The sequence below is a fragment of the Aquarana catesbeiana genome, linkage group LG01 (assembly GCF_042186555.1).
Source record: "Aquarana catesbeiana isolate 2022-GZ linkage group LG01, ASM4218655v1, whole genome shotgun sequence".
NCBI lineage: Eukaryota > Metazoa > Chordata > Amphibia > Anura > Ranidae > Aquarana > Aquarana catesbeiana.
In genome coordinates this window covers 240812075-240956253 of record NC_133324.1, presented here as the reverse complement: position 1 = coordinate 240956253, position 144179 = coordinate 240812075, and the positions used below count along the sequence as shown (strand labels likewise).

Genomic DNA, 144179 nt, shown 5'->3' with positions numbered 1-144179 from the left:
ACTGGGTTGAGTTTTTGCTAGCCTAAGTACTCTAAGAGTGGGGTCTGCCAGTTCCAATAGTGCAACATCTAAACTAGATGGCACTGTAGTGGGGTCTGAGGGATATTCAGTCCATGACGCCCAGATGTCATGGAATCGGTCTTTGTGGCCTTTATTGGTTGCCACCCAGTCTTCAGCCTCCCGGATCTCACTTACCCTTCTGATCCACTCAGCATGTGTGGGGATCGTGGGTTTCTTCCAATAAATTGGGATCACGCGCCTAGCCACATTTAACAGGTGCGGCAGCACATTTTTCTTATATTTACGTAGTGAGATCGGTGGGACCTGCAGAAGAAAGTGGGTCGGGGAAAGAGGGACTTCTATCTCTGTCACTATTTTGATTTGGTTTCGTATGTCTTCCCAGAAGTTGAACTTCTTTTTTATAGTGCCGTTGTATATGTTGTACGTCAGCGCGTTCTTGGCGATCGGAATTTCCGACAACATTTGTGCGACCGTGTGTATGCAAGACAAGTTTGGGCCAACAGCGGTCGGAAATAAATCCACGTTTTTGTTGTCGGAATGTCCGATCGTGTGTACGTGGCATTACAGTACTACTGACCATTGAACTCAGCCTCGCTACTGACCCCTGGACTCCACCTCACTCTCTACCGACATCTGAACTCCACCTCTGAACTCCACCTTACTTACTACTGACATCTGAACTCCACCTTACTTACTACTGACATCTGAACTCCATCTCACTTACTACTGACATCTGAACTCTGCCTCACTTACTATTGATATCAAAACTCCGCTTTACTTACTACTGACATCTGAACTCCGCCTCACTTACTACTGATCTCTGAACTCCATTTCACTTACTACTGACATATGAACTTCACCTTACTACTGACCTCTGAACTGCACCTAACTTACTACTGACATCTGAACTCTGCCTCACTTACTACATCTGAACTGCGCCTCACTTACTACTGACCTCTGAACTCCACCTCACTTACTACTGACCCCTGAACTCCGCCTCACTTACTACTGACCTCTGAACTCCATGTCAGGTCACCTTGAGGCTAGGTGACAGATGTACACTGTAGGAGTCGGAAGTGCACTGCTAGGTAGTGGACTCTAAGACTGACTGCTGTGGATTGAACCCTGGGCGGTTCAGGAAGCAGGTCTACTGGATCACTAACACAGATCCCACTGGGACGTAAAAGAGCACTAGCCGCTGAGGAGACACGACCCGGTTCCTCGAAGATATTCCGAAAAAGTTTCAAGAAATCAGACAGGCTAGAAACCACTGGATCATTCAGTTCCCACAGAGGGGCAGCCCAAGCTAGCGCCTCGCCGGACAGGAGGGATACAATATATGCTAGTTTCGCCCGATCGGACAGGAAGTTTTGGGGCTGAAGTTGAAAATGGATTGTGCACTGGCTAAGGAACCCCCTGCAAGCCTTGGAGTCCCCAGAGAAACGGGCCGGAGCTGGCAGTTGTAATGAATGTGTGGCTGCGACTGGTGCGATAGGTGCAGCAGCAGATAGCAGTTGAGGTTGCAGACAAGGATAAACATAACACACCAAAGGTCAGGGTCACAAGCAGACAGAGAAAGTCGAGAACAGGCCAAAGTCAGTAACTGGAATTAGATGTAGGAAACACAGCAAGTACACACGAAAGCTAACACACAATGGTTGATCAGCACTGCTGGCTTGCAGGGTTCTGGGAGCTGGGGTGCAGCCATGCTAGAGGAGAGTTTATAAAAGCAGTCAGGTGAGGGTCAGCTGGTCTCTAGAGATGAACACATGGAGACAGGTAAGCTGACAGACAAACTCTATTGCATAACCATGACACTCCGCCTCATTTACTACTGACATCTGAACTCCACCTGACTTACTACTGACTCCTGAACTCCATCTCACTTACTACTGACCTCTGAACTCTGCCTCATTTACTACTGAAACATGAATCAAACCGAGACAGAAGTACAGTTAAATCACACTTGTTTAATAACAAAAGTAAATAGAACAAACGTATTCAAAACATAGCCAAAGTTCGGTAACTGGGACGGATAGCCAGACAAGCCAGAAAGTCAGGAAGCCAGATATCTGCGTAGTCAAACAGCAAGCAGGATCTAGAGCCAGAAAGAATGTCAGCCAAGCAAGTCTTTAACAGGAACGCAGGAGATAGTCTCTGGGATTATGACCATGGTAAAGGCTGAGATCATCTGGGCTGGACGGCTTAAGTAGGCAGGACTGACGAGCAGGATATCATCAACAGGTGAGTCACTGTGGAGAGATAGGAGCTGGCAATTAGCCGACAGCTGAGCGGCCAGCTCAGAGGAAGGAAGGGCTGAGCCCAACCTTGACACATCTCAATGCCAACTGACTTACTACTGACCTGTAAACCATGCCTCACTTATTACTGACCTCGGAACTCCACCTTACTAACTACTGACATCTGAATTCCACCTTACTTACTATTGACTTCGGTATTCCACCTCACTTACTACTGACCTCTGAACTCCGCCTCACTTACTATTGACATCTAAACTCCACCTTACTACTAACATCTGAAAGCCGCCTCACTTACTACTGACATATGATATTCACCTTACTTACTACTGACCTCTGAACTCCGCCTTACTTACTACTAACATCTCAACTCTGGGGCACTGGGGCACGGGGGGCCCCTGCACTTTCCCCAAAGAAGCTGCTCCCTGAACCCACGCTGCCTGGAAATTGGGGGCCCCATGATGGCACTGAGAGTGATGGATACAGAGGGGAGACAGACTGGCAACAGTGCGCCGTGCTGTGCACAACAATACCTATTTCACAGCCAGCAGGGAGGGACAGGACCGGAGCGCCAGTGATGCTCTGACCCCACCCCATGAAGCTTGAATGCTCGGGACTCAGAAGCCGCGGGGTAGGAGCTGGAGTGAGAGCTGCTGAGTCAGCACCACTGAGAACCCGCCTGCGGAAGTGGCATTGTGGATGGTGTCATGGTGAGCCCAGCTGTCCAGTACTGTTTGCACCAAAGGGCTTGAAATGCCCGGAGGGATGCTCCCTCCTCCGCCCCTCCTTCTGCCTGCATGACTTGATTGGTGTAGGTGAGTCCTTGCCCCAGTGCTGGAGGTGGGCACATAGCCAAAAGTTCACATGCACTGTATCTACACTGGAAAAGGTGGTACTACATGGATGGGGTATTTTATGGTATATGGTTACAGTGCTGGGGGAATATCTAGGGTGTAGAGGGATCAGAGTGCTGGGGGATATGTGGGGTGCAGAGAGGGATCAGAGTGCTGGGGGATATCTGGGGTGTGGAGGGGTCAGAGTGCTGGGGTATATGTGGGGTGCATTGAGGGATCAGAGTGCTGGGGGAATACCTGGGGTGCAGAGAGGGATCAGAGTGCTGGGGGAATATCCAGGGTGCAGAGAGGGGTCAGAGTGCTGGGGGGATATCTGGGGTGTAAAGGAGTCAGAGTGTTGGGGGGATATCTGGGGTGCAGAGAGGGATTAGAGTGCTGGGCACAGGCGTTGCCAGGGGGGGCAGGGGGTGCGGGTCGCACTGGGTGACACCCGCCAGAGGAGTGACACCTGTGGGCAGCGGCACCGCCCGCTAACACCGCATGCCGCACAGTCCTCACCCCTACACAGCGCTGCGCACAGCGGAGCGGACCAAAGCCGCCTCCCCCTCCTCTCTGTTTATGGAGGGGGAGGAGGAGGAGTCCGAGGGACACGTGCCTATCCCGCGCTGTTCTGAGGTCTGTAAAGTTTTTATGCAAATAGACATGTGCTGGGGGGAACAATATGGGAGGGGGGTTTGCACTGATGGAGGGACGGTGGTCTGCACTGAGGGAGGTCTGCATTGATGGGGTGGGGGTCTGCACTGAGGGGGGTCTGCATTGATGGAGGGAGGGGGGTCTGCACTGAGTGGGGTCTGCATTGATGGGGGTCTGCACCATGGGGGGTCTGCACTGAGGGGGTGTGTGTGCTGATGGAGGGGGTGGTCTGCAATGAGGTCGGTCTGCATTGGTGGGGGGTCTGCACTGATGGATGGGGTGGTCTGCACTAAGGGAGGTCTGCATTGTGGGGGGCCTGCACTGATGGAGGGGAGGTCTGTACTGAGGGGGGGTGTGAACTGATGGAGGGGGATCTGCAATGAGGGAGGGTAGGTCTGCACTGATGGAGGGGGTCTACACTGGGGTCTATAATGATAGAGGGGGTCTATAATGATAGAGGGGGTCTGCACTGAGGGGGGTCTATACTGATAGATGGGGGTCTGCACTAAGGGGGTCTACACTGATAGATGGGGGTCTATGCTGATAGAGGGGGCTATACTGATAGATGGGGGTCTACAATGAGGGGGGTTATACTGATGGAGGTGGTCTGTACTTAGTGAGGGGGTCTGTACTTAGTGAGGAGGATCTATACTGCGAGAGGGGGGTCTGTACTTAGTGAGCAGGATCTATACTGCGAGAGGGGGGTCTGCAGTTAGTGGAGGGAGGTCTGTATTGAGGGGGGGCTATAGTTGGTGGAGGGGGGATGACACCAATTTTTTCCGCACTGGGTGACACCAACCCTAGTGACGCCACTAGTGCTGGGGGAATATCTGGGATGTAGAGGGGTCAGAGTGCTGGGGGGATATCTAGGGTATAGAGCGGTCAGAGTGTTGGGGGGATATCTGGGGTGTAGAGGGGTCAGAGTGCTGGGGGATATCTAGGGTGTAGAAGGGTCAGAGTGCGGGGGGATATCTGGGATGTAGAGGGGTCAGAGTGCTGGGGGGATATCTGGGGTGTAGAGGGGTCAGAGTGTTGGGGGGATATCTGGGGTGTAGAGGGGTCAGAGTGCTGGGGGATATCTAGGGTGTAGAGGGGTCAGAGTGCTGGGGGGATATCTGGGGTGTAGAGGGGTCAAAGTGCTGGGGGGGTTATTTATTTGAGGTTGAGAATACAGGGGGTGTGGAGGTGGTAACAGGATAACAATGGTATTGGGAAACCTGGTGTGTGTGTGTGTGTGTGTGTGTGTGTGTGGGGGGGGGGGGTTGGGTGGTGTTAGGAGTGCTGGATGTTTAGAGGTTACAATGTTGGTAGTATCTGAGGCCCTGTCAGGCTGGATGGTGCCTCATGATTTTTATTGGCGGTCGTGTCTATACTTGTTACAACTGTCCTGAGCATCAATCTAGCAGATATATTATATGCACAGGACAGCTTTGTTACCCTATGTAGTATTTTCCCACTGTTTCTTTGCTGTACAGAATGATTGTTCATGTAGTTAATGCGGAGCTCCACCCAAAAGGGGAAGCTCCGCTTGTCTGCCCCTTACCTACTGATGTCTTTTTACCTGCGCTGTCTCCATTGTAGGGGCCCCACCCAGAGCATTATTTTGTCCAGGAGTTATTAAGACGGCCCTGGCTACGGTGAGGATCCCTTACCCAATCAACGCTAGAGTACTCTAGTTCCACTTAGGTTGCCCTTTGTCCTTGTATTCCTAAACCTTTCTTACCAGAGCGACGCTGGACTTTTCTGAGAGAGAAACTCTTTATAAGGATAATCACAAGTAGCAGTTTGTGTTCTGAATAATTTTACTAAAGTAGTGATTTTTCATTTAGACTGTCTGTTGTTATAGAGTCCTTTAGACATACCTCCCAACTTTTTGAGATTGGAACAAGAGACACCTATTAGCAAAAGTATGTAGGCATAGGACACCCATCCCCCGCCACGCCCCCTTATCCACTTGCCGACCAGCCGCCGTCATTATAAGGCAGCAGGTCAGCTCGTTCCTGCGAATCGCCATACTGGTATGTTGGCTTCTTAAAGAGCCATAGCAGGAGCGCGCGCCCGTTGCACGGTGGGGGACCCCATGCGCGTGGCCGGTGGCTGTGATGTCTGCCGGCCACCCGTGATCATGGGCACGAGAGCCAGAACGGGGATTTGTGTGTGTAAAGTAATTAGGAACAGCGATCTGTCTCCTCCTCCAGTCAGTCACATCCCCCACAGTTAGAAACACACACGAGGGAAAACATTTAACGTCTTGATCGCCCACTAGTGTTACCCCCTTCCCTGCCAGTGACATTTATACAGTAATCAGTGCATTTTTATAGCACTGATCGCTGTATAAATGTCAATGGTCCCAAAAAAGTGTCCGATCTGTCCGCCGCAATGTCGCAGTCCTGCTAAAAATCGCAGATCGCCACCATTACTAGTAAAAAAAAAAGCCATAAATCTATCCCCTATCTTGTAGACACTATAAATTTTGCGCAAACCAATCAATATATGCTTATTGCCATTTTTTACCAAAAATATGTAGAAGGATACATTTTGGCCTAAACTAATGAAGAAATTTGTTTAACCGGTTCCCGACCGGCGCACGCCGATGTACGTCGGCAGAATGGCATGGCTGGGCAAATGGACGTACCTGTACGTCCTTTTAAATTTGCCGCCGTGCCATCGGCGGCGCGCGTGAGTCGGATCGTGGGTCCTGCGGACTCGATCGCCACGGAGATACCCGCGATCGCCTCACAGAGCGGAAGAATGGGGAGATGCTAATGTAAACAAGCATCTCCCCGTTCTGCCTAGTGACAGTGTCACTGATCTCTGCTCCCTGTGATCGGGAGCAGAGATCAGTGACGTGTCACACGTAGCCACACCCCCCCACAGTTAGAATCACTCCCCAGGACATACTTAACCCTTACACTGCCCCCTAGTGGTTAACCCCTTCGCTGCCAGTGTCATTTACACAGGAATCAGTGCATTTGTATAGCACTGATTGCTGTATAAATGACAATGGTCCCAAATATGTGTCAAAAATGTCCGATGTGTCCGCCATAATGTCGCAGTCACAATAAAAATCGCTGATCGCCGCAATTACTAGTAAAAAAAAAATTATTAATAAAAATGCCATAAAACTATCCCCTATTTTGTAAACGCTATAACTTTTGCGCAAACCAATCAATAAACGCTTATTGCGATTTTTTTTTACCAAAAATATGTAGAAGAATACATATCGGCCTAAACTGAGGAAAAAAAATGTTTTTTTATATATTTTTGGGGGATATTTATTATAGCAAAATGTAAAAAATAATGCGTTTTTTCAAAATTTATGCTCTTTTTTTGTTTATAGTGCAAAAAATAAAAACAGCAGGGGTGATCAAATACCACCAAAAGAAAGCTCTATTTGTTGGAAAAAAAAAAGACGTCAATTTTGTTTGGGAGCCACGTCGCATGACAGTGCAATTGTCAGTAAAAGAGACGCAGTGCCGAATCACATTTTCCTATTGCGGCGAGCGCGAGAGGGAATTCCCCTCTGGGGGCATACCAGGCCCTTAGGTCTGGTATGGATTCTAAGGGGAACCCCCTATGCCGAAAAAACGGCGTGGGGGTCCCCCCCAAAATCCATACCAGACCCTTATTCGGGCACGCAGCCCGGCCGGTCAGGAAAGGGGGTGGGGACGAGCGAGCGCCCCCCTCCTGAACCATACCAGGCCGCATGCCCTCAACATGGGGGGGTGGTTGCTTTGGGGGAGGGGGGCCCTGCGGCCCCTTCTCCCCAAAGCACCTTGTCCCCATGTTGATGAGGACAAGGGCCTCTTCCCGACAACCCTGGCCGTTGGTTGTCGGGGTCTGTGGGCGGGGGGCTTATCGGAATCCGGGAGCCCCATTTAATAAGGGGGCCCCCAGATCCCGGCCCCCCACCCTATATGAATGAGTATGGGGTACATTGTACCCCTACCCATTCACCAAGGGAAAAAAGTGTCAATAAAAAAAAAAAAAGTCATTTATTAGGCAGCTCCGGGGGTCTTCTTCCGACTTTGGGGGTCTTCTTCCGACTTCAGGGGTCTTCTTCCAACTTCAGGGGTCTCTCCGGCCTCTTCTCCGCTCTCTCCTGCCTCTTCTCCCGGTGTCCGGTTCTTCTCCCGCTCTCCGGCCTCGTCTCCCGGTGTTCGGCCTCTTCTCCCGGTGTTTGGCCTCTTCTCCCGCTCTCCGGTTCTTCTGCCGGGCTCCTCCGCTATCTTCTGCTCTTTTGCCGCTCTTTTGCTAGCGGTGGCCCGGTCTTCTGCGTCATCTTCTTCCCTCTTTTTCTGATGTTGACACAAAGCTCTCTCCGCTGTAATGCTGTGTGAGCGCCTCACAATGACTTATATAGGCATGGGGCGTGGTCACCGGGTGATGTCATCCGGTGACCCCGCCCCCTTATGACGTCACAGTCCCAGCTTGCCCCGGGACTGTGACATCATAAGGGGCGGGAACGCATGCCGGTTTTTTATTTAAAATTTGGAGTGGAGTTCCCCCTCATGATTCATACCAAACACAGTGCCTGGCATTCTCGGGGATCCAAGTCGGATTCCTGCACCAGTATGAACCCGGCTCGCAAGGTGTCAATCTCGCCAATAAGAGCGGCGAGATTGACACAATATCAGACAATACAGAAGTTGACCAAAGGGTGGTGGTAAAGAGCTGAAAAACCACGTGATTTGGAGAAAGTTGGCTGAAAAAGTTCTGCCATGTGTATGCAATACAAACTTATGGTCAATGCCCTTTGTACAAAAATCCACTGGAAAGTTTGTACAAAGTCCTATCGTGTTTATGAGGCTTAAGTTTAACTGAGAAATCATTTATAGAAGAGAGGTCTGTTTAAGAGAGGAGAGAGGTGAAGAGACAGGCTTCAGCATCCCCCCCCCCCTCCTCTTTAGACAAATCCTGTGTGAGGGACGGTGTCTGTGAAAGGAAGGAATGTGTTCATTTTTGACCAGCTATGATATGACTAGTATAACATGTGATGTTCAACTGTGGGTGATATATAAGACCAAGGGGAATGTTTAATTAAGTTGCAGAAATAAAAACCTAGTTGAAATGGTTAATTTTTGCTCTAGGATTACTTGGAAACAAAGAAAGAAAAATCTGATTGCGGCCGACACTGTGGCGGAAGTATAGGGGTCGCTCCGGTCGCCATGGCGGCCGGGCCACATGCTGCAGTGTGTGTGTGTATATATAGTATATGTGTGTGTATATACAGTATGTATGTGTGTTTATACATGTGTATGTATGTGTGTGTGTTTAAATGTATGTATGCACATTTTATGTATGCGCGTTAAAATCCTGACCCCCTATATGTGTACAATCAGAACTGATTTTTTTTTTCTTGCTTGTTCATAGTACCAGCAAAAAAATGCTGTTCCTCTCAAAAGCGATCCATGCTCAGATTGCTTTTCAGTGGCATTTGACAGCCGGTAAAGAGGCAATATGACCGCCTGTTTTAACCCCTAAATGCAACATCACTATGCTGCAACAGTTGCTAAAGCACACAGTTGCTAAAATGCACAGATGCTGAAACACACAGTTGCTAAAAACGCACAGATACTGAAACACACAGTTGCTAAAAACGCACAGGTGCCCGTGGAGTGGGACTACCTCTGGGAGTGTTTACATGGTTTCGGGTTTGGTCCAAACTTTATAAAATGGCTCCAACTACTGTACCAGGCCCCTACAGCCCGTATACAAGTTAATAGTAGAACCTCCCGTCCGTTCCATCTCTCCCGTGGTACTCGCCAGGGCTGCCCCATATCACCCCTTTTATACGCCCTAGCAGTAGAGCCCCTAGCCATAGCTCTTCGACATCACCCTGGCATCAAGGGTCTCCGTCGCAGCCAACTGACAGAGGTCATCAGCCTGTATGCAGACGATATGCTTCTGTACCTTGCTGATGCTGGTCCCTCCCTTCAATCAGCCCTCCAGACAATTACGGCTTTTGGAGTGTACTCTGGGCTCCAAATTAACTGGACCAAATCCCACATACTCCCACTGGACTTAGGTGCCCCGAGTGCTGATCAGGCTGCACTCCCACTGGTCAGAACCAATAATATTAAATATCTGGGTGTGCTCGTCTCCAGGTCCCTCAGTGACTACATCTCTCTTAACGTTGAACCTTTATTCCAGGTCCTCAAGACTAAAACGCAAACTTGGTCCCGTCTCCCCCTAGGTATCATGGGCCGAATAAATCTTGTAAAAATGATACTTCTTCCCAAACTTTTATATATTTTTTGGCAGGCCCCACTATACCTTCCCCCACGCATATTCAAATCTATGGAATCCATTATTAATACGTTTATCTGGGGGTCTTCCCGTCATAAATTGTCATGGAAAGTTCTGAAATGCCCGACTGAATTGGGAGGAACAGCTCTCCCCGATCTTTTTCTTTATTATATAGCGTCCCAACTATCCCACATTTTTCATTTCAACCAATCTGATAGAATGAGATACTCCACATTAGTTTGCCCCCAAGTCCCAGACCCAATATTTCACCCCTTTCAATTATTATTTTGCGGTCCGCACAACTCATTTCGTAATGATGATACGAAGCAAATGCTTTCTCACCATTGTAGGATCTGGCAACATGCTATGCGCATTGGACAGGCTCCAACCCCCCATTCCCATACACCTCTCTGGCAAAACTCACACATGCCCGAGCTAAACTCTGTCCCTGACCATAGATCATGGGTGGACAAGGCAATTATATATCTATTGCAGGTGCTGTCGGGCGGATTGGTCAAATCCTTCCAGACCCTTAGGGATAGCTTTACCCTACCCAATCACATGTTGCTCCGCTACTACCAACTCAGGCACGCACTCTGTACTCAGTTCTGGGTTTCACTTCCGCGTCTTGAGATCCTGCTCCTTGTAGACATTGTCCTCGGTGAAGACTCTAAAAAATTGATATCTCATATATATACATACCTTATGACACCTATAGCAGAATCCACAGCCCTTCAATTGAAGTCCCGCTGGGAGTCAGACCTGGGGACTCTGTCTGATGAGGACTGGAAGGAAGCACTAGCCAAATGTAAAACAGTGTCCCCTAAACTTTCTGATCGCCTAACCAACCTCTACATCCTCCACAGGTCATACTTAACGCCCTATCGCATCTCCAAATACAGACCAGGTCAAGACCCCAATTACCCCAGCTGTAACCACCTAAATGCGTAATTCTATCATCTTATATGGGCCTGCCTGTCGGTACAGGGGTTCTGGACCCAGGTGGTCCGGTTCCTCCATGACCGCATGGGTTCTCCAGTTTCTCTCTGCCCTCGTCAGTGCGTGTTGGGACTCCTATCACTCCCTGAAAATGAAAAATACCCTCCTGTAAGAAACCCTATTCCTTGCCAGAATACAAATCACTAAGACATGGCTGAGAGGTCCCCCCCCAACAATGCAACAATGGATCAGGGCCATCAACATCACCCTCCCATATAAAAAACTGATATATATTCATAGGGGGTGCCCTGATAAATATCATAAAATCTGGGACAGATGGGTGGAAGATGCTTCCAATTGTGATGTGGAGATCTAGCCTCATTTATGGAGATTAAATATATAAAACCTAGAAACAGTAACCTTACTGTCATTGGAAATAGTCTTTTTCCTCTTGAATGTTTTTTTCTTATTTTGATCTTTGGAGTACTATAAAATACATGTCAAGCCTGCATAAACTGTTAACGGGAACGCTTCGATACTGTGGTGCCGGTTGCACCATCTCTCCGAATGTTTGTATTGTCTTTGTTCTATGCTCAATAAACGTGGTTTTTGATTAAAAAAAAAAACGCACAGGTGCTGAAACGAACAGTTGCTGGAGCACATGGTTGCTGAAACACACAGTTGCTGAAGATAACTGTTTTTACCGGTTCACATGTTTGCATAAAGATACATGATCATGTATATAATTCCTTTTAGGCTGGGTTCACACCTATGCGAATTGGGTGTGGGTTTCCAGTTTCTCTATGGAACTGGTTCACATATCTCCGCAGCAGGTCCAGTGTGTTTTGCAGGAAAAACGTGTGCCTTTTTTGGTCCGTTTCAGGCCTGAATTCAGCCCAAAATTCAGGCTAAAATTGGACCTTAAACGGTGAACCAGCACGCACTGGATCCCTGCTGTGCGACGAATGCGGCTCATATGTGAACTGAGCCTTACTCCCTGATCATTCAGCCAATTATCTATTCTGCTAAAATCACTCGTAGTAAATAAATCATTGTCCTTTTGCTGCCAGAGTTCTTTTTGCATTTTTGCACTTGTTAATATGCTCACGTAAGGTCTGTGAAAGCACAAACCCTGTAGAATAAAATAGTGGCAGTTGCAATTTTTTTTATATTACACTTGCTAATAATCATCAACTGCTTGAAATCACCCTATAGCAGTGACGGCTCGTAATGCAAGGTCCAGGGGCACCTTCCCCTATCCATGCATCCAGCTCCCTAATCTACATGTGGGGCGCTGGACGCATGGATTCCAATGGAGATTTTTTTAAGCATGTGATAAGAGCACGTGGCTCTAATAGGCTTCAAAAAAGGGTGGGCTTGGGCGCAGAGCACTGCACCCCGAGTCCACCCAGTTGTGTGACAATAGCGAATGAATATTCGATATTGTCACATTGATTCTCCCCCCGGGTCCTGAGACCCGTTTCCCGATTGGCCAAAAGGCGAAAAGATCCTATTGGCCTAGGAGGAGGAGGGAGGAGACACATGGCCACCGTGATGCAGGGGAGGAGACGCAGGGGAAGCCAACCGACCCACCCACCAGCCGCTACTGCTGGTGACTGAGACAGAACAGAGGAAAGGTGGTGTCCCCGCACTGTGCCCCCACTATGCCTGCCATCCTTCACTGGACAGAGGACTGGAGTTGAGAAACACTGATATAGGCTGAGCAATGACTCAGGGTGACTATGGAGCCCTGCTCTACATCCTCGCATCTGCAGGTTTTTTACTACTACACTATGGAGGCTCTTCTCTTTTACCCTTTATCCCTGGAGACAATTTTTTAAAGGAGCTGGTCGTGGAACTCGGTGTTTGTGGAGAAACAGCCTTGAGACTACAGTAACTATCTGTCTAGGATATACCCAAGGAGGAGGAAAAGGACACATTGGTGGTGTACATCTGTTGATGCACGACTAGACCCATCTGGGGTCTTCCCTTGAGGTGAGAGGATAGCACACACAGGGTGTGGATTGGAGAAGGATTTTTACAAGCTACTATATTATCTGCATTTGGACTTTTTTCTTTCTTTGCCGCACTTACTCTTATAGATACTATTGCTTAGTATCTGTAGTTACTTCAGATACATCTTGGATTAGTCATCCCTGTGGATTTTGTATTTTTTTTATGCCATTGTTATTGCACTATTTTGCACATTGGGAAGTGAGATTGTTATAAGCACTTTATCATTAGCATTTTATACCTTAAGATTGGTTTAGAGGTATCCGGGAACAGTATTAGCACTTTATTATTAGCAATTTATATTTGGTATTGTTTTAGAGGTATTTAGCGCTGCTTCACCACAAATCACATATACTTTTGGTGCTGGCAACAGTTCAGAAGTCAGCTGCTTTATATTTATTTTTTGCATTAAGCACTTTATCGCGTTTATCGTTTAGACATTTAGTGGTGCATTAGTACTTCATGTTTAAAACCTCCACTGGACAGATCACCAACAAGAGGGAATCCTGGAGCTGTGTCCTTCCACCAGGCTGCATCTGCTATTCAAGTCAGTAGAGGGGGGCTGCCTGACCTAGTTCACCAGTGCATGACTTGCAGGCGGTAAGAGGGGGATGAATGTATGTTGTATATGCCCGTCCCAAAAAAACAACAATGCTCTGCGCTTAGTACAATATTCTAACGGTGTATGTGCGGCACATAAATAATTATATGACTAGTAGCAGCTGCTTAAATAGTAGAACATGTATATAGGCAATAATGAATCAATTAAATTAGATAAATATATAAATACACAATTATAAATATATAAATATATAAAGTGTCTCTTCAGTATTGCAGCAGCGCTGTGCACCCCAATTGAACAGGGTCTCTTTCTTAATCTATTTCAGAAAGTTCAAACATGGATCTGATAGCCAGAGATCCACCAATAAATAATCAAGATGTATTCTGTGAGGGTAGTAATCCTTTCACCAAGCGATACACCACGTGCTGGGGTCCCCAATGAAAACTCACTCACCAGAAATCAGATCAATAAAAGCCTTGATTAATAGTAGTAAATCTGCATCAATATCCAAAGCGACCACCAGATGTCAGTATTATTCCCAGTAGTTCCAATAGGATATGTAGAAGAAACAAAAATGCTCACATAGCGTGATACTGCTAAACATCTTTATTTGAACCATCCAAACATCCCCTTAAAACCATGCGTACCAAAATTTAATAAACATTGAGCAAAGATAACAAAGTGCACTGTGCCTGATTGCGTCCTCCAGTCGTGAAAACCTGTCAGGAGCGCTCCCTGTGTGTAACCACAGTCACACGCTTCCTGGTTCCTCGCACAGGAAGTGACGCATGTGCTCCACCAACCGAGGAACCAGGAAGCGTGTGACTGTGGTTACACACAGGGAGCGCTCCTGACAGGTTTTCACGACTGGAGGACGCAATCAGGCACAGTGCACTTTGTTATCTTTGCTCAATGTTTATTAAATTTTGGTACGCATGGTTTTAAGGGGATGTTTGGATGGTTCAAATAAAGATGTTTAGCAGTATCACGCTATGTGAGCATTTTTGTTTCTTCTACATATCCTATTGGAACTACTGGGAATAATACTGACATCTGGTGGTCGCTTTGGATATTGATGCAGATTTACTACTATTAATCAAGGCTTTTATTGATCTGATTTCTGGTGAGTGAGTTTTCATTGGGGACCCCAGCACGTGGTGTATCGCTTGGTGAAAGGATTACTACCCTCACAGAATACATCTTGATTATTTATTGGTGGATCTCTGGCTATCAGATCCATGTTTGAACTTTCTGAAATAGATTAAGAAAGAGACCCTGTTCAATTGGGGTGCACAGCGCTGCTGCAATACTGAAGAGACACTTTATATATTTATATATTTATAATTGTGTATTTATATATTTATCTAATTTAATTGATTCATTATTGCCTATATACAGGTAAGAGGGGGATCCAGCCTTCCCTGCCTGCCTAGCTGCTGCTGGCTCAGGTGGCATGGACAGGGTTAACCCTGCCTTTGCTACTGGATGATATGAGCTCTCTCTGTTCCCCCAGCATGGCTCTGATCAGAACCAGTACAGCAGCCGCTGCTGGTGAACTACAAGTGCAAGCATGTCCTGCCAGCCAGGGCTACTACAGCTCTCCTGTAAAGTTAATGCTGTTGAGTTTTTAGGGGCATGCTGGGTTTGATGGTCAGAGGCAGGTTCTCTTTTATAATGATGTAGTCCTTGGCTGCTGGAGATTGTTATGGTGGCTCTGCTGGGACTCGTGGTTCTTTAGCAGTTGTGTTGGGTTTGATGTACTAAGGGGGGCTTTCAGCTCATTGGTGGGTCAGGATTTTGAGCTGTGGGGTGGTAAGATTGATTCCTGTCTGCATGGAGTTTGTAGGTTGTTGTGTTTGAGCTGTGGGATACTGGGTTTGATAGCTTCCTGCATGGAGTTTGTAGGTTGCTTATGTCTTAGGCATGCTTTAGATACTTTGCTTTCCACCTGCAACTGGCGAGGTTAACCTGTGACCCCTTATTGACCTCGTTGTCTGCATAGCTCCCAACTGTCCCTGATTTTGAGGGACTGTCCCTGATTTGGAACAATATCCCTCTGTCCCTCTTTGCCCCTCTTGTCCCTCATTTTGGTCTGATCCATATAGTTGTATCTAAATGCATTTTTTATCTTTAAAAATTGTTTCCCAATGCTAAAACTTTCATCCATTTTCTACATTGCTGCATTTGTAAATTTAAAAGCCAATATAAAGAAATAGGAGTGGTAAAAAGTCCTTGTGGATTTAATTAACCTTTTTTTTTTGGTTAATTCTCCTTTAAGGGGGGGTGTCAGGGGGCATGTCCTATGCCTACATACGTCGTTTGCAAGTAGGTGTCCCTCGTTCCCATCTCACATTGTTGGGAGGTATGGTGTCTGTGATTGTGATGGGGATGTTAGATTGTAAGTGGCACTTTGGTAGTGATTGGTGGATATGGTTCTTCGTAAGGTGCCACGGAATATGTCAGTGCTATAAGTCTTGGTGTTTGTGTGTGTGTGTGTATATGAGGGGTCTTCAAAAAAGTTTCCACACTTTTTTTTTTAACTCTATTAAATGTATGAAAGTGTGGAATGTTTTTGAAGACCGTGTGTGTGTGTGTGTGTGTGTGTCTGTATGGAGCCAAGACCGTGGTGAGTGCAGACCTGGAGGGGTTTGTTTGTGCCCCCCCAAAAAATTTTAGCACCAACCTGCCCTATAGGTTATACACTCCTCATGGGCTGAATAAACGCTCACCATGTATTTGGTTTACCAAATAAAAATGTATTTCATTCCTTATGTAGGGACCCTGACTCCTGCCTCAAGCTGGATTGTCCTAGTCTAATCTAAATTTAATGAGCAGCTAGGCTGTAGCCAGCCTAAGCTTTGATTGTTGTTATTTCTGTGCCAGGTTTTGATTATTGTTTACCTCTGTCTGTCGCTGCCTGAATGTTCCCCAGTAGATAGACCAAGAAAAAACAATGTTGTGAGTTATGAATATATATTTCTCTATGGCCAGTCACCAAGAGGTGTATTATCAGTGATGTGGGCTGGGAAAGGTTATGAATATTTAAGGTGACTTTCTAGAAGGGTCTTTCCACCTGGGTTTCTGCCAGGAAAGGAGATTTGTGTCTCCCTGGCTTGGCCTAGAGGGGACATCAGAGTAGAAGGGACTTTGCCTCTTGGACCTTCTGCCTGGGGAGGGTATTGCAGAGAAAAGGACCTGGCCCTGGGTCCAAGGAAGCAAAAGTTGGCCCTTGTCATGGGACCTGAAGAATTTTTCTTGTCCTGCTGAAGGGTACATCCAGAGCAAATTAAGCAGGAAGATGGCTGCCTGTATTGAGCATTTTAAGAGAAGGCTTATGTACTTCTGTTCTTCGATCTGTCCTGGGGAGCTGGGTTCAAGCTGCAGCCAGTAGACACGGCAAGTTCTCATGGCTCGTCCACTAGGTTACTTGTGATGGATTACATAGGGTCTGTGTTCTGTTTGGCTGATCCTAAAAGGCCAACTACCTACTTTACTAAAAGAGAAGTCCATAGTTGAATTTTTGCCACTTGCCTTCCTTTGAAGTTTACTGTGCTAAATAAACCATTAAAAAAAATAACTGCCATACAGTCATATTAATAACTCTTGCTGGGGCCTGAGGGCCACATTTGCCTAGAAAAATCATAGATCAGCTTAGGCAACCCTGAGCAGAGTTCACATCCACCAGGGCCAAAGGATGTTTCTGCCAGGGACCTTACAGATAGTTAGGATGGAAAAGTTGACAGAGACATCATACATGTCTACAAGCAGTAGATCAAAAAATATCCTAGATGCACAAATATTGATTTCCATAAGCTTTCTGTTTTCATAAGGAGTGAACAAAAAGCTATGTAAATCCAGATAATCTATTATAAACAGAAGGCAAAATCATACTTACCAACAGTTCTATTAACAGTTGCCTTCTCATGAAAATTCACATATACAATTTATTTCTCATACCAGATTTTTATTTCTTCTTAATTTTGAAGTTCCTCTTTTGGATGTCAGCATAGTTGCTATTGTAAAGTAGCATTTCACAAAAGCTGAGGATGCAGTTTCTTTATCTGCATATTACAACACATGTTACAATCTGATTGTATAATTTACCAAACAGCTTGAATTGCAAAGGCCTGTCTGAATAATACAAATTGTTTGACTATTTTAGGTGGGAATTCACATTACAAGTTTGGAAAACCTAAATAAGATTTTAAAGAGGTTGAACTTTACACAGCAGGATTTGGGTTCCCTAGTGTTTCCCTGAATACAGTACAGCAGGCACTTGACATGTAATAGTAATTTAAAAAAAGTAGCAGAAGGAACTTTACTATACTGTAGGCTCCAGTTGCCATTTTGGAGAGCGTAAAGCCTGAATTTGATCCTGAATCTTCCAGAGGGCAGATGGGGTCTGTGGTTAAAAAAGAGGTCTGCTCCCAAAGTGGGACAATGAACAAATACTTTGTAAAGAATTAGGCAGATCAGTCACTTTAAAATTTACAAGCCATGTTTAAATCTGATTGGTGGGTTTGAAAATCTTCTGCAAGTGAATTGAACTGGTATATAACAGCAATGTCTGGATAAAAAGTGAACTACTAATCTGATACACTCTGCTCCATTCATACATCCTAGGGTTTACATTTCTATTTTTATGAGTGTTCACTTAATATCAGTTTGTCCGAGATGAAGCTACGCCATTAGACCCAGAGAAACGCGTTGACGTCATCAACAACGCAGCCCTGTTGCGGCCGCCGGTGTATGGGAAGTAGGACAAGTGATGTCAGCTGTGCTTTGACCAGCTAAGGCTGTTTGATCGTGCAGCATCTAGTCCAAACTTCCAAGCCCTCTGTTACCTACTGCTGACTGATACGCCAATCTCTCATTTGCGCTCAGTGATCTATTTACATCAGCCAGTTCATTCCATTTACTTGTCCATTTTGCTTCCAACTATTCCCACTGTGGAGGAGGTGAACCATTGGAGACATGAATCTTCCGCCACCGCAACAGCCAATGATGCCGGAGCAACGCAACTGAGCAAGTAAGTGTATCAATTCCCTGTCTATGCAAGTTGTTTACTACAATGCACGGGGAACCACTTTACCAAGCAGTGGACTTTTAATGGTAGACTTGCTGATTTTTACACTATACCATATATGTTATATATACATTCAGCAAGATCTTTCTCCCTTATTGTCCATTAGTGCTCTACATATGAATCACTTTATCTGGATTACTGGAATTTCTACCAACTAAACCCATAGGGGTGAAACTTTTAATTTTTTCAACATAAACATTGTTTGATTTCAACAACACATCGTTTGTGATTCAAGATTTTCATCATTTTTTTTTACTTTACCAGTCAGTCCACAAGTATTGATGTCAGTCCATCGCATACGGCATTGATCCAGTTTATCGCACAGCCTGGCCATCCATCCTTCCCTTCCCATCCCCTTCTTTCCTCCATCTATTGGATCTGCAAGCAGTCAATTGGCCCAAATTAGGATCAGGGGGGTTTTATATTCCCACACACTACCCAAACATTATTGGCCCTAACGCATGACTGCTTGCACATCGTTTGTCGTTGTCATGTATTGTTTCATATATTGTCCTATATGTTGAACTAGTTCATGGCCATATTTTTACGGTCCATCACTGGACCTGAACAGTTTTTACGATACTGCATTTTTCTATCAACACTTTATATCTGTAAATTAAATAATTAATAAACTAATTTTGTTTACAATTCTGAATTTTGAAAAGATCAATACCTGTTGCATAAGTAACCTCTTGCGCGGTCCTCTGTTACTGAGTTCCTCTCTTCTTTTTGTTGGAAGACAGTGACATATTTTTTGTGAAGATTACAAAGCTGCAAATAATTATGGGGTATATTTTAATGACCCATATCATCACAAACTTCTTGGACCTCTGATGCATCCCTATTGCCAAAGAAAAATTTAAAGCCAGGCCTCTACAAAAGCTATAGGAGCACAGTAAAATGGTCAGCCACTTCCACACTTTCTAAGTGTCTTCAAGATCAAGAGACCTTAATTTGGTGCTAAATATTAAGTCCCTGTCGATGAAACATGGTATTGCAGACTGTACATTTAGATATAACAGTACTCTTTCAGGTCTATGTGGGTGTTTTTTAAACAAAAGTAGAGATCAAGGGGATGTGCAAATTTCTTTTGCCCGTTAAAACACAATTTTGTAGCTGTATATTTTTCTTTAAAGAGGAACTGCAGTCTGCTCACATGATGTGTAATAAAAACATATTTCCAATTCTGAAGCTTCCCTCCAACCACTTTGCATATTATTTTATATATAATTTGATTCGGTACTCGCCAAATATGCTGCATAAATGTCCCTCCACTGAGTCTGGCTGCATCCATTTTAACTGTGGGCAGCTGAAGCTGCTGCCTGTTCACTTCCTGGATTTACACAGACACACAGAGGCACACCTGCAGCTTTCATTGGCCCTCTTATGACTCATCCCCCTCCCTTCCTGGCAAACTCTCACAAGAGTTAGAGAGGGAGAGAGTTGTGCATGATGTCATAAGCCTAGGCTTTTTACCAGACAAGAAACAGGAAGTGGGCTGTATAAGGTGTTTACTGGCAGAAAAAAAAGTTTTACTATCCAAAGCTAAAACAACAAGGGCAGATGATTTAATAGATGGAAAGTTGAAAAAATGACTAAAGTTCCACTTTAAGAACCTGTGCTATATTTCTGGCAGTCATTTAACCAGCATTCCTCTCATAACAACAATCTAAAATACTCTAACTAGCTAGGGAGCATATTGTCCCTTAAGACTTGTCTTGTTACCGCTACATGTCTTCCCCTCTTGGTTATGGCTCTCTTTGGATACAGTATCTATATCAGGTGTTTAAACACCTAAGCAAGCCACACAAGAAAAATACAAAATACTGTAAGTGTTCAAAGTGATAATTCTTACATGTGAGGATTGGGCCAGCAGGGAGTGCAACAATTTTATACAAACACAAAAGAGAAAAAGCACTCCTAAAACAAGTTGCTGCAAATCAGTCATCAAAAATGTATGTATCCAATTAAAAATGTAAGCATAGAAAAACATAGGAAAGGTAAAAATGGTAGTCGGCTGCACATCTAAAACCACCTTTATTGTAGATTCTTGAATAGGACGCATAAGCTCAAGCTTCAGTAGAGGAAGAGAAAACAGCTAACATGTTTTGCACTTACTCAGCACTTAATCATAGCTGACTAAACAGACTTAACACCAGACATCCCAACCTGCAAAAACTCATTTCAGGGAGGTGGGCATGGCTTAAACCATGCTACATATTGGGCGTGGCTTAAATGGGGTGTGGTTTTATAGAGTCTAAGATGACATACATAGTGCAGAATGTAGTAATGTTAAATAGAGAATATACAGTGCGGAGTGTATGGCGGTGTGTATAATGTGCATGTGTGGAGTGTACAGCGGTGAGTAGTATGTGCAGGATGGTGTCAGTAGGGCAGTGGATGGTGTCAGTAGTTCTTTATTATTATTATTATTTTACAATTTTATTTTTTTAATTATATTTACAATTTTTTTATTTTTTGTTTTTTTACAATGATTGGGGGTGGGGGTAGTGGACAGTGTCAGTAGAGCAGTGTGTCAGTAGTTTTTTTGTTTTTATTATTTTCTCTATTATTTTTTTTACAATTTCGTTGTTTATTATTTTCTTTAAATATTTTTTTAAAATATTTTTTTTCACAGTGCTTTTGGGGAAGGGGTGGGGAGTATGTAGCGGTGATGGTGTCAGTAGGACAGTGGATGGTGTCAGTAGTTTTTATTTTTACATATTTTTTACCATTTAATTTTTTTAATGCTTTTTGGGGGGATTGGGTTGGGGCAGTGGACAGTATTGATAGGGCAGGGGGGGGTGTCAGTAGTTTTTTATTTTATAATTTTTTTTATAACTTAATTTTTTATAATTTTTGTTTACAATTTAATTTTTTAATATTTTTTGCATTTTTTTTTAAATCAACCCTGTATTGGGGGGGGCTTTGGTGAGATATCAGGGGTCTAAACAGGACACGATCTCGCTCACTGTGTCCAATTCCAAAAAGGCAGGGGCCGGTAAATGACCGGTTCCTTCATCCGCTCTCCATCCTGACAGATCCCTACAGCTGGCGGAAGAGAAGAGGAGGGAAGCCAGCTGCGGGGGATGAGGGGGGGGGGGGGGCGGAGGAGGAGGACAGGGAGCCGGAGAAGAAGGGGGGTAGAAGGACACGGAGAGGAGCTGAAGAAGAATGGACACAGAGAGGGGCTGGAGGAGGAGGATACAAGGACACAGAGGGGGGCTGGTGGAGGAGGATACAGGGAACAGCCGGGGATGATCGGTGCAGCTGGAGGGACAGCTGTGATCACTGATCTCCCGGTATAGCTTTTTAGCCCACAGCCGCTGGAGGGAGAGAAGGAGAAGCGGATGTCAGCTATACAGGGAGATCGGTGTCCACAGATGTTCCTCCTGCACTGATCATCCCAGACTGTGAACCAGGGGACCATGCAGGATCAGCCCCACAGCCGGGATATCGTGCAGCACTTGCAGGTGTCTGGGAGCCGCCCCCGAAATGCAGAAGGCTCCCGCACCCTGCGGGAGACTTGGGATGTCTGCAACACCTAAGCAAGTATATAGTGCAATAACACCCTCCTATAAGCAGGTGCATTCAAATAGGATGATGAACTACACAGCATCTAATAATTGGTTGCTGTGTGCTGCCTGCACAAAAGAGAAGAACACCACAATTTTAAACATATGAATGTAACATAAAGCCATATAACAAATATATATGGTGAATACATACATGTACAGTATATATGTATATAAACGGACAGCTTACTGGGACAACTCCACACAAATAGGCCACTGTTCATTCATGGGAACAGAACTCATCCACTCATAATAATATGGCATATCCAATGAGGTCTGGGGATCTTTCGCCAGTTTATCATTTCTCCTCAAGTCAGGCTAGTCCCCTAATGAACCTGTACAGTATCTTATGTTTACCTTACTGTTAGTATCTATGCTGGTCTATGTCTCTAGTCTGTATGATTCTCCATTTGACCTTAATGTTATTGTTGGTTTCTATTACCTCCCGACAAGCATTGTACAAGCAAATTGTATTGTATCCCTTTTTTTCCATTGAAAATTAATCAAAACGATTGAAATGCAAAAATATGACACATTCCATTCATGATTTAACCATGCAAGGTAATTTTAGTAGTGCTTTCCGTAATGTGTAAAGTGATTGTCAATTGTAGCTGTTCTATAAATGATCCAGTTGTGGTGAGATAGCTTAACTTAGGCCCCTTTCACACTGGGGCGGTTTGCAGGCGTTATTGCGCTAAAAATAGCGCCTGCAAACCGCCCCTAAACAGCCTCCGCTGTTTGTTCAGTGTGAAAGCCCTAGGGCTTTCACACTGAAGTGGTGCGCTGGCAGGAGAAGAAAAAATCTCCTGCAAGCCGCATTTTTGGAGCGGTGAAGGAGCGGTGTATTCACCGCTCCTAAACCGCTCCTGCCCATTGAATTCAATGGGACAGCGCGGCTATACCGCGGTAATACCGCGGCTATAGCCGCGCTATACGAGGGGTTTTAACCCTTTTTCGGCCACCAGCGGGGGGATAAAACCGCACCGCTAGCGGCCAAATACCGCGCTGTTTTACCGCCGACGCCCCCTACCGCCCCAGTGTGAAAGGGGCCTTACAGTCTCAGTAGCTTGGCAGACAGTAACTCGATTGAAATTACATCTTGCAGATAATCAAAAACTTTATCATTGTAGTGTGTCTAGCTTCAGCAGAATACAGTACATGTGGTGAATGGAGACTAAAGCATGAAAAAGAAGACTAGGACCAACTACATAGAGCATCCCCTAGCTACAGGGTTAGGTGGGGACAAAGTTATTTAAAGGCAAACAAACAAGAATGCATGTGTAACATGATAGTAGCACTAAAATAAAATTTACCAGTCAGTGCTAGCTAAGAAATCCAGATAATTATATTAGTTGTGAAAATTGAATAATGGATCATTGTGTAAATGAACTCTCCCTGGAACAATCAATACAACTTGAGCAAATAACAATGTCATTGCTGGCACATCAAAGACAAATGTTTACATTGGTCCAACTTGAAAAAAATGTGAGTATGTACAGCATGTGCAATACTTGTGGGATCCCTGTGGAAGCTGGATATCAATGTGGTAGACACTGCTAGCTTCCAGGTCCTATACCAAGCATCCACACTGCTGCTTACTGAACACAGGAGGTCAAGCGCTTGGCACAGGACCCATTCAGAGAACACTTTCCAGTGTCTTGTCAGCAAGATGAAAGAGTGAGGAAGACATTCTCTGATTGTTTCACCTCCTCCCTGAATCCCCTGCTCCTCCACCCTCCACACTGCTCTGTGTGAACTGTAACCTCCGGTGTTTGCTGCAGGGCTTGCATGGAGTAGAGCTTCTGCTGCAGGGGGTGCTGATGTCTGTCAAATGCTGGGAAGCCTGATACCATATCTACCAGTTATTGTTTGCATTATGCCGAGGTCCTTTCTCCTGACATTTGCTAGGTGCACTTGGGTTAGGAAACACCATAGCTGTGTAACAGCCAGGCACTTGTTGATCTCCTTGAATTGAGATCTTCCATTCCAGTAAGAGTCAGTGGATCACTGAGGTTGTGCACTATCACACAAGTTGAAGTTAGAAGTTGTGCACCCAAGCTGACCTATATATTCTCACAGAGGAATAATTGAAGAAAACTCAGGACTTGGTTATAAACAAGCATTTATTGTCACATCGTTTTACACCATTTTGATGAATTCACATTTGCTTTTGTGTATTTGGTGTCTTTGATGCTATAACACTAGAAGTAATAAGTGTATATGTATTTCCATTTAAATATTCTGACATTATAGTGTGCTGCTTATTTGGTATACTTACACTCAGAACAGAGTTTCTTTTTTTTTTTTTTTTTTTATTTGTGCACAAAATGAATGGGTAGTCTCAATGCAGCACAGTGTTATAAACTGTAACTGTACGGGCCCTGAAAGTTTGTTGACAAGGGCTTGTTAAACATTCACTAGCCCATCAATGCATCAAATGCAATCTCCTGCTTGATCCTGATGCTCTCAAGCTCATTGTAACCAAGCTTGTGCTAGTTTCACCCCTGGGTGTTGTGGGTTCCCCAGACACTAGTACAATGTGTTTCAAAAGAATGATGGGAGTTAATCTGTGTCCACAGAGCTGGCAAAAGTGTCCACACATCCTGAAAGCGCTGCCAGTTTAATCATTTACCAAGAAAGCTAATCAGGTATGCTCAGGGCTGGACTGGGACAAAAATTTGGCCCTGGACTTCACCCAGAATGGCCCACTTTGACAGGTCTCTCCCATGCCGGCTTGCCACCCAAGCCCCCCCCCCCCCCCACTAGCTATTAGCCGTTCTACATTATTTCTCTTATAGGCAGTACCAGTGGGGAAGCTAGTAGGGGTGCAACGGATCAAAAAACTCACGGTTCGGATCGTTCCTCGGATCAGAGTCACGGATCGGATCATTTTCGGATCAACAAAAAAAAAAAAAAAAAAAAGACAAGACAAATAAACATAAGTTTTGTCTTTTTGTTTATTAACACTTTTACATTACTTGAAAATATATAAAATCAAGTTAAAGTGCACAAGGCATAATTTCTTCTTTGTAACATAATGAAAAACTTAAGGTGCAACATAAAAAAAGGCATATCTCCTTCCTTCAAACATGGACCGATGGGCTATGAGCCAAAAACAACTTAAAGTGCAACATAAAAATGGCATATCTCCTTCCTTCAAACATGGACCGATGGGCAACGAGCCAAAAATAACTTAAAGTGCAACATAAGAAGGCACATCATCTTCCTTGAAACATGGATTGTGAAAGCCTAGTATGTCCACACCATCAAAGAAGAAGGAAAGAAAGCAAAGCATTCCTGAGCTTATAATTGCAAATTCTTTTTCAAAAAGACAAGGGTGTCTACATTGTCTGGGGAGAGTGTGGACCTCGTTGCAGTCACTATGTCCCCTGCTGTTGAGAACACTCTCTCGGAAGGAACTGAAGAGCCTGGCACAGCGAGATAGCATCTTGCCATCGTGGCAATATGAGGGTATCTACACTCATTGCTTTTCCACCATGTCAGCGGATCACCATCCACTGTAATGCCGCTTGCTGCCAGGTAGGATGCCACCTCCTCTTTGATGATGTCAGCAGGAGTCTTCTTGTCTTTGCTGGAAGTGGCAAAGGTCTCTCCAAAAAGCTCTGCCATCGCTGACTTCTTTTGTGGAGGAGATGATGAGTCCAAGTTTGCTCCTGTTGGTTCTGCAGCTTGACCCTGCAAAAAAAAAAAATGTATTTAGATTTAAATTTATGATATTTTTAAATAATATTCTTTTTCTTTACCTCATCACAGTCTTCAGTGCCCAGACTGCTCACAATCTCAGTGGTGAGGTCACTGTATGTCCTCTGGCGTAGGACAGGGTCCATGTGAGACAGGGACTTGAACCTCGGATCCAGGGCAGTAGATCTGTGAAGGTAGTCCTGTAGAGTAGGGGGTGAAGTGTATCTGTGCTGCAGGTCCTCTCTAATGGCAGTCTTGACATCTCGAGTGATGATGCTGTCTTCCACACTTGGAGCCATGGATTGTAGAATCCTTGTTTTAAGCGGCAGGATCATTGACACAGATGGTGAACTTTCAGTGCTCAGCAGAGAAGTAACAGTTTTGAGGGGTTTAAGCACCTTGAGGACCTCCTCTGCCACTCTCACATCATCATCAGACAGGGTAATGATGTCTTTGACATTTTTCTTCAGGGTCTTGTCGGTCAATGCAGAGTATATAGCTGCCTGCTGCTCCAGATAACGCTCCATCATATCATAAGTAGAGTTCCACCTTGTTGGGACATCATGTATGAGCTTATGAGTAGGCAGCTTTAGCATTTCTTGCTTTGTCTTAAGCACATGAGCAGCTGTTGTGCTTCGGTGGAAGTAGGAAACCACCTTCCTGATCCTCCCAAGGAGGCGGTCCATCCTATTGATTGAGATTCCCTTCTGTGATGCCAAATTCACTACATGTGCAAAGCACCCTATATGTGGGCCCAGTCCTGCCTCATTCACTGCATTTATTTGATTTTTGGCATTATCAGTTGTGACTGGGATATTGGTACTGGGCCTCTTCAACTTCCATTCCTCCACTGCTTGAGTCAGTATCTGCGCAAGATGAGTGCTTGTGTGACTCTCGTAGAGGGGACGTGTCTGCAGCACCGGACTTCTCATCTCCCAGTCTGCTGTGATGAAGTGAGCGGTTATCGTCACATAGCTCTGTGCTCCCCTGGATGTCCACCCGTCTGTCGTGAGCGCAACAGAGGATGCTCGGGATAGTTCATCCACAACTTTTTTCTTCTCCTGCTCATAAAGATCTGGCACAATCTTTTCGCTGAAGTGGGTGCGCGACGGGATGTTGTAACGTGGCTCAAGCACTTTCAGCATGTGTTTAAAGCCCTCGTTTTGGACAACCGAATATGGCCTCATGTCTGCACCTATAAACACACCGATGGCTTTTGTGATGGCTTTAGCCCGGTCTGATTGTGCACCAAGTGGCTGCGTAAATGCTGCGGTGATAAGCGGTTGTTGAGTAGTTTTCGTTTTCTGTTTCACTTCTTTCAGTGAAACACCGGGGTGATGTCGCTTCAAATGCGTAGCCATGCTTGATGTGTTTCCAGTGTCATATGGCTTTCTTGTGCCACAGTGCCTACACGCCGTCACGGTTTTATCCACTAACCTCTTTCCTTCATCATCATATTTGACAGGGAAGCCAAAATGCTCCCATACAGGGGATTTCAATGACGTGGGGCGTTCAAGCTCCTCCCTTCCTCCGCTCGCCATGACCACACTGTGTGTGTGGACTGATTCCTTCCCGAAAGTAGAGGCAGGATGTGGAAGCGCTTCGGTAGCCTGGAGGACGTTCCAGGGGAGGACGAAACAGTGGGCAGTCGTTTGCCCGATTCGCCAGTCAGGGAAGGCAGGGGAGCTCACCTGGAAAAAAGGAAAGAAACTGCGCTGAGACCTAGAAGCGATCCTGTGCGGCCGAAAATCGCCTAAGACTCAGTGGAAGCAGCAATCCTTCTGCAAAACCCCAATACAAGGAAAAAAATATAGAAAAAATAGGATTGCGCTAAACGTAATATTACAATAGTGAACGACGTAAACACATGAATTGACAAGAACACCAAAAATATGAAAAATAATTAGAAAAATATATGAATCTAAAAGTCAATTTGGATAAATGTGCAAAATGCAATTAATTGAATTTGCAAAACCTGTGAAAATTCCACCACCATATAGTCCCCACTGTAATCCAGTTATCCACAATCTCCCCCACTGCTGTAATATCCACGTCATCTCCCCCACTGCTGTAATATCCACGTCATCTCCCCCCACTGTAATATCCACGTCATCTCCCCCCACTGTAATATATCCACATCATGTCCCCCACTGTAATATAGCCACATGTCCCCCACTGTAATATAACCACATGTCCCCCACTGTAATATAACCACATGTCCCCCACCGTAATATAGCCACATGTCCCCCACCGTAATATAGCCACATGTCCCCCACCGTAATATAGCCACATGTCCCCCACCGTAATATAGCCACATGTCCCCCACCGTAATATAGCCACATGTCCCGCACCGTAATATAGCCACATGTCCCGCACCGTAATATAGCCACATGTCCCCCACCGTAACATAGCCACATGTCCCGCACCGTAATATAGCCACATGTCCCGCACCGTAATACAGCCACATGTCCCGCACCGTAATATAGCCACATGTCCCGCACCGTAATATAGCCACATGTCCCCCACTGTAATATAGCCAGTCCACATGTCCCCCACTGTAATAAAGCCAGTCCATGTCCCCACTGTAATATAGCCAGTCCATGTCCCCACTGTAATATAGCCAGTCCATGTCCCCACTGTAATATAGCCAATCAATGTCCCCACTGTAATATAGCCAATCAATGTCCCCACTGTAATATAGCCAATCAATGTCCCCACTGTAATATAGCCAATCAATGTCCCCACTGTAATATAGCCAATCAATGTCCCCACTGTAATATAGCCAATCAATGTCCCCACTGTAATATAGCCTATCCAAAACATGTTCCCCAATGTAATATAGCCAGGCAGTCCATGTCCCCCACTGTAATATCCACACACTCCAGCAGTATACATTAGTGCTGCTGTTAGTCATACCTTCCTTGCTTGCTTTAGCCGACAAACCCACGAGTTGGGGGCGGGGTGATGACGTCAGCACGATGCTGTGCTCAGCGCCGCCGGGTGTACCAAGATGGCCGCGGCTCCGGAGCTAGGCCGAAGCCGCTGCCTTTCCTAAAACCCGAGGCCGCGGAGCGCTCCGCGGATCGCGGGTGTGCCGATCCGAACAGGTTGGCCCGTTCGGATCGCGGATCGGTGACGATCCGTTGCACCCCTAGAAGCTAGACATTATTTCACCTGGGGCAAAGAATCAGTTTGGTGCCCACCCCCCCAATGGAACAAGATTAGGCAGGAAAGTGAGGCCGCCCTCCTTCCAGATCGTATGATGAGCTTCTAAGTGTTGACTCCTGAGCATCATGTCTGTTTTCAGGCGCGCTGCATAACTAGCCAGGGAGAGGAGGTGAGCACTGCGGGGGGGACAGAGGACTGGAGGGAGGCAGCGGTCCACTGTCACTGAAATCGGCCCACTGAGCCATCGGCCCACCGGGAAACTCCCTGTAGTCCCAATGGCCAGTACATGCCTGGGTATGCTGCATTCACATGTAATAAGGATCTTGCTGTTACAAAAAAATGCCTTGTGTACTGCCTTGTGACTCCTGAGGATCCCCCTGCAGTGCTGCCGGCTTTCTCCCTCTGCTCTGCAGGGGGATCGGTACTACATGCAAGCCACTCCAAAGTCACCCCCGAGTAGTACAGGAACCTTTTTCTAAGTTGGAGTGACTTGAGTCAATCTGATTAGAATGGTTTCATTGCACTGAATGGAGCGTGACTAAGTCGCCTGACAATTTGCCCCAGTGTGAACCAAGGCTAAGAGCATATGCCTGTAAACTTCTAAAAAAGGCCATGGGAGCTGCTTCTTTGAGATGCAGTGTTCATGAGCTCTTAGATGAGTTGTAAAGGCAAAAAGTTTTTTATCTTAATGCATTCTATGCATCAGGATAAAAAACCTTCTGTGTGTAGCAGCCTTCCCAGCACCCCTTAATACTTACCCGAGCTGAGTGCAGACCTCGAGGGGTTTGTTTGCGCCCCCCAAAATTTTTTGGCACCAGCCGCCACTGCAAGACAGATCGAACAGTCCTGACCACATGCAGGGGGGGGGAGAGAGAGATATTATGAGGACCCAGCAAAGGCAGAGACTCTGCAGCTGTCCTTGCTGCTCCAGAGTCGGAGAAGCTTACAAGTATGTAATAGCACCAATCTCACATAGCCCGGGAAAACAAACTCCTCTCCAGTCCAGACACACACTGCCATCCACCAACAACTATTTATAAAGTCACCCACCTCTTATAAACACAGAACGAGTACTGTATAGAGCAGAGGAAAGGAGAAGTGTCCCAGTGTCACTTACCATGGATGAACCCCCGCACTAGGAGGTCCGGCACTTACTCGTTCAGGTGGGCTGCTGTGGTGTGCTCTCCTGTGGCGTGCAGGAATTACCAAAATAATCTTCTGCAAACTGCAAATAGGATGTGCTCGGGCCATGCGTTCCATCCATGGACCGGCAGCATCACTTCCGTTTTTTTGGCTCTGAGGGAAAGCACCGCACATGTCTTACGGCGGTGCCAATCAAAAAAAGACTTCAACAAGAATGAAGGAAGTGTTTAGGTGCATTGCATTGCGCCACAATAGAGCAAAAAAAACAGGCAAATTAAGCATCTCGTCTGCAATCAGGTGATTGCATTGACGTCATGCTTCCCATAGTGCACTGTGTCCGGCACCCGAACACAGTGCACTTAAAGGACCTTTTTTTATTTATTTATTTTTTAAAGAGACTTTTTTGTGACTAGCTTGGTGGGGCGGTGTTAGAAATGAATATTTATGAATGTTTGGGTCTCTGAGAACAATGGACATGGATACATTTTATATAATTTATTAATCTTCTATTTATGGAAAAGGTGAAGTTATATAAGGTTTTTATACTCGTAAAAGTTTATGCTGCTATAGGCTTCATATGCTTCATATTCTTGGGAGAACTTCATCTCACATATGGATGTAATTTAGAGTAAGTCAACCATTCACCTCCCCCATCATAAGAGATAAGCTTACAGTCTTTTCCAAAGACACAAAGTTCCAGTATGTTAAGACTATAAGCTGTTTCTTTACATTACTATATTTCTTGATTAGGATATTAATAAGAACACTGCATTTTAAATATATACTGATATGTAGGATTGTATATGTTTAAAGGAAATGTCTATATTGTAAGTTAAATGATTTTTATTTTAGCTACTCTCACACTGTTCATAGCCCCACCCTTAGGAATGTTGGAGGGGGTGAAATTCAAAGTTCCCGGTCTTTTCTGTGGGACTATAAGGAAAATCTAGCCAGCCTCTATGGAAAAAAGTGGGGGTTAACTGTAATGGCCCGTACACACGGTCGGATTTTCCGATGGAAAATATCCGATCGGAGCGTGTTGTCGTGTGTGGGCTCCATCGGAGATTTTCCATCGGATTTTCCGACACACAAAGTTTGAGAGCAGGCTATAAAATTTTCCGACAACAAAATCCGTTGTCGGAAATTCCGATCGTGTGTACACAAATCCGACGGACAAAGTGCCACGCATGCTCAGAATAAATAAAGAGATGAAAGCTATTGGCCACTGCCCCGTTTATAGTCCCAACGTACGTGTTTTACGTCACCGCGTTCAGAGCGATCGGATTTTCCGACAACTTTGTGTGACCGTGTGTATGCAAGACAAGTTTGAGCCAACATCCGTCGGAAAAAATCCTAGGATTTTGTTGTCGGAATGTCCGAACAAAGTCCGACCGTGTGTACGGGGCATAAGAGTACAGACAGGCTGTGGGGGGGAAGACTCACATTCTTGCCAGCTCTCCACAAGGACACACACACATCTCAAGACATTGAAGCTACTTTTACACACAGACATATCTGATTTAAATTTCATTTCAAGAATAAGAAACTTATTGAATCTATTTTTATATTCTACATTTTGACATTGTTTTTGTAACATTTTGCTATTTTATTATTAAATCAATTTTGGAGTTTTTACACAAGAACTTAACAGATTTTTCTTGGAACTTTTCTCATCAATATGAATTATTGAAATATAGTTATTAATCAAATTTTACAGGCAGCGCCCCTGCGCCCCCTATGGACGGGCCGCCACTGCTTTCCATTTTCTCAAGGATCACAAAGCGTTCTCTGATTTTATAAGGTGGAGATTGTGAGGTTACCGTCTTACTTCTCCACCTTGTCCAATCAAAGAATACCTTGCACTCATTGAGAAAATTCAAAGCATTCTTTGAATGGTGCCTGTGCTAAGTAAGCAACCTCCTGTGAGGTCAGTGGATGGTGAGGCACTGACTAGTATCAGAGCCAGATACACACAGGTTACATACGGCATAATCGTTAGAGAGAGAGCAATAATTCTAGCACTAGACCTCCTCTGTAACTCTGAACATATAACCTGTAAAAAATTTTACAGTGTCGCCTATGGAGATTTTTAAGTACTCAAGTTTGGCGCCATACCACAAGTGTGCGCAATTTTAAAGCGTGACATGTTAGGTATCTATTTACTCGGTGTAACATCATCTTTCACATTATGCAACATAGTTATCCTTATGGTGGTTGACCGGTTCTCATAGATGTGTAATTGTATTCCACTTACGAAGTTGCCCACTTCTAAGGAACTGGCTTCCATTTTTGCCTTCGCTTACATGGGCTACTCAAGGTGATTGTCTCGGACAGGGGTAGTCAGTTTGTGTCCCGGTTCTGGCGAGCCTTTTGTGCACAGTTGGGAATTCAGCTTGCTTTCTCCTCTGCATATCACCCGCAGTCTAATAGGGCCGCAGAATGAACCAATCAGTCCTTGGAGCAATTCCTACGTTGCAATATTTCTGACCATCATAACAACTGGTCAGACCTATTACTGTGAGCAGAGTTTGCTCACAACAGTGCCTTGAATTCTGCTTCCTGATTGTCTCTGTTTATGGTGAATTATGGTTTCCAACCTTCCATGGTCCTATCTCTCCACAGTGACTCACCTGTTGATGATATCCTGCTCGTCAGTCCTGCCTACTTAAGCTGTCCAGTCCAGATGATCTCTGCCTTCGCCTTGGTCACATCTCTGGAGACGATCTCCTGTGTTCCTGTTATATACATAGTTACATAGTAGGTGAGGTTGTGTATAAGGATGACACATCTGCAGTAGTCATAATCCAAGGGCCTTCTTCTTTATGGCTACCGCAGATGTGTCATCCTTATATACAATAAACCTTCACCACCAAGCGTGCAAAGCCACAAAATGGGGCCTTAGATCATTTACTAAGCTTCCATGTATTCAAAGAAAGTTTATAATTAAATGTCTTGACTTCTGTCTAAAGAATAACTACTTCTGGTACGATAAGAACTACTATCACCAACAGACAGGAGTAGCGATGGGAGCCAAATTTGCCCCGAGTGTAGCAGGCCTATTTATGGCCCAGTGGGAGGAAGAAAATGTCTTTTACAACAGACCTGGTGAATTGGTAATTTACAAAAGATACATTGATGAAGTTTTTATATTATGGAAAGGAGACCCGGACCTGTTTTTTAGAAAGACTAAATTTGCACATGAGTATATATATTTATATTGAATGTCTACAGATAGAATTTATTTATTGCAGTATTTTGCACATTCATTTTGTTTGCACTATCCTTCAGGGCAATAGCATTTGCTAATTTATTTGGGATTGCCCTTCAGTATTACTAGTGGTTTACACCACACCATAATATACATAACCTTGTTGCTGGCAGCTTTCAGTTCATACTGCAGCATTTACTTCATACTGCTACCTGTAGGAGCATTTTTTCATTGCTCCCGGATAGCGCAGCACCCACCCCCACCTTTTTAATTCCACATCCTTGCCACTCATACAGTAAAGAAGTCTCTACATAACCTAAGGTTAAACCTCTTTTCTTCTAATTTTAATTAGTGGCCACGTGTCTTGTTAAACTCCCTTCCACAAAAAAGTATTATCCCTATTGTGGGGTCACCAGTACATTATTTATAGATTGAAATCATATATCCTCTCAAGCGTCTCTTCTCCAGAGAGAATAAGTTCAGTGCTTGCAACCTTTCCTCATAACTAATATCCTCCAGAACCTTTATTAGCTTATTTGCCCTTCTTTGTATTCGCTTCATTTCCAATACATCCTTCCTGAGGACTGGTGCCAAAAGTGGACAGCATAATCTAGGTGCGGCCGGACCAGAGTCTTGTAGAGCGGGAGAATTATCGTTTTATCTCTGGAGTTGATCCCCTTTTTAATGCATGTCAATATTCTGTTTTCTTTGTTAGCAGCAGCTTGGCATTGCATGCCATTGCTGAGCCTATTATCTACTAAGACCCCCAGGTCCTTTTCCATCCTAGATTCCCCGAGAGGTTCTCCCCCCAATGTATAGATTGCATTCATATTTTTGCCACCCAAATGCATTATTTTACATTTTTCTCTACATTAAACCTCATTTGCCATGTAGTTGCCCACTCCATTAATTTGTTCAGATCTTTTTGCAAGATTTCCACATCCTTCAGAAAAGTTATTGCCCTGCTTAGCTTAGTACTGTCCGAAAATACAGAGATTGAACTGTTTCCCCCATCCTCCAGGTAGTTTATGAAGAAAATAAATAGGATTGGTCCCAGCACAGAACCCCGGGGGACCCCACTACCCACCTCTGACTATTCCGAGCGCTCCCCATTTATCACCACCCTCTGAACTCACCTTTGTAGCCAGTTTTCAATCCATGTACTTACCCTATGGTCCATGCCAATGGACCTTATTTTGTAAAGTAAACGTTTATGGGGAACTGTGTCAAATGCTTTTACAAAATCCAGATACACCAGATATACCACATCTACTTCCTTTATCTATATGGCAACTCACCTCCTCATAGAAGGTTAATGGATTGGTTTGGCAAGAACGATTCTTCATGAATCCATGCTGATTACTGCTAATGATACCGTTCTCGTTACTAAAATCTTGTATATAGTCCCTTATCATTCCCTCCAAGAGCTTGCATACTATTGATGTTAGGCTAACTGGTCTGTAATTCCCAGGGATGTATTTTGGGCCCTTTTTAAATATTGGTGCTACATTGGCTTTTCTCCAATCACCTGGTACCACTTCAGTCAGTAGACTGTCAGTAAAAATTAGGAACAATGGTCTGGCAATTACTTTACTGAGTTCCCTAAGTACCCTCGGATGCAAGCCATCCGGTCCTGGTGATTTACCAATGTTACGTTTTCCAAGTCTAATTTTAATATTGTCCTCTGTTAACCGTGGAGGTGGTTCCTGTGATGTGTCATAAGGATAAACACTGCAGTTTTGGTTACTAAAGCCCCCCCAATTCCCTTGTGAAGACTAAGGAGAAGAATAAATTCAATACCTTTGCCATCTCCCCATCCTTTGTAACCAGATGTCCTTCCTCGTTCTTTAGGGGGCCAATATGGTCTGTCCTCCCTTTTTTACTGTTTACATACTTAAAGAATTTCTTGGGATTTTTTTTTTTTGCTCTGTCTTTCGTGTCCTATCTTAGTCACCCTAATTACACTCTTACATTTCTTGTTGCATTCTTTATAAAGTCTGCTGATGATGATCCTTCAACCTTGTATTTTTTGAAGGCCTTCTCCTTTGCTTTTATAGTCAGGTCCATAAATATTGGGACATCGACACAATTCTAATCTTTTTGGCTCTATGCACCACCACAATGGATTTGAAATGAAACAAACAAGATGTGCTTTAACTGTAGACTTTCAGCTTTAATTTGAGGGTATTTACATCCAAATCAGGTGAACAGTATAGGAATTACAGCAGTTTGTATATGTGCCTCCCACTTTTTAAGGGACCAAAATTTATGGGACAGATTAACAATCATCCATCAAACTTTCACTTTTTAATACTTGGTTGCAAATCCTTTGCAGTCAATTACAGCCTGAAGTCTGGAACGCATAGACATTACCAGATGCTGGGTTTCATCTCTGGTGATGCTCTGCCAGGCCTCTACTGCAACTGTCTTAAGTTACTGCTTGTTCTTGGGGCATTTTCCCTTCAGTTTTGTCTTCAGCAAGTGAAATGCATGCTCAGTCGGATTCAGGTCAGGTGATTGACTTGGCTATTGCATAACATTCCACTTCTATCCCTTAAAAAACGCTTTGGTTGCTTTCGCGTTATGCTTCAGGTCATTGTCCATCTGCACTGTGAAGCACCGTCCAATGAGTTCTGAAGCATTTTGCTGAATATGAGCAGATAATATTGCCCGAAACCCTTCAGAATTCATCCTACTGCTTTTGTCAGAAGTCACATCATCAATAAATACAAGAGAACCAGTTCCATTGGCAGCCATACATGCCCACGCCATGACACTACCACCACGATGCTTCACTGATTAGGTGGTATGCTTTGGATCATGAGCAGTTCCTTTCCTTCTCCATACTCTTTTCTTCCCATCACTATGGTACAAGTTAATCTTGGTCTCATCTGTCCATAGGATGTTGTTCCAGAACTGTGAAGGTCTTTTTAGATGTTGTTTGGCAAACTCTAATCTGGCCTTCCTGTTTTTGAGGCTCACCAATGGTTTACATCTTCTGGTGAACCCTCTGTATTCAATCTGGTGAAGTCTTCTCTTGATTGTTGACTTTGACACACATACACCTACCTCCTAGAGAGTGTTCTTGATCTGGCCAACTGTTGTGAAGGGTGTTCTCTTCACCAGGGAAAGAATTCTTCGGTCATACACCACAGTTGTTTTCCGTGGTCTTCCAGGTCTTTCGGTGATGCTGAGCTCACCAATGCCTTCTTTCTTTTTAAGGATGTTCCAAAAAGTTGATTTGGCCACACCTAATGTTTTTGCTATCTCTCTGATGGGTTTGTTTTCTTTTTTCAGCCTAATGATGGCTTGCTTCACTGATAGTGACAGCTCTTTGGATCTCATATTGAGTGTTGACAGCAACAGATTCCAAATGCAAATAGCACACTTGAAATGAACTCTGGACCTTTTCTCTGCTCCTTGTAAATGGGATAATGAGGGAATAACACACACCTGGCCATGGAACAGCTGAGTAGCCAATTGTCCCATTACTTATGGTCCCTTAAAAAGTGGGAGGCACATATACAAATTGTTCTAATTCCTACACCCTTCACCTGATTTGGATGTAAATACCCTCAAATTAAAGCTGAAAGTCTGCAGTTAAAGCACATCTTGTTCGTTTAATTTCATTGTGTTGATGTCCCAATATTTTTGGACCTGACTGTATATGCATTTTTACATTGGAACTAAGCCATCTAGGACTTTTGCTTGCTCTTTTAAATATATTACCCAATGGGATGCATTGGCTAATGCCCTTATTTTAAGTGGTTGTAAACCCTTTACAACCACTTTAACCTACAGCTAAGCCTAGATTAAGGCTTACCTGTAGGTGCTTGAAATATCTCCCAGACCTGCACGGTCTAGGAGATATTTGCAAATCGCCGTAGGGCGATTTCTTCTGTGCATGCGCTGGAGTCAGAAAGGGCACGCTATGCCATTTCTAGCGCGGGTCATGCCGTTAAAGGCGGCTCCCGCGCGCATGCGCGGGAGTGATGTCACGCGACGTCGCGCGACTCTGACCAGTCACAGAGCCAGGGTTTGCGGCCCCGGAAGGAAGAGGGGTGAAGAATGGATGCTCGCTACCAGTGAGGAAGACGGGGACATCGCGGGCTTCTCCTGCAGGTAAGTGGCACATAATGGGCTACTATGCGAAGCATAGTAGCCCATTATGCTTTACCTTTGCAGGGAAACAAAGAGGAAGTAACACCCATCAGTGTTTACTTCCTCTTTAATATGCTCTTAAAGCAAACCCATCTCTCCTCAGTGTTCTTTGTTTCTAAGATTTTATCCCAATTCATGCCTTCTAGCAAGGTTCGTAGTTTAGGGAAGTTGGCTCTTTTGAAATTCAGTGTCTTCGTATTCCCCTTATGTTTCCTATTTGTATGTTTTATACTGAAGCCAATTGACCTGTGATCACTGTTTACTAAATTGCCCCGTATTTACACATCCGTGATCAGGTCTGTATTGTTAGTAATTAGTAGATCCAGTAACGCTTTATGCTTGGTGAGTCTACCATCTGAACCATGAAATTGTCCTGCAAGATATTTAAGAACTTGCAAGCCTTAGACGAATGTGTGGTTCCCTCCGCCCAGTCTATGTCTGGATAATTAAAATCCCCCATTATGATAACACTTCCCATCCTTGCTGCTAATCCAACTTGTGATAGGAGATCCGTCTCCCCCTCCTCCCTCAGGTTAGGGGGCCTATAGCATACTCCCAGTAATATTTTCCCCTTAGCTTCAACCCTTTAGAGCTCTACCCATAAGGATTCCTCCTCCTCCCTAGCTCCCTAGTGATGTCATCTCTCACATTCACTTGTACATTATTCTTAATATATAGGCATACCCCTCCCCCTTTTTTATCCTCTCTATCCCTGCGATAAAGGGTATACCCTTGAATGGTTGCCAGCCAATCATGAGAACTGTTGAACCAGGTCTCTGAAATTCCCACAAAATCCAAGTCCTCCTGTTAAAGACTTGCTTGGCTGACATTCCTTCTGGCTCCAGATCCTGCTTCCTGTTTTACTACGCTCAACTCTGGCTCCCTGACGTTTTGGCTTGTCTGACTATCTGTTCTGGTTCCTGAACTCTGGCTATGTTTTGACTACGTTTACTCTGTTTACCTTTTTTTTACTATTATTAAACAAGTGTAATTTAACTGTACTTCTGTCTCAGTCTGATTCATGGTTTCTGACAATTATGGTGCACATTTGGTGGACATGCCCGAAGGTATGCAGATTATGGGTCATCTGCATACTATATTAGACGGAGAGGGTTCCAGAACACTGAGATTCCAGTTGGTGTTGCCAATTTTCATCTATGCCCTCCTTAGAACCCCCGGGTCTTGATTATATCTGCTTACTTTATTCTGACTTCTCGCAATGTACCTTTGTATGTTACTTGAGATGTGACCATCACTGTGTTGTGCTGTTATGTTGGAATGAACATTAATAAAACCTTTTGTAAAAGAAAAAAATGATGATTTTTACATGTAGGAAAGAAGTGTCAGAATTGGCCTGGGTGGCAAGGGGTTAATTACCATTGGTAAGTCTTATAAAAATAATATATTGTTTTTAAGGTAATTTACTATATTTTCAAAAACTGTACTCAAGCAGGTGGCATAACCACTTCCCAACCGCCGCACGCCGATGTACGTCGGCAGAATGGCATGGCTGGGCAAATGGGCGTACCTGTAAGTCCCATTAAATTTCCCACCGTGCCATTGCGTGCGCGCCAGCCGGGGGCTCCGTGAGTCGAGGCTCGGGTCGCCGCGGGGAGACCCACGATCGCCTCATGGAGAGGACGATGCTGATGTAAACAAGCATCTCCCCGTTCTTCCTAGTAACAGTGTCACTGATCTCTGCTCCCTGTAATCGGGAGCAGAAATCAGTGATGTGTCACAGCTAGCCCATCCCCCCTACAGTTAGAAAACACTCCCTAGTACTGACTTAACCCTCCCTAGTACTGACTCCCCGCCCCCCAGTGGTTAATTCCTTCACTGCCAGTGTAATTTACACAGGAATCAGTGCATTTTTATAGCACTGATTACTGTATAAATGACAATGGTCCCAAATATGTGTCAAAAATGTCCGATGTGACTTCTCTGTTAAAAAAAAAAAAAAAAATGTCCGATGTGTCCGCCATAATGTCGCAGTCACAATAAAAATCGCTGATCGCAGCAATTACTAGTACAAAAAAAAATTATTAATAAAAATGCCATAAAACTATCCCCTATTTTGTAAACGCTATAACTTTTGCGCAAACCAATCAATAAACGCTTATTGCAATTTTTTTTTACCAAAAATATGTAGAAGAATACGTATCGGCCTAAACTGAGGAAAAAAAATGTTTTTTTAATTGTTTTTTGGGGATATTTATTATAGCAAAAAGTAAAAAATAATGCGTTTTTTAAAAAATTGACGCTATTTTTTGTTTATAGCGCAAAAAATAAAAACCGCAGAGGTGATCAAATACCACCAAAAGAAAGCTCTATTTGTGGGATAAAAAGAATGTCAATTTTGTTTGGGAGCCACGTCGCACGACCGCGCAATTGTTAGTTAAAGCGACGCAGTACCGAATCGCAAAAAGTGCTCTTGTCAGGAAGGGGGTAAATTCTTCCGGGGCTGAAGTGGTTAACGGACAAATTACTGATGTTTGAAGTTATAACTTCAAACCGGTAATTTCACAGTAAATAGATAAATAATAAATGATTATGTTATAACATATAGCATAATAATATATGATTTAGTTTGATTAAAACAGTACCTTTTCAGCTGCAGATTCTCATTCTCCCTCTTAAATGTGTGAGAAAAACATGGAATGGGTAAATCTTATGTAGCACTTACCCCCGAAGGAGCTGCTGGTTTGAATTGGGCCTGTACTCTGCTTCTTACACCCCCAATAACTTGGCTCTCTATCCCCTTGACACAGCTGTGGTGCAGTGTTGGTGTGAAGCTTGACAATAAAAGACAACCCCACAATGTACGATATACAATACAATGTACCTTTACCAGTACCTGGGTATCCGTTGCTCCACCTGTAGGGTAATGGACAACACTTTACACCAATTGCAATTAACCAGAATATGACTTTACTGAAACTGGTAGAAAAGATAATTACAATAACTACACTGCCACACCAATGTAATGTGACAGTGTGATAAGTATCCACAATTTGTTAACAATATATAACTTCCTTGAGTGACCCTTGCTTTGCGTATCTCCAAGTGGGACCAGTTCTCAGTGTGACAACGCCTCAACTCTGGACACCTTCCCACTTCCAGCATGGCCTAGGCAACCACAGGAATGCAAAGCTATCAGTACAGTGCAATACAATTACTAGGGAGCTCCCCCAACTTTATGATGCAGTCCCTCTTAATACTCACAGGATGCAAGGCCTTGCAATAGGAGATGCAGTCTTTAGTCTTCTGTCTTCTGCTAGCTATTTGTGTTGAAGTAATTGTAATCCACACAGTTGAACAACAAGGATTATTGTAGGGTGAGTGGTAGAACTGTACTTGTCATGCAGCTTACTTACAACTGCCTTTGGTGTAATTGGTTCTGAACCGCACAGTGTCAGTAATCAATGGAGTGTAGGCTTGAGGCCTGTTTAAACTCAGTCCTTTAGATAAGATCTCCTCTGTGGGACTACAGGTCCCAGCAACACTGTGTTTAGAGTCTAAGTGTGAAAAGGTGCGTTAATAAATGTGGGCAGCAGCCCTCTCACCCAAACAGGCCTGGAGAATAGAACAGCTCCGCTCCGGTTGTCTCACTCTTGCTTCACGCCAGCCGCCGCCATCACACTGCTCCGTTCCGCGAGATGAATCGGGACCCTCTGATGGCTCCGACAGGTGCCTCTGGATCCTTCCCGATCCGGTTACACAGTCTTTCCAGCACACAGGTGTAGAGCAGAGTCGCTGGCTGTTCTGCTCCGCAGTTGGTGTAGGCCGCGCTCTCCGGAGACCTCCTCACAGGTCCTCACAGGCAGGCCACGTGTCCAGAAGAGACCTAAGATGGCCGCGCGGAGTCCTTTTATAACCTACCCAGCATGCAGTTCAGTCTCTTTGTGCTCATGGGTAGGTCACTTAGCATTGTGGGTATGCAAGTTCTTGTATAATGTAAACAAACAGTCACTTCCTGTAACATTTCTCCATGTTCTTGAAACACAAATCTAAATGAAGTCCATTTCACTTTTAAGCCACTAGATGGTGCCAAATACCAATTAATAGCACGGTCTATTAATTAACATTACATAGCAAAAATGTCAGTGCTACACTTATACCCTTTTTCCTTGAAGTTAAGATGGCTGGGCTGGAAGGGAGCTTTTGTCTTTTACACACATTCCCCTTCTATGACACTGCACTGAGAGGACAGTTTTCACTGCAGCATTTTTTTTGGACAGCGTGGGCCTATGGTACTTTATCATTGGCCCAAGGCTCCAAGCTCTCCATTGAGCTCAGTGCTTCTGACAAGAAGTGAGAGGCACTGTGAGCTCATCCTCTCAGTCTACCGCAAACAGAATGTGCCAGCTTGTATTTAAACTGGCTGCTCTGTATGTAGCTTCTGACAGGCTGCACAAGGAGACCTATATCTCTGGAACCATAAGTCTTAGGAACCCCAAATTTTGAACAGTGGTGAGGTAGGACTTCACCTTCTGTGACCCCAGGTCGCTGAGCTACGAAGCTCGATCTTTTTTTGTTTTTTGTGATGTTCATGGCTCTGCCTCACCTGCCTCCCCTGACTGCATGTCCCTGGTGCAGCTGCTGGGTACAAGACCCAAAAGTTAGTGGAGACCACTGTACTAGTGGTGTCTACTACAGTTATTTCCAGTCTCCACAGGAATCCCACAGGTATGGCACACAAAAACTTGCATTGGTCCAAGCTTGAATCCAGAATAAAGGTGTTTTACCAAGGACATAACTTTAGACACATACTGTATTCCAGTTATAACCAAAATAAGGTTTGGATTCTGGCTTGTTAAACCACAACATTCCTAAGTATCTTGGTGACACTTGACATACTGTATGTAGGAAAGGTTTCCCTTTCAAATAAAGTTACTTCTCTCAGAGCATGTGGTGTTCAGGGGTCCCGGCCATCATAAGGTAAAGGAGTGGTACCATGTGGGAGCTCAGGAAAGGGAAGGCAGCCATGTAGCAGAGATTGCTGGGGAGCCTTTCCCCTTGTGGGAGTTGCTGGAGGGCCAATGGCCTAAAGAGGTAATGGTCAGTGAGCAGTGAGCACCACAGCCACCACTCCTGGGTAGCGTTAGTGGGGTTTGTATTTGTTCTAGCCACACTTTTGAAGTTACACTATGCTGTTTAGCCTTATTATTGCCAATATATGGAACTGTAAAAAAACATTTTACAATTGAAGAATTGTGAAACGTTATGGGAGCTGTTCAGTAAAGCTTACAAAAAAAAGCCACTTAAATGCCTTATTATTGACCATGGATACAAGAGAGTTATGTGTCTAAAGGAGATGAGATGCACAAGACTTGTTTTAGCTAGGCCACCAGCTGAAGGGTTTGGCCATGTGTAGCATATAGGGGTTCCTACATATATCCTTGCCATATCCCTCTTTAAGTATGTTTGTCACAGATGGTTTGCAGAAGAATGGGCACATTTGTTAATAATAATCAGCAAGTTCACAGATTACGGGCACTTCGGAGTCTGCTAGTGTGAATGCACGCGCGGCCACAAATAGTGGCTAACATTGATGTGGCGCACGCATTGTGTGACAGATCCTGGTGCCCAGTGCCCTATTTAAAGCCAGCAGTCTAATCCACAAGTTGCTGGATGATCTTCAGCTTCCCCGTGTTTTCCTGTTTCTGCTATTATTGGATTCCCTGTTACTGACCTGGCTTGCCTTTGACCTGTCTTGTCTATATTCCTGGCTGTGACCATCAGCTTGCTACATTGACTCTGCTTCTGTCTGCTGATCCGTGTATGACCTCTGGCTTGTCCTCCTGACTCCGCTGCTGCCTGATTTCCAGTGTATGACCCCGGCTAACTCCTGACCATAGGCATGTGCACGGGGTGTGCCGCTTGTGCCTGGGCACACCCTAATCCCCTCATGCTGTCTCCCGAGATCTGCTTTGAAATGTTGCATCTAAGCAGTGTGTAGCCCGCGCTGCCTGTGAAACAGTTTCACATTCAGCAGATCGTTAGGCTTGTCAGAGCCGCTCAGTGAGTGAAACTGACAGGTAATGTAACTGCTTGCAGGGAGAGAGAGACCAGCTGTCAAAATTCAGCAGTGATGTCGGGGGTGGGTGGGACTGAACAGCTATCAAACACCAGCCAATGGGACGGGGTCTGGGTGGGCCGTTACATTTATGTGCCCCGCCCCCTTTCTTAAACAGCCCAATCATTGGCTGGTGTTTGATAGCTGCTCGGTCCCACCCATTCCCGACATCGCGGCTGAGTTGTGACGGCTGGTCTCTCTCCCTGCAAGCAGTTACATTACCTCAGTGCGGCCTATCAGTGCCCATCAGTGCTGACAATCAGTGCTGCCTATGAGTGCCACCTATCACTGCCCATCAGTGCTGCCAATTAGTGCCCACCAGTGCAGCCCATCAGTGCCAATCAGTGCTGTTTATCAGTGCCAATCTGTGCTGCCTATCCGTGCCCATCAGTGCTGCTTATCTGTGCTCATCAGTGCGACCTATCAGTGCCAATGAGGGCCCATCAGTGCTGCCTATCGGTGCCAATCAGTGCTGCCATCCATTGCTGCATAACAGTGCCACCAATCAGTGCCATTAGTGCCGCCAATTAGTGCCCATCAGTGCTGCCAATCAGTGCTAACAACCTGTGCTGCTCATCAGTGGACATCAGTGCTGCCTATCTGTGCCAATCAGTGTTGCCAATCAGTGCCACCTATCAGTGTCAATCAGGGGCCCCTACTAGTGCCCTTCAGTGCTGCCAATAAGTGTCCATCAGTGGGCAGGGATGGGGAGATGAACTTAGCAGCCAGGCACATTGTCCTTTGGGGGGGGGGGGGGGGGGACTGGTGGGGCACAACTGAAATCTGTTGATGTTTATTAATGCACCATGCCAATACTTAGTATAATAGGTAATCACCACACTATTTACAATAAACTATTGGAGGTAAAATAAAAAAGTGTCAGTAAAAGGCCTGCCACTAAGCACTGTTACGTGTTCCCACACCTCAAAAAAGGTGCAGCGCTAACTTACTAATAACTTAACAATAATAGTGGAACCCTCTAATGTATGGAAATCTTAATAAGCTTCAATATTACCACAATCCCGGTCTCTGTGATACACAACTTGATATATAATATACATCAAACTGAAAACAAGACATAACTAATGAAACTTAGCAGGGATGGTGGAAACCCCTCTACAGATAATTGCAAAACAAATTAACTTTAAGTGCAACAACTTTTTAGTTGGGAGGTTCACACCATTATAGCACTTTGGAATTTTTATTTTTTAGATTGTTACACTTAATGTTTTATGTTTTAGTTACTATTATAATGTGAATGATTGCACTTGAAGTTAATTTTCCACCACCCCTGCTAAGTCCATGTCTTTATGGACCTTGCCTTGTGCACTGGTGCACAGTCATGTTGGAACAGGAAGGGGCCAACCCCAAACTGTTCCCACAAAGTTGGGAACATGAAATTGTCCAAAATGTCTTAGTATGCTGATGCCTTAAGATTTCCCTCCACTGGAACTAAGAGGCCAAGCCCAACCCCTGAAAACCAACCCCACACCATAATCCCTCCTCCACCAAATGATTTGGACCAGTACACAAAGCAAGATCCATAAAGACATGGATGAGTGAGTTTGGGGTGGAGAAATTTAACTGGCCTGCACAGAGTCCTGACCTCAACCTGATAAAACAGCTTTGGGATGCATTTGAGCGGAGACTGCAAGCCAGGCCTTCTTGTCCAACATCAGTGCCTGATCTCACAAATGCACTTCTGGAAGAACGGTCAAACATTCCCATAGACACACTCCTAAACCTTGTGGACAGCCTTCCCAGAAGAGTTGAAACCATTATAGCTGCAAAGGGTGGGCCAACTCAATATTAAACCCTACGGACTAATAGGGCGTACACACGGTCGGACTTTGTTCGGACATTCCGACAACAAAATCCTAGGATTTTTTCCGACGGATGTTGGCTCAAACTTGTCTTGCATACACACAGTCACACAAAGTTGTCAGAAAATCCGATCGTTCTAAACGCGGTGACGTAAAACACGTACGTCGGGGCTATAAACGGGGCAGTGCCCAATAGCTTTCATCTCTTTATTTATTCTGAGCATGCGTGGCACTTTGTGCATCGGATTTGTGTACACACGATCGGAATTTCTGACAACGGATTTTGTTGTCGGAAAATTTTATCTCCTGCTCTCCAACTTTGTGTGTCGAAAAATCCGAGGGAAAATGTCCGATGGAGCCCACACACGGTCGGAATTTCCGACAACACGCTCTGATCGGACATTTTCCATCGGAAAATCCGACCGTGTGTACGGGGCATAAGACTGGGATGCCATTAAAGTTCATGTGCATGTAAAGGCAGGCGTCACAATACTTTTGACAATATAATATCTGTATATAGATATATATATCTATATACACACATACATGCATGTGTGTTTGAGCTTTGGGGTGCACACCTTAATGTAATAGACTGCGTACGCCTATGCTCCTGGCTCTGCTTGTTGCCTTACTCCTGGCTGATATTCCGTGCATGACTACTGGCCTGGCTCCTGACCCTGTTCTTGGCTCTCCCTTCTGCCAGGTTTCATCTGGTATATCTGAGGGACTCCTGCTCTTCAGCCTCCACCCAGCGGATGTCTCCTCATCACTTAAATGTAGCATCTTTTTAACATCCAATGACTTTAAAAATTCAAAGCAACCTAAAATAAATATTTTGCAGCCTCCTTAGATCACTTTGAACCTCTACTGGTATCAACAACCTTATTCAGATCCTCCTTCATTTACTCCCTGCTGTAATTTCTTCAGCATAACATACTGTACTTCAACAATTTTACCACGAGAATATGATTCCAAGTAATGGATTCTTATCTTAAATATTCACCTGACAGGTAAATAACAAAATATGCACAAGAAAAAATAAAAGTATATAGTATCTTAAAAGAACTACAACAATGAAAGAAAACATATTTCTTTTTATTATTAAGTATTACAATAATTATGTTACAAAATCTGGAAAAATAAAAAAAAGTATCCTAATCTGTAACAATCAATAGTATATTAGCATCATGAAGTCAGACAGTGATCAGTAAAACAGTACTTCTGGTTTACTGGTTTATTAACATTTCCTTTTAGCCTGTTAGCATTGTGTAAAAAATATATGATTATTATCAGTAATAGTTTACATTTGCATCCAATTCATTTAAAAATAGTTATGTCTTTTAAAATGTATGTATAGCTAAAAAAATTCTTTAGTTTTGGATAGAGTAGGGAAGGATTATCATATTATTATTATATATCAGTTTATCTATTGCTTTTTGTCTACCATTGAGGAGATTTTCCTTCACTTCCTGTCCTGGAGTGTTGCATACAGGAAGTGAAAAGAAATCTCTGCAGAGAGCTGTTATCGCAACAAGTGCCTTCATTGGAGGATTTACCATACCTCCCAACATTTTGAGATGGGAATGAGGGACACCTACTAACAAATGTATGTAGGCATAGGACACGCCCCCTGCCACACCCCCTTAAAGAAGAATTAACAAAAAAAAAATGTTAATCAAATCCACAAGGGCTTTTTTTTTTTACCACTACTATTCTTTTATATTGGCTAAAATGTACAAATGCAGCAATTTAGATTTTGGATGAAATGTTTAGCACTGGGAAACACTTTTTGAAAGATAAGAAGTGCATTTTTTATACAAGTATATGGATCAGACCAAAATGAGGGACAAGTGAGGGGGGAAGAGGGACAGAGGGACATTGCTCCAAATCAGGGACAGTTGGGAGCTATGATTTACCCTTACTGCTTGTTGGGGTGACAACTACAAAATGTTGGATTTCCCATCATGTCCTGTCTTAGTGACGTAGGCCACCAGGACAAATAGAGAGGGTGTGTCTACCCAGTGGGAGACATAGACAACAATGAAACCTCACTATAAATTGGCTATAGATACAATTAGACATTTTCAAAACACAGGTATAAATTAAATAGCATAAAAATCCCCAGTACACGATTAGTTCTTATGCACTATTTGAACTATTCATTTTGTTAATGTTGCATAATGTCAGCCTTCTCTTTAACTCTATGTGACCTCTGATTATTAGCTATTATTGATATTAAAAATGGCCATACACAGGGAAACGATGACTCCTGATTAGAAGTGATGAGAACATAGACCCAAATTTTTCAGTATATGTGGTCAGATTATTCCTGAACATTATCCTGATTGGTACTGAACCTGAACCACATGAGTGGTAGTTGAGATTAAATGATCACCACATTTGACAGTGCAGCTCTGATGGGTGTATTTTGATTACAGAGGAGACCCCGCTGTCAGAATACAATAGTACAGCTGGGAGGATTCCTCTGAATCTGTTTTTTTTTTTTTTTTTTTTCGTTCGGCCTCTAAACTCCTCTAAATGCCTATATGTGCATAGACACATAGGCTAACATGCAGAGATGTTTTGATGCAGAATAAAAAAAAACACCAGATGCCCCTAGAAGCAGCATTAAAAACATTGCGTCTGCATGAACCCTTAGCTCAGAGAATGAAGCAGGTAAAGCGAGACTGCTACTGCAGAACAGAATAAATTATCATTTTTATATTGATGGGCAATTTCCTCGCTGGAGTCACTGAAACACTGATACAAGGCAAGTGTTTGATTCTCCCAATCATTATCTATTCTAAATGCAAATATTAGTTTTGGATGGAATGATCTGTAAAAGTAGGCAGGCCAACACAGACAGCATACCTTCCAACATTTTTAGATGGGAATGAGGGACACCTACTAGCAAACGTACATAGCCATAAGACACACCCCTTAAAGGAGAATTAACCAAATAAAAAGGTTGATTAAATCCACAAGTGCTTTTTTTTTACCACTACTATTCCTTTATATTGTCTTTTAAAATGTACAAATGCAGCAATTTAGAATTTGGATGAAAGGTCTAGCACTAGGAAACACTTTATTAAAATATAAAAAGTGCATTTTATATAAAACTATATGGATCAGACCAAAATGAGGGGGAAAGAGGGACAGAGGGACATTGCTCCAAATTAGGGACAGTCCCTCGAAATCAGGGACAGTTGGGAGCTATGAGACAGATAGGATGGCTGTTACTGAGATAGCAGAGGTTTGTAAGAGGGACCTGATGCAGACTGCATGGAGGTTTCACAAGTATCATCATTAAATAAACGTTCTATTTCATGTCTACAACAGCTTGGTATCTTTGCAAAGTCTACTGTATCCTTATTGCTCCCAAAACGCCACTGGACGTACTGATTTCGAGCACACTCTGCTAGCTGTTTTTTGGCTATGGAATTCTTGTTTAGTAGAGGATTGTTGTACTGAAGAATGCGCTCCAGAGCCCGCCTCTGCAGGACCAGCTTCCTAAACATTTCTGAGTTTGTGATGCATTCTCCATTCTGATATCGGCAGCACAGCTGATCCTCATACGGAGTTGCTGGGAGACATTGCAAACATTGACACCAAGAAGGTATTGCTGAGGATTTTTTAGCACTTCTTGTGTGAAGAGGAAGGTCTTCCAGTCCTTCGAAGAAAGACAATTCAAGCTGTGCAAGGACTGTATTAGCAGACATTTTACCTTTCTGGAATAAAAAGCATTGATGAGCATAGGTTAGCCAAGGGGTTTTATATACAGGATGGGCTAAAAAGAGGTACATTACTAATTGGATCATGGCATTATACTGTATAAATTACAAACCGGATGATGGCATTATATAGCAGATACACTCTATGTTAATGATTATCACAGCAAAAGGAGCTAAGTTTGGAGTGCGGCTGATATTATTTTTATATCATTGATGGAGAGTGGAGATGGGCTATAGTAACCAACATGTCCATGTATGATAAGAGGAGCAAGTCTTGAGTGGAGCTACAGATTTGGGTATGTTCTTGTTTTAAAGATCGGATGATGGCCTTATATAGTAGGTATATAATACTGATTGGATCATGGCATTTTATTAGTAGGTATGCATTACTGAATGGATGATCATAGCATTATATAGTAGGTATACAACACTGATCAGTTCATGACATTTTATAGCAGGTATACATTACTGAATGGATCATGCATTACAGTGCCTTGCAAAAGTATTCACCCCCCTTGGCATTTTTCGTGTTTTGTTGCCTTACAACCTGGAATTAACATGGATTGTTTGAGGATTTGCGTCATTTAATTTACACAACATCCCCACAACTTTGAAGATTTTTTTTTTTTTTTATTATTACTGTGAAGCAAACAACAAATAGGACAAAATAACAGAAAAAGTCAATGTGCATAACTATTCATCCCCCTAGAGTCAATACTGTGTAGAGCCACCTTTTGCAGCTATCACAGCTCCAAGTCACTTTGGATAAGTCTCTATGAGCTTGCCACATCTTACCACTGGGATTTTTGCCCATTCCTCCTTGCAAAACTGTTCCAGTTCTTTCAAGTTGGATGGTTTGCGCTTGTGAACAGCAATCTTTAAGTCTGTCACAGATTTTCTATTGCATTGAGGTCTGGGCTTTGACTAGGCCATTCCAACACATTTACATGTTTCTCCTTAAACCACTCAAGTGTTGCTTTAGCAGTGTGTTTTGGGGTCATTGTCCTGCTGGAAGGTGAACCTCCATTCTAGCCTCAAATCATACACAGAGTTGTACAGGTTGTACTCAAGAATATCCCTGTATTTAGCACCATCCATCTTTCCCTCAACTCTGACCAGTTTCCCAGTCCGGACTGCTGAAAAACATCCCTACAGCAAGATGCTGCCACCACCATGTTTCACTGTGGGGATGGTGTTCTCTGGGTGATGTGATGTGTTGAGTTTGCGCCAGACATAGCGTTTTCTTTGATGGCCAAAATGTTCAATTTTAGTCTCATCAGACCAGAGCACCTTCCTCCATACATTTTGGGAGTCTCCCACATGCTATTTTTGCAAACTCAGAATGTGCCATTTTGTTTTTTGCTGAAAGTAATGGCTTTCTTCTGGCCACTCTGCCATAAAGCCCAACTCTATGGAGCGTACGACTTATTGTTGTCCTATGTACAGATACTCCAATCTCTGTTGTGGAACTCTGCAGCTCCTCCAGGATTACCTTAGGTCTCTGTGCTGCCTCTCTAATTAATGCCCTCCTTGCCCAGTCCGTCAGTTTTGGTGTGCGGCCTTCTCTTGGCAGGTTTGCTGTTGTGCCATGTTCTTTCCATTTGGTTATGATAGATTAGATGGTGCTCCTAGGGATCATCAAAGATTTGGATATTTTTTTATAACCTAACCCCGACTTGTACTTCTCAACAACATTGTCCCTTACTTGTTTGGAGAGTTCCTTGGTCTTCATGGCAGTGTTTGGTTAGTGGTGCCTCTTGCTTAGGTGTTGCAGCCTCTGGGGGCCTTTCAAAAAGGTGTGTATATGCAATGACAGATCACGTGACACTTAGATTGCACACAGGTGGACATCATTTCACTAATTATGTGACTTCTGAAGGTAATTGGTTGCACCAGAGCATTTTATGGGCTTCATAACCAAGGGGGTGAATAGGTAAAAAGCCAAGGGGGGTGAATACTTTTGCAAGGCACTGTATATAGTAGTGTAACATGGGGGTAGCTCTGTAATAACCGCCAGACAGTTTTTTGAAAGCAAACAGTTAATTTATTTCAATCATGACTAAACAAAACAGCTTACTTCAGCCACAGTAAATAAACAGTCCAAAATCCTGGTATTGATAATTTAAGCAGGCTCACCGCTAGTTTTTTTGGTCCCATACAGGGGTTAGGCTTCTTTAGAGCAAGGGTGCCAGGCAGGCCAGACAGAGGGGGTCAGTCTCTTTCTGGCTCACTTCCTTGACACAGGTGCTGATTTCCCTTTGCTGCCTTTTAAACCTCCCTCCCTTGGGACCTGCAGATGACCCCCTTAAAGGTACCATGACTCAAATATTGGGGGAATGTACCTGCCATCCAGGACACATTCCCGGTGTCCTGAACATATCCCTCCCCCCTTCCTGCCTCAACGCAGAGGTGTCCAAGACAATGTGGGACACCTTACAGCAGTGGTTCTCAACTCCTGTCCTCAGGACCCACCAACAGGCCAGATTTTAAGTATTACCTTGGGCAGACTACTGCAATCACTGAGCAGCAAATTATATCACCTGTGATGTGTTTCAGTTATCTTGCAAACCTGGCCTGTTAGTGGGCCCTGAGGACAGGAGTTGAGAACCACTGCCTTACAGTGTACCCTAGAGTGGACATCCGCGTTCTGGTGTTGCTTTCCTGGTCTGTGTTCAACTACAAATTTGAATTCTTGCAATGCCAAAAACCACCTGGTAACTCTGGCACTCGTGTATTCATTCTGTCTCATCCACGTCAATGGGGCATGTTCTGACACCAGGCGAAACTTCATACCGAGGAGAAAATACTGTAGTGAGTCCAGGGCCCACTTAATGGGCAGGCACTCCAGCTCCACCACAGCGTAATTTCTCTTGGCGGCCGTCAATTTTCTACTCAGGAAAACTGTGTTCCTCCCCGTTGACCTCTTGGGACAGAACAGATTCCAAGCCTTCACTGGAGGCATCTGTTTGAACAACAAATACTCTTGAGAAGTCAGGGAGCCACCAGTACTGGGTACTGACACAAGGCTGTTTTAAGCTCCTGGAAGGCCTTTTCAGCCTTTTCATTCCATTTCACCATAACTGACTTTTTACTTTGTCATGTCTGTGAGAAGTGCAGCAATAGTGGCGAAGTTGGGGACAAACCTTCGGTAGTACCCCATGATGCCCAAAAAGGCTTGCACCTGTTTGTACCTTTGTTCATCTGTGGCTTCACCAACCCTCTACCTACAATGTACCCCAAGTACTTGGTCTCTTCCATAGCAATGGCACACTTTTCGGGGTTCACAGTAAATTCTTCTTTCTTCATAGATTCTAAGACTGCCTGCTCTTGGGGAAGATAGGATTCCCAGTCTCTACTAAAGATGACAATGTCATCTAAATACTCTGAAGTGTATTTCCGATGTGGGCGTAAGGTTATATCCATAGCATAGTTTTATTAAATCACTCTACCAGCCCATCTGTTTGTGGATGATAGACAGATGTGTGCAGCTGTTTGATTTGGAACAACTTGCACAGATCTGCCACAAAACATGAATGGGGTGCCCTGGTCAGTCAAGATCTCCTTTGGGAACCCTAGAGAACATATTAAACAATTCCCTGGCAATTGTTTTTGAAGTAGTCTGCTTTAGGGAAACTGCCTCTGGATAACTGGTGGCATAATCGAGTACCACGAGGATATATTGGTGGCCCCGAGCTGATTTCACCAAAGGGCCCACCAAATCCATCGCAATGTGCTCAAACGGTACCTCGATAATGGGCAACGGTACCAACGGGTTCCTCAAGTGGGGCATTGACGCGTCAGCTGGCAGGTGGGACATGAACTGCAGTAACATCTCACCTCTGCTGTTACTCCCGGCCAGTAGAACTGGTCCATTATCTGCGCCTCAGTCTTGTCAACCCCCAGGTGGCCCCCGCAATGCGTCATTGTGGGCTAGGTCGAGCACCGTACCTCTAAAGGGCTGGGGAACGAGTAACTGGTAGACCACATCTCCCCTAACCTCGGTAACCCGATATATTTTCGGCCTCAGGCACTTGTGAAACCCCATTAATTATGGTAACCTGTTGCCAGGCATTTTTCAGTGTGGGATCCCTCATTTGAGCAGAAGAAAATGCTTCCTTTATGTTCTCCCCAGCCATGACATGCATAAGAGTGGGTTCCCCCCTCCAGGGATCCCCTTAGCTGGTGGACCATCTTCCCCAGATGAAACTCGATCAATGTTCTCTAAAGCATTGGCATCCCGCCCCTTAAAGGGAACAGAGCAGTTCAGCTGTCCCTGTAGTCCCTCGCTCACGTAGTCCCAAAGTTCAACAAATAAAGGGCAGTCCCTTCCTATAACAACATCATGGATGAGGTCGGGTACCACCCCAACCTCCTGGACAATTGTGCCACAGGCCGTGGTGAATGTCACTGATACCAGTGTGTATTCCTTGATGTCTCCATGTATGCACACCACCCTCAGGGTTTTTTCTATCTTCCGTAGTCCAACAGCACTTGGCCGTGAAGCTGGTTCACCCAAAGGTCACATTCAAACCGCCCCTCAGTCAGGTCCAGGTGGGCAGCACAGACCATCTTAGCATAAAAGGACATTCTCCGTAGAGCGCCACACTCCATGGGTTCCTCCTGTAGGAGACAGTGGGTTTGGATATGGCCACGGGCGTGACACCGCCAGCACAGCACGCCCTCATTCCTTCATTCCTTCGTGCCGGAGTGGAGTGATTGCTCCTTGATTCTCTTGAATGCTGACTCCCTGGTTTTTGGATGGCTTGGCTTTCCTCACTGGCAAGGGTCCTCGAGGTTTGACAGGTCCCAGAAGATCCTCCACCACAGCATATCTCTCAACCATTTCCACTAGTTCATCTGCTGTCTTGGGGTCCCCATGACTCACCCAGCACCGAATGTCATTTGGCAGTGACCTTAGGTAACAGTCTAACTGGCCCTTATGGCTACCTGGTTGCTAGAGGCACCCACGGTTTGTTCTTGTCCTTGTGCAAGAAGCTGCATTGCTTCCTGTAAAGCAGCTACCTGTGCTTGAGTAGTTTCTTGCAGGACTGTGAACTGGGTGACCAGCAAGCGAGTGGTTTCCTGTTGTTGGGCCATTGCCTCCTCATTGTGACAGTTGGCTTCTGCGGCGGCCTGCTGCTTTGCTATCGTGCTCTGAGCTAGGGATTTTATCACCTCCTCCATGTCGCCTTGTGAGGTTTTCAGAGCTTGTGCTGTCCTGACCCAGGACATGTAAATGTGGGTACTGGCCCTTTAAATGCTTTCAAACGGCTTTTGCAGCTATACTCTGCCCGCATTCTCCACCAAATGTAACCTGGGGTAGTGTCAGGTCACCTGGGTCCAGGTGACTGATGCACCCCCTTGGGATCTGGAGTGCAACGCAAGGTAGTGGACCCTACGGCTGACTGCTGCGGATGGAGCTCTAGGTGATGCAGGAGAGCAGGTACTCTGTAGTACCAACACGGATGACATGGGGAGCTAGAGCATGAGATTTCCCAGGGCATGGAATCTAAGAGCCAGCGGGTGTTTACCAGAGGCCCCTAGTGGTGGGGATGGATTTAGCTGCAGTCTGGCTCCAGGTTGCAACCCCCTAGGGCCTACCAGCTCATGCTCATGGTAGAAGGTAGAGAGGAAGCAGCAGGATAGTCGGGGCAAGTCGGGGCAACAAGCAGGTAAGAATAGTCAGGAGATAGCCAAAGGTCAGAGTAACAAGCAGATAAGAATAGTCAAGAACAAGCCAAGATCGGTAACTGGAATCAGACGTAGCACGTCAGACAGAGCAAGTAGCACATAGAAGCCAAAAACACAATATTGATCAGCAAGGCTGGCTTGCAGTGCACAGGTTAATACAGAGTTCCCTGATAGGGGCTGGGGTGGAGCCATGCTTTGAGGAGAGATTACTTAAGCAGCCAGGTGAGAGTGGCTGGCCTCTAAAGCTGAACACATGGAGAGGTAAGCTGACAGACAAACATTACTGCATATCCATGACAGGTAGCGCTGTAATAACCGCCAGCCAGTTTACTGAAAGCAAACAGTTAATTTATTTCAATCATGACTAAACAAAACGACACCTTACTTCAGCCACAGTAAATAAACAGTCCACATTCCTGGTATTGATAATTTAAGCAGGCTCACAGCTAGTTTTTTTGGCCCCATACAGGGGTTAGGCTTCTCCAGAGCAAGGGTGCCAGGTAAGCCAGACAGAGGGGGTCAGCAGCCCATGTCTCACAGTTGGTCAAAGAGCTCACACTTGCTGCACAGCTTGTGAGGCTATCTCTCACTCACTTCCTTGACACAGGTGCTGATTTCCCCCTGCTGCCTTTCAAGCCAAAGTCCTGGTAATCAGGGTTTGAAGACACTGCAACTGTCCCCCTTAAAGGGACCACGACTCAAATATTGAGGGAATGTACCTGCCATCTAGGACACATTCCCGGTGTCCTGTACAGTAGGTATACAACACTGATCGGATCAGTGGACATTGTTGAGGAACGGGTGACAGACCTGGAATCTTCCAAATCTGCAACGGATGCCCGCCTCACCACACTGGAACTGGAGCAGCAGACCTTCCGCCACCATCTTTTTGAGGTCCAACTGCGACTAGACAATACCATCCGGGTGGTAAACCTGATCCATGCAGCCAGGTCCTCGAATCGCCCTCTTCTCTTGCTGTCCACGGACGCAGAGAAAGTCTTCCACCGGGTGAACTGGTCCTTCATGCAAGCCACTCTAAAACACGTTGGTTTATGGTCCTCCATGCTGAGTTGGATACTATCCCTCTATTCGAACTCACTAACCTCTCTTCCGAAACTCCTCCAGTCCCTGACGGAATACGTGCCCTCTCTTCTTTCCAAATAAATATATCTAAATCGTCTGCACTGAATATCACGGGGGGAAAAGACCTTATCACGTCACTTTGCCTGGCGTGTCCCTTCCACTGGGCAGATGACTCGATTCGCTACCTGGGATTCGATATCACCCCCGACCCCTCCACTCTTTACTCGGCGAACTTCTTACCCTTACTAACCCGCCTCAAAACAGATCTTTGCCATTGGCGCTTGCGCACGTTAACGGGGTTTGGGCATTGTAATGCCCTCAAGATGACGTTACTGCCCAGGGTGGAAAAACGTCTATGGAAATCACGGAGGAGGACAGGGGCATGTAAGTCCGAGGATGAGACCCAAGAGTGTTCATCTGGACCGTACCCTTTCCAATGCACAAGGTAATGTATGCGCCCACAGAACCCACGGGAGTCAACAATGGACTGAACTTCATACTCCTCTTGGCTCCCAACCTGTACAGGGTGAGGATGAGGCACCAGGTGGTAAAGCGGTTGCAGACCAAAGGTTTTAATAAGGAGACATGAAATACATTTGAGATACGCATATTAGAAGGAAGGTCTAATACGTAAGCCACTGAGTTAATCCTGTGAAGAATACGGAAAGGCCCGGTAAACTGATGTGCAAACTTCATAGAGGGAACATGAAGTCAGAGGTTGAGAGATGACAGCCAGACCCTGTCCCCAACCTGATAGGAAGGTGCAGGCAGGCATCTGCGGTCAGCATGGAGTCTGTACCTATCATTAGCATGTCACAAAGCCTCCTGGAATTGTGTTTAACCACCTCAATACAGGGCACGTACACCCCCTTCCTGCCCAAGCCATTTTTCAGTTTTCAGCGCTGTCGCACTTTGAATGACAATTGCGCGGTCGTGTTACACTGCACCTTAATTAAATTTTTATCATTTTTTTCCCACAAATAGAGCTTTCTTTTGGTGGTATTTGATCACCTCTGCGGTTTTTATTTCTTGCGCTATAAACAAAAGAAGAGGGACAATTTTGAAAAAACAATATTTTTTACTTTTTGCTATAATAAATATCCAATTTTTTTTTTTTTTTTAACAAATTTTTTCCTCAGTTTAGGCCGATACGTATTCTTCTACATATTTTTGGTAAAAAAAAATTGCGATAAGCGTATATTGATTGGTTTGCGCAAAAGTTATAGCGTCTACAAAATACGGGATAGATTTATAGCATTTTTATTATTTATTTATTTTTTACTAGTAATGGCGGCGATCTGCAATTTTTATTGTGACTGCGATATTGCGGCGGACACATCGGACACTTTTGACACATTTTTGGGACCATTCACATTTATACAGCGATCAATGCTATAAAATTGCATTGATTACTGTGTAAATGTGACTGGCAGGGAAGGGGTTAACACTAGGGGGCGCTCGAGGGGTTAATGTATTACCTAAGGAGGTGATTCTAACTGTGGGGGGAGGGGACTGACTGGGGGAGGTGACCGATCGCTGTCCCTATGTACAAGGGACACGCCATCGGTCTCCTCTCCTCTCTGACAGGACGTGGATCTGTGTTTACATGCACAGATCCACGCTCCTGCTGTGTTACCCGGCAATTGCGGGTGCCCGGCGGACATCGCGGCCGCCGGGCACGCGCACCGGGTCCCGAGTGACACGGCGGGCGCGCGCGCGTGCCCCCTAGTGGCTCGGGAAGGCGAGGACGTCATATGACGTCCTCCCAGAATAACAGAAGCCTCGTCCAGCCGTCATATGACGGTGGGCGGTGGCTTAGTGGTTAAATGGAACGAAGACCACGGAGATGCTCCTCTAACGCAGGAATACTCTGCGGAACAAATGAGTCAGGCAACATGGAAGGTTGGAAACCATAGTTCGCCATAAACGGGGACAATCGGGAGGCAGAATTCAAGGCACTATTGTGAGCGAACTCCGCCCATGGTAATAGGTCTGACCAGTTGTTATGATGTTCAGAAATATAGCAACATAGGAATTGCTCCATGGACTGATTGGCTTGTTCTGCAACCCCATTAGACTGCGAGTGATACGCAGAGGAGAAAGCAAGCTGAATTCCCAACTGTGCACAAAAGGCTCGCCAGAACCGGGACACAAACTGACTACCCCTGTCCAAGACAATCACTTTGGGTAGCCCATGTAAGCAAAAGATTTCCCGAGCAAAAGTAGAAGCCAGTTCCTTAGAAGTGGGCAACTTAAGTGGAATACAATGAGACATTTTTGAGAAATGGTCAACCACCATAAGGATAACTGTGTTGCCCTAGGAGTTGGGTAACTCCACAATGAAATCCATAAACAGGTGGGTCCAGGGCATCTCTCCATTGGGTATGGGTTGTAGGAGGCCCACTGAAAGGTGTCGTGGAGTCTTACTCTGAGCACACACGGAACAGGCAGCTACGAAGGTGGTTACATCAGCACGTAGACTAGGCCACCAGAATTTTTGGGAAATGTCCCAAAAGAATTTATTCTTCCCAGGTTGGCCAGCAGCCTTGGGAGAATGGTAAGTCTGGAGCACTGCAGTACGGAGACTCCCTGGGACAAAGCAGCAGTCACAAGGTTTCTCAGGAGGAGCATGGACCTGAGCAGCAATAATTTTTTTCACCCAAAAGAGAAGTGAGACTGGTGTGAACTGTAGCCAGAATATGATCAGGAGGAATCACAGGAAACGGAACCGAATCCATCTTGAAAGTGGAGGGAAATTGTTGTGACAGAGCGTCAGCCCTTACATTCTTAGTACCGGGTAAGAATGAGACAATGTAATTGAAACTAGACAAGAAAAGAGCCCATCGCACCCTTCTGGGAGAGAGGCGTTTAGCCTCAGACAAGAATGTGAGATTCTTATGGTCAGTAAGAATAAGAACTGGCACAGTGGTACCTTCGAGGAGATGTCTCCATTCTTTCAGGGCTAAAATGATCACTTAGAGCTCTCTGTCACCAATCCCGTAATTGGACTCCGCAGGTGACAATTTCTTGGAAAAGTAGCCACAAGGATGCATTGCGCTCTCGGAGGTAGGACGTTGAGACAGAAGGATGCCAACTCCAGTCTCAGAAGCATCAACCTCAATGATAAAAGGTAACGTAGGATCAGGATGTGCCAACACAGGAGCAGGAACAAAGGCAGCCTTGAGACTATCAAAGGCCTTAATGGATTCCGGAGACCAAGTCTGTGGGTTACCATCCTTTCTGGTCATATCAGTCAGGGGCTTGACCAGAGAAGTTACGAATAAACTTGGATAATAGTTGGCAAAGCTAAGAAAACGCTGCAGAGTACGTAAACCCATGGATCGGGGCCACTGTAGGACTGCTGAACGTTTTTCTGGGTCCATCGAAAAACCAGCAGTGGAAATGACATAACTCAGGAATTGAACCTGTTCACTATGGAATTCTACAATTTACAATAGAGATTATTCTTTCTTAGGTTCTGAAGCACACGACAGACATCTGTGTGGTGGCTCTCCAGTAACTTGGAAAATATGAGGATATCGTCAAGATAAATCACCACACATAACTGCAACAAATCTCGGAGGACATCGTTAATAAATTCCTGGAAAACTGCCGGGGCATTACAAAGGCCAAAAGGCATTACGAGGTACTCATAATGGCCTGTTCTGGAATTAAACGCAGTTTTCTACTCGTCGCCCTCTTTAATCCTCACGAGATTAATCCTCACGAGATTATATGCCCCTCTCAAATCAAGCTTCGTGAAAACCGTTGGTCCCTTGAGGCGTTCAAATAACTCCGTAATCAACAGAATCAGATAGGCATTCTTAGTCGTGAAACCATTGAGACCCCTATAATCAATACAAGGTCTCAGTTCACCACTCCTCTTCTTCACAAAGAAGAAACCAGCACCAGCGGGAGACGAGGATTTGTGGATGAAACCTCAAGAAAGTGCGTCTGCAACATATTCCTCCATGGCCTTATCCTCCAAGAAGGACAAAGGGTAAACCCGGCCACGAGGGGGTATGGCACCAGGTTGAAGGTCAATTGCGCAATCATACGTCCGGTGTGGAGGCAAACTACCGGTTAATACCTGTCAAAGACATCGCTAAAATCGCGGTACTCCTCCGGCAGTGAGGAGAGTGATGAGGTGCACAGGACCTTGGCTACCTTCTGGAAGCATGTCTTACTGCATTGTGGTGACCAGAAGAGAACCTCAGCACGGAGCCAATCAAAAGAGGGCTTGTGCCTCTGTAACCAAAGATAACCAATAACCAGCGGAAACTTAGGTGAGGAAATAACTTGGAATTGGATTATCTCATGGTAAAGAGCCCCTATGACCATGGACAACGTAACAGTCTCATGAGTCACATGGGCAGGCTGTAGAGGTCTCCCATCAAGAGCCTGAATGGCAAGTGGAGTGTCACGCAGCTGCAGCGGAATTGAGTGCTTCGATACAAAGGCAGCATCAATGAACAGGCCTGCAGCCCCAGAGTCGATTAGAGCCTGTATCTCGACGGACGACTCAGCCCAAGAAAGGGTAATTGCCAAAACCAGGGGCTTATCCTTCAGGATAACTGGGGTTGAAACAACATCACCTAAGGTCTGTCCATGACAGGACCTCAAGGTTCGGGCAATCCCTGGATAGGTAGGACAAGACTTGAAAAAGTGACCTGCCTGGCCACAATAAAGGCACAATCTCTCCCTCCTCCTAAGGGTTCTCTCATCCGCAAAGAGACGCGTGAAGCCCAAGTGCATGGGTTCATCTTCACTGACCGACTCTGTACCAGGAGGCATGGGAGGTGAGGGAGGCAAGGGTGGGACTGCAAAGCTCGGAGACAAATGTACCGGAGGCTTCCGCAAGCGCTCCTTAAAAGAGAGTCTTTCTCTGAGTCTGGAACCAATGAGGATGGCAAACGTGATCAACTTCTCCAGCTCAGTGGGTATATCTCGGGCTGCTATCTCATCCTTGATGGATTCCAAGAGACCATAAGAAAAAGCAGCCATGAGGGCCTCATTGTTCCACGCAACCTCTGCTGCCAGAGTGTGGAATTCAATGGCATAATTGGCAACAGTTCTCGTACTCTGTTTGATGAACATGAGGCAATTGGCAGCAGAAGCGGAGCGTGCGGGAACCCCAAATACCCTTTTAAAAGAAGCCACAAACTCAAGGTAACTCAAGACAACAGGTTTTTGCGTCTCCCATAGAGTTTGCCCAGGCCAAGGCTCTCTCAGAAAGCAAAGATATCATGAAATCTACTTTGCTTCTATCCGTGGGAAACACCTGGGGCAGCATCTCAAAGTATATCTCAAACTGGTTGAGAAACCCTCTGCATTGGACTGGATCACCCCCAAATCGCTGGGGAAGCGGAACGGAACCAGACATACCTCTTATAGAGGTAATACTCAAGGCGGGTGCCTGCACAGAGACTGGAGCAGCAGCAAGGACGGCCTGCAACACAGGTTGTACCGGAGCAGCCACAGTGGGAGATTCCAGGTGAGCGAGAGCATTTGTAACATCATGGCGAACTAATCCATGCAGTGATCCTGCTCATCCAATCTGGAAAAAATATTCCGAACAAGTGGATTGACTGCATCTTCTGAATTCATGGCCTTCACCTACTGTCAGAAACCATTAATCAGACTGAGACAGAAGTACAGTTAAATCACACTTGTTTAATAATAATAATAATAAAAAAAGGTAAACAGAGTAAACATAGTCAAAATATAGCCAGAGTTCAGGAACAGGAATGGATAGTCAGACAAGCCAAAAGTCAGGGAGCCAGAGAACAGCGTAGTAGAACAGAAAGAAGGAGCTAGAGCAAGAAGAAATGTCAGCCAAGCAAGTCTTTAACAGGAACACAGGAGAGCGTCACTAGAGATGTGACCAAGGCGAAGGCAGAGACCATCTGGACTGGATGGCTTAAGTAGGCAGGACTGACGAGCAGGATATCATCAACAGGTGAGTCACTGTGGAGAGATAGGAGCTGGCAATTAGCCGACAGCTGAACGGCCAGCTCAGAGAAGGAAGGGCTTAGCCCAGCCCTGACAAAGGGTAAGTCTGCCACATGAGGTAATGGGTGAGAAATGTGTGGAGAGCCTGGGAAAGCATCAAGATGGGATCATCAAGATCTGCTGCTATTACTGGGAAAGATCGGTTGCTATTTTTTTTAAATAACAAACATCTCTATACTTACCTGCTCTGTGCAATGGAATTGCACAGAGTGGCCCCGAACCTCTTCTTCTTGTGTCCCCCGCCAGTGCTCCTGGCTCCCCCTGCTTCCGATAGGGGCATGGGACCTGGCTCTGCCCCGCTCCCTTATTACTGGCTTTGATTGACAGCACCAAAGCCAGTGAGACAGTGAGAAAGTGAGGGGAGAGAAGAGCTGCAAACGTGCACGGTGCTGGATCGGATGGTAGGGTCAGAATTTGGTGTAAACAACGTGAAAGCATGGATCCATCCTGCCTTGTATTAACAGTTCAGGCTGGTGGTGTAATGGTGTGGGGGATATTTTCTTGGCACAATTTGGGCACCTTGAGCATCATTTAAATGCCACGGCCTACCTAAGTATAGGCGTTCCTCGGGTTACAAACAAGTTAGGGTCTGTAGGTTTGTTCTTAAGTTGAATCTGTTTGTAAGTCGGAACAGGTCCATTTTTTAAGTGTAGCTCCAGCCAAAAAAAATATTTTTTGGATAGCATAGAGAAGGGTCAACACCCCTGTAACGTTTGTTTTGCTGTGTGTGCCCCTATCCAGAAGATTTCACCTCACTTTCTGTCCCAATGACAATTGGATTTTGAAAATTCTGGGTTGTTGTGGAAACAAGCCTTGGTGATAAAGTATCAGTGGAGGTACCTTTTCCCATGATAACTCTTGCAGGAGTGAATTTCCCTTCCTAGGGTAGATTTCCTCTCACTTCCTGTTGTCTCCCTCCGTTTGTAAGTAGGAGTTGTTTGTAAGTCGGATGTTTGTAACTAGGAGACCGCCTGTATTGAGTATTCTTGCTGACCATGTCCATCCCTTTATGACTACAGTGTGCCCATCTTCTGATGGTTCCTTCCAGCAGGATAATGCACCATGTCACAAAATTTGAATCATCTCACCACTGGTTTCTTGAAAATGACAATGAGCTCACTGTACTCCAATGGCCTCCACAGTGACCAGATTTCAATTCAATAGAGTACCTTCATGGATGTGCAGCTTACAAATATGCAGCAACTGTGTGATGCTATCATGCCAATATGGACCAAAATCTCTGAGGAATGTTTCCAACACCTTGTTGAATCTATGTCACGAAGATTTAAGGCAGTTATGAAGGCAAAAGGGAGTCCAACCTGGTACTAGCAAGGTGTACCTAATAAAGTGGCCGGTGAGCGTATTTTGCAGTCTTTTAGGGGAGGTTATGGCATTTTCCTATTTTTGCTTTGTCTGTTGAATTACGTCCAATTTTAATATTTGTATCTTCTAATTTGCACCACTGATTTGAATAACAAATTTTAAAGCAATTCATTTCCAAGTAATATACATAGTTTGTTTTTGTCATGAAAGCCAAATATGGAATCCTTTTACATGTACAATATGAGCTGAACAACTGCACATCATACAATGATGATATGTCTACATCACCATTTATTTTATTACATTATTTAGGGTTTGATGTTGCTATTATAAAAGGATATCACCATTTATTTTGCACATACTATAACTGCCCAAGTTGTATAAAACAGTTCAATGACCAGACATACTACAACAAGTTCGGTTCATGTCCTTACCTTAATCCTTTTACCTATTGTCTTTTGTAAACTTCTCTTTAACCTTTTATCCACCATTATTATGTCCTCTTGATCCACAAAGGACACAAACCTGAGTTCCTGGCATGACTACATTACAGAGACAAACAGAAAAATGATGAAAGAATTACAAGATTTGCATTACATTATGTTTTATGAATCATGACATAATAGCTCACAGGGCTTAAAGGACAAAAATATACAAAATTATGTAAAACATAGCAAGAGCACAACTAATTATCCAATAGATCCATAATATACTCCAATGACAACCTGTATTTATTATAATGGTAGGAGCTACAGTATGTCCCTAGAGCATTTCCAGAGAGCAAAATTCTGTATCTGAGCCAATCTACAGAAAAAGAGAGAGGGTTAAATGTTATCTTTTAATTGTATGTCCTGGCCTACAGTAGATAACAAGTCATATGATTGTCTTTAGGTCTGAGGGCAAAAGTACGTAATTGTTAAAAAAAAAGTTTAGTTGCAAAGTTTTTATTTTATCGAACTGCCTATTTAGCTGCCAGGATGCTGGAGCTGGTTTCTTTCTGCACAGGAAGGATTGGTCTGTGGCACAGAGGAAAAGTGAGCATTCAAATAAGGGGTTACATTTATAGTAAGGAGGGTTTGTGTGGGTTAAAGGGAGGTGCAATGTGAAGGTTAGTGTAGGAGTTATGCCCTGTACACACGGTCGGATTGTGTTGTCGGAAATTCCGACCGTGTGTGAGCTCCATCGGACTTTTTCCGTCAGAATTTCCGACACACAAAGTTTGAGAGCAGGCTATAAAATTTTCCGACAACAAAATCCAATTGGTTAAATTCCGATCGTGTGTACACAAATCCAATGCACAAAGTGCCACGCATGCTCAGAATAAATTAAGAGACGAAAGCTATTGGCTACTGCCCCGTTTATAGTCCTGACAGACTTGTTTTACGTCACCGCGTTCAGAATGATTGGATTTTCAAACAACTTTGTGTGACCGTGTGTATGCAAAACAAGTTTGAGCCAACATCCGTCGGAAAAAATAAATGGATTTTGTTGTCGGAATGTCCGAACAATGTCTGATCGTGTGTACAGGGCATTGCAGTTAATGTAGGGTAAACGTTGGTGTTGGGGTGTTAGGATTATTAGGAGATATAGCATGATGAGAATTAGTGTTAGAGAAAAGGTTAATGTGGGAGTTACAGGAAGGGTTAATGCAAAGGTTAGTGTGAAGACTAGTGTTAGTGTCCTAGTTATGAGGGGACATAGTCATTGGTAGGGTTATGGGAATGTTTTTGTTTGGTTGTGTTAGGGTTACTGTGAGGGTTAATGTTAGGACTAATGGGAAGATACATTAACCACCTCAGCTCCGGGAAGGTTTGTCCCCCTTCATGACCAGGCCATTTTGTTGTGATATGGTACTGCGTTACTTTAACTAACAATTTAGTTAACTTCCTATAGGAAGCTTTGCTGCCTTTTCTCTGTAACACTTTCTTTGTTTTTTGTCCCAGTTTATGGGAATATTTTTTAAATAAATTAATTTTTAAATACTACACAATGGGAGCCTTTTTTCTCCTATAATGACCATTCCTTGGGAATCTGCTATTTATTAGATTTTGATACGGGCACTGAAGGATTGATCTGGATGATCTGAGCTGGTGGAGTGAGCTGCAGAGGCTTGTCGAGCCACGGATGGATTGCTGACAAGAACCAAGAACTTTGCACCAAGAACTTTTTGACTGACTTTAATCAATTTGAAAACATTTTAATTTTTATTTACTATATTTTTTGGCATTACTTGGAATTTTTTCATATTTGTGGACTTCACAGCACTCTCATTATTTAGGTGTGATTAGGTTTTTATGTATATCACGGGTATATAGAACTAATTAATTATATCATTTTTGATCACTTTTTATTCTTATTTTTATATACACATTTATATGTATTTTTTGTGACCATATATTTATATATTTTTCTGTGTGGATAAATCTGGGATATCCATATTTATTTTTATTTAGCACCATCAATTAGGTAAGGGAGCACACTTTTTGCACATTAGGGAGACTGCTCCTATCAAAAGTTTCCTGTATTCCCTATTTTGATAGAATCAAGGTAGCGCCCTACACCCCATTTTTTTGCATTATCAATATTGTTAGTCCCCATAGGGAGCTAATTAGGGAGGCTGCAACCTATTATCCTGAGCGTGGAGACAACAATATTCTTACAATACAATTTAAAGTGATTGTAAAGTCTCATTTTTTTTTTTCTATAAAAATAACAAACATGTCATACTTACCTTCTTTGTTGCAGTGGATTTGCACAGAGCAGCCCAGATCCTCCTCTTCTCGTGTCCCTCTTCTGTGATGCTGGCCCCTCCCTCCTGTCGAGTGCCCCCACAGCAAGCAGCTTGCTATGGGGGCACCTGACCTGAGTCACAGCTCCCTGTGTCTATTAAGACACTGAGCCACGGCCTGGCCCGGCCCCCTCTTCCTCCTGATTGGCTGACTGACTTTGATTGATGGGAGCCAATGGCACCGCTGCTGTGTCTTAGCCAATCAGGACGGCCGAGACACTCGTGGACATAGCTGGATAGAGATGGAGCTCAGGTAAGTATGAGGGGGGCTGCTGCACACAGAAGGCTTTTTATCTTAATGCATTCTAAAAAACCTTCTGTCTTTACAATTCCTTTAATATAGGAGGAATTGTTACAGAAAAGGTTAGTGTTAGATATATAAGGATGACTGGTATGATGGTAAGTGTTGGGGATACAGGAAGTAATAGTGTTAGGTATAGAGGGGGGCTTGTGTCAGAATTACAAGTTGGGGGAACCTTAATGTAGGGCTTTGCTTCTATCTCTACACTGAAAACTACCAGTATTTTCACTGCAAAGCTTAGAGCTAATGTATTGTTTATGTAAATGAATAAATTATACATAACTCATTGGCATAGATAACATTAAGGTAAATCATATTCCTATTCAATGTTCAGTTTGAAGAAATGAGAATCGTAGTATTACATGAATCTGAGAATAAATACAAAACCATGTTACCGTCAGAATACAGGGCCCAGGGATCTCCTCGTATTTCTGCTCATCATAGTATCTCTGACCCGATGTAGTGCTGCAGCAGCCTTTCCAGTACAGGCTAATCATACAATCAATCACTATTGTTGCCTAAATAAATAATCAATAGATAAACATAACAATTCTTTACTACTCTTTGTTTACATGATACTAACATATACAACAGGAATATACAGTCCAGAGAAATCGCAAAACATAAAAGTATTACTATAATTTACCAAAAACATTAGCAGATGCCCACAGGAACTTATAATTATCAATTAAAGTAAAACTAAAGCCAAAAATGTTTGCTTTGATATTATTTTTGCCCATATTTAAGGACATTTTTCTTCACTTTTTGTTATGTCAGAGAGGAATTGAAAAGAATCTCTTTGCCCCCTTTTTTACACAATATATATTTATTAAATTTGTATACATTTGTATACATAGAACACAGGATAGAGTCCCTCTTTGGCACGTTTATTAGCACAGTGGTTTGAGGTTAGAACCCCTGTCTGGTATTTGTTTCCATACTTGTCCTGATGGGGAGATTTTTTACCTCCTTTGTTTCGCTCCACAGCAGGGGTGCTCAACCCACGACCCAGCGGAGCCCTCTGATGTGGCCCATGACCTCAAACCAGGCAAGCGCATGTTCATGCTTTGGAATGGTGGGTCACAGTGGCGTTGCTAGGGGGTGGCTTCTATAGCCCCGAATCTGGGGCCCATAGCCCCGAGTCTCTGCAGGGGTGCCCAAGGGGAGGGGAGGCACTCTGGGGATGCTGATGTAAGTGGGGGCTCTCTGGGGACCCTGATGTAAGTGGGGGGCCCTCTGGGGATATATACACACATGCATATTACTGTACAGTGGCTTGCGAAAGTATTCGACCCCCTTGAACTTTTCAACCTTTTGCCACATTTCAGGCTTCAAACATAAAGATATAAAATTTATTTTTTTGTGAAGAATCACCAACAAGTGGGACACAATTGTGAAGTGGAATGAAATCTATTGGATATTTTAAACTTTTTTAACAATTAAAAAACTGAAAAGTGGTGTGAGCAAAATTATTCTGCCACTTTACTTTCAGTGCAGCAAACTCACTCCAGAAGTTCAGCGAGGATCTCTGAATGATCCAATGTTGTCCTAAATGACTGATGGTGATAAATAGAATCCACCTGTGTGTAATCAAGTCTCTGTATAAATGCACCTGCTCTGTGATAGTCTCAGGGTTCTGTTGAAAGCGCAGAGAGCATCATGAAGACCAAAGAACACACCAGGCAGGTCCATAATACTGTTGTGGAGAAGTTTAAAGCCGGATTTGGATACAAAAAGTTTTCCCAAGCTTTAAACATCCCAAGGAGCACTGTGCAAGCGATCATTTTGAAATGGAAGGAGTATCAGACCACTGCAAATCTACCAAGACCTGGCTGTCCCTCTAAACTTTCAGCTCAGACAAGGAGAAGACTGATCAGAGATGCAGCCAAGAGGCCCATGATCACTCTGGATGAACTGCAGAGAACTACAGCTGAGGTGGGAGAGTCTGTCCATAGGACAACAATCAGTCGTACACTGCACAAATCTGGCCTTTATGGAAGAGTGGCAAGAAGAAAGCCATTTCTCAGAGATATCCATAAAAAGTCTGGCCTAAAGTTTGCCACAAGCCACCTGGGAGACACACCAAACATGTGGAAGAAGGTGCTCTGGTCCGATGAAACCAAAATCGAACTTTTTGGCCACAATGCAAAACGATAAGTTTGGCGTAAAAGCAACACAGCTCATCACACTCAACACACCATCCCCACTGTCAAACATGGTGGTGGCAGCATCATGGTTTGGGCCTGCTTTTCTTCAGCAGGGACAGGGAAGATAGTTAAAATTGAGGGGAAGTTGGATGCAGCCAAATACAGGACCATTCTGGATGAAAACCTGTTGGAGTCTGCAAAAGACCTGAAACTGGGACGGAGATTTATCTTCCAACAAGACAATGATCCCAAACATACAGCAAAATCTACAAAGGAATGGTTCACAAATAAACGTATCCAGGTGTTAGAATGGCCAAGTCAAAGTCCAGACCTGAATCCAATCGAGAATCTGTGGAAAGAGCTGAAAACTGCTGTTCACAAATGCTCTCCATCCAACCTCACTGAGCTCCAGCTGTTTTGCAAGGAAGAATGGGCAAGAATTTCAGTCTCTCGATGTGCAAAACTGATAGAGACATACCCCAAGTGACTTGCAGCTGTAATCGCAGCAAAAGGTGGCTCTACAAAGTATTAACCCAAGGGGGCCGAATAATTTTGCACGCCCCACTTTTCATTTTTTTTATTAGTTAAAAAAGTTTCAAAAATCCAAAAGATTTCGTTCCACTTCACAATTGTGTCCCACTTGTTGGTGATTCTTCACAAAAAATAAAAATTTTATATCTTTATGTTTGAAGCCTGAAATGTGGCAAAAGGTTGAAAAGTTCAAGGGGGCTGAATACTTTCGCAAGCCACTGTATATACATACGCTGCTATGGGCTCTAGCCCCAAATCTTTTGTAGACCTAGCAACGCCTGTGGTGGGTCAGCAAGCCCAGATAGTGATCATCGGGTTGCTGAACCACTACCCCAGAGCATCAGAGTGCAAGAAGCCGGTGCCAGCAGTGGAGGAAGCAGGCGGCCGTGGAGAGAAATCAGGAGCTGCATAAGCTGTTGCTTCCTCTGTAGCGCCAGGCCCGGCCCCAGGTGCAGTTATACCAAGTGCACTTCATCTTGGACCTTTCTAGCAGCAATGGAGAACGATGCCAGCAGAAGCTGGAAGAGGAAAAGCTTCATGTTTTTAACATCACATATATTGCACTTTTGCAATGGGCATATTAGCACTTATAAAAAAGGGTTATTAGACTGCCTTTACACTGATCTGCTGGTGCAGCTTTCTTGCAGGTTAGCTGCACTGAGCCATAGACTTCTGTTACATCCTGCAGGTTTGGTGTGCTTTCTGAAAATGCACCATACCCACAAGGTGTAATAGAAGTCTATACCTCAGTGCAACTAATCCATAGGAAAGTTGTAGGTGCAACGCGCTGCACCCTCATTGTGGGTGAACCGCAGTGCACCTGTGTGAAAGCAGCCTTATAGGGGGCACAGGACAGTAAGGGCTCATTTACATTTGTGGTTTTGGGGGGCGGTAAAACCACATAATTCAGTGTAGCCCACAACCAGCTTCCAAATCACTCAAGTGGCCCTCACTCTTCAAGAGTTTGGGCACCCCTGTTCTACAGGAAATAGAGAATGTGCTCACTGGAAAGAGTATGCACTTAAATTTTCTTTTCCAATAATGTTAAAAGTATTTAGGTAAACAATGAGATACAAAATAATAAGTATATAAAAAAACCATGTTGTTACAATGAGAATCATCAAATTCAGCACATTCTAGTTGTAATAGAACTATACCGTATCATAACTACTGTCTGCAGCCATTTGGCATGCACTTAAATTTTAACCAGTTCTTACTATAATGTGCAGTTCCTTTTGTAAGTCTATTACTATACTACTAAAAACAAATGTTTAAACTGAAATACAACTCACCAATCCAAAGTAAGAAAGATAGGAACCAATGAATAATACCAATTCAAACCAACTGAACTGCCCCCCCTAGAAAGGGATGATATGAACAAAAATAAATAAAAAGAAAAATATACTGCACAACATTATATATATATATATATATATATATATATATATATATATATATATATATATATATAGAATTATACTGTATATGTTATTGCACATGATGAAATGGTTTTAAAAGTAAAGTGAAACCACACTTTTCTTACAAATGACTGCAAAACATGACTCTGAAATAGTGTAATAAAAGTTAGAAGCTGTATTTATTACCGTTACTAATTTTGCTCTGCTACTCATGTGCAGGATTTTTAAGCTAAACTTCAGGCAGATAATAAAACGCCTATTAATGTAGTTATGTGTGCTTTAAAAATGTCTAAATCAATTTTAAGTACAAGTAGTATAATTAGCTGAATCTGGCTTTATATTAGCCTCCTGTAACCCCTGTATAGCAGCTCACAGATTAAGAAAGGGAGGGCAACATTAGAAGCCAATTGTTTGTGCTGAATTGCCAATTAACTGTCAAGGAACATTCAGGCAAGAGGAAAAAGCCTAATGGAAATATTTGACTCACTGTCTTTGTAGAACTATAGGAACCTCTGACTTTAGTTACCTACAGCTGACAAATATGCATTGTACAAATGTAGTCCTGGCTGGTAGCCCTTAAAGCGGAACTTCAGTAAGAAAATTAAAGTGATTATAAATAATCACCTTGTAAAACAACCCATTCAGTTTAAAATAGAAATAAAAAGCCAAATATTTTTCTATAGATATAAAAATACATTAAAAACACCCTTTCCCCCCCTTTTTTTTTTAAGTGATCACATTCCCTATGTTCTCAGCTGCGTAGTAGCTGGGGGGAGGAGAAGCAGCAGTACACTGAGCTTCCCAGTGAATGGCTGTGCAACGGGGGGCGTGTCAGGACAAGTTTGATCATTGGAGCAGAGTACACTGAGTTCCCAGCATAGCTAGAGAACTAATCACGGTGTGTTCTCCTGCTTAGTGTGGTCAGTTTTTAATAGGAAAGTAGAAGGACTGGCAGGAATTCCAGGGATTTCACATAAAGGAAACAATGAAAAAGGAACACAATACTTTCTAATAAAAGAACATGGTACATCAGGCACATACCAGGAATATGAAATGTTGGGGTAACAAATGCTTTAAAGTGGTTGTTAAGCCACTATAATCTATTCATGCCATCCCCTCTGTTAAATAGCAATATGTGTCCCAGTGTCTGATCTATATAAAAAAAAAATGACGATTTGTACCCTATATCAGAGCGTCTCCCGGCGCTCACATGACTGCTCGGCTCTCTCCTCTCCATCTCTATAGAGGGCAGGGCCGAGCACTCCCACTGATGTCAGCCAGGGAGGAGGGGAGGAGAGAACCGAGGAGTCATGTGAGCACCAGGAGATGCTCTGACATAAGGTATTATCTGCAATTTATTTTTATATAGATCAGACACTCAGACACTGTGACACATATTGTTATATAACAAAGGGAATGGCATGAATGTAGTATAGTTTTTAAAGCAGCAGGAGGGGAGGGGGCACGCATTGTCACAAGCAGACGGGGGGGGGGGGGGGGGGGGAGGAAGGAAAGAGGACAGAGAAGGACAGAGCAGGGCTGCGGATAATGGGAGCATGTAAACTGACCACGGTGTCAGGTCTCAGCAGCCATGATAAATCGTGGTCAGTTTACGGGGGGGACCAGGATCAGCCAGGTTTTTAAGGTGATACAGGGGGCCACATTACACAGCACAAGCACTGTGCTGTATAAAACGCTTTAAGGGAAAATTATCTATATATTTTATTTTTTAGGGTAACAAACACCTTAAGTCCTGCTGTATGACCTCAGGCTGGCCCCTACTGCAGGTATAGTGATTATATTGTAAGCTCTTTTTGAGCAGGGCCCCCCTAACCCTCTTGTATTTTATTGTACTGTAACTGTATTGTCTCCCTTTTATATTGTAAAGCACTGCATAAACTGTTGGGGCTATATAAATCTGTATAGTAATAATAATAATAGCTATGTAAAACTATACTGTTTAAAATCCAGTAATACACTGTCTCGCCATGCTCTTCACATGCTCAGTTGCTCTCTATTTTTAGGCACTGTGCTGAATTTGTAAAAGCCAATCAGCTGACAGCCTAAATATTTACTGCTGTTCAGGGGCTCTGGGCTTCAGCAAAATGGCAACCTCCAGGAAGAAAAAACAGAAACAATGCTGGAGGCAATTTACAGCACACACTAATTTTGGTAGCATAATTAATAATGTGTACAATTATTATGTTCCTTGCTAAAGAACATTATTTTTATCAAGTTGTTATGGGTAAAGTTCCACTTTAAGGAAAGTTGCACCTTTGCTAATGTAATGTGATCACTTTCATAAATCATAACCGTCTTGAAGATCCATGGTCTGATGGTAATATATGCTTCGACTTCTTATGTCTCCAGCTGGTAGTTCCTGGTTATGCACCACCATTCCCAGGAACGTGTACAATGGGAATATTATATGCAGCCTTAAAGCCCATTTTCGGGGATGACAGAAATGCTCCCTTGCAGTGGGGTTGCCCCTGCACTGCAATGGTCAAACATTCATTGATGTCTAGGGGGGTCAAAAAAAGCACTTTTACTTAGTCCTTTACTCTCCCAGCAGCTAGTGCTTTCCTTCCCTATGCTCCTGCAATGGACTGTCTCAGTGTTCCCATATCCAGTACAGGGCTATGGGCTCTGCATTGGACTTGATGACATCCAATGACCCATGACTGCTGGAGCAAAGGGGAAAAGAGGCTGTAGGGTCAGGTCTTACAATCCAAGGGAGCGTGCAGGTGTGAGGGATCAGGTCATTAAAACTGCTCTTTGCAGCCCTCTAGACCTAAACAAGCTGGTGCTGTCAGGACTTGGTGGGGGAGCTGTTCTGGTTGTGCAGCACAAAAAGCCTCTGATACTCCTGGAATTCCTGCTTTTTGGTGTAGTTGTCAACAGTGTAGTGTTGTAGTGTAGTATAGTGTTGTGGTTGTAGTGTGGGTCAACAAACCCCAGTGTTATGGCATACCAAATACAAAAACATTCTGCTAGTAGTGCAATGAACTTTTAAACTTGGATCATAGCAAGCATTAACTACATCAAGTCTGTGATAGACTCATACAAACAAATTTGTAACATTTTAGTTAAAGTGTTACTAAACCCTGCATTCACTATATCTGGTCTCCCACAGTACACAGAACATGGAAATGCAATTATTTTAGTAAATATAAAAGGCTAAATACCTTTTCTCATCAGCAGTATATAACAGTCTTGTGACTTCTATCAGTGTCTGGTTAAAGCTTGTAGGAGGAGTTTTAATTCTCTGACTGTCCTATGAGGCTGCAGGACCCCTGACTCTCTGTCTGGACAGTGCTGATTGGCCCTGTGCTGATCACATGCACTCTCCCAAGAAAAAAAAAAAAAAAACATCTCAAGCAATACACCCCAAACTGAGCATGTGCTATCCCCCAAGGCTCTGTTCTATCAGGAGATGTATTGGGGACAGTAAAAGAGGATCAGAAAGACAGGATCAAGCAGCCTTTTTACACAATGCAGAGAATTAACCCCTTAGGTTCCACAGTGAGTATAACAAGAATGCTTTACTGCATATACAGACTGATTTTACTGCTGTGGGTTTAGTATCACTTTAAATGAAAATGTTCTAAATGCTTTTAGAACCTAATAATTATTAGAAATTAAAGCATTACTGTGCCATAGACTTGTATGTCAAATCTTATCCCATAAGCCTTTATAAGAGTCCTTATGTCACTTTGGTCCTGAGTCTTGTAGTACCTGGCAAATCTGTAGATACAAAAGAATACTTCCATGTTAAACCAATGGTAAGTGAACGCTCCCGCATAGATTATGTCATAGCATATAATTACATGTATTCTAAATTTACAAGAACAGCTTTTACAACAATGAGTATCAGCAAGGGCCAGAAATAACCGATTATGGCTGTAGCCACAAAATACATGGGAACCATCCAGATCGTATAATTTCAGCCAAAACCATTTTTTCCTTATGGATAAACTCCTCAGTGTCTAAAAAAAGTGTAGCTCTGACTAACCACCTGTCCTTTCCCCAACACCTCCACCCCCCGTTTTGTCCTTTACTTAGCTTAAAGTAGAACTATAGGCAAAACTTTTTTTTTTTTTTTTTCATTTTTGGGTAGACCAAGGGAGGGTTGTAACAACTGTCAGATTTTTTTCACTATCTGTGTCCTATTTTAGAGATTTCCTTTCACTTTCTGCCCCGTAGCCAAACAGGAAGTGAGAGGAAATCCCTGCAAATTAAGGAAATCCCTTGGGGACCCCCCAGGTCACTAGAACTAGTGTCTCCATTGGAAATTTCCCATCTATTACTTTTCTGGGGACAACACAAAATTTGTGATTTTCTTTACTTTCACTTTCAATTATAATAGTAAACATACCACCACTCTGACCCCCTTATGATAGCTGTACTTAACGACATTTCACCTAAACCACAACAATTTTTGCTACCTGTTGTATTACCCCTCTGGCTTTTTATATTGTCCTACTTTGTACTTGCCCTGAATACTCCAGGTATTATATGTGCTGTACTTTTGTCAAACTTTTGTGAAAACCTAATAAAATCATTCTAAACAAAAAGCAACTTTAGCTATAATTCTGTCCTCCAAAGACTCATCTGGCTCACCAATCTACTGCCGCTCCTCCTCTGGACTCTGGATTAAGTGGTCTCCAGCATCATTAAAACCACTTCCTGTGAGACCAGGGTGTGAAGACCACCCACAACCACCTGGACACACAGGAGAATAGTATAGTAAAGGCACAAACAGAGTGGTGAATCTTTCCAGTGGAAACACAGACAGCAGTAAAAGCTTGACAGACAGCCTAACCCTTCCCCACGTGTGGTCAGGTAGTGGTTAACGCTGACCCAACCAGGAAATTGGAAGTTAATTGCATTTTCCGGGTTTTTCTTGGGTTTTTCCTGGGTCCAACCCCCCTGTCCTGTGTGCTATAAAAGGGATGGAGTCCCGGACCTTGGGGGTTCTTGTTGCTGGTCTGTCATTTCGGCTCCAGCCGGCTCGCTTTGGCTGAACCCATTCGCTGCTGTTGTGGGAGTCTGGATTCCCAGTGACATGCCGAGGTTTGAGTTCCCATTGCCTAGGAGGATTGCTGGGATTAACAGCCCTTTCTGCAGATACCAACCATGGACTGCCAAAGATGAACTCTTTCCTATGCAGGTATGCTGGGGCAGCCACAAGCCCCAGAGTTAGGGACTAGGGATGTAAGGGGAATGTCTGCACTTTATTCCAGACTGTTGTTTGCATATGTCATCATTAATTTTTCAAGTAAAGCTTTTGAAACTTTGCCTTTGCCTGGTCTGAAGTTACTCAAGGGGTGTAATACAAGTAACTGGCACTTATAGTCTACAGCTAAGGTCACTAAACAAGAGTTCATACAGTGTGAAGATATAAGTGGCTACCAAGGGTAACAAAGGTCTCTTTAGCAGCCTTCCATAAGTGTGTACATGTGGCAGGTGGGATAGACTCTTGCAGAGAGGGAGATGTTATTAGCACTCATTCAGAAATGATCCATCTCCCATAGCAACAGGAGCAGTTCTGCACCACTGGTGCCCTTATCCTGTACACAGGTAAGGAAGAGGAAGAGTTAGGAAGTGTACGCATGTAGTCCACGCTAGGTGCATGGTGGGACCCCATACTGTTACTGAGAGTGAGGTAGTGGTGATGCCCTGGACAGGTGGAGAGGGCAAGGGCTCTGCCTGTCCCACCTAAATGCACAAATGATCATCGTGATGTACAGTAACATCGAGAAAGTTTATTGGAGATCAGTTGGTTATTCCAGTAAAGGTACCCCCTGTGTAAGGCCATGACTCTATTCAAAGTGCCTAGCATAGCCCTAAGAACCCACCCAGGGCCTCTCACGTAACACTTGCTTGGCCCCCAACGAGGAGGGAAACATTGAGACGGTGACAACCAACCAACCACCCACCTACCCTTACACACGCCATCTTAAACTATAAAAAAAAAGATTTTGCCTAGAGGTAAACTTTAAATTATATATGTTTTAGTCACCTTTTTTGCAATGACTTGTTAGCATTGTAAGTGTATTTATATTCATATTATTAGGACATAAAGATAAAGGACTATGAATATATACTTATATGTCAGTGTCTTGTTTCCATACCTAAAATTTAAACCAGGATACAAGCGTTCATCGACAACCTTATCATCCAACCGTCGGAAACTGTATTGTGGACGACAGCTGTGAAACCAACGATCAAGATTACAGTTCCAGTTGATTTCTATGCCCATAATACCACCCTAGATAAAAGAAAGTTTTAGATATGAAAAAAACTATGCAAAAATGTATACACCTTTTACAATGCAGCAACACAATATTATACCTTATTCATAGCTCCCAACTGTCCCTGATTTGGAGCAATGTCCCTCTGTCCCTCATTCCTCCTCATTTGTCCCTCATTTTGGTCTGATCTATATAGTTGTATATAAAATGCACTTTTTATCTATCAAAAAGTGTTTCCCAGGGCTAAACCTTTCATCTAAATTCTAAATTGCTGCATTTGTAAATTCCAAAAGCAAATATAAAGGAATAGTAGTGGTAAAAAAAGTACTTGTGGGTTTAACCAATCTTGTTTTTTTGTACAATTCTCCTTTAAGGGGGTGTGGCAAGGGGTGTGTCCTATGCCTGCATACTTTTGCTGATAGGTGTCCCTCATTCCAATCTCAAAAAGTTGGGAGGTATGTATTATTTACCCCTTCCTGTCAGTTGTAAGCATGCTGTATATGCATCAGGATGGAGGTGGGCCTTATTCTGTACTGTCACATATACAGTCTCCAGTCACTTTATTAGGTACACCTTACTAGTACCAGGTTGGACCTCCTTTTCTCTTTAGGACCACCTTAATTCTTCATGGCATAGATTCAACAAGGTGTTGGAAACATTCCTCAGAGATCTTGGTCCATAGTGACATGATAGCATCACGTAGTTGCTGCAGATTTGTCGGCTGCACAGCCACGATGCAAATCTCCCGTTCCATCACATCCCAAAGGTGTTATTGGATTTGATGACTGTGGAGGCCATTGGAGTACAGTGATCTCATGGTCATGTTCAAGAAACCAGTGGTGAGATGATGTGAGCTTTATGACACAATGCATCATCCTGCTGGAAGTAGCCATCAGAAGATGGGTACACTGTAGTCATAAAGGGATGGACATGGTCAGCAACAATACTCAGGTAGGCCGTTTAAACAATGCTCAATTGGTACTAAGGGGCCCGAACTGTGCCAAGAAAATATCCCCAACACCATTACACCACCACCACCAGCCTTAACCGTTGATACAAGGCAGGATAGATCCATGCTTTCATGTTGTTTATGCCAAATTCTGACCCTACCATCTGAATGTTGCAGCTGAAATCGAGACTCATCAGACCAGGCAATGTTTTTCCAATGTATGGTCTAATTTTGGTGAGCCTGTGCAAATTGTTCATAGCTGACAGGAGTGGCACCCGGTGTGGTGTGGCTTTTGCTGCTGTAGCCCATCTGCTGCATGGTCGATGTGTTGTGTGTTTAGAGATGGTTTTTTTAAGCATACTTAGGTTGTAATGAGTGGTTATTTGAGGTACTGTTGCCTATCATCTTATTTTCGTCAACACAACTGCAGCTCACTGGATATTTTCCCTTTTTCAGACCATTCTCTGTAAACCCTAGAGATGGTTGTGCGTGAAAATCTCAGTAGATCAGCAGTTTTTGAAATACTCAGACCAGTCCTTCTGGCACCAACCAACCATTCCACATTCAAAATCCTTTTTCTTCCCCATTCTGATGCTCTCTTTGAACTTCAGCAAGTCGTCTCCACCACGTCTAGATGCCTAAATGCATTGAGTTGCTGCCATGTGATTTATGTTACCAAGCAATTAAACAGGTGTACCTAATAAAGTGGCCAGCGAGTGAATGTGTCTCTTGTGTGCGCCCAGCACTGTGGTCACGCTGTCACCCACAGCTCTCGGTCACACAGTAATGATTGGGAGCCAGTAATACAAACTGGTTATGGACTAGCAAGCTGCAATATATTACACTTTGTTTCTGGGGTTAGATACCCTTTAAAAGGATCTTCAAGAAAACTAAACACTAATATTTCTGTTTAGTGAACATTTTGGTTGACATACCTTTACCATGCTGAATAGTTAGAAACACTTTAGTAATTCATTTGTCAGTATGTCCTTTTCATCTTTTTTTTAACTGACCATTTTATCCATCACTACCTCCAAAAGGTTTGTAATGTTTTTGCTAACATGGTAAAGCCCAACTACAATCTAGTGTAGATAAGTTACAAAGAAACGTGAATTGCCCATGGGACTTTAGATGAGGCGCAACACACTCAATAATAGCATCCGTAAAGTAAAGTAAAGATTTATTGGTAAATACAATTTTCAACAGATCAACAGTGACATAATTGCCATGTAGTCAAGCAGATTGGTCAATGTATACATATTTATTCTGTAGACAGGTACAGTGTTTTAAAGATCAATCCATAATCGGTGTGAACTTGCATCTATGTGACCCGATGCGTTTCATGACATAGCGTCACTTCCTCAGCCGTTAATGCACACACAATTGACTATAAAGTAGAAATAGTTTAGGAACATATAACACACATAATACAATGTATTCTGTTATTGCAAACTTTGGGTATTAACTAAAAGGGGACCCGTACTTTGAAATCTGCAAGGCATCACATGCTCATGACCTGATGGTAGTTGCTTGGAAATGTCTGATCCAGGAACTGTGGGTATGGGATTCGAAGGGCCCAGCAGTGCAAACAGGACAAGATAGAATGGCGGGAGAGCAATTTCCTTTTCAGTGGACGTCCTCGTTACCATACTTGGGAGTTCACCTTACTGCTTCTATTGATTCTCTATATGCCAACAACTATCCCCCTCTTATATCCTCTTTGAAACACTTGCTAGATACCTGGGATATTCCTCAAATCTCCTGGATGGGTCGTATCCATGCCATCAAAATGTCCTTTCTCCCCAAATTACTATACTCATTTAGGGCTTTTCCTATCCCTGTCCCCCCCACTGTCTTGCAATGCCACATCCTGAAAATTATCTGGGGTAGAAATAAACCACGGCTTAACAGGTCTCTTTTATACACCCCGAAAGTCAGGGCTGGGCTGGTTGTCCCAAATATTACTCACTATTATAAAGCTGCCCAGATTGCCCCTATCGCCCAACTCCATGCAGTTAATTTGTCTCCTCTATGGACCCTTATCGACATCTTGGATGTTGACCCAAACCCTCTTTCCTCCATACCGTGGATTCCTCCTACACACCGCCCTAAATCTCTGAACCCAACATTGGCCCACACTCTCTCAGTCTAGTACTACATTAAATACTCTGCCTGCTTGGTACACCCCACCTTCCTCTTTTGCCTCTACTTAACTGCCCTCTGTTCCCACCTGGGATGGAGATTCTTCGTATTTTTAAAAGGTGGAGATGAAAGGGCCTCACTACAGTGCGTTCTCTACTCGTGGCCAGAGGAGTCTGTTTATTCCATTCTTACGGGACTCTTACATTTTCGCTACATACAAATCCGCCACTTTATGGAGTCTCTTACGAGGCATCACGAATCCCCATTATTATCTACTGCTTTTGAGACCCGATGTAGAATCAACCCAACCACTTCATATTAAACAATACTGGACCGCAAACCCCCTTGTACTGTGACAAAAGGAAAAAAGATTTTGGTTCTGATCCTCAGCCAGGTGACTGGAGTAAAATGTGGAATGCCCTGTTCAAATCTCATAATGTCCTCCCTCTTGAAAATGATTTAAAAGTTATGTCTCGTTGGTACTTTACCCCAGCTAGGATCACGAAATGTCTCCCATCGTACCTGTCCAATTGCTTCTGAGGTTGCCCAGATTTGGGCAATATGAAACATATATGGTGTATCTGTCCTAAAGTCCGGATGTTATGAATTAGGGTGTTCACACTGGTCTATACGGTCCTCCATGTGATTGTGCGGAGAGACCCATGGGAGGCACTTTTACAAAAACCTATCGCAGACGCTATCCATCAGGAACGCACTCTAAACACCCATATTTTTATGGCGACTAAGCAAACTATAGCGTGGTCTTGGAAGACACCACTTTATAGCTTTGAAGATGTTAAGAACCAGGTTCATGGTACACTCACCAACGAAAGATTAACAACGATCCTTGAGGATAAGTATGACAAAATCCAACTGACTTGGCAGCCCTGGATAGACCACTTTCCACCCACTCAAATGACCTCCCGATTTTTAGATCTTTAAAGGTCCCATGCGACTTAGCTTGAAAATCTCCTGGGGTACCCTTCCTTTTTTTCTCCTCCCCTCTTGCTATCTTTCCTTCTTTCCTTTTTTGTCTTTATCTGTCTCTTTTGTGCTTCCCTCTCCCACAGCTGAGCTCCACTAGGGTCCAGACGGATTGGATAGACCATGGCCGCCTAAATTATTTAATTATTTTTTTCTCTGTCTCCTTGGGCCAGGCCCTCCACCCGTTTCTTCCATTTGTTCTATGGAATTGGGGCCACATTTGTGGTTTTGACTGCATGAAATTGCCTCAATATTCTAGATACTGTTTCCTCTCTGGTATCTTTTTGTGCACATATGACCCCCAAGCTTTAGATATTCATCCCATTTTTACTAATTGATGCTCTGCAAGTTTTGTATTACCCATTTTCTATTACAGTATTAGATGGTTATTGCTCTCATTTTGCATTTGGGGAACACTGTTTGTACAATGTATACTGCCATCTCAGCAAAAAAATCTTAGCAAAAAAAAAATAGAATGGCGGGCATGGAGAGCAATCCAACAAATCCTCCACCGTGATGGCTGCGAAAAATGTGTCTTATGTTAGTATACATGACATAAAAATACAACTTAGGCATTGACAAGAAAGAAATAATATGTGTAAAGAATGTGAGATTTGTAAGTGTGGGTCCCATTTTGGTTGATACCCAATGTTTGCAATAACAGAATACATTGTATTATGTGTGTCATATATTCCTAAGCTATTTCTACTTTATAGACAATTGTACGTGCATCAACCCCTTAGGAAGTGATGCTATGTCACAAAATGCGTCAGGTTACATAGATAAAAGTTAACACCTATTATGGATTGATCTTTGAAACACTGTACCTGGCTAGGGAATTAATATGTATGTATATTAATTCCCTAGCCAGGTACAGTGTTTCAAAGATCAATCCATAATAGGTGTTAACTTTTATCTATGTGACCTGCTTGATCTGCTTGACTATATGGCAATTATGTCACTTTATTTATTTTATTATAGAGTGTGTTGCGCCTCATCTAAAGTCCCATGGGCAATTTATGCTTCTTTGTATATTGTATGGGGATGGAGGCATCACACTAGGCACATCCAACCATATTTTGTTAGTCAGTGTAGAAAGAGTCAAACCTACTGTAACGTCTTTATTGCTGTCCATGTCTTCATTGGGACTATCTCCTGCCACTTTCTGTGTCAGTAACTCCAGAACAATAATTGAGAGATTGCAGGTAACACCTGCAGAGGAATGCACAGAGCACAATACAATCCTAGCAGTGGTTCTAATCTTTTTCCTCTACAAAATAAATTTGCTTTGCCCCCATAAGAGTTAAATCTCATCACTTTCTGTCCTTAAGACACCTAGTGAAGATACAGACAGCAAAACATGACAGAGGTTCTAACCCTGCAACCTTGCATTAGAACTATTGAAAAGTAAAAAATAAAAAAACAAATAAAGAAAAACATAAAGAAGGTTCTTGGTCAGAATGAAACAAAAACTATTTCAGAGATACATCTTTTTGGAAACGGCTTTGAACTCTAAAATTTGCTTCGGTTTGTGTTCCTGTGAATATGCTGGCTATGGATGTATTTAAACAATGTGGATTGGTAAACAGTGTACCAGGAACTTGAAAGAGTGTTGCACTCCCTTTATAACTAGACAGCGGCATTAACTTCAATCAGAACGTACTTTAGAAAAAAGCGCTGTGTCTAAAAAATACTTGAACAATGGGCTACAGAAAACATCTCATATTTTTGGGAAATCGCACCTCACCACAATTTTGCTTTCTAAACAGTAGAAGAGAGCACAGACAGAAGTAGATGGTGTACAATGTCACCTATCAAGATTAAATGTGGGCTTAAAGTGAAGTTCCACCCAAAAGTGGACCTTCCGCTCATCTGATTCCTCCCCCCCTCCGGTGCCACAATTGGCACCTTTCAGGGGGGTGCCGATACTTGTCTAATATTTGCACCCACTTCCTGGAATAGACTCCCACGGGAGTCATGCCCCTTCCCGCACCCCCCCGCTGTCTCCTGGGAAACACACAGGTCCTAGGAGATAGCGGGGACCACTAAGGACGCGCAGCGCATCCCGCAAATGCGCAGTAGGGAACCGGGAAGTGAAGCCGCAACGCTTCGCTTCCTGATTCCCTCACAGAGAATGGCGGCGGCAGCAGCCGAGAGCCGAGTGCTTCATCTGCTTCAGCTGCCGACATCGCTGGACTCCAGGACAGGTAGGTGTCCATTTATTAAAAGTCAGCAGCTGCAGTATTTGTAGCTGCTGGCTTTTAATATTTTTTTTTAGGTGGACTCCCTCTTTAAAAGGATATATAAACACAAGAACCAAAATGTAATATATCATAGCTTACCAGTCTTTAGATGTGGTGGCTACATTTGTTTAAAATTTTTCAGGCTAAGGAAATGTTCAGCAAGTGTAGAAAATTCTTGCTGTCAAAAATACAGCATCCTTGACACCTCCTAAGAGATGAGGTGATATATCAAACAATGTTATATTGCTTCCAAGCTATTTTTTGTAAATTCCCTGCCCCCTTGTAAATAGAGATGAAGGAGGGCCTGTTTGTGGCCCAAATCATTAGCGTAGCCTGGGTGACAACAATGGCAGCCTACATGGATACAGTGGAGAAGTGCATATGGCTTCCCTAGGACAAGAGGTGTACTACTGGCAGGATTACCAGGTAAAAATAAAGTAAAGAAAACCTGAACAATGAAAACTGATGCAGTCACTTCATCTAAGAAGCCCCATACACACGATCGGATTTTCCACAGACAAAACCTCGGACTCTTGTCTTGCATACAAACGGCACACAATTGTCGGCCAACAACTTGACCGGCCGTACTACGTAGTTTTTTAACTCTTTAGCGCCACCCTTTGGGCTCCTTCTGCTAATTTCGTGTTAGTAGAAGTTTGGTGAGTGTTTATTTGCGCTTTTCATTTTGTGCTTTTCATTTCATGCTTTGCAGTTCGTTTCTGAACGGCCGTTCGTCAACCAGACATGTTGCGGGATCGGAGGAGATAATGTGTTATTTATTATTGGCCTTGGAGTTATTGCTTTGACCCAGGTCCAGTCCAAGAACAGGAGGAGGAGGATTTCTTGAACCAAAAATTTATTGTTTTATGAATCGTGACCAATTATGTCATATGCTTTTGCTGCGGGAGCTCCAGGAGAATAATCCAGATGATTTTCGGAATTATCTCCGGATAATGGACCCCTGCTTTCAGCAACTATGAATCTATTAGCCCTTTCAATGCCAGAAAGTGTATTGTGGTAAATTGTCAGTAGTAGAACTTCAGTAAAAGAGGTACCTGACTGTAAAGATTAGCTGCCTCCCAAACACTACAATACAGATTAGCAGATTTCTTACTTTTTCTTAATTTTAGAAGTGAGGCCTTTACTATCTTACATTTCAGGAAAGCTTTACTTCGCCTCCTGTTTTTTTCCTGCAAATCTTAGCTTCCTCTAACTAGTAAGTCTGTCGATTCCACCTCTGTCCTTATAGGCCCAGGAATCCTCTTTTGCACCTTCTAATAAAAACAGGCCTATGAGGCAAAATTTCTCTATTCAACTGATATATCAACATTAATAAAATACAAATGCCAATATGAGCAAGAGTATATAATTATATACCAGAATAGCAACTTGGGAAAAATTCTCTCCTGCTTCTTTTAGGATGTCCCCTAATCGAAATATGGGACACTGAGGAGCAGTCACTTTGTGATAAACGCAGGTGACATTGTATTCTGGAAGGATGTTTTTCCTATAAAAGAAGTACAATAAAAAATCAAGTTATGACATACATTTTATACAGCAAAAAGCAACAGTGACAGTCATAAAGAATGGCTGACAATATGTGAATATATTCGATTTCAACTATTTCATTAGTATGAAGTTCATTTGCTTCTGTTCAAAATAAACTTCTATAGTCTGATGGCTTAACAACTCTATCCAAGTAACAAATAATTGCTTAGACCACCACTTCCTAAGCTAAAAAAAAAAAAAAAATCAAATGTTCTGTAATATGACAATTTAAATCTTCAGGCTTTTCTCTAGACTCCATTAAAAAGGGTCCAGGATTGGAGATGCATGCCCACATGATGGCAGCAGCATAACATCACTCCATATGAGCTGAAAACATTTGCCAATTCTGTCAGCGAACATAATCCAGAATTTGCCCTATTTGCAAACCAGTTGGGTCAGACATAAATGCTGTGATAATCCAGGGCAATAGTTCTCATCAGCTCAGAGGCTAAAGCGGAAAACCGGCCACAAATCCATCACTGAGGCCCTACAATAAGAAGTATCACCTTCCTTGGACAGCCTGCTGGACATGGAATCCTCTAATCCTCACACCATTGACCCCATCCATCCACCAGTTCCACTGGACCAATGCCTGACCCTGGGCAAGTTTGAAATACTGTGACTACAGAGATTTCTAGGGAAATATAAAACCTGGGCCATAGAACCTCTCAACTAGAATCTCACTTGTCACACATTACAATGGTTCTGCATTATCTTCTCTGCTCTAATTCCTGATACCTTTCCACGTATAGTTCTCACCACCCCAGACTGTATGCAGAAGTCAGTTCTTTCTTCTAGAGCCCCAAGCATTTTCCTCATCTCTATTACACACCCTATGCTCCCCTGCTTTCCTTGCATACACTGCCTACCTTCTTTCTCCCCTCTTTCCTCCTCTCCTTCTTGTACTCATGCCCCTTCCTCATGCTCTACTTTCATAATCCATACACTCCTATCCTTGGCTGCCTCCTGTTCTCCCCCTTATTTTTTTCTTCCTAACACACACTACATTACAATAACCTTTATTTCTCTAGTCCCCATGACTTTTTCTATTCCCCCCTTCCCACCACCACCACCACCTCCATAAGGGGGACATGTGACTGGCTACCTCCATGTGCTTGATTAATGTCACTGCCTCCAAAATGAATTATAGACTCAGGATGCATTGGTACCTCCTACCAACCCTAACAGCTTGAGCACTCCTGGGGTACTCTCCACACTGCTTCAGATGCTGTCCCAAAAATAGTACCTATATTTACATCTGGTGGACTTGTCCTGCAAGCAAGCAATTATGATATTGAATATATTACATCATCTCCACCTTATTAGATTGTACCCTCGAAGTGAGCCACTGGGAAGCCCAAGTGCTCAATTATGTCATTGCCTCTAAAACAAAATGAGAAACTCAAGATGCATTGGTACCTCATACCAACCTGACTAGATCAAGCGCAACCAGAGTACTTTCCTCATTGCTTCACAGGCAGTCCAGAAAACAGCACCTGTACTCAGGTGTCCTGTTTGCTTACAGGACAAGTCAGGCAGACTTGTCCTGTAAGCAAACAAATCTTATATTCAATATGTCACATAATCTCCACCTTCTTAAGCCATATGCTGGAGACAAGCCCTTGGAAAACCCTCTTAAAAATAGCCACAAACTTGCATTTAATGCAAAACATGCCTGCTCACCCATGTCTTCACAACCATGAAGCAAACAATCACTAAAGCATGGAAAACAGATAACATTTCTGTAGCAGAATTCAAGTTGCTTATGCAATACATATTATAATCTTTGTACTATCAACTTTAGATTTGCCAAAACTATGTAATATGAGCACTTACCTAATCTACCCAAACAATGTTTATCCAATCAGGCAGGTCCTTGCACTTCATGGTTGTTGACAGATCTCAGGGAGATTGTACAATCACATTTTTACATGTTTGGAGAGCATCATTTCTAAAATCTTTTAGTTAATCCTTGATTAACTAGATGTGCAAATATTAAATTTAAGATGTCTGGACCCCAGTTCAGATTTTCCATGCTGCACAAAGGGAATCCAGTCTGGAACTACTCTGGCTTCATGTGATTTTTTTTTTGTTTTCCGAATGATCTGGAAGGTGTCAGATGACTAGATCATACATAATGTGGGAGGTTTACTAAAACACAAAATCTGGTGCAGCTGTGCAAAGTAACCAATCAGCTTCTAACTTCAGCTTGATCAGTTAAGCTTTAAGCTTTGACAATAAAACCTAGAAGCTGATTGGTTATGATGCATAGCTGCACCAGATTCTGTGTGCACCAGTTTTAGTAAATCCCCCTCAATGAGTCAGGTGTATGACCAAACTTGTTATAGATCAAGTCAAGGTTTACTTACGTGGTATAATTAAAGGCTGCAAAGTGAATATTGTTCTTTATCAAAACTGTGAAGTTTTCAGCACTTCCCAAAATGGCCGGTCTAGAAATAGAGGGTTAACACAAAACATTAGATAAGCATAAAGACTGAAATATTAACAAGAAATTCCTGCTCAGATACTAAAAGAAGAATAAACTGCTTTAGTTTAGAAAACTGCAAACATTAAAAGTAATCTATAAAAGGCAAAAATGCAACTACAACTTCAGGTGTGTCTTGTGGTAAAGACATGTGGGCTGAGGGAGTTTATTCACCTGGGCTGGTCGGGAGTAGCAGCGTTCCTTTCCTCTTTACACTTACTAGCCCTCTGAATGGGTTTCGGGATAAGTCTGCACCCCATGTTCTGGGACACAAGAATAAGCTTTGACCTCTATCCTTTCCTCTTTACACTTACTAGCCCTCTGGATTGGTATTGGGATAAGCCTGCACCCCATGTTCTGGGACACAAGAATAAGCTTTCACCTCTATGTTGAGTCAAAAACAATATAATAGGTCACTGCAACTACAACGGTGTCCTTTTTTTTCTTTGGGACAAACAATTCTTTTGGTGATTTTGCCTTGCAAAAATATTTTTTTTATGCAATCTTTAGAGAAAAAGCAACAAAACTAAAAGATTTGTTTTGCATTAAATTAACAAATAAAATGAATGAAAGCTAAAAAAAATAAAAAAAATAAAAAAAAAGAAGGTTTATATAACATTACCAGCTAATAAATAGAGATAATATTAACAAAAAATATAGATAAGGGGAGAAGGGGAAGAGGGAGGCTATTAGGGTTAATTGTAGTTTATATAAGTTTAATAAGGGGTAGTAGGGTAAGTGCTTAAGTAGCTGGGAACTGCCATGGGGGACAGGTACCAGTACAATAATTCTAAAAAATGCTGTTTAGAGGGTCTTTTAATGTGGCTTATAGGGCCACATTGAAAAACAAAACATGCTTGGATATGCTTTCTAAGCTACATGTGAAATTATCGAACAGTAAAACGTATTCCTTTAAAAGTAACATTAAAATAAACTGGGAAAAACTGGGAAAAAACATTGTGGGGTTCTCTCTGAAAATCATAGCAGACCCTTATTTTCAAGCATGAAGCTTTGGTGACTGGAAAAGGAGAGTGGAGACATGCAGCTCCATTTCAGGCTACATGCCTTCAACACTGGGAGGGTACCATGCAGTGGGGGGGTGGGCATAAAGTGCCTCTCCGCTCCTTGCAAGGCACCTTGTCACTATCGCCAAGACCACTTGCCTGACAATGTTGCCCTGCTGTCACAACAACCTGGCAATGGTTACCCGCCACCACTACGGTCGCAAATGACAGATCCGTAGCTGGTTGCTCTTTGTAAACAAACCAACCAGGGATCACGGGTGATGTCATTGACAAAATCTGTTCATGACCATATTTGGTCAATGACATCACCTGTGATCCCTGAATGGTTTGTTTAAAAACAGCAGCCAACCAGGGATCTTTTGTGAATAGAGTAGTGGCAGGGAAGCACTGTTGTGTGGAGGGGCAACATCGGGCAGTGGGTCTTGGTGGTGGTGGATCATCATGAATAACGCAAATTGACATCGCTAGACAACATGATTGATGTTAGATTTACATTGAGTAATATGGTTTACCTTTTTTTAATTTGGGGGATCTTTTTATTGAAGGACTAATGTGTTGGTTCTTATTTACTTTTACCTCTTTCTGGAAATCAAGGGAATGAGTGATAAGGGGTGCCTCATACCCCTACCCCTGGGAGGGGGCAGATATCTGGAGGTCCCCTTATTTTAAAGGGGGTTTACAGACTCCAACCCCCCCCCCACCCCAACCTCCACATCTCTTTTGGGCGATAGAATGTGGGGATAAGGCCCCTGTCCCCCCTAAATGACAGATCCCTGGTCAGTTTGTTTACAAACAGCAGTCAGGGATGTAGGCAAGGTAACTGGCAATTTGGGTCAGTTTGTTCATGGTTCACCATACTGCATAGAGGTTGGGCATCAGTTCAAATGGAACCCAAGGTTCATCCATAATGCATATCTTTTTTGTTGTTTGATCATTTTTTTGTTGTTGTTGTTTTTTTAAGAACAAACATGTTATACTTACCTTCTCTGTGCAGTTGGTTTTGCACAGAGCAGCCTGAATCCTCCTCTTTTCAGGTCCCTCTTTGCTGCTCCTGGCCCCTTCCTCCTATTGAGTGCCCCCACAGTCAGCAGCTTCCTATGGGGCACTTCAGCCGAGTCACAGCTCCGCCTGTTCATACAGACATGGAGCCCCGACCCGCCCCCGCCCGCTCTCTCCCCTGATTGGCTGACTGAATTTGATTGACAGTAGTGGGAGTCAATGGCGCCCCTGCTGTGTCTCAGCCAATCAAGAGGAGTGTCACGGATGGCATAGACATTCGTGGACATGGCTGGAGAGAGATGGGGCTCAGATAAGTAATTGGGGGGTTGCTGGGGCGGCTGCTACACACAAAAGGTTTTTTATCTTAATGCATAGAATAAGGTTACTGAAAACAACAAAGACAAAAAGGAACTTCTGTTGATTTGGGGAACCACTGGCTAGCTTTTATCTCAAAATTAAGGAACTTGTATTTCAGAAACTCTCATTTCATTTTTTTATTTTTAAACTTGTTATTTGATTCTTATAACAGTTATCAGCAATTTGTGCCATCAGTATTACTACTTTTTTATTCTTATTAGATGGTAAATATTTCACTATAAATATTAATGGATTGTACATGAAAGCATGTAAAGTGATGTATATTTTAAAGATGCATTGATTACTGTGTAAATGACACTGGCAGTGAAGGGGTTAACCACTAGGGGTTAAGTGTGTCCTAGGGAGTGATTCAAATTGTGAGGGGGCTGGGCTTGGACACACAGGACAGTGATCACTGCTCTCGATCACAGAGAGCAGTAGATCACTGTCCTGTCACTAGGCAGAAAGGGGAATGCTTTGTTTACATAAGAATCTCCCCGTTCTTCCTCTCCATGACACGATCGCGGGCACCCAGCAGACATCAAGTCCGCGTGACCCGTGGTCACGGAGTTCGCACACGTTTGCGACACCGCTTCTTAAAGGGGACGTACCTATACGCCCTTTTGCCTGCCAGTGCCATTCTGCCGACAGACATTCTGCCGACAGACAGACATAGTTTTGATCATTCAGCTAGGTGTTTGTTATAAATACAACATTGGCAAAAATCAAATCGCACTGGATTATCAGGTTTACACATTAAAGTACATTGTAGTAAAAAAATCATTGCATAAAACCTTGAGTCAGCAACCTCTAGTTCACCATGTGCTGGCTACAAGTGATAAATAGGAGATATTAATATTAATAATTTTTTATTATTTACCTGACTAGTAATACCAGAAAAGTTTGAAAAATTTGGTCTTCAACATAAATAAAATGTACAAAAACACTAATCATTCCATTTTCATTTTTTTTTTAAATATAAAAATATTTTGGCAATTTTTTTAAAGTAAACATTATATACAGGATGCATCCAAGACACTTAGTTAGCAAAGTATGCTGGGCTTTGTAATAAGAACATACAGCATTTCCTGCAAGTTTGTTGGAAGCTTTTGTAGACTGATTAATCCCTTAAAAGGAGGGATATGGAGGCAGCTTCTTCTCATACAACGTGTATAATGTGATTTCCTGACGCAAAGCATGACAGCATATAAGTATGGGTAGGCTCCGCCCCCTGTCCTATTCCAGGACTAGTTATACTATAAAAGTAAGTCTCCTCCCTGCAGGCCATATTCTCTTTTTTTTCCTCACTGCTACAGCCGGTTATGCTACTGCTGAAAGCAGGATTTTTCTTTTCTCTCACCTTGCCGGATTCATCTGGCCAAGCTGCACAGGTTCAAGCCTCTCCTGTGACAAAGCTCCCTACTGTACAGGCAGACATGAACGCTTATATGGGGGAGACCTCCCCCCCCTCAAGATCCAGGATAAGGGGGGCGATGGTATCTAGTCTCTAGAGATTGCTCCTTTATCATGACTCAATGGATGGACACTCATTGGACTTCCCGTTGGACCTTGAAGCACGCAGGTGGTAAGGCACCACATGGTGCACAAATCTATAGTATTCAGTTACTGCTGCAAGCATATGTCACACATGCAATTTTATGGCCTATCCATAGTTTCAGTTGGTGTACTAATGCCTCACAGGTTGTGGTTGTGTCTGCAATACTGCTAATGCTGATAGCAGGTGTGCTGTGCTAGGCTGTAGCCTTCCTATTAACGCAACAAGCCTGGTCCTACAGGCTTGACTTATTGTATGCAGGTATGCTGTTAGCTTTCATCACTGAAAGCGTATATCACATATGTGAATCTTACTGGCTGTTCATAGTGCCATGCTGTTTACTAATGCTTCACAGGTTGTGTCTGTGTCTGCAGTATTGCTAATGCTTAGGCTGATTTCAGGTGGTGCTGCTACTGCTGAAAGCAGGATTTTTCTTTTCCCTCACCTTGCCAGATTCATGGTCCTACAGGCTTGACTTATTGTCTGCAGGTATGCTGTTAACTTGCATCACTGAAAGCATATATCACATATGTGAATCTTACTGACTGTCCATAGTGTCCATAGTCTGTTTACTAATGCTTCACAGGTTGTGTCTGTGTCTGCAGTATTGTTAATGCTTAGGCTGATTTCTCTATGCATTTACATGCTGACCTTGATGCTGAATTGAACATCAGGATCTGCTTAATTACATTACCTGTTAGCAACATGTAATTGCTTCTGTTATTCATGGTACACCACAGAGGAAAATGTGGTTTGCTGTTTGTAGTGGTTACTACTGATGGACATTTAAACAAATACTCCCGGGCATGGCTCCAGTCTTTCAGCTCATCTGTGAACCAGTAGCAATCAGCCTTCCTAGAGACCAGCAACGTTCATTAAGGTGAGGGCAGGTAGGTATATTCTATATCCTAAAAGAGTGCACATTATGGGCATAATGGATTGTAAATCTCTCCAGCCCTCAACACCAACACCACTTCTCAGGAAGAGGAGAGTAAGCCTGCTTCTGCAACAGGGACAGGTCCTCTTTAGCCCTGAAGGAACCACTATGTATTTAACTGCCAGAAGAGGCAGACCAAGAAAACCTCTACAAAAATCATAGTGGACTGGTGTAACTGGTGTGTCAGCCAAAATGCAAAACCAAGTTGCAGGCCAGAGGCAGTGGCAAATGGGCAGAGACTAAGAAGGTCTACGGTCACTAATGATTCCATGCCAAGCCTGAATTAAACAGTTGTGTTTATTTAAAGGCAACCTCTACCTCAGAAGCAGTTGGCCAGGGAGTCTTTATCAGACTGGCCAGATGGGTCAGCCTTAGCTTGCTTCTAGGAAATTGCTATGGCAAGTTGGCATATCAGAAGCAAAAAGTGGATTTTTTAACTCTGTCCAAACTGACTGTATGGATCTTTATTGCAATAATGCTCAGGTACTAAGCTAATCAAGTCGTTTAAAAGGTACCTCTGCCTCAGAAGCAGCCGACCAAACAGGCTTCATCAGATTAGCCAGGGTTGCCATTATGCCAGAAGAAAAGCAATATCCTTTGCAGAGACCCTGGGACAACAAATGGATCTGGATATGAAGAAGGTTCATACTACTATTAAAGTGGTTGTAAACCCTTACAGACCACTTTTACCTACAGGTAAGCCTAGATTAAGGCTTACCTGTAGGTGCAAGAAATATCTCCTAAACATACACGGTTTAGGAGATATTTGCAAAAGACAGGCACCGATGTCTACGGCGCAGGCACCATAGACAACGGCGCACAGGTGCACTGAGCGTGCCATTTCTAACGGCGATCGTACCATTAGTGGCGGCTCCCGCGTGCATGCGCGGGAGTGACATCATCGCAGCTCCGGCCAATCACAGTGCCGGAGCTGCAATACCTAGAAGGAAGATGGATGCTTCGAGGAAGAGGGGCCAGCAGTGACATCGCAGGCTCCTGTGTCAGGTAAGTGACACATAATGGGCTACTATGCGATGCATAGTAGCCCATTATGCTTTACCTTTGCAGGGAAACAAAGAGGAAGTAAAACCCATCAGGGTTTACTTCCTCTTTAAGTAGTGTTTTGTGACCTGCAGTGGAGCTCACTTCGGTAACCAGACTGTCAGGACCCCAGACAAGATGAAAGCAGGGCTCTGGTCAGCGATAAACTCTCTATGATGGCAGATCCTAGAGTGAAAATGAAGTAGCCAGTGATGCAGTTCAGCCACTGTGGATAAAAGACTATATGCTGTTTCTCTGGTAGTCCGTTGCGGTCAGTTAATCCTTATGGCTCATCCCACAAGTATCACATACCGCTTTTAAGTCAGAGTGGTGACTGACTGTTCAAGTCGGATCCGGTGATATCTAGAAGGAGGATTAATTCCTTGTGTTAATCACCAATGACCAGAGGATAGCCAAAAGGCAAAGTAACGAAGATTGAATGACAGGTTAAACCTGGGAAAACTGTAGAGGAGAATAAAGAATGACTAATCATCTTTATTTGTCTACCTAAACCCAAGTCGCCCAGTAGGGTCAGCTACCAGAATTTGTCAATGTAAAATCTGAGCTTTAGGATCCGTGGGTCCTGTGCATTAAGGAAGCCATTGGAATTTTTCATTCCTCTCCTCCAACTCATTGCATTCCCTCCATGACGCATTAGAGCGCAATGTTTTCCAGGTCCTGGGAAAAAAGTTCTAGTTCAGACTCTGATCGAATTGGGAGGAGCCATCATCGAGAGACCAACTAGTCTCATTACAGCAATGACCTGCCTGGAAGCAGTTCTGAATCTCTGAAGAATACAGTAGAATTACCCTCAGAGAGAGCAACAGTATAAGTATCTCACTTGAACAAATTATTGCTCTTTCCCATTGGTTGCATCCCACGGTTGCAAAAGGGTAAGGCAATAGCCTGTAGTAACCTATGTGGTCCAAGGGGCCCAATGGAAAGTTGACAACTGTATTACCTGGTTTTTGTAGTAAGGGAAGATTTGCTTCCTGCACCAGGAACAGTGACTCCACAGAGGAGACCAGTCCCTTTTTGGAGGGAGCTAAGCTAACTAATCTTTCAGCTTATCAGCTACTAGGCATACCAGTCATCGCAATCTATTACTTGTCGGGTATTTCATGCCAATGGAGGACAAGATGTCCAAAGCCAGAGTTGCAGTGGTCGCAGACTGAAATCCTTCCGAAAACGCATCAAATAGAACCTCAGCTATACTGCAAGGACTCAGCAAAATGGGGAAGTCCTATCTTCGTTGTCGAAGTAATGCAAGACTAGTCAACCTCTGTCAGAGGTATCTCCCAGTCAGGTCTGCGAGCCCTTTAGGTTCAGGTTCCTAGAACTTCCTGCCAGACGGCATAAGGTACAAAACCGTTGAATGTCAAGGGATGGTCTCCAAACCAACAAACCGTTCAAGGGTTCGGCAACAAATAGAGCGATCAAGATATTGATCTGACAGTAACCTTGGTGGCTTCCCAGAGGGGGAAGCAGTGAAACTTCTGACATCCAGCTGGGTCTGCAGATTAGCAATATGTATATTGAACAAACTAATAGTCTCAAGGATCCTTATCTTCAGGATCCACAGTCATTCAGTGGTGATGAGGACAATAATTGCCCGGTTGCTTGCAAGCCATGATATCTGCAGGTACAGTCTCAAATACGAGAACCTCCTATTTTCCTTTCTGAGATCCAACACCTCATACAGTGTTGCCAAGGGTGTCTTCCAAAGTCAGATAAGTTATATCTAGATGCTGGAGACCAAGAAGTGAAGGCTCACATGGAGGTCTCACATTTAATGTTAGTGTTTTAGTGTTTGAAATCATATAGAGGTCAGGGCACCTACTTTAAAACTTCTAAGTACATTAGAGCAGGGGAAACCCTACAGAATTTAAAGGATGGAATCTTCTGTTCGATACTCTAATGCCGCGTACACACAAGCGGACTTTTCGACCAGACTGGTCCGACGAACTATCTGACGGACATTCAAGGGACTTCCAACGGACTTTCCGAATGAACGGACTTGCCTACACACGATCACAACAAAGTCAGACGGATTTGTACGTGATGACGTATGACTGGACTAAAATAAGGAAGTTGATAGCCAGTAGCCAATAGCTGCCCTAGCGTTGGTTTCCGACCGAAAAAGTCCGCTGCAGGTCCGATGAAGCCCACGAATTGTCCGTCGGACTTGGTCCGTCGGACCAATCCGGACGAAAAGTCCACTCATGTGTACGCGGCATAAGGATTGAATTGTATACAAGTAAGCCTAGAGACGGCATTAAAAGGATAGATGAGGATCAGTCATGTCCTCACTCTCTGGGAACCAGTAACAGTTGCACATCTTGGAAAACCAATTCCAAAAGACCTGGGCAGGTTGCTCGTTCCCCCTGGGGTCTTCCAAATAGTGTGGGACATATTGTCTCACTCTCCATTCAGAGGCATAAGACATCCTCAATATGGCCAGTAACACTGAAGAAGTATTTTGTATGGCTAATAGGTCTAGAAGGATCTCAGATATCCAAGTATCAAGCCATAAACTACCTTGTTGCTCACGCCCAGGAGGGAGGAGCCGGATGTGGGCGAGGACGGATCGCTAGAGATGTGAGGCTGCAGCTCGGCGTCCCTCCAGCCGTGATGCAGACGAAGCGCTCACGGAGCGAACACTAGCCTCCCCCCCCCTCGCCCCGGCGTACTGTGCGGTGCACGCGGCTGTCATCCCCCTGTCGCCCCCCTCTCCTTCGGCTTCCTCCCCAGCTCCCGAGATCGAAGGTAGAGAGGAGGGCGGTGGAGGCGGTGCCTTCGTGCCGCGGCTCTCAGAAGCAGCAATAGTATCAGCAGAAGATCACAGCTGAGCCTGGGGCCGGGTATGCCGCCTCACCCCCCCCCCCCGGAGATAAAGTAATCAGCCTTCAGGAAGCGATCTCCATCAGAGGTGGTAAATCACTGGGAAAGCTGCTGTAGTTCATGTAACAGGATTTGAAGATTGCAACAGACAAGCAAGTAAGTGGGAATCTAAGCACTGCGGGAAGCATCCAGGAGGTTCAAGGAGCCAGGAAGGGTAAGATTCTGCAAAACGCTAAACCCACGAGGAGGGTAAGTAACTTCCATAATGTGATTTACAGCTGGTTGGATATCTTTACCTCCCCATCTCTGAAAGGATTGGCGCCTCAAATCATGACTTTATCTGTAATACCATGTAACTTCAAGTGACTGAAACCATCTCATATAAATTATCTAGTAAGTGCTAAATAACTGGTCTAAATTAGGACATAACTGAAAGAGGGGTAGATAGGAAGGCCGGGAGGAGTTAAGGATAAACTCATAAAGATTTTGGTGCCCCCCAGAGCCCTTCACATTTGATTATATCCGGGACTACACTTGGGGGTGGAATAGTGGCATACATCCCCGAGTTTGCGACTGTATCTCTCTATTTTTCATTTGTGACCGTCTCAAATATAAAGCACAACCAGTAGCAGCAGTAGCCCCCCAAGATTGGAACCCCAGGAAGAAGTACTAAAGTAGTACAAACGGGAAGAAACCTCCTGAGAGGTAGTGAATATACTATCGAGCGATTAGTGAGGAACCACGTAAACAATCAACAAGAAATCAGTTACATAGCTAACATCATTTTGGGGTAACTCAGGGGGATTCCCTCACCTTCAGGGCCAGCATACTCCCATCGGCCTACCCCTTAGGGGTCAGAAGAAACAGGGAAATGAGGGGCAAGTCAACCAGAGGGAATGCGGTAAACCCACCCCGGACTAGCTCAAGTCCAGGTACAATTAGGAGATATATGACGAATGATGGTAGCAAAGAAAGTTTGAGTGAATCAACAGGGGCTACAGCGGCAACAGTGGCGACAGGTACAAAAAAGACACCGGAGCGTGCAGGTAAAACGGGAACAAGAAGACAAACGGCTGAAGGGGACACAAGACCCATAGGTCAAGACATAGAAGAGGAACCATTAGGTGAACCCCAGCAGGGCAGAATGCTCCCAACGAAGGAAGAAATAGCAGAGATGTTCGCTAGGCTGGAGGCCTCAATCAAGGGGGAGATCAATATAGTTCACGACAATATGAGCCATCTACTGAAAAGAGTTGAAGAGGCGGAATCCATCGTGGGAACACAAGGAGCCGAAATTCAAAAAATGAAACACCAAATGGAAGCAATGCAGGTCGAACATAGAAATATCAAATACAGATTGGAGGACCAAGAAAATCGCAACAGAAGAAAGAACCTCCGGATTAGAGGTCTCCCGGAACCACAAGATGGAATAGAGAACCTCCCGCTTAAAATGGAAGAAATTTTTAACAATTTGATGAACCCAAAGGAAGTCGGCCGAAAGTTGAAAGTGGACAGGGTGCACAGATTAAGGAAACCATCTGATGTTAGGGGAAACCCACCACGAGATGTCATCGTGCGATTCCACAATTTTGCGGATAAAGAACAAATAACCTCCAACTTAAAGAGAAACTTCCAGGCTAAATATAAAGATACTAACTTACAAATCTTCCAAGACCTTGCAGCAGAGACTCTCAACAGGAGAAGAATCCAAAAACCCCTCCTGGCGACTTTGAAAGTGCATGGAGTCCAATACTCCTGGGGCTTCCCAGCCTGCTTGATCGGACGCAAAGAAGGCCGAAAGGCCGTGCTAAGATTCCCTGAAGAAACACAAAAATTCTGTGAACATCTAGAAATTCCCCTGGCGGACATTCCGGGTTGGTGGGAGAAAAACACCAACCATGACCCAATAGGGGAAATACCTACGTGGAGACCTGTTTGAAATCTGTAGTATATCTGCAAACAAAAAAAAAAAAGGGAGAAAGAAGTAGGAATAAGGTAAAACAGATGCTTGTGTATAGATGTACAAATAGTCTATCCAGCGATGATAAAGTAGACCATGGGGCTGGTGGGGGATGGCGGAGGGGTGGTGACAGGGACGGGGGGGGAGGGGGAGAGGCATGAGGGAGGGAAAGCCGAGGCTGAAAGCTCCTGTACAAGAAATGGAGTCCTGCGGTCGCGACCAAACCCCGCACCGAGCTCAACCTCTGGGGGACAACCGGGGGGCGGAGTGGTGGTGGAGAGCCACGGTTATAGTTCAAGGGCCAAGTCAAGGCCTGTTATACCCCCAAAAAATTGGGGGAAGGGGGAGGGAGGGTTTTTGTGGGGTTTTGGTGGGTGGGGTGGGGGGGGGTCGATGGGGGGGGGAGGGGGGAGGGGAGTAGGAGAGAGCCCAATGCAATCCATAGTATTAGGAGCCTGTCTTATAGAAAACAGAATATAAACAGAAGAAAGAGATGCCTGCTAACTTAACAATTATCTCTTACAATGTAAGGGGATTGAATGCCTGTGTCAAACGTGCAAATATATTGGGGGAATTAAAGTTCTTGAAGGCTGAGGTGGCAATGTTGCAAGAGACCCATCTTAGTACCAATAGGAATCAAACCATCTACTCCAGGGAATTCCCAGAAAGGAAAGGAAGAAATGTTTCAAGCCAATTTTATGACTCTCCTTAATGAGACTAGAACAGAGCTAAATAGAGTCCCGCGGAATAGACTATCATGGGGCGGGAGAATAAATTTACTTAAAATGTCGATCTTGCCCAAAATCACATACAAAATTCAAATGCTACCACTGGCAATCACACAGAGTTTTCTAAATAAAATGCACACACTTTTTTTAAAATTTATATGGAGAGGGAAGAAGCCACGAGTAAATTACGCACAATTAGCGAGCAGTAAGAAGAGGGGGGGTTGGGGAGCACCTGACACCAAAAAATACTACACAGCTATAATTTTATCACGTATACCAGATTGGATTAATAATAATAAGGATAAGCAATGGGTGAAAATAGAGAATATAAGGAGCGGGGTAGACCTGGGGAAAATATATGGATACCACCACATGTCAGAAAATTAAACACAAAAACATTTGATATTACGACACACGTTCTAAACACTTGGGATAAAATTCACACTAGAGAGAGGTGGAAATATAACTCGCCGCTAGTTCCGCTTAAGGGCACAGATTACTTCCCGCCGGGGAGGGAAGATGTGGCTGGAAGATGGATCCTGAGTGAAGAGGTCCAACTTAAGGATATTACCAGCCAGGGAACATTATGTAACTACCAGGATCTTAAAGTAAGAGAAACCCGGCTGGTGATGGATAGCTGGAAATATAGGCAGCTCAAACACTTTGTGGAGTCACTCCCGCAGCCAATCAGATCAATAGAAGATCTCTACCCCCTGGAGAAAGCACTCATAAAGAAAAGCAGGAGGGGAGGAATGTCAAGGATATACAGAAGTTTGATAGAAATGGGAGAGACAGACCGACCAAGATTTCTCGGGAAATGGGAGGAGGAATTAGGAAATAAGATCAGTAACAATGAGGCGAGGAGAATTCTGAGTAGAGTAAATGGCATGTCAGTAAACTATAGAATAGCGGAAATGAACTATAGAGTAATGGCCAGAATGTACATTACCCCGGACTTAGCACATAAAATGCAGGATGAGACCTCGCAGTTCTGCTGGAGGGGGTGCGGGGAAGTTGGGACAGCTGCGCATATCTGGTGGTCGTGCCCAGAAATAAGAAAATTCTGGGAGGAGGTGCGAGAGACCACATACTTGATAACCAATAAGAAAATCCCGGACGACCCCTGGGTATGCCTGCACCATGGTAGCAATATACCATCCAAAAGCTACCGGAAAAGCCTAACACCACACCTCCTCAATGCGGCCAAGAGTCTCATTCCTAGACACTGGCGAGATAGTAAGTGACCTTTAATGCGGGAGTGGCTCGACAAAATAGATGAAATCTATTATATGGAATATCTGAGGTATAGCGAAGGATTGGAGATGGAGGAGTATGAGGAGACATGGAGAGACTGGGTCAAATTTAAGGTCTCCAACCAGGCAGCTGAGGTGTGGGAGGATAAAGTAGAAAACTCACTCTAAATGAAGCATCCAAATCAAGATCGAAGCTATTTTACTTCAACATGCTATAGAAATACTAGAAATAGTAGGAAGGGACTATTATCAGCTCGAGGTTGCGTTGGGGCTCTCTCTCTCTCAAATGGGGGGGGATCTGGGAAGGGAGGGGGATAGGGGGGGAGGGTATATAGAAATGAGACACGGAATAAATAACGAAGGAAAAAGGCAATTATTGTATAGAGTATACATGGAATATAAAGAGTACTTGTAAATAGAAAATAGCCACAAGGATGTGAAAGTATTGAGGGATAAGTTTGACTGAAAAGTTGAAATAATATATCCTCATGAAAAGTACTTAGCTGATGTGGCAAAAAAAAAAAAAAAGAAAGAAAAAAAAAAAAAATTACCTTGTTGCTGAAATTATCAGGCAAAGTGGTTCTAGTCTCTTCCTCAGCACTACACAGAGGTCTGCATCTTTGCATCTGGGTTAGAACATCATCTTTCTGACTTAACCAAACTAAAGTGTTTGGAATACCACAAGATTTGAAAATAGATTTGAGGTTAAAGAGAGACATAGAATTGGCCCTTCTTCAAGGAGCAAACAATAGGCTCTTTAGGCCTAACAGCATCAGAAGACAATTACTGTCCATTAAAGACAATTGCAGTAGTGCGGATCAAGTTAGTCAAGGGGCTTAGATGGCTAGGACAAATCCATCGAGGGCAGAGACCGCTTTCCAGACGGATTGCGCATTCATGGACGGAACTCCAAAGGAGTTCCTTCAGAACTAATATGTAAACTACGACCTGGTCTACATTCAACACGTTGGGGCCCATTTTAAAGTGGCCTTAGCTACAACATAATTCAATCGTTAGTGGGGATAGATCTAATCCTCGACTTAAACACGTCAGCATTACCCACCCTTGTTGTCTGGTGATTTGGTACATCCCATATGTATATGCTGTCATGCTGTGTCAGGAAAGAGGAAAATGTTATACTTACCTGACGGTAAATTTCCTTTCCTGATGCAAAGCATGACAGCATATAGGTCCCTCCCGAAAGGGCTTCGCAGTGATACTAAGTTATGAGAATGTGGCCTGCAGGGAGGAGACTTACTTTTATAGTATAACCGGTCCTGGAATAGGGCATGGGGCGGAGCCTACCCATATGCTAATGCTGTCATGCTTTGCATCAGGAAAGAAAAATTACCGTCAGGTAAGTATAACATTTTCCTCTTTCTACTGTTCTCCCGCTTTTTGTGTTTAACATACTGGGTTTTTTTTGTTTCTTGTTTAATATATTTATTGCAAAGTTTCAGGTGAAAACATAGACAGTGCAGGGATCTTGGCGGCACAAAGAAAAACTAGCCATCAAATCATAGCATATCAAACTAATGAGAATAAATGCCAGCAATACAACCCAATAAATCAAAGCAAAATAAGCCTTCATAATAAGCACTAGTACAGCAAAATGAACAGAGATCGCAAGCCAAGAGGAAAGTGCCTGAGGTAGACAACAGTCAGAGAAAGATGTAAAAGAACAGAAGAAAAAACACAGCAGTGAAGTGAAAGGTACAAAGGAGAAAAAGGAAAGAACCTGGAAAGAACCCAGGGTATTCCATGCCCAGTAGAATCCAGGGTATTCCATGCCCAGTAGAACCCAGGGTATTCCACGCCCAGTAGACTACCACAATCAGTAATCTAAGAAGATATGCTTATATGAAGCCCAAGTCAACCATGTTTTTTCAAAGTGTTTGATGTTTTCATTCAGCATACTCGCTAACTTCTCATGTACCATAATCTATGAAACTTTATGTTTGGTACGGATAAAAGACACAGAAGACTTCTTCCAAGCTCTCCCAATGGTACATTTAGCTGCTAGAAAAAGAAAGGAGGCTAATCTTTGTTCACTGCCGGATAGATTTGAAATAGCCTCATTCACTAAAGCATATTGTGGCTGTTGAGAGATAGTTTTACTAATGAGGCGACAAAGTAAGTTCAAAATTCTATTTCAGTATCCCCTAATATGGGGGGGGGGGGGGCACTCCCACTATATATGATACACTGTTCCTTTCATGGAACAACCAGGAAAACACCTTGGAGAAGCCCCACCGTACATTGGCCTCAGTAAGAGAAATGTTCACAATGCCTTCGGAAAGCGGGCCGAAAAGGGGCATACTGTTTTTTTTTTTATCTTGCAGAAATCAGCTGCTCAGTTTAAGACCCCTTTCACACTGAGGCAGTTTTCAGGCGTTTTAGCCGTGCGCGTGCAGGACGTTAGAAAAAGTCCTGCAAGCAGCACCTTTGGGGCGGTTTAGGAGCGTTGTATACTTTTAACCCCTGCTAGTGGCCGAAAAGCGCTGCTTAAACAGCGGTAAAGTGGTGCTAAAACGAGCGTCGCTTTACTGCTAGCGCACAGCAGTCCCCAGTGTGAAAGGGGTCTTAAGCTTGCCATCTAATGGTTACATACAGCAAGTATTAAATACTTATAAGTACCCGATTCAAGTAAAATACTGTAAGTTAGATTTTTATAGCAAGCATAATAAATAACAAAAATATGTATAAAAAGATATGCCTTTCGTTTAAAAATTGCTCATGTTTGAAAAAGAACTATGGCCTCCTATTAAAAAAATATGTATTGCAGCACGTTTTTAGCGATATAAAAACCTTGTTTTTTTTATTTTTTATTAAGTAACAAACATGTTATACTTACCTGCTCTGTGCAATAGTTTTGCACAGAGCAGCCTGGATCCTCCTCTTCTCGGGTCCCATGCCAGCGCTCCTCCCTCCTGCCGAGTGCCCCCACAGCAAGCAACTTGCTGTAGTGGCACCCAAGCAGGCGCTCCCGACCTGCGACTGTGTGTGTCCGTCCACACACGGAGCCGCGGCTCAGCCCCCCCCCAGCGGCTCAGCCCCCCCCATAGATGCATGAAGGTAAAAAACCTTGTGCCTTTACAACCACTTTAATTGCGATTTTTTTGCGGGACTGCAACATTGCGGCGGACAGATTGGACACTTTTGACACTTTTTTGGGGCCAGTGACATTTATACAGTGATCAGAGCTAAAAATAGCCACTGATTACTGTATAAATGTCACTGGCAGGGAAGGGTTAACACTGGGCGGCGATCAAGGGGTTAAGTGTTCCCTAGGGAGCTGTTTCTAACTGTGGGGGCAGTGTACTAACTAGAGGAGGAGAGAGATCGCTGTTCCTGATCACTAGGAACAGCAGATCTCTCTCTACTCCCCTGTCAGAACGGGGATCTGTCTGTTTACATTGACAGATCCCCATTCTGGCTCTCTGAGGAGCGATCGTGGGTAGTCGGTGGCCATCGCGGCCGCCAGCCACGTGCATCGGCTCCGGCATCGCGCTGTGGGCATGCGCACCCCCTATCACTCTTAAAACGCTGGACATACACCTACGGCAATTAGCACAGCCGTGCCAACCTGCTGCAGTATAATGACGGCGGCTGGTCGGCAAGCAGTTAACCTTGTTGTAACACATATTAACAAAAGTGGACAATTATTCTGCAGCCAGGGCAAGAGCTGTGATGCAGTATATACTGTAGTTCCAGGCACAAGTATCTTTTATGGCAATTGTCAACTGAAAAATGCTCCTCTGTTTTAGAAAGCTGATCAGCATTGCAAATTAGGTCTCTTTGTGGACAGAACAGCTCATCCTCAGTCCATTATATTATAGATCATGTAAATTAGAAGAGGAACAGAGAGAACGATACAAGAAAGTACTATAAATGTAAAAACAAGTCAAAATACTTAAACTTTAAAGCGTATCTGAACTTAAATGCAAAAATGTCATATATTGCAACTTGCCTGTCCTTAAATGTGGTGGCTGCATTTGTTTTCTTTTTTAGGCTTTGTTCCCTTTATTTTCACCTGTTGACACAGTCAGTAAGTCTGTTATTTTTCAACTTTCTTTAGAGAAGTAGTAAACTAATTTTTTTGATCTTGTACCTACAAGTAATACACGATCGGACATTGATCGGACATTCCGACAACAAAATCTATGGATTTTTTCCGACGGATGTTGGCTCAAAGTTGTCTTGCATAAGCACGGTCACACAAATCCTGTCAGAAATTCCGAACATCAAGAACGCGGTGACGTACAACACTTACGACGAGCCGAGAAAAATTAAGATCAATAGCCAGTGCGGCTCTTCTGCTTGATTCTGAGCATGCGTGGCACTTGTGTGTCGGAATTGTGTACACACGATCGTAATTTACGCAAACAGATTTTGTTGTCGGAAAATTTGAGAACCAGATCTCAAATTTTGTGCAACGGAAATTCCGATGGAAACTGTCTGATGGAGCCTACACACGGTCGGAATTTCCGACAACAAGCTCCGATCGCACATTTTACGTCAGAAAGTCCGACCGTGTGTACGCGGCATAAGCCTATAATAAGGCTTGAAATAAAAAGATGTATCTGGTGGGGCGGCAGCTGACACAGATAAGTAATATACCAAAGTTTAGCTTTAATTTGTTAGACAATTATGTAAAGTCCATTTAGGGCTGGTTCACACTGCTGCAAATTCTATTGCGAACTTGAGCCGTTGCGATCGCTCAAATTCGCAAGTCATTTAAATAACATAGTTTTTCATTAGTGCAGTTCACATCAATGTGTTGCGAATCTAAGCTGCGTACAAAAAGGGTCCTGTGCGAGTTTGATTCGTGTGCGATGCGAATTCAGCTCCATAGACTGCAATTGAACTCGCAATGAAAACACAATTGTACATTCACATCACTGCAATATTCATTTTTTTTATATGAGTGGCCAGACATAAAATCGCGATCCCCTCCCAATTTGACAACCAATTTGCAATATTTGCCGTAGAATCGCAGTAGATTCACCAGAACACGTAAAGAATTCGCAACGAAAATTTGCAACGCAATCAGATCAAATTTGTGCAAAATTTGCACCGCAGCAGTATGAACCGGCCCTTAAATTTACTGGTCCATCTAACACTACCTTTTCCAGGCAGTGCTGCTGTACATAGATAGAAGAACCACCCTAAGACAGGAAGTGTGTGTCTGGCCGGGTCACCAGGTTAAAATAAAGAAAAAAAGAGAAAGGAAAAAAGCCTAAAAACAGAAAACTAATGCAGTCACCACATCTAAGGATTGGTAAGCTGCAATATTTTATTCTTGGGGGTTTAGATACGCTTTAATGCTGCTAAAGCATCTTGGTGTCATAAAGCTATACACATGTTTATCATATTCTGTGGTTCCCTATATTCATTTTGGCCTTTTGGTTATTGTTGATCAACCCAAAACAGAAGTGTTGCTCTTGGTGTACCTGAGGGTATCCAGTGGAAGTAAGTAGGTGGATAGGAGTGCTTGAGGTACCACTGAATTCATATGGTAATGCTGTTGTACCCACACTGAGGATTACCAGTTCCTTTGTTTCATTTTGCCAGAGTATAAAAATGAAATATGTTTGGTTGTTATCAGCAACTGCTACTACTTAGCTTTTTACCCCTTTACTCCAGTCTACGTAAATCAGCCCAAATATACATTAAACACTGGTACTGTATATGTGGCAACTTCTCCGTAGTAAATTCTCATGTGTATAGATATTGAGCTCATTGTGCTGATATTGTTCCTCAACATAATATTTGCAACAACCAATTCCAAAGCTGATTGTGAAAAACATATGACACGACAATTAGATATATATAAGGACAGTAAATAACGTATGTTCGTGGGAGCCTATAAACTTTTTTAGGAGTTCTTTTTCCTTTTTCGGACAGCAATAAGACTTGGTTAGTTAGAGTGACAGCTTTTCTGTACAGTGTTCACAGAAATAGAACTCATAAAATCTAAATATAGTGAACTAATGATTCTCCTTGATTGAAAACAATCACCATTAAAGTAAAGATTTTTTTTGCGGGGCGTGGCTTGGCGCATGGAGAGAGAGAACGTGTGACTGACCGGCTCCCGCTCCCTCCCTCTCTCATCACACAGCACCGCGAACAAAATTCTCCCCGGCTTACCTTATGAGTGGGTGAGTGCAGCAATACTCCCCGCACCTCGGGGAACCAAAAGCCAGGTGAAATCGGCAGTTATTTCCCCACGAAGGGACCGGACACTAGGATCATGGTGGCGACCCGTTTGGCGGCTGCATAGGGCGCACAAGCAGCATAACAGGTACAGGCCGTGGACTCCCCTCACTCCCCCCAGGCCTCAGACCCGGAGCCCACTCACCCCAGGAGTCCCTCTCACCCCAGAAGCCCCTCCCCCCCCCACAGCCCTGGGGAAAGCTGGGATATGGAGGCCTATATTAAAGCCCTCCCCACAAAGCAGGACATAGAATCCTACATCAGCAGGCTAGAGAGGTCTTACAGGAGGGAGATCAGTGACCTCCGCGAAGATATAGGCCACCGCATGGAGGACATTGAGAATACAGTAGAGGAATCAGTAACCAGAATCTCTGAGCATGAGAGTATTTTGCAAGAGCACACAAATCAAATCCAACAACTGTTCTACGGTCTGGACAACCAAGAGAACAGAAGCCGTTGCAACAATATCCGCATACGCAGATTGCCAGAGTCAGTGGACAGTAAAGACCTTGCAGTGGCGGCTGCCGCCATGTTTAACCATCTGTTGAACAAACCCAAAGAGACAGCGATCGAAATTGACAGAATCCACAGGTCACTGGGGCCCTGCAACCCGAATCCCGCCTATCCCAGGGATGTCATATGCAGAATACATTTTTTCAATGTGAAAACTGACATCATGCAGGCAGCCCGCTTTTAGGAGACCATCTTGTTCAATGATTCCCCTGTTATGCTACTAACTGATCTGTCTAGACAGACCCTACTTATGCGGAAAGCCCTGAAATCAGTCACAGATACCTTACAAGCTAAGCAGATCAAATACAGATGGGGATTCCCGTTCCAACTCTCCGCATCCCACAATGGCAAATCGGCTGTCTTCTCTACCCTCGGGACCTTGCTAACTTTCTGGGGACTTTTGAACTGCCACAAATACAGAGCCCCTTAGATCTGCGACCCCTGGCCTCCCTATTTTTACTGAATGGGAAACATACTCCAAAAAGAAACGCTCCCGCTCACGGGCTTCCAAATCTCCGGCTGGATGAAACACCTCCCACCCCACCAGCCGATGGGGGTTCTGTCCTTTCTACTCCTTTTTTTGACCCAGTACCCTGGTAGAGGCGAGTCACCCCCTTTGTTGGTCATTCCTCCAGGAATCCGAGAATTGGATGGACCTACAGCACTTACAGCTGTCCTCAGGGATACGTTACAATGTTCACACAGGTTATATGCTTTAAATTTTAGCTGTTAAATGCATTATTATCGATTAGATATGTGTTGTTCCTGAACGTTCCATTTATTGACTAATCTTTTATATTGCCAATGGTGCTGCATTACCTGTTTTAATATGTATAGGTATGACTTGGACGGGAAGTGTTATGTGCGTTTAACATGACAGGCCTTCTGGAATGCATGAAAATTGCTTTGAGTTGGCCAAAAGGCTCACCCAAGAAGCGTGTGCAAGAAAAGCAAAGGTGACGTGGCCGAGTGCCAGAAAAAATTCTGTGGGGTCCCAACCCCATAGCATTTTTCTAGGAGTGGTATCACAGGGGACACATCACCAGTAGGTTTTTTATACGTCCCAGCCCCTGGCCGGATAAATGCAGCAGTATTCCTACCAGAAAGGCATTGGCACTTAAAGTCCTGCCTACCTTACTGACCAGTGCCCCCCCTGGTTCAAAGGGGCACTAATGTTCTGTTCCCGAAAACTGATAATAACAGATACTACACTTGCTCTTAGCCAATGGTATTATAAGCGATATAATTAAAGTAAAACTAAAGTAAACTTTTTAGATACAATAGAGATGGATAAGAACACCTGTCTTTTTTTTTTATTGTTGTCTGTGCCCCTTTTAGGGAGATTCACCCTATCCATCTCGCCCTATTAGTCATTTTTAACATTATCGCCAAGAGTGAAAATGAAAGACAGCACAGTGGTGTGGGCAGCACAGTGTTGTAGTGGGTAGCTACAGCCTAGCAGTAAAAAGGGTCGCTGGTTCGAATCCCAACCATGGTACTACCTGCCTGGAGTTTGCATGTTCTCCCTGTGCCTGCGTGGGTTTCCTCCGGGTATTCCGGTTTCCTCCCACACTCCAAAGACATGCTGATAGGTTAATTGGCTTCTTTCTAAATTGGCCCTAGTATGCGTATGTATAAATGTGAGTTAGGGACCGCAAGCTCCTTGAGGGTAGAGACTAATGTGAATGTACAAGGTATATGTAAAGCTCTGCGTAAATTGACAGTGCTATATAAGTACCCGAATCAATAATAATAATAAAGACAATTCCCAGTTTTCGGTGGTCCCTAGACTAAAGATACAAAAATAAAGTTCTGCCCCTAGTTCTACTATCACCAATTGCTGTATTTTTAAGTGTAGAAGCCATGTGGCTTTCCAGATTTGTCCAGCCCCATGTTACGTGAATACTGAATAAAACTGAACTTCAACTGTAGATTTAAATGTGTTCTGAATATGTTTCCCAATCTACATTGAAGGGTTTGGCAAAGACAGCAAACAGAGGACAAAAGCCTCAATTCATAACAATTTAGCATGTATAAAATTTTCAGTCCTATGCAATATTAGCAAATGTATAATTCACTTTTTCTGCTTAAACCACTGCATATACTGTGCTATATTATTGACTTTTTCTGTATTTTGTATGTAAAAATAAGTTCATTAAGATCCTTAAAATTCTGCTGCTTTATGGCTGGTATAAAAAGGTGGCAATTGAGGAGATAGAGGCCTTCAATAGTTAAAATGTTCATTTCAGTAAAACTAATGATTATGCATCAATGTAATATTTGATTTAGTTAAAAGAACAGTTTGATGTAAAAACTATCATGAGATAAATTAATAGGCACGTGAAAAATAACACACCACTTTATGAAATCATGCTAGTATTTGTAAAAATAGTCTATATGTGTGTTGCAATCGATTTGATATACAGTACATCAGCTTTAACTAATAAAAAATGAACTGCAAAGATTTGCTCAGTTTAGATGGCTCCTGGATGTCAGGCATGGAGAGTTTAGACATGTAACCTTGACTGCTCTGATTGCATCAGCAAGTTGGCCTCATACTAGTGACATGAGCACAACTATTATGGTAATTGTGATACTAATTTGCCTGCAAACTGGACAGTGTGATACAGTACAAAGAACGTGTACTAATTAAACAAATGCCAACCGCCTACAGTTTCAATAAGACACCAATTTAGGGTATATCTGAAGTCAAAACATTTATTATCATTTTGAATGGAGAGGGCAATGGTTAAACGGTTTCCCCACTTGTCCCACTGGGGAAAATTTCCTTCCATTTCTTCTGTACATACAAAAAAAAAGCAAAGAATCTTTCTGAAGTGAGGCAAATCCCCTATATTTTTACCTGAACAGGTGTCCCCATTGGGAAATTTCCCCTTCACTTCTTGCCCTGGTCTCAACTCTAAAAGTTTGGTTTTCCCATCACTCTCTGTCTCACTGACAATGGTCGCAAAGACAAATAAAGAGGATAATCTCCCCTGTGAGGGCTCAGACAGCAATAAAAGCTTGATGATGACAAAAAAGGAAAACAGAGCTTCAGTTACTCCTCCCTAATCAAAAAGGCAAATATGCAACAACAATGGGAAAAAAAAGGAAAAACAAAAAAGAAATATATGTGATTGTTGTTGCATATGTTGATATTTGGAATCAGGGTCTTTGTTTTTTCTCTCTAATGCCTTGCCTTCCCATAAATATCAGTAAAAGCTTGGCATACAGTATGTGCTAATCCTTCCCCACCACTAGCCCATGTCTCTGCTACCTCTTGAACAAAGCAGAGAGATTCCCACACTCCTGATTGACTTGAGTCTCCTGTAAGCAACTTATCACACTGTATATACATTATGTATGTTGTTTCATAACCTGCTCTGCCTGTATATCCCTGCATTGATTGACTTTGTGATGCTATCTCTATAATGCTTTAAAAACTTATTGCCCAGAAGTCATTAATGACTAGATGTCCAGGTCAAATGTAGCAGTGTCAGCATGTGACTGTTACCGTGACAATAATTATATGACTAATTTCCCTACCTAAATAATTCTTACAATTTTTTAAAGGATATAATGCTTTCATTTGGTGCACTGTTTTAATTTTTCAAGGTTTACAAATGTATACAATTTTAAAATAGCCTGTGTTTGTTTTTTAATACTGTAATTTAATTACATCATTAAACATATGGCACTGTAGATGAACCCTGCAGCTTGAAGGTAGCAGTGTTCATCCATAGGCTGACACAGTGATGATATGATCGGTACCCATGCTGATTGGTTCCTGATTGACAGTGTATTAGGAACGTTTATAAACATATCCCCAGAAGAGGACATTGTGAGGGGGACATTCATATATAAATGGCGGGAAGGGCTTAAAGGAATATATATACTGGCTTTGAAGGATAAAATCAGACTGCCACTGAGATCAGTGTCAAAAAGGAAGGCTGCAGGAACTGATAACATTGCACCAGAATGTCTGCAAGCAACTGAAAAAGAATTAATTAAAATAAGGATAAATGTATGCCAACAAGTATGCAAGAGCACTCAATAGCCAAAAGATTGGAAGAGATCATTTTTTTTCAATACCAAAGAAAAGAGACCTGAAATTTATTTCCCTGGTATCAGATGACATCAAGATCATTTTTAAGATCATCCAAGTTCAACAAGAACCTTACATTGAGAGAAAATTATCAGATGTGCAAGCTGAATTTAGAAAATAAAGAGAAATCAGAGATATTATTGCAGATGCACGCTGGATAATTGAAAAAAGTCAAGGCGTACAAGAGGAACGTCAACATGTGCTTCACTGATTACTGAAAAAACTTTGACTGTGTTGACCATGTGAAATAATGGAAGTCTACATGAAAATGGGTGTGCCTGAACATTTCATGTTTCTTATGAAGAACCTCTACACAGATCAAGAAGCCACAGTCATGACGAAAAAGTAGAAACCCAGACTGCTTCAGTATCAGCAAAGGAGTCAGGCAAGGCTGTATACTCTCATCATACTTGCTCAACCTGTATGCTGAACATATATTGAGAGAAGCAGAGCCAAAAGAAGATTAGAGCGGTTTCAAGATTGGTGGAGTAAACCTGGAGGATCTCAAGAGCCTCATAGAGCAAGAAATAATGGAGAGTTTCTGTTTCCTTGGACCAGTTAGTATAAATAAAGGATACAGCGGTCAAGAAATCCTGGCCCTTGGAAGAGCAGGAAAAGACTAAGAAACGATCTTCAAAAGAAATGCATCAGTAGCAGTGATGGCGAACCTTGGCACTCCAGATGTTTTGAAACTACATTTCCCATGATGCTCAACTACACTGAAGAGTGCATGAGCATCATGGCAAATGTAGTTCCAAAACATCTGGGGTGCCAAGGTTCGCCATCACTGATCTATAGGATCAGAACAGATGAAATTAATTTTCTGTATCATGCAGCCTCAGATGTCATATGTGAATATATGTATGTGAATGTATACGCAGTGGTATACACAGTGGTAAAGGACAGCCCACTCCCTCCCTCCTCCTCCATGCCCACTATCCAGCTAAACACAATGGAGGTGGGATATTACATTTTGATTGATGGAGGCTTCACTTCCCTGTTATTCTAAGACACAGGTTGGAGGGGTGTGACACAGCCTGTGACTGGCAGAAATCTGCCCACACCAAGTTATGGCCAAAAATAATAAAGATTTGATTTTATATGTTTGTATGACAATTTAAAAGAGTTTATTGATATTAATTTTCTTTCACTCTGTATCCCAAAGGCTTTTTTTTTTTTAACAGGTGACCAGCAGCAGAGGACTAGAAGCTCTCCTGCCACTGTTTCCCTGCAGACAGGATGGGAAAGAGCTGTATGTTGATCTTAGATATTTTTTTTCTTATTAAAATAATTACAGTGCCATCATCCACATACAGGAAGAGAAGGGATAATGTAAAAATAAAAACAGTGTGTGTTTAGTATCATTTTAAATGCCATGTTCAAGCAAGTTCAATGTTTCTCAAAAAGCATCTGATGCGCTCACCCAACAACCATGGATTTCATAAAGTGGCAGTATATCTCCAGGATGGTCATCCTACAATCGATTCCAAGGCAAGATGCCATGCGTCAGCTATAACGTGATTTGTCTGCTACTTTCTTGGAGGGGCATAGCATGAATTGTGCTATCAATGGCACGTTAAAAAATAGTGCTTGCCAGCATGGATAGTTACAGTCACAGAAATTATGAACATGCCATTGCGAAGACTGAAGATCCAAATAGAAGGCATATTATTCTAGAGAAACACTTATCAAATCATTGCCAGAAGTTAACAACATCTTTATGGCACTTATTAACTACTTCAGGTCTGCCCCATAGCAGTTTTACTTCTACAGGGTGGCACCTGTGTGACTGGTCCCCAAAAAGTGTCAGTTAGTGTCTGAATGTCTGCCACAATATCACAGTCCAGCTATAAGTAGCTGATCGCTGCCATTACTAGTAAATAAATAAATGAAAATAAATAAAAGTATCCCATAGTTAACTTTTGTGCAAACCAATCAATATATGCATTATTGTTTTTTTTATCAAGAATACATATTGGCTTAAATTTATGAAGAAATTACTTTTTTTTTTTTAATTTTTATTGGATATGTTTTATAGCAGAAAGTAAAATATACTGTCGGTCTTTTTCTGGTAATAGCACAAAAAATAGAAAACGCACGCAGAAGTTATCAAATACCACCAAAAGAAAGCTCTATTTGTGGGGGAAAAGGACATCCATTTTATTTGGGTACAGCGTCGCATGACTGCTCAATTATCAGTTAAAGTAACGCAGTGACGCATCGCAAAAAATGGACTGGTCATGAACGGGGGTAAATCTTCCAGAGGTCAAGTAGTTAACAATCATATACTGCTTTTATACATTTTTTGTTTTTTTTGTTGATTGTGCCTAAGATTAAAAAAACAAAAAAGTTAAAAATATACATACAATTTTAAAAAGTCAGCTAAATATAAAAAATACCAAGATTGGCATTGAATGCTAATTTTTTGTCAGATTTGTAGTGTTGATATGGTTGGTTAGGTGTATCAGATTGTAGTTAAAGTGTTACTAAATCCACAACAGTAAAATCAGTCTGTATATGCAGTAAAGTATGCTTGTTATGCTTACTGTGGAACCTAAGGGGTTAATGTTCTGCATTGTGTAAAAAGGCTGTTTGGTCCTGTATGCACAGATCCTCCCCTTCTTCCACTGACTCCAGAACATGTCCAGATAAGACAGAGCCTTTGGAGTCAAGCTGCACATGCTCAATTTGGTGTGTATTGCTAGAGATTTTTTTTTCTTAGGGGAGTGCAGCACAGGGCCAATCGGCACTTTCCAGACAGATGGTCAGGGGTCGTGGATCCTGATAGGACAACTTATTGCAGTATGAAAACTCCTCCTACAAGCTTTACCAGGAACTGATAGAAGTCACAAGACTGCTATATACGGTACTACTGATGAGAAAAGGTATTTACAGTTTATATTTACTAAAACAATTGCATTTCCATGTTCTGTGTACTGTGGGAGACCAGATATTGTGAATGCAGGGTCCTGGGTTTAGTAACACTTTAACCCCAAAACACATCCCTTGACAAACCTTCAGCAGCAACACAGAAGGAAATTAAAATAGAGTATTTCCTTCAGCAGAGAAAAAGCTAGAACTCCTGTGAGCTTTTATATTCAGTTGGAGTCCCTGTTTCAGATTTTGACTAACTTCCTGTCTGGGTAAACTGTGGTCACTAGGAAAGTAGGTGAGAAGAAATGTCAGTAAAACATAGCAGGGTGTCTAATCTTTCCACGGCTTTTCAAAAACTAAAAAAAAGAGTTTTGGCTGGACACCCACACATAAAATATTGAATGATTTTGCAAATAAGATTATCATCAGTGCACTGTTTGAGTTTTCAATTAATAGAAATAAACATATCTGTTATAGATTACATATTTATCTTAAGAAACATACATTCAGCCATGATGTGAAACATGGTAAAACAATGCCGGAATTTTAATATTTCATAGGAACACAGATTCTATTGTAAAGTTGTGAAGAGGGATCCTTTCAGTTTGACAAGTACAGTACACACAATATACTATTGTGGATGCATCACAGCTAGTAATAAAACATTTCTTCCATTACCAAGTAGGACAGCAGTGGACGCAGCAAAGAATCTCAATATACAGTACATGGCTGTGTGTTGAGTTATTTTGAGGGGACAGCAAATTTACACTGTTATACAAGCTGTACACTCACTACTTTACATTGTAGCAAAGTGTCATTTCTTCAGTGTTGTCACATGAAAAGATATAATAAAATATTTACAAAAATGTGAGAGGTGTACTCACTTTTGTGAGATACTGTATATAAATATACTCTATTTAAACGGTGGAGTTGATAAAAAAGTTTTGAATTAGATTTCGGTTCTTGCTTTGTACTGAGGTTTATAATTGTTTTTGACTAGACATATAATAAAACAAGCTTAGTCCATGGGACTTTGAATGAGGTGATCATAGAGATCATAACGAGTAAATAGAGTGAACAAATGTCAGGGTTTATTTGAAATTGCAAAAACATCATCATAAATAAGCATGGGCAAAAAACAACATGAAGCAAATAGCTTACAACCATAAACATGTTTGATACAATGATGGAAATACAAAGTATGCATATACATCTGTATACTCAATGCGTTGTGTGAGCTCTGCTCACATCATCAGGAGTTGATGCATGTGCAGTGTATCTATAAGATAAATATCAATAAGATATAGCATACAGTGATGGTTGTGGTTAGAGAGGAAGCAGGGGGCATAGGCAAGGAACCCCATACTTACCATTTGGTCAATTGGTCCCAAGGACTGATCCCCAATGGCGACAATGGAAGGTGCTCCAGCTGGGAGCTGAAGGAGCAGGGCCCGCAGCAGCCAAACGGAGGCCGGGCAGAGGGCGAACATGGCGAAGAAATTGAGCGTGTCCCTTGATGTGCCCCACTGGCCATATATACCATGACAACTATAACAAAAATGTATGTATCTAAGTCCATTGAAAATTACCACAATAGTAATCTGAGAATATAAGTATATAGAGAATATCAATGTCAAATAATGAGGTCCATGGCAGTATGGGCAGGAGTGCAAACAGGGGACCAATTGTCCTTGGGACCAACTGACCAAATTGTAAGTATGGGGTTCCTTGTCTATGCCCCCTGCTTCCTCTCTAACCACAACCATCACTGTATGCTATATCTTATTGATATTTATCTTATAGATACCCTGCACATGCATCAACTCCTGAGCAGAGCTTGCGTAATGCGCTGAGTATACAGATGTATATGCATACTTTGTATTTCCATCATTGTACCAAACATGGTTATGGTTGTAAGCTATTTCCTTCATGTTGTTTTTATGCCCATGCTTATTTATATAGATGTTTTTGCAATTTCAAATCAAAACCCTGAGATTAGTTCACTATATTTACTTGTTATGACCTCTATGATTACCTCATTCAAAGTCCCATGGGCTAAGCTTATTTTATTGTATGTAATTAGGGATGGAGGTGTGTGATTTCAAGAGGGAGTACTCAGACCGTTTTTTTTTCTATTGAACCCTGGTGGAAGACACCTACATGCCCTTTTTGGTCTGTCACTGTCCTCGTGTTCGCACTTATATACATTTTTCCATCATATTTAAACTTCCATTATACATGTATATTTCCAATCCTTATCCTGGTTAGCCTATGGGCTTGGTTCCATTGTACAGTTTCCGCTGGTGATCGCGGCTTGTTTTCCCTCCCAGGAGCTGTACACATGGGGAGGTTTCCCCTTGCTGTCCCCTCCTCTCTGCTACTCGGATGGGCAGGGCCACCGGTACATTGGCTCCGTACTCCTACACCCATCGCGGGACTTCGGCATCTGCGGCGTCTCCAAGTTTGGGATGTAGCATGTCATCCAGTTGGCTAGAGGAGCGCGAGTCCTGCGTGCTCCCACATGGTAGCAAGCATGTTACATGCTTGCACCATAGCCATATGTTATATGGCATTAGGGGCAGAGCCTGCTGCACCCGCCCGGGGATTTATGCAAGGGGGCTGACATGGCGAATGCTCTTTATTTCAATTGGCTTTTGATCTCACACACGTGAAGTCATACACATGGGTAAGCACGATGCCACTGGCATTTATGATGACATCTTCATCTCTTTTCACTTGCACACACATAGCGTGGTTCTTATAGCTACACTTTGAACATTTCTTATAATCCAACAGGATGTTTCCCAATATTTTTCTACTTCTTTGACCTTTTCTCACACTCGCTGCTTTTCTCACTCTCTCCTACCCTACTTGCACCCCTTCCCATACTTTCATGGACCTCATTATATGACATGGATACTTTCTATATATATTTATACTCCCAGATTACCAATATGGTAACTACTAATGGATATAGATATCATTTTGTTACAGTTCTCATGGCGTACACGGTCAATGGGATACACTAAGGGACACATTTTTTTCTTTCTTCTTTTTCACCTTTTTCTACATCTTTCTACTTCTGCTGCCTTTTCTTACATTTGCTATTTTTCTCAATTTTTTCACTCTCTCCTACCCTGTTTGCACCCTTGCCCATACTCCCATGGACCTCATTATATGACATTGATATTCTCTATATACTTATGCTCTCAGATTACTATTGTGGTTATTTTCAAAGGACTTAGATACATACATTTTGTTATAGTTGTTATGGTATATATGGCCAATGGGGCACATCAAGGGACACACTCAATTTGCCATGTTCGCCCTCTGCCTGGCCTCCGTTTGGCTGCTGCGGGCCCTGCTTCTTTGGCTCCCGGTTGGAGCACCTTTCGTTGTTACCATTGGGGATCAGTCCTTGGGACCAATTGACCAAATTGTGAGTATGGGGTTCCTTGCCTGTGCTTCCTCTCTAACCACAACCATCACTGTATGCTTTATCTTATAGATACCCTGCACATGCATCAACTCCTGAGGAAGGAAGCAGAACTCGCAAAACGGGTTGAGTATACAGATGTATATGCATACTTTATATTTCCATCATTGTATCAAACATATTTATGGTTGTAAGCTATTTGCTTCATGTTGTTTTTATGCCCATGCTTATTTATGGTGTTTTTGCAATTTCATATAAACCCTGAGATGAGTTAAATCTTTTTACTCGTTATGACCTCTATGATCACGTCATTCAAAGTCCCATGGGCTAAGCTTGTTTTATTGTAGGTAATTAGGGATGGAGGTGTGTCATTTTAAGAGGCAGTAGCCAGACCATTTCTTTTTCTATTGACTAGACATATAAGCAGACTACTTACTCTGGATTACTTTTGGACTCCACAGGACACCATGCTCTCACTTCACAAGTTTTAAAAGTGGAGTTATACTGTATACATCTTCCAGTTTGAATGCCTGCAAGATACAAGTGAAGAGATTAAAATGTAACACCTGTAACAGACAATGAATGTTTTGTAATGTGTTTCTCAGGGCCCATTTATATATAGCCCTTTAAGTACTATTTACATCTAAAGTAGCCACATTATGTAACTCTGTTATAATTAAAAATGTAAATTATAATTTGTTGAAATACAGTTATTTTTTGTATTAATATCGATATTCTGTAAATTATATTGATGAGGAAAGTTCTAAGAAAATCCATTCAGTTCTCGTGTAAAAACTCAAAAATTGATTTAATAATAAAATAGCAAAATATTACAAGAACAATATCAAAATGTAAAAATAACATCAATAATGTAATTATATTCTTAAGATGAAGATTGAATCAGTGAGGTGTAAAGATGTGGCAGCTTCCTTCAATGTCTGCCTGTATCAGTCTGCCCAACTGTGTTTCTGTTTCTAGCTTTTACTCTTAAAATCTGACCCCCACTTTATCTTTAAAAGGGCTGGTTTAAAGTTCCTCTGAGCCTTATTGTCCTACAGACTCTTTTAAAGAGACATAGCTTCCCCCCACTTCTCACACAAGGATGGGGGTTGTTCAGACTCTATGCATTGACATTCCTGAGGAGTGGGCAAGAACAATGTGTGAAAGCATTAAACATATACAATATAACATCTGCATCAAATGTTACATAAATCAGTATGTATACTACATTCATTGAAAACCTAATGATCTTATTAATATCCTATTCTAGAAATATTGTAATATAAAGAACTTATATTCTCATATATACACAAACTTTTTCATCTTAAGAAATGTGAAACCTTTCTTCTCCCCTATGGGGGAAGGTGAGAGCTAATTAATACCATATGTTAGTTCTCCAAAGAGAAGCACAGATTATTATTAAAATGTATATTTTCACATAAATATAAAAGTCCATATATTTCACTTTATCCATATTTAGAAGATATAAATATCTATATATACAACTCAATTATTCTAATCCATTCATTCATTTGTTAATATTTGTTAATTGATAAATATTAGATATTAGATTAACCACTTAGGGACCAGCCTCGTTTTGGATTTTAGGTGTTTACATGTTTAAAACAGGTTTTTTTGCTAGAAAATTACTTAGAACCCCCAAACATTATATATGGTTTTTCTTCTAACACCCTAGAGAATAAAATGGCAGTCGCTGCAATACTTTTTTTGCACCGTATTTGCGCAGCGGTCTTAAAAGCGCATTTTTTTTTGGAAAAAATTAACTTTTTTGAATAAAAAAATAAGACAACAGTAAAGTTAGCCCAATTTTTTTTTATATTGTGAAATATAATGTTACGCCAAGTAAATTGATACCCAACATGTCACACTTGAAAATTGCACCCGCTCGTGGAATGGCGTCAAACTTTTACCCTCAAAAATCTCCATAGGCGACGTTTAAAAAATTCTACAGGTTGCATATTTTGTGGTACAGAGGAGGTCTGGGGCTAGAATTATTGCTCTCTCTCTACCGGTCACTGCGATATCTCACATGTGTGGTTTGACCACCGTTTTCATATGCGGGCGCTACTCGCGTATGCGTTCGCTTCTGCGCGCGAGCTCGTCGGGACGGGGGGGTTTAAAAATTTTTTTTTTACATTTGTATTATTTATTTTACAATATTTTATTTATTTTTACACTGTTTTAAAAAAAAATGGTGTCACTTTTATTCCTATTACAAGGAATGTAAACATCCCTTGTAATAGAAAAAAGCATGGCAGGACCTCTTAAATATGAGATCTAGGATCAAAAAGACCTCAGATCTCATATTTACACTAAAATGCAATTAAAAAAAAAAAAAAAGTCATTTAAAAATATGACATTTGAAAAAATATGCCTTTAAGAGGCGTGGACGGAAGTGACGTTTTGACATCGCTTCCGCCCAGCAGTGTCATGGAGACGAGTGGGCGCCATCTTAGCATCACTCGTCTCCAGACACACCACAGAGGAGGACGCGATCGCCTCCGCCGCTACCGACGGCTCCGGTAAGCGGCGGAGGGCACCGAATCGCGGCGGGAGGGGGGGGCCCTCTCCCGCCACCGATAAAAGTGATCTTGCGGCGAATCTGCCTCAGGGACCACTTTTATCTGAAAGCCGGCCGCTGCACGAAAACGGGGATACCGGGGTTATGGCAGCTAGTTTGGACGTACATCGTCGCCGTCGTGTGGCGGTCGGTAAGTGGTTAAAGAAAACTTCTAACATAATTAAAAAGAAAAACTACAGGCATCACTAAATGGCGGACCATGGTCTGAATGCGGACTCAGTCATTGTCCCATTTAGACCGCCGCAGTCCCACCATTTAGGAGCCTTTTCTTCCCGCAGCTGTTGCTCTGTAATCCTCACAGAGCCAACAGCGGGAGGAGGGACAGTTCTGGATGGAGGGGGGCAGCTGCCTGAAGTTAACAAGCAAGTGATTGGTTTCTAGGATGAAGGGCGGTCCTAGCAAATAATCACTATCTTGCATCTCCTGCCCTTCATCCAGACGTGCTTTTCCCCCCACCCTCCAAACTGTCTGTGCCTTACCCATATGGTATATTAATTTAGCAGATCATGATGAATTTGCACTTCTGCTTAGAATGCTAATCTGCTTTTAAAGTGTTACCAAACCCAGGACCCTTCATTCACTATATTTGGTCTCCAACAGTACACAGAACATGGAAATGCAATTTAAAAAAAAATTTTTTTTTATTTATTCCAGGGAACAGGTCCACAAGGACCAGCATAACAAGTTTATCAATGAAACAGTGTAATACAGACAATTACATAAACATCACAATGGGATACAGCTAAGTACATTATGGGGAAAGCATGGAAAGCCCTATGTATAGAAGCTGGTACATATCAGAGATATAAAACATTAGGCGGCTCCCAAGAGGAGAAAACATCCCAAGTGCTAGCTTAAACATATTGATATGCATTTCTATGGTAGTGTGGGTGTTCATCGAGGATAAATGTGACCGTTCTAGGTAGTGTATTTCTGTGTGTCCTGTCCCCTTCCTTTTTTCACACTTTTATATAGTAGTGGGGTAAAGGGAGGGTGTTAGAAAAGGAAGAAAGAGAGTGAAGGAAAGAAGGGGGGGGGGTTGTAAATGGTATTCGCGAACTAGGAGTCTCCAGTCCATCTATTAAAGCTGTGGACTGAACCTTTGGTTAGCAGTCTACTATGGGTGATTTCTATTGTTTATTCCAGTATTACTCAAGTATTCAGGTCTCCACCTCTTAGGGCTTGTCCCTCTTCCGAGTATTGGAACATATTCCACAATTGCCATGTCTTAGAATATACTTCTCCTCTGTTTTGATTTGTGAGGATTAGGTCTTCCAGTTTGTTCATTTCGTCTATTTTTTTGAGCTATAAGGCGATGGTGGGTGGGTGGGGAGATTTCCAGTGGAGAGGAATACAGGCTTTTGCAGCGTCAAGCAGATGGCATACAATTGACTTTTTATAAATGCGTGACGGGGTGTTAGTAACGTGTAGGAGGAAGTAAGCCGGGTCGTCAGGGACAATGCGGTCCGTGAATTTTTGCACTATCCGTCGGACTTCCCTCCAAAAATTCCGTAATCGGGGGCAGGACCAGAATATGTGTAACAATGTACCTACGTCTTGTTGGCATCTCCAGCATAATTCTGATGTTGCTGGAAAAAATTTATGCAATAAAGCTGGGGTTCTGTACCAACGCATAAAGATTTTATAGTTAGTCTCCTGTAATTTTGTGCATATTGATGACTTGTGTATAAATTGGAGGATGTGTTGTCGTTTTTGTGTGTTAAAGTGACATTTCAGGTCTCTCTCCCATTTGGTGAAGCTGGGGTGTTGGTAGTCCTTTGGTGGGGTGACCAACATGTTATAAGTCAGGGATAGCGTGTGTAGCAAAACTCCATCTTCCAAACAAATTTCCTCATAAGTAGTGAGAGGCTGTGAGCTTACAGTCGGGGGCGTCATGCTGTTGAGGAAGTGTGAAAGTTGTCATGCTCTCAGAAAGTCCAGACGAAATAGGCCATTCGGATCTGAGAGTTCGGCAAGCGTTACCCATCTCCCTGGGATACTAAAGTGGGAGGCTTAGTATTTTCCGGAGTCTTTTAGCTTATGAAATTTAGAATCTTTTAATCCGGGTTCAAATTGGGGATTGCCAAGTATGGGTCTCAAAGGTGAGTTCTTTGTGGAGAGAGATGTTTGCGTCAGTAAGCGCGTGCATACTTTAATAGTGTTGCCGATCAAGGGTTGGCGCAGGAGATGAGGAGGGAGTGTTGAGCAGCACCATGGGGCTCTATCAAGAGATATATCAGTTTGTGCTTGCTCTAGTGGCGGCCACAATTTGGTCTCTTTATGTCGGCACCAGTTGATAAGTCTGCTTAAGTGGATTGCATGATAGTATGTTTTGATCTCTGGTAGAGCCAGCCCTCCGTGTTGTTTCAGGAGCGATAGCGTTTTCCTAGGAAGTCGGGGTCTCTTCCCTGCCCACAGAAAGGATAAGAATGTGGAATGTATTTGTTTAAAGTAATTAGCAGGTATGGATATTGGTAGGGCTTGTAGGAGGTATAAAAATGTAGGTAGGATCATCATTTTCAAAATATTACAACGACCAAACCAAGAATGCAGGCCTTTGTTCCAGCCGTGGAGCAATGTTTGGACCTTTTTCAGTAAGGGTGGGAAATTGAGTTTGAATAGTTGGGAGAGTTTTGGGGGGATGTAGGTACCTAAGTATTTCAGCGCCGTGTCAGTCCATTTCAGGTTAAAGCTATTTTTAAGGTTTGTAAGCTGTAAGTGTGGTATTCCTATGCCCATTGCTTCTGATTTATTAAAATTTATTTTTCAGGTTAGATAGTTGTCCGTAGATCTCAAACTCTTTCATTAAGTTAGGGAGAGATATGTTTGGTTTCGTAATGGAAAACATCAAGTCATCCGCCTAAGCGGATACTTTATGGGAAATGCAATTTTTTAAGTAAACATAAACCGCTAAAGACCTTTTTCTCATCAGCAGTATATAGTCTAGTGACTTCTATCAGTTTCTTGTTAAAGCTTGTAGGAGTTTTCATTCTACTCTGACTGTCCTATAAGGCTGCAGGACCCCTGACCCTCTGTCTGGAAAGTGCTGATTGGCCCTGTGTTGATCACATGCACCCTCCCAAGAAAAAAAAAAGCAATAGATGGATTGGGGAAAGTGGAAGAAGGGGAGGATCAGAGAAGACAGGATCAAACTTCTCTTTTACACAATGCAGAGGATTAACCCTTTAGATTCCACGGTGAGTATAACAAGAATGCTTTACTGCATATACAGATTGATTTTACGGTTTTGGGTTTAATAACACTTTAATGTCAATCAGTACCTCACAACTGTTTGCCTATTGTGCCAAGTAAACGTAAAGGGTAAGTTTACCTGTACAGAAAAATCTGCAAGGTGAACTTACACAAGACCCCCTCCTCACCCCCCCCCCAGTCCTGCTGACCTGGAGCGTAGCGATCTTCTGTTCTGAGCCCTGCTATAGCCACGTCGTGGGTCCGGGGCTTAAAAATCTCTGCAGCTTAATCTTCAAAACGTACCCTGTTAGGAGGTGTGTTTAGGAGCATTCTAATTGGTCTCCGCTGTCACATGGGCGGTGCCGACCAATCAGAACCCGCGTAGCCTGTCCTTTCAGCGGGCAAGAAGAGTGAAAGCTGCTGGGATTTCTGAGCCCCGGACCTGTGACGTGGCTATAGCAGTGCACAGGATGGGAGATTGCCGCGCTTCAGGTGAGTGGGATGGGGGGGGGGGGGGGGTCCTGTGTAAGTTCACCTTACAGATTTTTTTTGTAAAGGTGAACTTACACTTTAAGCTAAAAAAAAGGTACTGCTCATTTAGGATAGTGTTGGGGGGGATTAGTTGAAGTTAAATGGGGCTGAAGACACTAGTGTAAAGGGCAATTGATGTAAAAAGGAGCTGAAGACTGACCGTGTTTGTGTGTGTGTTTGTGTGTGTGTGTGTGTGGGGAGCTGAGGATTGTAATGTGGGTGGGTATGAGGACAGTGATGGGTGTGAGGGGAGGGCTAAGAACTGTGAGGGGGCTGAGGACATTAAAGTTGGAGGAACCTAAGGACTGTGATGTGGGGTGCCTGAGGACTGTGATGTGGGGGGGGGGAGAGGCTGCGGACATTACAGTGGGGGGTTTAGGACTGTGATGTGGGGGGCCTGAGGACATTAAAGTGAGGTGGCTGAGGACTGTGATTTGCGGAGGGGGCTGAGGACAAGAAAGATGGGTGGCTGAGGAAATTAAAGTGGGGTGCTGAGGACTGTGATGTGGAGGGGGGGCTGAGGATATTAACGTGGGGGGCTGAGGACATTAAAGTGGGAGGGCTGAGGACTGTAACGTGGGTGGGGTCTAAGGACAGTAATGTGGTGGGGCTGAGGACTGTAATGTGGTGGAGGGCTGAGGACATTAAAGTGGGAAGACTGTAATGCTGGTGGGTAAAGGACAGTAATGTGAGGGGGCTAAGAACTGTGATGTGGGGGGCTGAGGACAGTAATATGGGGGCTGAGGACTGTAATGTGGGGGGCTGCGAAATGTAATTTGGGGGGCAATAAGGACAGGAAAGGGGAGGGGCTGAGCTCTGTGATGTGGGGTGGCTAAGGACTGAAATGTGTGTGTGTGTGTGTGGGGGGGGGTGATGTAAGTAGGGGCAGAGGACAGTACTGTCGGGGGGGGTTGATGTCAAGGAAGTGTAAAAAAATACTACTGTGAAAGGGGTGGAGGGTGGGTGATGTAAAGGGGGAGCTGAGGACACTCATCAAGAGGTGATCTTGTTGTGAAGGGGGAGGGGACTGTGATGTGCAGTGGGGTCTAAGGACACTAATTTAAGAATGGGTTCAGGTCTGTGCATGTGCATTTGGGTAGGTCAACCCATTCATTTTAACGGGCTGCACTACCCACGAGATATTCGGCGAAAGAAGTCCCTGACCCTTTCTCCGTTGCTGCAGCAACATGTGGTTTGGCACACATGAAAGTGCACTTATGCGCTATGATGACTATAGACCTATGAGGATGGTTGGCATGAAGCAACCTTCTTATGCCCCGTACACACGGTCGGATTTTCCGATGGACAATGTCCGATCGGAGCGTGTTGTCGGAAATTCCGACCGTGTGTGGGCGCCATCGGACATTTTCCATCGGATTTTCCGACACACAAAGTTGGACAGCAGGAGATAAAATTTTCCGACAACAAAATCCGATCGCGTCAATTCCGACCGTGTGTGGCCTGTTCCGACGCACAAAGTGCCACGCATGCTCAGAAGAAATTCCGACATGGGACAGCTCGTTCTGGTAAACGTAGCGTTCAGAATGGATACAGCACTTTCGTCACGCTGCAATGTTCAAAATGGTTTAATACAGCGCACTCTCTTCTTCTTTATAATGTGACAAGAATGAAGTAGTTTTGCTGCTCATATTCACACACACTTCTCACAAACTTATTTCGTTACTATTTATCGGGATTCCCTCAATATATTTTGATTTCTCACATCTGACAACAAAATTTTTTTTTTTTTTTTGGACTTTAATGTAGATTCTTTTTTTGTGTTTCTCTTTTTTATTTTTTATTTTTTGGTGATTTTGATTTGTATTCCCGAAAATGTTTGTGTGTTTTTTGTGACAAGTTCCCACAACACCACTAATATGTTGTTCTATTTAATCTGTAGGAGATTGTTTGGTGTTGTTGTCCCTTGTTAATTTCACATTGTACTTTAGAAATGTACTTGAATACTCACCAACAAACTGTCCTTTTTGGATGAAAACACACACAGGAGAGTAGAATTTACCCAAAAAAATTTTATTAAGGGCTCACAACTAAACAAAGAGGGAGACAACGCTGGAGAAACTGCAGAAGTGGGCGAAGCCTTGGACCCCCGGGGCAGACATCAACTATTTAAAAGCAAAATTAGTGGCCTGAGGAGTCCATATCATAAGGGAGGGCAGTCTGGTCCAGAAGTCCCAGAGATCCGGAAAGCAGCAGATGACATCTGTGTCCCCAGGCTGTGGTCATACGAGAGACTGCAGCTTCTGTCAGACCAGACTGAACCCAGGGCAATCACTCTCAGGTCTTCTTTCCACGCTTCCTTCCAGCCTTTGGCTGTGGTGGTGGAGTTGTGGCAGCAGGAGGAGGAGGAGGAGGAGGATCGTCGATCTCAATGACATCCGTCTTGTGTGTCAGTTCCCCACTCTCCCCCTTACGAAGGACTTTATAAATCAGGTCCTCAGAGATCTTGCGTTGACCCTCCTGCATGCCCTGCAATTTTGTGGCAGCCATGCAGGCAAAGGCCTCTTCAGGACTGGGGAAGGCTCGGAGGGACGCCGAAGCCTCCTGGATCAGCCTGTATGCTGAATCCTGCACAGGACTGGGAGTGGCCTTCCTGGCTCGTTAATATGGCAGGTGGAGGGGAGGGACCTGAGACTCAGTCAGGCTGCGACTTGTCCCTGGCTTCTCTTGGCTGACACTTAGCCCCGCCTCCTCCTGCCCTCCTCCTGCCCAGCAGTTTTCATTCTTTTCCCAATTTTGGGTGCCCACTACTGTCTATTGATATGTAAAGCACTTTTTTTAATCAGCAATTAGTGATCAATAATAACATCTAATAAACATCATTTATTTATTGCCCAGAAATCTGTAGAAGAATGCTATACCTGACTCCAGCTGGGCTCCTCCACTTCTTCCTGGCTGGAATGCCCAGGTTGGACATCGGAAGCCTCAGCTGGGATGGAAGGAAGCGTGGAAGGAAGAGTGGAGAGGGATTCCCTGACTTCAGTGTGGTCTGACAGAAATCGCAGTCTCTCGTAGTACCACAGCCTGGGGACATAAATGTCATCTGCTGCAGCTCCGGACCTCTGGGAATCTGTGACCTTCTTGCGCTCCCTAAGATAAGTGCTCCTCAGGCCACCAATTTTAGCTTTCAAATAAGGGATGGTTGCTGTGGGGACCACCGGCTTCACCAACTCCAGCAGTTTCTCCAGCGCTGCCTGCCTCTTCTGTTTGTGATTATAGTGGGGGTGTCTCACTTGCCACAGACAGGGCAGCTCCCTGTACTTGTCTATGAACAGGGGCAGGAAATTGTGGTCGTTGAACCCATCCATTTTCTCTGTAAGACACAACACAAGACAAAGCCTAATGTCCGGCCAAACTCCCCTAATCTTGTTACAATATAGGCTTCCATTTCGAAGCAGTATAGGCCCAAGTTTAGATCCTACCTTCGTTAGCACGATCGGCGTCTCCGATGCTCCTTCCTCCGCTCACAGATCGTACGTAAGACGCGCGCGTTACGATTTATACACACTGCGCATGCGTATAACTCCGCCCGCCCCTGATGTTCTTTCTAGTCTATTCCCCGCCCCTTTTCGTTCGGCGCAGTGGGGGAAGAGCACATGGCGGATAGACAGCAGGATCATGCTAATTGTAGCAACGAGGAGGAGGAGGAGGAGGAAAGGCCAGAGCCTGAAACGTCCCGATCCAGAAGGAGATTAAAGGACTCAAATATGTCCTTTGGGGAGATGTTGGAGATGGTGGACATCCTGAAGAAGGCCGACTATGATGGAAAGTATGGGCCTTACCCCAACCACAATGTCCAAAAGGCCAAGATCATGGCGAAAGTGGTCAGGAGTCTGCACCGGAAATTCGGGGTACGACGATCGAAAGATCAGCTCAGGAAGCGGTGGTCAGACCTGAAATTACGAGAACATGAGCAGTACAGAAAGATCCGGAGAGTGCTGCAAAAAAGTAAGTAGTTGTGCTATGTTCCTATTCTTTATGTTTATTACATTCGTGCTGCTCCATGTGCTTTTAGGAACTGTTGTACAGTTTAAAATGGCAACTTTCATGTTCATGGGCACATTATTCGTTTGGATCACACATTGTTATTTCGGACGATAAAATACCATTGTTTAGGCCATATGCATTTGGCCACCATTTTGACGCCCTATACTTGTCTTCAAAGAATTGGGTTGTGTAGATGGCTTTGTTACTAGAATGAAATGCAAACTAGATTGTGTGTAAGGAGAGGACACTGAGCAGCTGTTTTCACATCTGGACACTGGAGCACTAGTGTGGGACACCAGAACACCATTTTTATTAGGGGGCCACACAGGTGCTCCAGTGTATACTATAGGGGGGGCTACATCTGTGAAGCTTTTACCAAACAGGTAAAGTATTGCAGCTTGACAAAGGACACTAAAAAAGCTACATGTTGGAACTCTGCTAAAATAGATAATTGTACCCCACTTCCAAGCAATGTTTCATCTTTATAGTTCTGCCATCAAATTTCTGTGTGCTAATTATACCATTTTTGTTTTACATAGGGGAGAAAAGACTCGGAGGACACCCCTCATCCGAGGAGACCAGAGCCCCCCCCCCTCTGGAAGAAGGGGAAATCCCCCCAACACAAGCTGAGCAGGAGGATGAAGACGTGGTGGAAGTAGTTACCACAACAGGTGAGTGTCTGCGACCACAGGCTCCGATAAGAGATGGATTGCGGCATTTTTTGGAAACCTAATTTATTTTGGGGTTCCTCTCTTTTTAGGTGATCGTGAGGTTGTGGATCCAGATCCTTTCACATCCGAAAGTGCCCAGATCCTGATCGGGGAGATCATGGGGTGTAATTTACAATTGGAAAACATCAAGCAAAACATCAATGATGTTATTCCAAAATATAAAAACATCATTGATGTTTTGGGGCGAGTTTAAAGCCCCTCCAAATCACTTTCTTCTTTTGTGTGCTACAATGTGCGAAATGTTTTTGTGATTTTTCCCAAAGCCAAATTTGGAAGATGCACACAGTGTGTCAACATGTGCTATCTGCCATCATGGGAGATCAATGGACGCGTTTTGGGGGTGCAACCCCTTCCTCAATAATAAAGTAGCGGTGAGGAAGGGCTTTCTCCCCCAAAACACATCCCTTGATCCCCCGTGATGGCAGCTAGCACATGTTGACATTGGGAAATTTGTGTGCATCTTCCAAATTTGGCTTTTCCAGGGGTGATTTCCCCCCATCTGAACGCTATATCAAACACAGTTCCTAAATACTCATGTCTGATATTACCTTCCAGTTCTACCAAATGTGAACTTTGTAAGATCAAGATTTGTGTCTTTCTTGTTGGTTTTACACAGGCCTGTTTTCTATAAAATGCACATTTTGATTTTGGATAATGACACCACAAAAATTGTTATACAACAAACATGTCGGTTTGTCAGAAAAACCTTTAGTAAATGCACATGTGATTGTGCAGGTATTAAAAAGATTGTTCATCAAGAATGTGTGGATTATTGTCTCACGCTACAACACTTTTGGGGTGATGTAATTGTTGTTTTATGAGAAAATGGGGGTTATTTCCTAAGGGGAAATCCACTTTGCACTACAAGTGCAGTTTCAGTGCAGTTGCAAGTGCACTTGTAGTGAAAAGTGTCTTTGCATTTAGTAAATAACAGCCAACAGTGCTTTGTATAAGGTTACACAATCACGATATTTTCTGCACTCCACACATTTCTGTCAGGGTCAGCTCAAACAAACACAAGCAGTAAATGTCCACAAAGAAGAGCCTGGGGGGAGATGCCTGTCGAGAACTTGAGGTCCTGCAGACTTCTCCCTGTGGCCAAATACCGCAAGGTAGCGACCAACCTCTGCTCCGGAGTGATGGCTTGCCTCATGCAGGTATCCTGCCTGCTAATATAAGGGGTCAGCAAAGCCAACAAACGGTGAAACACGGGGTCCGTCATCCTGAGAAAGTTCCTGAAATCATCAGGATTATTCTCACGGATCTCACGGAGCAAAAGCATATGAGAGAACTGGTGACACTGAAGCAACCAATTCTTGGTCCATGAACTCCTCCCCACCCTGTTCATGGACTGGACTTGTGTCAAGGTCAGGACCCCAACACCAAGCCCCCGCACAGCACGAACTGTACGAGGAGTACGCATACGAAACATGGCTAGAAAATGGTCGGCTGCTCAGAACGAAGTAACAGAACGCACTGAAGAACAGCAAGGCCTGTGAAGAGCGACCTGAAAAACAGCAACGAGCAGGCAAGATCACACAGAAAACTCTGATACGAACTGACTGCACGCACTGAAGAGCAGATACAAACCCACAAGCACAAACTGAACAGCAGAAAACGATCTGAAACCCACGAGTCTGAAAAAGCGCGAATCGTCTCTCACCAAACTTTTACTAACACGAGATTAGCAAAAGGAGCCCAAAGGGTGCCGCGCTTGGTTCTGAACCAGCCTTTTCTAGTCTCGTCGTACGTGGTGTACGTGACCGCGTGGTTGTCGATCGGAAATTCCGACAACTTTGTGCGACCGTGTGTAAGCAAAACAAGTTTGAGCCAACATTCGTCGGAAAAAATCCTAGGATTTTGTTGTCGGAATGTCCGAACAAAGTCCGACCGTGTGTACGGGGCATTACAGTTGTGCACGTTTAAAAGTGAATGGGGAAAAAGTACATCCAGACAACTCTAGAGTCAAATAACTGTTCATGCTCTGTTCCCCAATGTCTGACAACTCTGTTTACAGCCAGATCACGGAGTATTATTGTTCTTACTAACTGCATTTGCCTTATTTATACATTTCAGCACAGCCGACTCAAACATTCATGTTCATTGTGACCTCGTAAATCTTCACTGCTAGGTTTCTCATATATAAACAGCTGAATTTCCAACAAAGCATGAATATGAAAGAGAGAACATACCATTACTCTGTGGGTCAGCATGACCTTTTTTGCAGCTATCATCTTGAGAACAAATTGTTTTGGGGCTTGGAAACTACAAAGTAGAAAAGCATGTACTTGAATAATTATTTTATATATTACTTACAATACAACTGAAATAAACATATAGATATTTCTCAACCTCTAACAATTTTATTAGGAGTGTATTCTCTTCAAACTAAAGTGTATCAAGAATATATTCATGGATGAACTTACATCTAATAAAAAGGTCTGAACCTTCAAAAGTAGGGTATTCCTTTAAGGCATGGTAACATCTCCCCAAGCATCATTTGCTTGGGGAGATGTTAGAATAGAACTTCCTCTATTTATTCTCAGCTGCTCCACAGAACCATATTATTTGATAAGGAAAACCAGGGCATAAAGGCAATTTGTACATTTAAAGTGGTTCTAAAGGCAGGACATTTGTCAAACAAAAAAATGTAAAGTATTTGCATCGCCCCCTCACCTCCCTATATATTTACAGTACTTGAGTCCTGTATAAATCCAGCGCTGTGTCCACCCACAGCGGCTCTCTCCTCCTTCTCTACTCTCACAGAGGCAGCAGTGGGAGCCATGTGTGTGTATGCATGTATCTGTGTGTATGTGAGTTTATGCACGTGTGTGCGTGTATGTATGTTTATATACGTGTGTATGTACAGTATGTCTGCCTGTTACTTTTGATCTTGACCTCTACACTCGGTATGAACTACTTTTCTAAGTTAGTGTGACTGTTTTTTTTAGGGTTCGTTCACACTAGGGGCAAGGCGTGCCACTCCAAGGTATTTGATAGGTGACCAAGAGGCGATATGTCACCTCCTCACCACCTGTTCCTCCTAAATGCAACACCACCATGCTGCAATCGCGTGCAATGCACGTGGTTGCAGCGCTGCCCCATTTGACCTGAATGGGTCATGTTCAGGGTTAGTATTGCCCACTGAACGTGACAGGGGATATAATTCCTGCCACAGCCACAGAACTTCACAGCAACAGCATGTGGACAACGCTGGCAGCTGCAGCTAAAGGAGAAGTAGTTGGGGGTAGTAAAAACGCATTCCAACTGTGTAGTCTTACCACCCCCCAACCTCACATGTGACTGAAAAAAAAATTGAGAAAAACTGGCCTAGAGTACAGCTTGTAAGCAGGCAGGAGGGTGGTACCTCCTCCATGTTCCCCTTCTCATTGGGCGCCAAGTGTGGGTAACATGAAAGGCCTACCCCGGGGTGGGTTCTTCTGGGCTACACTAGGTACGTGCAACAGGATTGCTTTACTACACATGGAGTACCTTTACTTCTGTGCTGTTTTCATCAATGCCCTGGGACAAGGCTGAGGCCACGTTAAGGTAGGCCTCTACTTTAGAAATGAACTTACACCATGTACAATTGCACCACAACTGTTCTCCAGTTAACTCTCGGGTCCTTGTGACAAAGTACACCTTCATTGTAGCTTGCATTTAGGAGGCTAAGCTTTGTCCCCATCCACCCCTCCATCGTATCACCACTACCTCACTCCAACTAATGGTATGGGGTCCCGCCTTGTCACCAAGAGTGGACTCCATGCGTGCACTTGACTTCACTTAACTCCTAATCCTTCATACCTGTGCACAGGCTGGGGACCTCTGCTCACAGGAGCAGCTCTCCGACTCTTTCCCCTTCGGGCTCCAGTGACTTCTCCCTATCCGTGCATCCAGCCCCCTGATTTACATATCAGAGCGCCAGACCATGGATTCCAATGCGGGGTGGTTTTTTTTTAAGCACCTGATTAGAGCCAGAGGCTCTAATAGCCTTCAAAAAAGGCGTGGCCTCAGAGCACAGAGCATTGTGCTCCGATCCCACCCTATTGTGTGAAGATAACAAATGTTTTTCGTTATTTTCACACTAAGGTTCCTCCCTAAAACCTGTTTCCTGACTGGCCAAAGTGTCAGGCGATCCTATTGGATGCCTAGCGCTTTGGCGGAAGAGAAGACACAAGCTTGACACAAGACACAAGCTTGAGGAGTGGGCACCGGAGCTGTCGATGCCCGCACTCCAGGAGTGGTAAGTGCCTAAACATCCGGGCGGGGTGGGCTGTGCCGTCAGTGCCGCGCTGTGCAGGGGGGGGTGTTGTTTGTTTGCCACCCCCCTAAGAGAAGGACCCACCAGCCGCCACTCTGCTCCGGACCATTGTCTCTCGCTTATATATATCACAAGATAAGTGAGTCAGACCCAAAGAAAACAAGCCAAAACCAAAAAACTGGGAAAGACATTAACCCTCACCTAACTGGCTTAGTTTCAACCCGCTTACAAGCTTTAAGCACTTTTTTAACTCAACTAGTTGTATTTAAAAATATGTTTAATGTCATGCTAAAGATTTTGAATCTGCAATAATGTATGTCTTTATATGTAGCTAAATCTCAACTTTAACATTAATTGGAAAGAACTGAATCCTAGCTGAAGAAATACCAAACCACATATTTGGTATAAGAAGCATGTATTGCTTGGACAGAAGCATACTATATATATATTTTTTAATAATATATTTAAAAAATGGGTTTAAGAATGAAAATGTCCACAGATTCTTAACAAATGAAAGTGTTTCCCCTGATAAATCAGTATTATCACAAAGTAAAACCATTATAATACTGGCACGGAAACAAGGCTATTATATAAAAGTATAAGTTGTATTTACCTCTGGGCAATTGCCTTCTTTTTGATTTTCTGTTTTTATTGTGTTTGTTAGAACAAAGAATGAAGATCCACCCTGTGAAATAAGAAGATTGTCAACGGGTTAAAGAAGGAAAAACAATCAGCTGCTGCCAGACACTATTTGGATGGAGGAATCTACTGACTTCTCTCATTCAGGCCGGGTTCACACTAGCTGCGGCCGCGGCTCGGCTTGCAGCAGAGAGTCTGGTGCGTCCCTGTTTTCCGTTTCAAGGGCGAATCATATCCAAATTTTTGCCTGAATTCAGACTTGAAACGAACCCAAAGACGCACAGGACCCTTTTCCAGTGCAGACCGCGGCCACCCCAGAGGTGTGTGAACTGACTCCTTTGAGAGCCGGTCACACTCTCCTGTTATGCGAATTGGATGCGGGGGGAAACCCGCATTCAGTTTGCATAAGTGTGAACCCAGCCTTATCCACCAAAGTATTCATTGTCAGACCTTAGAGATTACATTTAGGTTTTAGGTCAAAATTAATTTTAGGAATTAGGAATAGAGAAGGGAAGAATATCTGTCAGGCTTTTATTGCTGTGTGAGATTCCCCCCTTACATCTTGTCTTGTGATGATGGTCACTACAACTGAATATAGCTCCGATAGGAAAACATACTGTAATAAAAGGATTAGAATCAAATTTTTTTCAGTTTTCCTGTTGGGGAGCTCCCCTCAGCTTCTGTTTTAGTGACAGTGTTCCAATTAGAGATCCATACAGCAATCAAAACCTAAATACTGTATAAGTCTAGAATTTTTTTTGAATCGAATAATAATGTGTTTTGGAGGTTCAGCATTCCCCCTTGATCAGGGCTTGTATATTATGTGACCTTAAAATGTCTAGACTGGCTAGATTTTGCTAATACTTGTACTGTATATATGTGAAATTAGATACTACCACCAGCAGTTTGTGCAGCATTGTACCCAGCAATCAAAAAACTGACAGAGGTTTTAAACTTTCCTCACTTGCACCCTCTGTACTATACTGGGGAAGGGGGGTAAAACATTTTTGTTTGAAAACTGGTCTGTGTGATATACATTCCTGAACTCTGCAACCTGTGCGTAACACACTCCTGAACCCTGCACCCTGTGCACTAAGCGCTCCTGAACCCTGTTCATAAGGCACTCCTGAACTCTGAATCCTGCATATAATGCACTCCTGAACCGTGCACCGTGTGCATAAGGCACTTCAGAACCCTGCACACCAAGGATAAGCCACTGATGAACCTTGGACGTAACTCACTCCTGAACCCTGCATCCTGTGGGTAATGCACTTCTGAACTCTGCACCCTGTGCGTAAGGTGTTCCAGAACCCTGCACTCTGTGTGTAATGCACTCATGAACCTTGCGCCCTGTATATAATGGACTCCTGAGCCCTGTGTATAATGGACTCCTGAGCCCTGTACCCTGTGTGTATAAAGCACCCCTGAACCTAGAGCCCTGTATGTAAAGCACTTCTGAACCCAGAGCCCTGTGCATAACGCACCTTTAAGTGGAGTACGTGCACCTATTTTCTGCCAAAAAAGCAGTGTTTAGGGAATACAGTAATATATTACATGTGACAATTATTTTTAGTGTAATACCTTCATTTTGGGGGGTGGGGTGGGTTGGTTCTATAACTTTTTAAGCATTGAATGATAAAAATCTAGCATTGGAATCAAATGTGGCCATAAATTGGTATAATTTTGAATGAACATTCTTAGGGAAAGAATGTTCTAAGAAAGCTCATTCATTTTTATACCCATTAATGGGTAAAATCAACGCTCCATTTCGACCACAGTGATGAGATGATTCAAAGGAGTGGGATGGAACATTTTTCTTGGATAAACACATTTCTAACAGTGTATATGGTCTTCATTTGGTCCATTCATTCCAAAATCAAATGTTAAAAGTTAAAGCGGAGCTCCACACAAAAGGGGAAGTTCAGTTTTAAGGACTCGTCCCCCACTCCTCTTGAACAATTGGCACTTTTGAAGAGTGGGGGGGAGCGGGTACCCAATTTTGACAAGTGCCCGCTCCCACTTCTGCTCCGACCGCCTAGGCGATCAGAGCAACGTTCTGCTCCCTCCCCCCCTGCTGTCATCTGGGACACGTGACAGGTCCCAGAAGACTACATTCACCATTCATGATGCACAGCGCTACTCGCGCATGTGCAGTGGGCACCAGGCTTTGAGGCCGCAAGCTGTTACAGCCAGGTGCAGATAGTGAAGATGTCGGGGACCGAAGACAGCGGGTGAGACTGACTTGGGTGAGCACACCGCGGGATCATGGAACAGGTGAGTGGCTGTTTTTTAAAAGTCGGCAGCTACAGTTTGTATTTGTATTTTTTTCAAATGACATTTAAATGCTCTAAGAATATTCTGATAATTTTTGTATTAATTTTCCTAAGAATAAGAATTTTCGTTCAAAATTCTATTCATTTATGGCCAGTTTAACAAACTCCTCAGTACATCAACATTCACACTTAGCCAATATTAGCAATTACTTTAGCCAACAGTTGTTCTGTGGTTTAAGGTAGTTGTAAACCTTGTAAAAAACAAATCATAACAAATAAAGCCGGAAAGACAAAGGCATATTGAGCTTGTATGCACTGCATTCTAGCTCATTATGAAATACTTACCTTAGAATGAAATCCCCGCAGCGGCGCCCGGTCACTGCTGAGGGGGCTGACATGTTCCCCCAACGTTACTTCCGGGTTTGTGGGCTCCTGCGTTGTGAGTGACCGAAGTCGCGATGATGTCACTCCCACACATGCGCATGGGAGCCCTTGGTTCCGGCAAGAAGCTCTGAAGTTCCAGCACGATAGGCCGGCCCTTCAGAGTGCATGCGCCGCTGATGTCAGCGGCTACATGCAGGGTTAATATCTCCTAAACTGTGCAGGTTTAGGGGATATTTATTTTACCTACAGGAAAACCTTATTATAGGCTTACCTGTAGGTAAAAATCAAAAAGCCAGGTATACAACCACTTTAATCTTGAGTTTTTTTTAAATTATTTAATTCATGGAATAATAAAGCCAACGTGTTTGGGAGGTTCAGCATGCTCCCTCATCATGGCTTGTATATTATGTGACCCTTAAAATGGCTGGTCTCAGTGAGATGTTGCTAATTCTTGTATATACAGTTGTATGAAAAATATTTGTCCCCTTCCTGATTTTTATTTTTTTGCATATTTCTCACACTTAAATGATTCAGATAGTCAAACAAATTTTAATATTACACAAAGATAACCCGAGTATATCCAAGATGCAGTTATTAAATTATTATTTTATTTATTAAGGGAAAAAAGCTGTTCAAACCTGCCTGTGAAAAAGTAATTGCCCCCTCCCATGCTGAATCATAAATGAACTATGATTTCACTTGCCACACCCAGGCCTGATTACTACCAGACCTGTTGAATCAAGAAATCACATAAATAGAAGCTGTCTGACAAAGTGTAGCATGCTAACAGATCACAAAAAGCCACACATCATGCCACAATCTAAAAAAAAATCAAGAACAGATTAGAAACAAATTAATGTACATGTATTGGTCTAGGAAGGGTTTCAAAGCCATTTCTAAGGCTTTGGAACTCCAGTGAACCACGGGGAGAGCCATTATCCACAAATGGAGATAACTTGGGACAGTGGTGAACCTTCCCAGTAGTGGCCGGCCTACAAAAACTACTTCAAGGGCATGACGACGACTCCTCCAGGAGGTCATAAAAGAACCCAGAACAAAATCTAAGGAACTGCAGGCCTCACTTGCCTCAGGTAAGATCAGTGTTCATGATTCAACGATAAGAAAGAGACTGGGGAGAAATGGCATCCATGGGAGAGTTCCAAGGGCAAAGCCACTGCTGACCAAAAAGAACACAAAGGCTCATCTCACATTTACCAAAAAACATCTTGATTGTCCCCAAGACTTTTAGGCAAATATTCTGTGGACTGATGAGGCAATAATTTTTCTTTTTGGAATGTGTGCGTCCCATTACATCTGGCATAAAACGAATACTGCATTTCATAACAAGAACATTGTACCAACAGTCATACATGGTGGTGGTAGCGTGATGGTCTGGGGCTGCTTTGCAGCTTCAGGACCTGGACGACTTACTATAATTGTGTAAAGAAAACAATAGAGTTTCCATACCGTGCTAACACATAAATATAATAAATGTAAAATTATTATACAATATTGAAAGTCCAATAACCACCACCAAAAAAACAAATTGTTCCCACAAAGTGCTAGTGCAGTCTACTGATCATCAAACAAATTTGATTGTGATGTCTTCAATAAATGAGTAAATCCTTCCACCGACTTTTAGAAAGAAAGGGGGCAAATACTTTTTCACAGAACTGTATGTGAAATTAGATACTACCACTAGCAATTTGTGCAGGATTGTAACCAGCAATAAAAACCTGACAGAGGTTCTACACTTTCCCCACTTGCACCCTCTCTACTGTACTGCACTAATTTAGGGGGTGAAATATTTTATGATTGAAAACTGGCCTGTGCACAATGCACTCCTGAACCCCGCAATCTGTGTACTAAGCACTCCTGAACCCTGCACCCTGTGTGTAAGGCACTCCAGAACTCTGCACCCTGTGCATAAGGCAGTCCTGAACCTTGAGTATAATGCACTCCTAAACCCTTCACCCTGTGTGTATGACACTTCAGAACCCTGCACCCCGTGCATAAGGCACTCCTGAGCCCTGCGCATAACACACTCCTGAACCCAGCACACCGTGTACATAACGCTTCCCTAAGTTGCGTACCTGCACATTGCATGTTTAGGGAATATGGCAATGTACATAACGCTTCCCTAAGTTGCGTACCTGCACATTGCATGTTTAGGGAATATGGCAATATGGCAATATATTGTGTGTGGCAATTATTTTTAGTGTAATACCTTAATTTTTTGGAGGAGGGTTGGTTCTGTTACTTTTTTAGCATGGAATGATAAAATCTAGCACTGCAATCTAAGCTGGTCATAGATGGATAGAATTTAAAATTAAAATTCTTAGGGATAGAATGTTCTAAGAAAGTTCACTCATTTTTGCAATCATTAGTGGGTCAAATCAATGTTTGTTTTTGATCACAGTGACAAGAAAATTCAAAGAAGCAGGATTGAAAAATTTTCTTAAATAAATAAGTTTCTAACAGTGTATGTGGTTTTTGTTTGGTAAAGTCCGTTTATTCCAAAATCAAATGTTAAAAGCTGACTAAATTTTTAGAACAACATTTGAATGTTTTGAGAATGTTCTGAGAGTTTTCCTAAGACTTTTCCTAAGAATTTTAGTTCAAAATTCGATCAATCTATGGCCAGCTTAACAAATCTAAATCATTCACAATTAGACAATATTAGCAATAATTTTAGCCAACAGCCGTTTAGTGGTTTAATCTTGTTACTGTCATCTCATGCCTACAGATAGGTCATAATCAGATATCAGCAGTACATGCTGTCTACATGGAAAACAACTGTTACTTGAAATTGTAACTTACTGGGGAAGGAATTGTATATTCAGCTGTGTCCCATATTCTTGAATCAGCATCCGAAACTCCTTTCACCTTTGTATGTACAGAACTGATAACAGAATCTTTTTTCTGATAGCGCTTTTCAGTAAGCAGTATAACACTGAAACCAAATAACAATAATGTAAGAAATTTCCAATGTCCATGGAAAAGAATAATTATACTCATGGGAAGAGGAACATTCTCTTTGCTGATACAGAGAGAGTGCTTTGCTTACCTTTGACTCACTCCACTTCAAACTTGTGATATAAACATAAGCAGAGTTCTTTTGCATGAATGGACAATGTATAGTTGTGCTTAACCTCTTGTCACCCACGTAACACATTTTTGCTGCGGCAAAGAAGGTGGGCTTTAAAATAGAAGTATGGCCAAAGCTTTTTTGTCCATACTTCTCTCCTGGGTCACAGGAATGCACTTATTTCTGCTCTCCTGTGACCCAGATTCAGCTAACAGCGGGGCTAAAGCCCACTGTCAGCTGATATTACAGAGACGGTCCTGGCTCTGCAGGGATCCCTACAAAAATGTCAGGATGCACCCAGATGCTGCAGCCATATACAGTAGGTGATTATACACTTACTGACTTTATTACATACACCTTGCTAGTACCTGGTTGGACCCCCTTTTGCCTTCAGAACTGCCGAATTCTTCATGGTATAGCTTCAACAAGGTGATGGAAACATTCCTCAGAGAAACCATATTGACATGATAGCATCACGCAGTTGCTGCAGATTTGTCGCCTGCGCATCCATGATGCAAATCTCCCAGTCCACCACATCTCAAAGGTGCTCTATTGGATTGAGATCTGGTGACTGTGGAAGCCATTGGAGTGCAGTGATCTCAATGTCATGATCAAGAAACCAGTTTGAGATGATTTGAGCTTTATGACATGGTGCATTATCCTGCTGGAAGTAGAAATCAGAATATGGGCACACTGTAGTCATAAAGGGATAGGCTGTACAGGGCACCATGATTTATGATAGCGGCCCTGGCTGTATTATTTCTTTTTGCACTAAGCGTGCAATTTTTTTTGTGTTTCAATTAGCCAGGTGCCAAGGTCCTGGAGCCTTCTCTTTCTCCATTGTAGTCCACCTTCCAAATAATGGGCCGCGCACTGAAGGCGTTCAACTCCAGCCAAGGTTTTCTGCAATGACCGCACACCACTTACTCCCACCCAAAGCCATACCACCAACCCTTTTCACCCACAGCAGGACTTAATCATAAAGATTCATAAATGCATATTTACTTTAAAGCAGTGGTCATCAACCCTGTCCTCAGGGCCTACTAACAGGCCAGGTTTGCAAGATAACTGAAATACATCACAGGTAAAATAATTTGCTTCTCAGTGATTGCAGTATTCTAGTCTGCATCGCCCCAAGGTAATACATAAAACCTGGCCTGTTAGTGGGCCCTGATGACAGGGTTGATGACCACTGCTTTAAAGGAGAAGTCCAGCCAAAGCTTGTTTGGCTGGGCTTCTCCTATGGATCACAGGAACAGGAGTGCAATACCTTTTGCACACCTGCGGCCCGTTTTCAGCAGAGAGCGGTCTGAAATCCTCTCTCTGCTGACATCACAGAATCAGACTAGGCACCGCGTCAGCCTCTCAGCGAGTTGCTGAGCCGGCTGCTCCCCGCCTCTCCACAGTTCAGCGCCCCAGTGAGTGAGGAGGAGCAGGGTGGAGAGCTGCTGATCGACAGACAAATATGAAACTGACAAAAAAAAAAAACTTTACTTCTCTTTTAAATGTTGTCTCATCTTAAAGTCATTCTATCCTTCTACAAATTAAATATACATTTTATAAAATATATATTTTTCGAGTGTTAACATTAAAACAAAACTAAGCCCTAAGCCCCGGTTCACACTGAGGCAGCGCGACTTGCAGCGTGACTGCCTCAGGCGACCTGGACATGACAGGGGCGGCGACTTGCAAAATGACTTCTATATAGAAGTCTATGCAAGTCGCCTCAAGTCGCCCCCAAAGTAGTACAGGAACCTTTTTCTAAGTCGGAGCGACGATTAGAACGGTTCCATTGTACGGGACGCTACTTGTCAGGCGGCTAGGTCGCCTGACAAGTCGTCCTAGTGTGAACCGACCCTAAATGTAATTTTACTACTCCCTCTCCTTACTGCTCTTTAACCAATCTCCCTCGGGATATGGGTAGGCTGGCACTTGCTGATCACAGACGAGAGGAGAGGGTAAGTGTGAAACTGAACATTGATTGGCAGTCTCCTCCTGAGCAGCCAAACACTGACCTTTGCCTGACACATCTTATCCTGCACCACAGCTGTGACCAGGAAGCATTGGCTCCCAATTACCTTGAGCAGTCTTTTTCCACATTTACACACCAGAAAAAACCTTGAAATAATTTCAGGTCTTGGGGAACCCCTGCAGAAACCAATTTATTAGAGGTCAGGGGGCAAAATGCCCCTTACCTTGGTGGTCAATGGGTAAATTACCTCCTTACAATGGTGGTCAGAATGTCACAAACAGCTAAAGGGTCATTGGTGCTGGCTCTGCCAAGTGGTGTTGATCCTGGAACTATGCAGGCACCATCAAATCTGGATCAATCCTAGAGTTCTACAGAACCATGGGTGACCTTGAGGAAGCCCAAAACTGCATAAGTAATTTCTTCTCTGTCAGTATTTCTTTCAGTTAGAAAGAAGCAACCCCCGTTAGGTCAGCTTTAAAGCCTACATTTAAGAAAAAATGTTTTTAAAAAATCAACACAAGAGACTTTACATTTAATCTGCAACTGCTGGTGCCGGCTGTATTCGTGGAAATCTGAAGTCCTCTGCCCCGCTCTCATACTCTGCAACTATAATCTTCTGGTGCTGCAGGGGTTAATTCCAGTGCTGGAATTGTGACAGGCATGCCCTCTTTCTCCATTATTGGAAGCTCCACCATAGCTTTCATTAAGACCCCTTTCACACTGAGCCACCCCGGGCGTCAGAGGTAAAGTGGCGATATTTTTAGCGCCGCTTTACCGTCGTTTTAGCGGAGCTATTCGGCCACTAACAGGGCGGTTTTAACCCCCCACTAGCGGCCTTAAAGGGGTTAAATCCACCCGCAAAACGGCGCTGCAGCGACGCTTTGCCGACGGTATGTCGGCGCTATCCCATTGTCTTCAATACACCGCTCCTACACCGCTGCAAAGAAGCTGCTGGCAGGACTTTTTGTGACACCCTGCCAGCGCAGCATCCCAGTGTGAAAGCACTCGGGCTTTCACACTGGGTTTGCAGCTGAGGCTTTTTTCAGGCGCTATGCAGGTGCTATTTTTATCACTGTAGCGCCTGAAAACGCCTCCAATGTGAAAGGGGTCTAATGCTCCTGCTTCTTGTGCTTGTGGCCATTACTGCTCCCTCCTCCAATCACTCTCCCGGCAGCATAGGGGAGAGAACAGAGCACAGCGATCCTCCCCCACCCTCCGGTACTGCAAGGAACAGCTGTCATGTGTCCCCAGGATTGTGGCGGATCTTCAGCTGACAAATGGGGAGGAGGAGTGGCGGCTACAGTAGCACACAGTCAGGCTGGCACCGCTCCAGCTCCTCCTCTCCAGCTCTGTGAGTACTACCGCAACCACAGACCTGGCTCCTCTCACAGCCAACGTAGCCCCCGTCCACCAGGACACTGCCTGCCCAAGTGCCCGCGGCAAAAGCAGGGACAAAACTGGGGACAGACGGGGTCCGGGGACTTTTAGACCTGTCACCTAAAAATCAGCACATGTAATGAAAAAAAAAAAGTTATGCAAAAAATAAAGTTACAACGTAGCACATACCCCCCCAAAAAAATTCTGAGGCCCCCCCACATATACGCACATTTGAATGTAAACGCACGCATCGGGGGTTCCTACATGTGAAAATGTTGACTGCAATACACGTGTTATATATTGCCGCGTATGCCAGAGTGATAGCAATAATTCTAGCACAAGACCCCTTCCGTAACACTGATGACCTATAGGGGGGCCTTGGAAGCAACGCCTATAGAAAATATAAGGTATTGAAGTATATTGCCATTTCGCGGGCACACACAAAGTTAAGGTTTGACATATTGGGTATCTATTTACTCAGTGCAACCTCATATTTTATCAAAAATATTGACAGTTTATTGCGTTTCTTTGCCCTAAAGTTCATTTTAATCTGCTTTTTACTGAAATTTTGCATTTCCTAGACCTTGGCGGTAATTTATCAAGAAAAAGAAAGTCGGTCTTACTGTCTTTTTTTTTTTTTTTTTTTTTTAGGGGGGGCAGAATTCTCTGCCTATAGGCTACTGAGATGTATATCTCTCCCAGTGAGTGGTATGTATGTACCAAAACTGTGCGGTCCACAAGTAAGATGCCTTACTTTATCATATAACAGGAACATACTGTATGTGCTTTTGGATTCTCAGGGTTTTTAAGCACCTGTTATGTCTCTAATGGGATCAGTCTTGAAAACATTTGATTCAACTTTTGCAATTTAGTCGTCTTTAAGAAAGTTATGGATCCTAAACATGTTTGCTGCTCTGCTTTTAATTGCATGGCACTTGGTAAAACAAGAATTAAAAGAAAAACAGCCCATGCACATGCACTAGCTGCAAACTCTTTATTACAAATCTTATAACCATTCTGCATCATCTAACCCTTTTAGACAATTAACTTCTGCTTCAATATTTTGCATAGTAATAAATCTCCAAATTGTGCAGAATTTACTATTTGCAATATCTTGTATCCTCTATATACTTACTGCAATTTCCAGCTAGTGCAAAAAAAAAAAACATTAAGATTATGAGAATATTTTACACTAGTGCTACAAAAATATCTTCATCTATACTTACCACATATAAAGTAAAACTGCTGCAAAGATGACCGATTTATAGGTGCCAAGTAGACGGCTTCTTATGCGAAGATCCTTCTGTGTGGTGTACTCACAAAAAGACATTTTGTCTAGGGCTGGGCTGCCAGCATGGAGTGAAGTTACACTGCCAGCGCTCTAGTAAACACTTACTTCTTGTGTTTCTTACTTCTTGTGTCTGCTAAACTGAAACTGACTTGTAAATGACTCACTTAGGACTGGACGTGTGCAAAGAAATCTCTGTCTTTCTGTAAAATTCTGTGGCTATTATTTGAAGACAGCAGTCTTCAGAGAGCAGCCATTGTCTCTGGAAAGGCAATCTGTCACAGTGAGATACAGAGAATAAGGATTCGTCATGCTGCTGCTGAACTAATAAATTCAGGCATGGAAGATAATTATTCACATTACAACACTGATGGGAGTTTCCTTGGAGTGTAATGAGCGTTCTTTTGTTTTTGTGGAAATAATTGAAAGAATACTTGAATATCGGAAATATATATAGACTGTATATACATAAAATATATACTGTATATTTTAGAAGGCCAGTATAGTGGCCTGAATTTATGGCAGGAGGGGGTATTTAAAGGGGTTGTAAAGCTTCAGTTTAAAAAAATAACAAACATGTCATACTTACCTCCTCTTTGCAGTTGGTTTTGCACAGAGCGGCCCAGATCCTCCTCTTCTGGGGTCCCTCAGCGGCGCTAGTAGCTCCTCCTCTTCTCGAGTGCCCCATCGGAGAAGCGCTTCCCTTCGGGACACACGTGTGGGCGCACTCCCGAGTCCTGCTTCTGCGTCTATTGACACAGAAAGCAGGACTCGGCCTCGCCCACCAATGGCTGCGCTGCTATCAATCCATCCAATCAGGACCCGAGACACTGGCTTTTGCTGGTTTGCTCGTCCCGGGCAGGAGAAAGAGAGGGTACAGATAAGTAAAACAGGG

The 144179-nt window shown here is 43.4% G+C and overlaps 1 protein-coding gene across 1 annotated transcript; it reads right to left on the bottom strand.

The window, feature by feature from the left end:
• Positions 1-46545: 46545 nt before the first annotated feature.
• P2RX7 (purinergic receptor P2X 7) lies at positions 46546-143611 on the bottom strand. The gene is made up of 13 exons (XM_073626510.1): positions 143223-143611; positions 138380-138512; positions 132877-132948; positions 130195-130267; positions 117378-117471; positions 86986-87066; positions 84446-84575; positions 76631-76767; positions 74147-74240; positions 70371-70436; positions 66796-66918; positions 63746-63853; positions 46546-49199 (listed from the first exon to the last, which is right to left on the bottom strand). Exons 1-13 carry the CDS (start codon positions 143324-143326, stop codon positions 48708-48710), a joined length of 1707 nt encoding a protein of 568 aa, XP_073482611.1. The 5' UTR covers positions 143327-143611; the 3' UTR covers positions 46546-48707.
• Positions 143612-144179: the final 568 nt, after the last annotated feature.

Coding starts and splice junctions, on each gene's coding strand:
- P2RX7 (XM_073626510.1), bottom strand. CDS start 143,326: ATGTCTTTTTGTGAGTACACCACACAGAAGGATCTTCGCATAAGAAGC. Junction 132,949..138,379: donor AATATACAATTCCTTCCCCA/GTAAGTTACAAT, acceptor CTTATTTCACAG/GGTGGATCTTCATTCTTTGT. Junction 70,437..74,146: donor ACATACAAGTCTATGGCACA/GTAATGCTTTAA, acceptor ATCCCTTTCTAG/GGGGGGCAGTTCAGTTGGTT.